Source organism: Homarus americanus, unplaced genomic scaffold (assembly GCF_018991925.1).
Source record: "Homarus americanus isolate GMGI-L3 unplaced genomic scaffold, GMGI_Hamer_2.0 scaffold51859, whole genome shotgun sequence".
NCBI classification, from domain to species: domain Eukaryota; kingdom Metazoa; phylum Arthropoda; class Malacostraca; order Decapoda; family Nephropidae; genus Homarus; species Homarus americanus.
In genome coordinates, this window is record NW_024711292.1 from 3,853,404 (window position 1) to 3,997,582 (window position 144,179).

At 41.6% G+C, this 144,179-nt stretch overlaps 9 protein-coding genes across 12 annotated transcripts; 2 read left to right on the forward strand and 7 right to left on the reverse strand.

Moving 5' to 3' along the window:
• Positions 1-7,562: 7,562 nt before the first annotated feature.
• On the forward strand, positions 7,563-47,989 carry LOC121875160. Of its 4 annotated transcripts, none has more exons than XM_042379635.1 (6): positions 7,563-7,766; positions 25,780-25,969; positions 26,451-26,583; positions 32,138-32,362; positions 36,903-37,060; positions 42,631-47,989. In XM_042379635.1, exons 1-6 carry the CDS (start codon positions 7,630-7,632, stop codon positions 42,943-42,945), a joined length of 1,158 nt encoding a protein of 385 aa, XP_042235569.1. In that variant the 5' UTR covers positions 7,563-7,629; the 3' UTR covers positions 42,946-47,989. The 4 variants fall into 4 exon arrangements, with proteins under 4 accessions (XP_042235569.1, XP_042235641.1, XP_042235716.1 ...); XM_042379707.1 differs by having other exon boundaries at positions 32,138-32,311; XM_042379782.1 differs by having other exon boundaries at positions 32,138-32,218.
• A 9,827-nt stretch (positions 47,990-57,816) lies between these two features.
• On the reverse strand, positions 57,817-59,147 carry LOC121864980. Its single transcript, XM_042364267.1, has 3 exons — positions 58,950-59,147; positions 58,520-58,683; positions 57,817-58,018 (listed from the first exon to the last, which is right to left on the reverse strand). Exons 1-3 carry the CDS (start codon positions 59,145-59,147, stop codon positions 57,817-57,819), a joined length of 564 nt encoding a protein of 187 aa, XP_042220201.1.
• A 198-nt stretch (positions 59,148-59,345) lies between these two features.
• Positions 59,346-60,809, reverse strand: LOC121865029 (basic salivary proline-rich protein 1-like). Its single transcript, XM_042364384.1, has 3 exons — positions 60,685-60,809; positions 59,847-60,011; positions 59,346-59,556 (listed from the first exon to the last, which is right to left on the reverse strand). Exons 1-3 carry the CDS (start codon positions 60,807-60,809, stop codon positions 59,346-59,348), a joined length of 501 nt encoding a protein of 166 aa, XP_042220318.1.
• A 327-nt stretch (positions 60,810-61,136) lies between these two features.
• Positions 61,137-61,520, reverse strand: LOC121865124 (basic salivary proline-rich protein 2-like). Its single transcript, XM_042364471.1, has one exon. The coding sequence runs from the start codon at positions 61,518-61,520 to the stop codon at positions 61,137-61,139; it is 384 nt and encodes a 127-aa protein (XP_042220405.1).
• On the reverse strand, positions 61,521-62,149 carry LOC121865214 (basic salivary proline-rich protein 1-like). The gene is made up of 2 exons (XM_042364589.1): positions 62,013-62,149; positions 61,521-61,722 (listed from the first exon to the last, which is right to left on the reverse strand). The coding sequence occupies exons 1-2, from the start codon at positions 62,147-62,149 to the stop codon at positions 61,521-61,523; spliced, it is 339 nt and encodes a 112-aa protein (XP_042220523.1).
• A 318-nt stretch (positions 62,150-62,467) lies between these two features.
• Positions 62,468-63,993, reverse strand: LOC121865308 (basic salivary proline-rich protein 3-like). Its single transcript, XM_042364681.1, has 4 exons — positions 63,639-63,993; positions 63,382-63,413; positions 62,851-63,014; positions 62,468-62,477 (listed from the first exon to the last, which is right to left on the reverse strand). Exons 1-4 carry the CDS (start codon positions 63,991-63,993, stop codon positions 62,468-62,470), a joined length of 561 nt encoding a protein of 186 aa, XP_042220615.1.
• Positions 63,994-65,830: 1,837 nt separating this feature from the next.
• Positions 65,831-66,801, reverse strand: LOC121865396 (basic salivary proline-rich protein 2-like). The gene is made up of 2 exons (XM_042364791.1): positions 66,323-66,801; positions 65,831-66,032 (listed from the first exon to the last, which is right to left on the reverse strand). The coding sequence occupies exons 1-2, from the start codon at positions 66,799-66,801 to the stop codon at positions 65,831-65,833; spliced, it is 681 nt and encodes a 226-aa protein (XP_042220725.1).
• Positions 66,802-68,841: 2,040 nt separating this feature from the next.
• On the reverse strand, positions 68,842-80,163 carry LOC121875398 (ribosome-recycling factor, mitochondrial-like). Its single transcript, XM_042379984.1, has 6 exons — positions 80,131-80,163; positions 77,677-77,927; positions 75,171-75,311; positions 73,580-73,790; positions 70,322-70,481; positions 68,842-69,578 (listed from the first exon to the last, which is right to left on the reverse strand). Exons 2-6 carry the CDS (start codon positions 77,912-77,914, stop codon positions 69,495-69,497), a joined length of 834 nt encoding a protein of 277 aa, XP_042235918.1. The 5' UTR covers positions 77,915-77,927; positions 80,131-80,163; the 3' UTR covers positions 68,842-69,494.
• Positions 80,164-103,072: 22,909 nt separating this feature from the next.
• On the forward strand, positions 103,073-124,300 carry LOC121875489 (dendritic arbor reduction protein 1-like). The gene is made up of 4 exons (XM_042380085.1): positions 103,073-103,558; positions 113,820-114,672; positions 116,258-116,317; positions 122,019-124,300. The coding sequence occupies exons 1-4, from the start codon at positions 103,430-103,432 to the stop codon at positions 122,207-122,209; spliced, it is 1,233 nt and encodes a 410-aa protein (XP_042236019.1). The 5' UTR covers positions 103,073-103,429; the 3' UTR covers positions 122,210-124,300.
• Positions 124,301-144,179: the final 19,879 nt, after the last annotated feature.

Genomic DNA, 144,179 nt, shown 5'->3' on the forward strand with positions numbered 1-144,179 from the left:
CTTTCAGAAGTCTGTGTCGAGTTGAAGGGTCGAGAGAGAGGGAAATGGGTCGAGAGAGGAAATGGGTCGAGAGTGGGTGGGTCGAGAGGAGGGAAATGGGTCGAGAGAGGGGAAATGGGTCGAGAGAGTGGGAAATGGGTTGAGAGAGGGGAAATGGGTTGAGAGAGGAAATGGGTTGAGAGAGTGGGAAATGAGACTCTGGTCGAACCCTCGAAACTCTCTTAGTCGAATAATATCCCAATTTCCTGACCGAACCCAATTGAGTTTCTTGTAATATTTAAGAAACTTCAACAACATTCGGATCACCTGAAGATTAGACCCTCAGCTTAATTCAACCAGAAAATAACCAACCCAACCCAGCCCAGCCCAACCTAACCTAACCTAACCTAACTCTAACTCTAACCTAACCTAACACACGTCACAGTAGCACTAACTCACCGTTACTTTTTATGTTAACAGTTCCGTAACTTGGAGAAGCAGAGGCTGGGGAAAATCACCATCTTCAAGAACACGGTTATGACATGTCCGAACACAACATTGCTGACCTGGGCTTGAGTTCACATTACCAGATAAGTAAGGTCATTAAGGTCAACATAGGTCAAGGGTGTGTGTGTGTGTGTAGTGAACAGAGGAATGTGTATTATTATTATCATTATTTAACAGAGGTGAATATTGTATTATTATTATTATTATCATTATTATTATCATTATTTAAACCATCAATCTTGAACGTTCTCCAGCTTAAATCACATCCTCAATAGTATAAGCTTCTGTTTCATCACGGTTACATTTTAAAAATAATTTATTACTTTTTACTTTTTTTTTTCTTTTTTAATTTCACAGTTAGCGAGAATTTATTTGTACGATGAGTTGTATGTAAGTGTTATGAGAGGGACGTGGGCTAGTTTTATTAATATATAAATCAGGTGCATGGTATTATGTTCTGTGTGTGTGTGTGTGTGTGTGTGTGTGTGTGTGTGTGTTTGTGTATGTGTGTTTTTATTAGCAGATTTTTCATTGTAAATGTCGTGCTCTTGACGTCTAGTGTACGAAGGGGGCTGCACGAGTAGACTCTCTCTCCTCTCTCTCTATATCTCTCCAACGTAACCCCAGAACTCCCCCTCCACTCACCCCTCACTCTCCTCACCCTCCCCACCCCCTCCTCCTCACCCTCTCCTCCCACCTCCCTCACCCTCCCTCACTCTCCCCCACCTCCCTCACCCTCCTCACCTCCTCACCTCCCTCACTCCCTCACCTCCTCACCTCCCTCACCCTCCCTCACTCCCTCACCTCCCTCACCTCCTCACCCTCCCCTCACCCCTCCCTCACCTCCCCTCACCCTCCCCCCACACCCTCCCTCACCCCTCCCCACCCTCCCTCACTCCCTCACTCTCCCCCACCCTCCCTCACCCTCCCCTCACCCTCCCCCACCCTCCTCACTCTCCCTCACCCTCCTCACCTCCCTCACCTCCCCTCACCTCCCTCACTCTCTCCCTCACTCTCACTCCTCACCTCCTCACCTCCCTCACCCTCCCCTTCACTCTCCCTCACCTCCCTCACTCTCCCTCACACTCTCCTGCAGGTCGTGAGAGATCAGTTCAGCTGAGATGGTGAGCCAGAAGGACGGGATCAAGTCCATGTTAAGCAGCGGGTCACAGAGCTTGAGTGTAATGGCCACTTGACTTTACTGAGCTCTTGAAGCTTAGGGACGACACGGCCACTCATCATTAAGCAGGTGAGACATAGCTGTTCCTATACCTGGTGTTATTGTCACACCTGCTTCTACACCTGCGTCCATAAGAGTCAAACTTTTTCCTATCCCTGCGTTATTGAGTCAAACTTGCTCCTATCCACGTCATAGTTAAATCTGTCCCACATCTGTGTCATTGGTCAAACCTGCCCCCATACATTCACTCACACCTGGACTGACGTGTACATCATTCATTGGAGTGAACACTTGCTCAGGTCCTGCTGCAGTGTCCAATTGTTACATTTAACACGTTCCTGATGACTGACACCTGCAAGGAGACGGACACATGCTCTGACACTTACTATGGCACATACGATATACACTTACTCTGGTACCTGCTGTGGAAGGCTCACCTGTGTCCCAGATATAAGACTACACTTGCTGTCTGTCTCTCCGTGTCCTGGGTGTTTGTCAGGTCATTTGTGTCCTCCTCCTCTGCAGAGACGCCTACAGGACAGTAAATATATTGCGTGTCTCGGCAGCACCCGGGGACATGTCTTGAAATGGAGACTCTGTGAAGGTGGCAGGGGAGACTTGTTTGTTTGGTCTAGCTGTTATTAGGAAGTATTTATGTTGAAGTTGTATGTTAATGGTTCTAAAGTGACAGCCAGACATTTAGCCCCACCTTGTTGTGTTAAATAGACGTTCTTCCCAAATTTAAGTAATCCTGTTTTCCCTTTTTGTAAGAATTATCGTACAATCATACAAGCAGACAGTAGTGAATACCCTATACCCACAGCTTGACTCCTGAGCTTGGGTATTAGTCAAAATAATATCCCCAACAGAGGGTTTCAAAGACTACTCAGAGACTCTTCAACCACCACCTGGATCTTACTGTGACTCAACACCACTCAGTACATCAGAGAAGCTTTTTCACCAGATGGCTCTTGAGAAATGAGAATAATTTTTCATCAGTACCTAAATTCTGCATCATAGAACCAAACCTTTGTGCCAGAAAGCATCAAAGGCCTGACCTATGTGAGAAGTGATCACTCTGGCTTCTTCACTCTGATGCCCAGGTGTTTGTTCCATTTACCTGGCTGGAGAAGATGAAGGTCAGGTATTAGGAAGTCTCCTGACTGTGAACCTGAACTGACTCGGTGTCGTGGAGTGTATTTTCTCAGAAGGTTTATTATACTGACAATGCGAGGTCTTGATTGCTTTAACAGGTGTGAACAGGTGAGAAATACGCTGTCGGTGTTTTTAAAGTCCGTATTTGTAACCTCTGTTGGCGTGTTAAGTACAACTACCTAAAATTCCTATGTGTTATATCTCACTCGTGTCCTCCACCTCCTCGCCACCCTCTGCCTAACCTCAAAGACCGATGATTTTTCTTCATAATGTCGAGACTTGAAGCTTTTAAAACATTATATTTCTTTAATGTTTGACGTAATCACTTTCATTATTTTTTCACCTAAAGTTTAACGCATCAATAAAAAAGCGAATAACGAAAGAATTACTGTCAAATATAATCCAATTTTATGGCGTAGTCTTCTTTTCTTACCAGAGAGGTTTACACCGAGGTAAATCCCGCTAATCTAAACCACTATAACGAGGATTAGGACGAGTAGATTTATTCTAAGTGTCTTCCCCTCCCCCCTGCCCCCCCCCACACACACACTGGGAATGAAAAGGAATATTGAATGTTGTAAATAATACTGCTGGTTAACTCTTCAATATTTTATCGTTGGCCGCTGCTAGATTCTCTGTCTCTCTCTTGTACACTATTTCACCCCAGATGTGTACCTATGTGTCTTCCTTTTTGTGATTTTATCTCTTCTATATGTATCTCATTGACCTCCATGTGTCTTTTATTTGTGTCTTTGTCTCTCTTATTCATCTCTGTCTCTAATCTATATCTTTGCTTTGTCTCTCATCTATGTGTCTTCAACCATGTCTTTGTCTCTCATCTATGTTTGTCTCTATGGTTTTGGGACGATCTCATGGACCTCCCCAACCCATAAAATCTTCCCAAGCCCAAAAATCTATCCCCAACCCATAAATCTGCCCCAGCCCATAAAATCTGCTCCAGCCCATAAAATCTTCCCCAACCCATAAAATCTGCCCCAGCCCATAAAATCTGGCCCCAACCCATAAAATCTGCCCCAGCCCATAAAATCTGCCCCCAACCCATAAAATCTGCCCCAGCCCATAAAATTTTTCCCCCAAACCCATAAAATCTGCCCCAGCCCATAAAATCTTCCCCAAACCCATAAAATCTATCCCCAACCCATAAAATCGCCCCCAGCCCATAAAATCTTCCCCAACCCATAAAATCTTCCCCAACCCATAAAATCTGCCCCAGCCCATAAAATCTTCCCCAACCCATAAAATCTGCCCAAACCCATATAATCTATCCCCAACCCATAAAATCTATCCCCAACCCAAAAAATCTTCCCAATCCATAAAATCTATCCCCAACACATGAAATCTATCCCCAACATAAAATCTATCCCCAACCCATGAAATCTTCCCAAATCATGAATGCCCTCCCTGGCCATGTCTGAATAAACAACTTAACAAAACAATCTCACCACCTGGACCCTAAAGTCTTCATAAGCTCCCTCACATCAACCACCATTTAATGTTGAATGAAGAAAAGATTATTAGGTATTAAATTCTTGAACTGAATTATCGCATTAAAGAAATATTTTGTCTATATAGAAGAGCTTGAGTCACCCAAAAGCCCCTTCACACCTCTCTTGTTATGATAACCGAATTGAAGAAGAAGAAAAAATTGCAGAGTGCAAAAAGTTGATCCGTAGCAGAGTGGGGTGGACTGGCAGCTTAGATAAGGCCCTCCCCTTCCTCCCCCCCACTCCCATCCCCACTCCACTCATCTCCTCTCTCCATCCCTCCACTCCATCCCACTGTCGCCACCACCTCATCCCCCTCCCCCACTCCATCTCCCACTGTCGCCACCACCTCATCCCTCCCCCTCCACCCCACTCCGCCCCACTCGCGCAAATACCGTGTTATCATCCCTCCCAGTTTTTGTGTTATTTTTTCTTCTGGTTATATTTTTTTTATTATCTTTGGTGTTATTTCTCAGTGATATCAGAAGGTTGGACCACCCACATGTTGATTAGTTTGGGAGTGGTGGTGGAGTGACGGTTGTGGTGGAGTGACAGTTGTGGTGGAGTGACGGTTGTGGGAGTGACGTTGTGGTGGAGTGACAGTTGTGGTGGGAGGACAGTTGTGGTGGAGGACAGTTGTGGTGGAGTGACGGTTGTGGTGGGAGTGACGGTTGTGGTGGAGGACAGTTGTGGTGGAGTGATTGTTGTGGTGGGGTGACAGTTGTGGTGGAGCAGTTGTAGTGGGTGACGGTTGTGGTGGAGGACAGTTGTGGTGGAGGACAGTTGTGGTGGAGTGACAGTTGTGGTGGAGTGACGGTTGTGGGAGGACGGTTGTGGTGGAGTGATGGTTGTGGTGGAGTGACGGTTGTGGTGGAGTGACGGTTGTGGTGGGAGTGACGGTTGTGGCGGAGTGAGAGTCCAGGACCTTGTGGCACTGTCATAATTACACCTATACCTGTGTGTCTGTGTGTGATAAGGACTATCAAGGCATACAACAAAAGGAGAGGAAATCACAATGGTTCCTGCATAAGGTATCACAGTGCCACGAGGCTGCAACAGTGCCATCATGCAACAGTGCCATCATGCAACAGTGCCATCATCATGCAACATTGCCATCATGCATCAGTGCCATCATGCAATAGTGCCATTATGCAACAGTGCCATCATGCAACAGTGCCATCATCATGCAACAGTGCCATCATCATGCAACAATGCCTCTATGCAACAGTGCCATCATGCAACAGTGCCATCATGCAACAGTGCCATCATGCAACAGTGTCATCATGCAACAGTGCCATCATGCAACAGTGCCATCATGCAACAGTGTCATCATGCAACAGTGCCATCATGCAACAGTGCCATCATACAATAATGCCATCATGCATCAGTGTCATCATGCAACAGTGCCATCATGCATCAGTGCCATCATGCAACAGTGCCATCATGCAACAGTGCCATCATGCAACAGTGCCATCATAACAGTGCCATGCATCAGTGCCATCATGCCATCGTCATACATGTGTTCGAAAAGGAAAACAAAGAAGATTTAAAACACACACACAGACCAGTTAACTTCCTGCCAGTTATGTATAAACTTTTACGTGAACTTAACCAACAGATTCAGACAATACTCGATTGCAATCAACAGAGAGAACAGTGCAGAGTCGTGGGCTAACTGCAGTACCATACATACATACATACATACATACATACATACATACATACATACACATACATACATATACATACGCACACACACACACCTTGTACGTGTTACCCTTCGAAGGTTCCATGGTGTTTACTGTGTTTAGGTTAAGTGATACAGTAATGTTATAAATATTTAAGGAACACAAGGAAATGTTGAAACTTACACAGGTATTTTTGTTGACATTTAATCTGATGTTTCTTGTATTATGAGGCAGCACAACAACAGCATATAACCCCAGATACACTCCACCAATACATACAGGAACATGTACTCCAAGGTTGACTCTCTGCCTTACAGGAGCTAGGTTATGTAACAAGCTCGATGTGTCATCCAGGAACTCGACACTCACACAGTCAGGTGTGTGTGTGTGTGTGTGTGTGTGTGTGTGTGTGTGTGTGTGTGTGTGTGTGTGTGTGTGTATGTGTGTGTATGTGTGTGTGTGTGTGTGTGTGTGTGTGTGTGTGTGTGTGTGTGTGTGTGTGTGTGTGTGTGTGTGTGTGTGTGTGTGTGTGTTAATATCACCACCAGCAGCCAGCGTGAACACTCTCCTCTGGCAGTGACCTCGCTATTCTCAGGCTGATACTGAAGTAGTTAATCTCTTAAGCTTCCCAATTATTGAGTTTTGTCGAGCATGAAATGAAGTCACTACGATTTTTGATCCTCCACCGATGGTGACGAGAGCCGCTGCCGCCCCCATCTCTGCCACTGATGCACGCGCCATTATATATATATATATATATATATATATATATATATATATATATATATATATATATATATATATATATATATATATATATATAATATCAAGAGAGATGTGAAACTTTGTGAGGAGGGAGGAAGAGGAGAAGGAAACACTAACAAAGTTTAGGTCAGTGTCAGGAGACTGGTGTCCTCCGTGACCAAGCTGGGCCAGACTACACGTCCTGTAGCTCTGCTCTCACTTACTTTATTTAGTTTTGGTAACTTCTTGTCGCGAAACTGACAAGTGTTTTGTGTAGTTTGTTTTATGTTGAGAAAATTGTTGTACAGTGATGATTATTTGTTTGTATGTGTGTGTGTGTGTGTGTGTGTGTGTGTGTGTGTGTGTGTGTGTGTGTGTGTGTGTGTGTGTGTGTGTGTGTGTGTGTGTGCGTGCGTGTGTGTGTGTGTGTGTGTTTTGTATGTTTGTCACTGATTTACCTACCAAGTCCGTCCAGTTGACATTATACATCTGTTCATCACTCCTCACTTGTTCATCACTCCCTCACCTGTGTTCATCACTCCCTCACCCGTGTTTATCACTCCCTCACGTGTTCATCACTCCCTCACCTGTGTTCATCACTCCTTCACCTGTGTTCATCACTCCTCACGTGTTCATCACTTCACCTGTGTTCATCACTCCTTCCACCTGTGTTCATCACTCCCTCACGTGTTCATCACTCCCTCACCTGTGTCATACTCTCACCTGTGTTCATCACTTCACGTGTTCATCACCCCTCAGATGTATTCATCACCCCCACACTTGTCCCCCCCTTGGTGTAGACGTTCATCGAGAGAGACATCCGTGTGGAGCTGACGTTCAGCGGGTGGTGACAGCGCACCACTACACCACCATGGCTGTGCTCACGGGACCCTTCCGGCCGGCCTGTTTCGACCCAGCCTCCGTCCGCTCCCTGTACGGCATCGTACCCAACCTGCACAACACCCAGTCTGAGGAGGACCTCTACAAGGCCGAGATGGCCACCCACAGGTAAGTCTTCTCCAAATTCGACTTGTCTCTCGGTCGACATTTTCTCGTAGTTACGACCTCTTCCCTTAAGCCGTCCGTAAACACGATGTGACTAATATGTGTATAAGGTGCCTCTATTTCATATAACTTACATGCTTCACCCGCTCTACTTACTGGTGTTGAAATCCTGAAATAATAGTAAATAAAAAATAATTGTTCCGTCTTAAACAAGTGCGTGAGAACTGACCTTCATAAATAATGCATCAGCCTGTGTACTGAGTCAGTCACTTGGGTTCACACCTCCACCAGCGTCGTGTTCTATAGAAGAAAGAGTAGAGTGCATTGGCCTCATATTGTAACACATCAATTTATAAGCTGACCTACTGTCCTAAAGAGTTCCTAGTGCAGTAAGGCAGGTACAGTATTTTATTTTGTTACTCACATCAGTCCTCAGCTTCACCCAGGTTACAGTAGCATTTTTTTTTTACAAATATTTTCATCCTGTCTTAACGTATCTCCCTCTACGAATAAACTGCCTGTACGTGCTCCAGCTTAAAACTGTGAGCTTTTGATCATTCCAGGTTTGCAAAAGTTGTTAATCCTTGCTAACCACCCAATTGTATAGTTCAACCAGCAGGTGAACACAAACGGGGCCAACAAACTCCATCCTAAGCCAAGGGAAGTAATCCTATACCACAATAACTCATTCCGTCATATAAAACTTCGCTGCGGCGACTGATACTGAGGGTAGGGAATTACCGGTGTGAGATGTGAAGCAGAATGAGAGGAAATTCTGTGTTGGATGATGGATGATGGCCGCCTTGGTAATGCACCTTCGGGTAAATGGACCAACACAAACCTAGCATCCTCTTGTCAGGGAGTTACTGTGTGTAGGAACTCATAATGGAACCCCTTTTAGGTGGTCTGATAGCTAGTTTGGACTGTTATAAGGTTGATTATTGAGAGTAATTGAGTATAAAACCCCCAACGACCCACAAAAACTTACTTACCAACTTTCATACAGTGTTGTTGTGCCGGGAGTAAGGGACCATCACACTAAGGTAGACTCCCAACACAGGACTATACCAACGTGTGTCTATACCACCCGAAGGCTTTCTTTATTTACTTGAGACTCTGAGGATGGTTCGCTTTCTTTCTTTTTCTTTCTTTTTTCTTCTTTATTTCTTATTTATTCTTCTTCTTCTTTGTTCGTCTTCTTCTTCCTTCTTTCGTCTTCTTTCTTCTTCTTCTCCTCCTCGCCCTTGTAACGTGAAGATAGTGAGTTGCGTCTTAAAGATTACTGGATCACCTGTCTAACCCTGACACCCTGACCCTCATACCCTGACCCTCATACCCTGACCCTTCCTCATACCCTGACTCTGCCTAACACTATACTTCCAGCACCTCTTCCTTCCTTCCTTCCTTCCTCTTACCTGTCACCCTACCACCACCATCACCACCCTCCTCCTCCGCCTGACCTCTCTTCCTTTCCTCCCTTAGGTCTCACAACCTCCTTACCATCACCATTCCTCTCTCTCTCTCTCTCTCCTCTCTCTCTCTCTCTCTCTCTCTCCCTTAACACCCCTCGACCATTCAGCTACGTCACTAACTTTGTATTTTCAATGGCGTCGTGACCAAGTTGGGATAACCTCAAAAATGTGTTGGGTTGAGGAGCCGCAAAATCTTCTCGTGGAAACTGTGCGGTGTCGAGAAGGCGGTGGTGGCGGTGGTGGTGTCGAGGCGGCTGTGGTGGCGGTGTCGAGGCGGCTGTGGTGGCGATGGCAGCGGTGGTAGCGTCAGTCTCTCCACGGGGATATTTCTCGCAGCATTGGGGATAAAAGTCGTGTATATTTTGGGTGATCAGCCGCGAAGCCTTCATGATAGCGAAGATGGAGACGTGTGGGAGGAAGCTGGCGTGGGAGCAGGCTGGCGTGTGGAGAAAGCTGGCCTGTGGGAGCAGGCTGGTGTGTGGGAGAAAGCTGGCGTGTGGGAGCAGCTGGGAGCAAGCTGACGTGTGGGAGCAAGCTGACGTGTGGGAGTGGCGTGTGGGAGCAAGCTGGCGTGGGAGCAAGCTGGCGTGTGGGGAGACTGCTGTGGGGGAGACTGCTGGCGGGGGAGTGTTGGCGTGGGGAGCAAGCTGTGGGGAGCAAGCTGTGTGGGGATGTTGGCGTGGGAGCAAGCTGGCGGGGAGCGCTGACGTGTGGGAGCAAGCTGGAGTATGTGGAGCAAGCTGGCGTGTGGAGCAAGCTGGCGTGTGGAGCAAGGCTGACGTGGGGAGCAAGCTGGCGTGTCATCCCCATTCTTGCCTCCACTGATTTGACATGTGTGTGTGTGTGTGTGTGTGTGTGTGTGTGTGTGTGTGTGTGTGTGTGTTTCTTACTTCTTTATGTTTACGTTATAATTTTGTCTCTTGTTGATAACCAAGTATTTTCTGTGTCTCACTCCTTACCTCTTAACTCTCATCCCTTGTCTCTCACCCCTTGTCTCTCATCTACCTCTCACCCCTTGTCTCTCACCCGCATCTCTCACTCCGTATCTCTCATCTGCATCTCTCTCAATCCACATCTCTCACCTGCATCTCTCACTCCGATCTCCTCATCTGCATGTCCCTCCTGCATCTCTCACCCGTATCTCTCACTCCACATCTCCTCAATCTGCATCTCTCCACTCCGTATCTCCACTTCGCATCTCCTCACTTCGTATCTCCTCACTCTGCATGTCCCACCTGTATCTCTCATTCGTACCTCCTCATCTGCATGTCTCACTCATACGTTATCCACTGTACTGTAAATGCCCCTCTTCTCAGCCTCTTCACTAATATCCATAAATAGTTGGCAAATTTACATGATATTCAAAGTGCGATTCATTAATTAAGTTCTTCATTGATGCTTCCGACTTAACGCCGCTGTTGATATAATGCTCCAATAGCATAATAATGTGAATTAATTGAAGCTCTCTTATATGCGATTTCAAAATGCATACATTATACTCTTCTGTAACTCGTAAATTTTTTAAGTCTCGTCAATATTAGATTTATGTTGATGATCGCGGCCATTTGGAGTAGTTGTCGATCATAGTGGGGGGGGGGCCCTCACTCTGGGGGCCCTCACTCTGGGGGCCCTAACTCTGGGAGCCCTCACTCTGGGGGCCCTCACTTGGGCCCTCACTCTGCAGGCCCTCACTCTAGGGCCCCATCTGTCTGTGGAATGTGCTCAAGTAGTGAATCACCTGAATATTAGACACACCAGGTTATGTTACTTTTAAGATTAATCACGCTACCCCTACCCTCCCTACCCCCTACCCTACCCTACCCCACTCCTACCCTACCCCACCCACTCCCCCACCCTACCCTACCCTCACCCTACCCCACCCTACCCCTACCCTCCCCTACCCCACTCCTACCCTACCTCAAAGTAACATTACAGTGATAAAATAACCTCTGAGGTATTTAATCGTCAACAACCTCCACATAATTCATAAAATACGACACTAACACCCGCCACAAATTCCACACATAGACCAAAACGCAGAAATGACCACAATAACTCGGTCGTCTCAGCGAATGTGATCGACGTAACAGTAGGCAGCTGTTCCAACATACCTTACATTGCTCTTGTTATTTCCTCCAGGACTAAGTGATCGCTGTCTCGTTCATTACGTTCTCGGGCTCCCAGCTGCAAATATATCTGGTTGGGACTTCCGGCGGAGGCAATACCTAAGACGGTGGGGGGGTGGGGGGATGGGGGGTGGATAGGGTGTATGGAGAGGTTTATGTGTCCCGTGTCTCGTGTCCCGTGTCGTGTGTCGTCTGCCCTGTGTCTCGTCCCGTGCCTGTGCCGGTGGTCTGTGTAGGTTCTGTGTCTCTGTGTCCCTGTGTCCGTCCCTGTGTCTCGTGTCCTGTGTCTCGTGTCCGTCGTGTCGTCTTCGTGTCTGCGTCCTGTGTCTCGTGTCCTGTGTCTCGTGCCCTGTGTCATGAAATCTTGGTATGAATTGTAGTTTTGTCTCTTTTTTGTTTTCTTGCCTCAGTTTTAATCGTGTTTTCCTCCCTCACTGTTTCTCTAATTTAACCTAACCTACCTTTTACCTTACCTTACCTAACCTTACCTTTACCTTACACCTTACCTTACTTTACTTTTACCTTACTTACCTAACCTTACCTTTACCTTACCTTACCTTACTACCTTACCTAACCTACCTTACCTACCTAACCTCCTTACCTTACCTTACTTACCCTTACCTTACACCTTACCTTACCTAACCTAACCTTACCTTTACCTTGCTTAACTTTACCTAACATAACCTAACTTAATCTAACCTAACCTAACTTTACCTTACCGTAGTTAGGTATAGTGATTTTATGATAGTGAACAATGGCTTAAATGAAAAAGAACAAATTTGACCTTCAAAAAACTAGCTTCCATTAACATAACACAAAAAATAACAGTTCTACATATTCCCCCCCTCTCCCCCACACACACAAAAAAATAGTTACATATTAATTAATGACCCACGAAATAATTAAATTTGTCTTCATTTGCTAATTAATCGACTGATGTATGTTTTAGGTGCCAGTTTTTTAATGCATTTTTTTAGTTAGTCACTTTTGGTGTATAATTTACTTTCCAATTTGAAGATTTTTTTTATTTTGAGTTTATTCATAATTAAAGTTTAGGTAATTTTAATCTTGTTTAAGGATATGTTAATTGGGGGAGGTCAAGTGTTGGTTGTGATAAGTTGTGGTTGTTGTTATGATCATAGTTCGTTACACTGGTGGTGGTTGGTTGTAGTCGATGGTGGTGGTGATGGAGGATGACAGGGTGGCAGGCCTACACGGGGAGGGGGGGGTGGGGTCAGGAGGTAAGTGGTTTCCACCAATCACAACTCAGCTTCTTACCCATATGAACCCTCTGTGAGTCTCCTCCCAGCCTGTTGTCTCTCCCTGGCCTCTCCCATTCACCCTCCGTAGCGTCTCTCTCTCTCTCTCTCTCTCTCTCTCTCTCAATGATTCAATCAGCTTCATGAATACCAGTTGTGACCGAGAGACAGACTGACTCGCTCACTGAGAGAACTTTCTGACAAGTGACGGCAAACAGACGCACCACGGGAGGAGTTGTTGCCAGACGCCACCTGACAACAACAGACCAACTACTGTAATCAAGTATTGTTACGAAGTGTTCAGCCATCATCATAGTTTATAAATTTCAGACTATTGATAAAAACTTTCTCTAATATATAATACTACTAAAAGATAAGTAGTTTTGATGGAGGAATAAACTGTGGCGCTCCGTATCCAAATTATATATATACAGAAGTTACCAAATATACCAGAGGCCCAGAAAAACTCGCACGGCAGATGAAATGTAAATATTGATGTCGTTCTCTCCATTTAATAATAAATTACCTCAATGAAAATCTCTTTACTTTCAGTTACTGTTCTTTTTCTATTTAATTCACATTTCAATTTAACTGATATTTACAAAAGCTCCACAATATTTTCCTATTCCCAGTTTTTTTTTTTTTAACCTGTTTCAATTTCTCTACAAAGTCGGTGTTCACACAAGCACAATTTACGTTTATATTTTTTATGCCGCAGAATTTTTGTGATTGCGTCCCTGCTTTGTTAACAGTGTAGACAAAATTGTTAGCTAACAAGACTTGCTAACAATGTACAATTAGTTAACAGTGGAGACAAAGTTGTTAGCTATTATGACTTCTTAACAGGGTACACTTAAGTTGTTAGCTAGCATAGTTTGTTAGCAGTGTAGGCTAAGTTGTTACCTAATCTGACATTTTAACATCGTAGACCATGTTGTTAGTTAGCATGACTCGTTACAGTGTAGATTACATTGGTCAGTGTTCCTGCAGTGGGTTGTGTATAATAGAGGCAGCATGAACTGGGAGTGAGTTGACAGATCGTATGTGTATGGTGATGGCTCTTTGTCCACACCTGTCCTCCACCACCCCACACCTGTCCCCACCACCCCACACCCACCACCTCCCCACACCCACCACCTCACACCCACCACCCCACACCCACACCCACCACCCCACACCCACACCCACCAACCCACATCCACCACCTCACACCCACCTTACCTGTTTAAAATCACAATCTAGCCACAATTAACTCACCAAACATAACCTAAACCAGACCAGATGCATCAGCGGAAGGATCAGAAGTGGTCATCAGGGCGAGGCAGAGTTCCTTCAGCTAACACTATGGTCATATAAGTGTGGGTTATGCTTTTAGCTTTGGTTTAGCTTCAGCCAAGAGAAGCTAGATAATGTTGTTTTCCTTTACGGAGAGTCACGCGCCTCCCTCATCAACTACCGTGCTTCAATGACCATGTAAAGTGGAACTGTTTAGTTAGTTAAGTGAATTAAGACAATGTAAACACCCATAGGCAGGCAACTCCTCAGGTGAGATAAGTGGAGTACCGCTGGTTAGTGTGTCATAGATGTTATGTCTGGCCTCATTCCTCACCTGACCTCACCTTGTTAAATCGTGTAAACAAAGCCTTTATTATTTGCATAAGCGTGAGAGTGGGTCCATATACCTGACGAGCTGTTAGGGAGGGTGTTAACTATATACTGAGCCTTTGGTACACAAGGTGGTAGTGTGGCCGGTAGTGTATCCAAGCTCCTTCATTTCCTCGGTATATAGAGTTAAGCATCTGTACATAATCACCCTCCTCCTCCTCCTCACCCCCCCACACACACCACCCCACACACACACACACACACCCCCCCCCACACACTACCACCCCCACACCCCCCACACCTACCACCCCCTTCCTCCGTCACCCCCCCACACCTCTACCACACCCCCTCCTCATCTTCACCCCCGCCCCCCCCTCCTCCGTCACCTCCTCCCCACACCTCTTCCCCCCTCTCTCACCCTGCTGCCAACCCACACACCTCTTCCTCCCGTTCCGTCCCATACCCCCAACACATCCTCTTTCCACTCCCGTCCCATCCTTCCTCCCCTCCCCTCCCGTCCCACACCCCTATTAACCCTTCTGGATCCCCTTTAGAGGATGTGGACCGTTAAGAAACAAGCTGGAACTTGTGATAATCTGGCCTGGCGTGAGTACCAATCGCCTCATGAATATGGAAGTTCAGGTTCGAATCCCTACAAGGAGCCATCTACATCTTGACGGCGAGGCGAGTTGCGTGTGGGTGTGTATCTCTGTCTGTCTGTGGGAGGGGGGAGGGCGAGTCTTTTTTGTGGGGGTTTGGTTTACTTGTTTAAAAATAGAAAAATAATAAGAGCATTGTTTGTTGTTTTAATTATGTATACAGTATTTAAAGGCCTGAGTTACTGTTTTACTGGAAGAATATGACCAGGTACGTTTTGAATGTGTTTACAGTTTTACTTTATCCCTCGACCATATCCTCACTCAGGCTCTCGTAGACAATTGTATGAAATATCTCTTCAGATCCTCATTGACGACGATTTCTTTGTGTCTTATACTGTCGTTCTCTTCTGGTGACTTTGATATGACTTTTTTTTCTCTAATTAAAGCTTTTGTTCGAGTACTTCTTGATGGAGCGATAGTTTTTTATTGTTTTTTACTTCTCAAAGCCCAAATGTGTGTGTGTGTGTGTGTGTGTGTGTGTGTGTGTGTGTGTGTGTGTGACCTGAAGATTCGAGTGCCAGTTGCTTATTTCACCTTAATATTAATCACTTAAACGCTATACCTGTGTGGGTAAGGTGAGGTTAGGTACAGTCTCCTTCACTAGTGCGTTTACAGGGGCTCGGAGTAACACCCAGGACCGTACACTGGAGAAATGTTCTTATTGTAGATGAACTATGTGGCTTAGTGAGTAGTGGTGTGGAGAAAGCCTCTTGTGGCCGCTGTGGTAGGGAAATCACTCGGTGTAGCTAGCTATTCCTGTCCTCCACACACACACACACACACACACACACCATCATCCCCACTAAGCCTTCAGGGTTTAGTTTGCTCACACCAGAGACTACCTCGTAAATAACCGCAATATTTCTAGTTTTCAATCATTCGTACATCAGGGAATTTTTTTTTTAAACTTGAAATAAAAAAGGAGAAGAGTGAGATTGGTGAAGCAACAGCGAGGCGAGGAAGAGAAACGCGAAGTAAAGCCGTCACCCGCTGTTACCACTGGGATTATTGGTAAAACTTCACATCGTGGTCGGTTTTCTCTCCCTCTTGGGCGTATACCTCTTTCACCTGAAGGCGGTGGATTATATGTCACATCTATATATCGATCTGGTGGCTGAGAGCTGCTATATCCAGTAGTGTTGTGGCCCAGGGTATTTTTGTTTTTGAAATTGTACATCGAGTTGTGGCCAGGACATAGGCGCCCCTCTCTACCGGCAGTATGGTGAAGAGGTGATGTTTGTGTGTGTGAGCAGGCCGTTCAAACACACACACACACACACACACACACACACACCAGAGCATTATACTAACAACATATTCAATACTAAAAAAAGTTGTATACACTTATATATAAAATAATACAAACTTCTATACGTATACATATAAAATATCAAAAACTTTTATACACTCATACAAACTAAAAAACAGAAAACAAAAAGCATTACATTGATTTATAATTTTAGAAGCTGATAAATTTCTTCTCAAAAACTCAAAAGATATAGTGTCACGATTTTTGTGTTGTGTCATGTAAAACGTCAAATTAACCCCACGAGAAATAACATTACGTCAACGTGTACAATAATAACACGTAAGATAAAATATAGTTACGTTTTTTTCTTTTTGACGTAAGAAAAACGAATTATATTGTTGGTGTAAATTTAATCACTTTCTTGGTGAGATGGAATGAAAGAGTCGCCTCCCTTGGTTAGGTTAGGTTAGGTTAGGTTAGGTTAGGTGAGATGTTGACTGTCGAGTGTTTGGTCAACCTCACTGGATGTTACGATGGAGAAGAATCTCTCTCTCAAACACACACGTAAGTTCTTCTGAAAAAGTTCTCTTGAACCCGACATGAAACAAATGATTCTAGTGTATCCTCCCTGCCCTTTACCCTGTCCCTGCCCCCTACCCCTCATTCCCCACCACCCACCCCACCACCACCCCACCACCCACCCCCACCACCCACCCCCACACCCACCCCACCCCCCTGCCACCCCCCCCACCACCCACCCCCCCCCCCACCACCCCCCCCACACCCCTGCCACTCCACCCCACCACTCCACCCCCACCACCCCACCCCTGCCACCCCACCTCCCATTACTCCACCCCTGCCACCCACCCCCACCATCAACCCTACCACTCCACCCCCACCCTCCCACCACTCCACCCCACCCCACCCCACACCCCCACCACCCACCCCACCCTCCACCACCCACCCCACCTTCCACCCCACCACTCCACCCCACCACCCACCCCACCACCACCCCACCACCCACCCCACCACCAACCCCCACCACCCACCCTGCCACCACCCCTACCACTCCACCCCACCACTCCACCCCCACCACCCACCTACCACTCCACCCCTACCATTCCACCCCCCACTCCACCCCCACCACCCACCCTACCACCCCACCACTCTACCCCCCACCACCCACCCCCCACCCACCCCCCACCCACCCCCCCCCACCTTCCACCCACCACTCACCCCACCACTCCACCCCCACCACCCACCCCCCCCCACCCCCTCCACTCCACCTCTCTCACTCCACCTCCCACACTCCACCCCCACCACTCCACCCTTACCACCCCCACCTCCAGCTGACAATTAATCTCAGCTGTTCAGAAAACATGTGTGTTTTATTCGTGGGTGGGTGGGTGGTGGGTGGCTGGGTGGCTGGTGGGTGGGGTGGCTGGGTGGTGGAGGGTGGATGGATGGGTGGGTGTGTTTATTTTGTGTGTTTGGGTGAGAGAAAAAGCAAGAAGAGCAAGGAAAGTAAATGGAGTAGAAAAGGAGAGAGAGAGAGAGAGAGAGAGAGAGAGAGAGCACCTAAAGTAACCAGTATATATGGTAGAGAGACAACACGAACTTGGAACATTAAGTAGGAGAAAACCCTAACTTAACCTAACCTGACCTGACCTGACCTGACCTAACCTAACCTAACCTAACCACAGAGAAACCGTCCACCACTTGACTACGTGTTCCTCGCCTGCCGGAAGCTCGTCCCTGTGTCACCGTAAGAGACCTGTGTTTATGTTTGCTCCCAGGCTGTTTGTCCAGTCTCAGTTTTCTGGTCTAAATGTCCAGCGTCCATTAGGGGAAGGCACTGAGGCTCACCTATTAATGACAGTAGATGAGGCGAATTAACCTTATCTTAAAAATCTTGGTTAGGTTAGGTTAGGTTAGGTTAGGTTAGGTTAGGTTAGGTTAGGTTGTAAAGCTTGAACTATTAGCACTGATCTCAACTCTGCAAACCAGATAAGACATTAAGCTTTCCTCTACATATCGTCATCTTCAGTTAAGCTTCTGTCGATAGCTACTGGACTCACATTACAATACAAATAAAAAAAATAATTGGTGAAGCAACAAAATGCAACAAAAAAAACAATTTTATCTTTTTTGCGGGTTTTTGTTGTAATAAAAATTTTAAATTAGAACAGGACTTTGTGATCACCTGTGCTAATCAACGAAAATATTATGAGTGAAATAATACATTAACTTCAGTGGCCATTAATTAACATTATTTACTCGATTTTATAATTAATTAATTCAGATCCTTAATCAGCATATTCCAAAGTACCCGTATTGAAATGTTTAATAAAATCAGATATTTCCCCGAGAGAACTTTTTTCCCTTCAATCTGGTGAGTGAAGAGTCTTAAGAGGGTAACCTGCTGAGTCATGGGTGTTTGACTCTCCTCCTCCTCCTCTTATTCTTCTTCCTCCTCGTGCTCTTCTTCCTTCTTCTTCCTCCTCTTCCTCTCCTCCTCCTCCTCCGTTATCTGGACCAGGGCAGCAAACTGAGATATCTGAGAGATGGATTATGTGATGTAAAAACTGTGAGGGTATGTTCTCTCTCTCTCTCTCACAAAAATGAGCTAACAAGGTCTCTCAAACCTCCTCTCGTGGCTTCAAGACTCACTTTATCAAATCAGAATCTCTTCTTGACCGAAATATCCCCAAGGTAATATTTCTGGCCGTGTGTCCTGATTCTCAAAAGGTTCGTATGTTAGATTCCCTTTATGTCATTATAACTAAGGATAAGAAAATTTATCCACTTTATATTTGAGTCTCAGGGTATTGTTGATTCTATTTTGTTTATGAAATTTATGTTGTTTTTTTTATGCTGGAAGGAAGGAGTTAAATCATCGGGGTAGGGGTTTGGATGGTGTGAGGTGAAATGTTTTGCCGCGTGTAACAAGGCCAATGGCAGCCAACTTCCCTCACCTAAAATACACAGTGCTGGTTCTCCCCGCGGTGTCACTTGCCTCTCCCAAATTGACATTATGATGGAGTATTATTAACAGTTTTGTTATTTATGGTTCTCACTTAAAGGCGGAGGCGGTCACTTGCATTTTTCTTAGCCGTGAAACTGACGTTGTTTAGTCGAGGTGGCGGACGAGGGGAGGTTTATGCTGTGTGTTATTTTATCCTCCGTCTAAATCTTTCGCTCGGGAAGATGATAGAGGAATAGGTAGCCGTTCGTCCTTGTACCTGTCCCTCCTTGTACCGGTCCCTCCTTGTACCGGTCCCTCCTTGTACCGGTCCCTCCTTGTACCGGTCCCTCCAGTACAACAGGGAGGTCGTTGATGCCGGGGTACACAAGAGCACAACACTGTCAGGTGAGTGCTGCGACAAATACCTGGCACTGGTTGAGGCGGTAGACACAGTTCTGCTAAGTCGGCTACAATAAAGGAGTGTTTTGGCCGTGTCTGCTGAAGTATGTGGCAAGTGACAGATGCAGCTGTTCCGGTGAGACCTTTAGTAGTATCATTTGTGTTGACATCTCCTCAGAGCATTAGCGTGGTGCGTTGGGTAACCTGCTGAGGGTGTCACGGGTGTTGCAGAGATAGTGAATTGCTGTGGTGTGTGTCTGGGTTAGGAGAGAAGCAGGTGTTATACCATAGAGATGTTAATGAAGGTAGTGTAGTGACGGTATAGGGGAGTATGATGACAGGTGTAGGTACTATGGAGTATGATGACAGGTGTAGTTACTAGGGAGGATGATGATAGCTGTAACTACTAGGGAGTATGATGACAGGTGTAGCTACTAGGGAGTATGATGACTGGTGTAGGTACTAGGGAGTATGATGACGGGGGTAGGTACTAGGGAGTATGATGAGGGGAGTAGGTACTAGGGAGTATGATGGCAGGTGTAGGTACTAGCTCTCTGAAGATAATTAAAAGTTTATTCAGGTTTCATAAATTGAGACGAGTAGAAGCGATTGAATACATTATAGGTGTGTGTGTGTGTGTGTGTGTGTGTGTGTGTGTGTGTGTGTGTGTGTGTGTGTGTGTGTGTGTGTGTGTGTGTGTGTGTGTGTGTGTGTGTGTGTGTGTGTGTGTGTGTGTGTGTGTGTGTGTGTGTGTGTGTGTGTGTGTGTGTGTGTGTGTGTGTGTGTGTGTCCACATAGCGGTTCTGATCAGACAACTTCCAACAAAACTCATCATTCTGAAAGACCAATCAAAACTTTTATTGACTCGATCATTTCGTAAGCCAAGCCAACTACCCTACTCTGTCTCCTATAATGACCTATTTCTTCCTAACTCACCCCCTCCCTCCCTTTACCTCCCAACCCCCCTCACCCTACTACCCCCCCCCCTACCCCCCTCAAACTCAACCCCCTACCCCTTTCTCAACTCCCCCACCTCTCCTCAACCCCTACCCCTTTACCTCAACTCCCTACCCTTTGCCTCTCCCCCTACCCTCAACTCCCCCTCTACCTCAACCCCTACCCTTTACCTCAACTCCCCTACCCCTTTGCCTCAAACCCCCTACCCCTTTACATCAACTCCCCCCACCTCTCTCCCACAAATATTTCCCCCATATCTGTAACAATATAGAAATTTATCTTAGTTTTTAAAGGTACATCAATTTTCATATATATTATACTCACTGGCTGTGTGTGTGTGTGTGTCGATGATGAAGGTGTATTCTGGATCAAGTTGGTGATTCGACTTCTTAAATCAAGGAAATCAGATACAAGCTTATTGATTCATCCTTTGATCAATGGCAACTTGATCAGACATAAAAATTCTTCCTCCACAGCTAACACTCGCAGCTAAGGACACAAGCTAAAAAAAATTTGTTATTGATGTAGCGTGTTTAAACCGCATCATAATTTCCCCTCTAAAAGCTAACAGAACCAGCTAACTCTAGTCTGTATGTTGGTGTTGGTCAACTCTAATGGTCAGCTAAAATTATGCAACGAGGCGCCTTGCTACAATCTCATGAACCTTCAACTATTAATTAAAGGGGATTGGGTCGACAGTTCATCAGCATCGACTCCGTCTGTCTGTGTGTGTCTGTCTGTCTGTCTGTCTCCCAATAAATATATGACGTATTGTATTTCCCGTAAGGCGATTTTGGGATTGGATAAGGGGTTTAATAATTGAGTTAAAGGGTTGTAAGGTTGGACAAGAGGTATTGTTCATACTCTAAGTGGATTAAGGGGCTGGATAAGGGAATCTCTATTTACGTTAAGGGGCTATAAAGTTGGATAATTGATCTTTACATTTACCCCCAAGACAGTTTTAACTTAGTTAAGGGGGATACAGGTTTGGATAATACGTGTTTTTACTTATCTTATACAAAAATCTCAAATATAAACCTGAAACTCTTATTGTATTAATTCCTTGTTGGATAATGAAGTGTGTGTGTGTGTGTGTGTGTGTGTGTGTGTGTGTGTGTGTGTGTGTGTGTGTGTGTTTGATTTTGTTTGTTTGTTTTTTCTTTGTTTAAGACATCATTATGGTACTGTACTGTGAATGAGGAACTGAACGCTTTAGTATGAACAAGTCGGGGAGAATGGTGGTGAATGTGTTTTGTTACGGCAGCTTTAGTGTGTGTGTGTGTGTGTCACGATTATAAACGAACTGGAGAAAAGGTAAAGAGATTCGGAAGCAGATATTGATCCCATGAGAAATATGGAATCACCTCTGTTAGTTCTGGAGGCTGACTTTACGATTCCCGATTTATTGCCATCCTCTTTTGACCTCTTAAATGCAAGTCGTAAACAGCTTTCGATGAGGGATTTAAAAGAGTTATCCCAAGTGTTTCTCCGTTTTCTGTATGTAAAGATATATAACTCAAGAATGGTCGGCAGCGTCTCTTAAGGGAATACTTGACAAAACTGATGTGTCTGTGTAGTTTGGTTGTAATATTCCTCGAGAATATATTGCATAAAACCGACTTGATCCATTGTACGATATCGTTCGTTCTTTATTTCTTCGTTTAAGTTCGAGAAATTGTCTGCAATATTGCGATTTTCATATTGTTCTAAAAAAAAAGACATATGCTCCGACTTTGATTGATAAACACACGATGGTGTTGACAGTTTTCAAATATAGTTCAGCTATTACCTACACACCTACACTCTTCCATCAATATTGAGACTTACTTTGAAAGCCGTAAGAAAAAAGTAACAGCTAAGAAATTTTAGTATATTTCATCTACAATAAAATTTGATGAGAAAATGTATTTACTGCACACATTCCTCTTAATAAGACAGCATTTTTTGTCCATTTCCATAATTCGGAGTTAAAATTGCTTATGATTTATGATTCCTTGACTGTTGGAGTTGTTTATAATATTAGCGGGTCTAGTATTATAAAACCCAACATGTAAACGTAAATCAAAACTAAACTCCAGAGAAACTGTCAACAGTATCGACCACCATCACCGAGACGGGCAGCTGTGGCAACAAAACTCTACGGTCTCTGCCCTTCGCGTTTAACTATCTTTGAAATATTTGTTCCTTGTGTAGCCGATGCATACAACACAGAACTACGGTGTGTGTGCATGTGCAATAATAATAATAATAATAATAATAATAATAATAATAATAATAATAATAATAATAATAACAATAATAATAATAATAATAATAATAGTAGAAAAAATAAATAAAAAAGGTAGCTGTGGTTGAATGTGGGTGCGCCAAGTCCGTAGACTTGCTAGTGATAGTAGTAATAGTAGTGGTTATAAGGAAGCCAGTCTTGTAAGCTGTCTTGTCAGTTGTCAGTTGGAGTTAACAAGATCCTTCTCACGATACAGCACGGTCACAGTGGACACAGATTTCACACCCATCACGTGGTATTGGTAGGTTCACCCAGCTCTGGTAGGTCCGTCCAGCTCTGGTAGGTCCACCCAGCTCTGGTAGGTCCACCCAGCTCTGGTAGGTCCACCCAGCTCTGGTAGGTCCACCCAGCTCTGGTAGGTCCACCCAGCCTGGTAGGTAGGTCCGTCCAGCCTGGTAGGTCCACCCAGCTCTGGTAGGGTCCACCAGCTCTGGTAGGTTCACCCAGCCTGGTAGGTCCACCCAGTTCTGGTAGGTCCACCCAGCTCTGATAGGTCCACCCAGCTCTGGTAGGTCCGTCCAGCTCTGGTAGGTCCACCCAGCTCTGGTAGGTCCACCCAGCTCTGGTAGGTCTACCCAGCTCTGGTAGGTCCACCCAGCTCTGGTAAGTCTGCATCGGCCGTGACCACTGTCCACTGAGCATTGACTTGTCAGGAATTTCCACTGTCCAACACTTGTTTCCAATCAGCTGGACATTATTGTATAAACTTACCAAACTTACTCGTAGTGTTCCACAGGTTTAGATTTCGAATTCCTTGAAAAAAAGAGGAAATCGAATGTGAATCGGAAGAAGCAAAATGTGGTGTGTATAGGCAGGAGAGGTCGGGGGCATAGGCTGAATGGGTCAGGACAGGATGGAGTGGGTCAGAGGGGGCGGAGTGGGTCAGTGGGAGACGGAGCAGAGTGGGTCAGAGGGGGACGAGGTGGTGGGAGGGGGTGGGGGGCTTGGGGGAGGGTGGCTGTGAAATATTACTAGACAGTGAAAAATTGGCGAGGGTTCAGAATATCAATACTGGGGAAAACTTTTATAGAAGATGGATGAAAGGACTCCGAGGTATCGAAGTGAGTTCTGAAAGGCTGGTAGTTGTATTTTACGAAAGTGATCATGGAGAAGAATGTGAGGCTACAGGTGTATGGGGAGAAGAATGTGAGACTACAAGTGTATGGGGAGAAGAATGTGAGGCTACAGGTGTATGGGGAGAAGAATGTGAGGCTACAGGTGTATGGGGAGAAGAATGTGAGGCTACAGGTGTATGGGGAGAAGAATGTGAGGCTACAGGTGTATGGGGAGAAGAATGTGAGGCAACTGGTGCATGGGGAGAAGAATGTGAGCCTACAGGTGAAGGAACTTACAATGATATATTACTACTACTACCACAACAATCACTTTAACCATCATCAACCACCACAATCACCACCACCACTAGCCACCACTAACCACCTACCACCACTAACCACCTACCACCACTAACCACCACTAACCACCTACCACCACACTAAGTACAGTCTGCAATGTTTCTCTTTAAGGTCTACCGTTCACTGACAGCATTAACCTTGCAATATTTCCCATCGATCGATTCCTCTCGTCATTTTTTGTCCTTTTTACTCTTTTTCTCTTTTATTTCTTCCTTTGTGTGTGTGTGTCTGTGTCAGCCTCACTTTATATTCTATCTCTTTGGTGTCAATTGTTGTGTGTGTGTGTCTCATGTCAGTTTGTATCTCTCACTTAAGGCAGCATCTTCGTATCTCTTATTTGTCAGCTTCACTTCATATATTTCCTTTCTTCATTTTATCTTTTTTTTTCGTTTATTCCATTCAATTGTTATTTTTTTTTATCCCAATATAATTTTCATCTCTCTCTCTCTCTCTCTCTCTCTCTCTCTCTCTCTGCACTGCTGACATATTTATCATCCCTCTATATTGGTTGTGTGGTGGTGATGTGGTAGTGATGGTTATGTATTTACTGCAATATTATTATTATGACAGGGTACTACGATTATTATTACTGTTATCATCACCATTATTATTATTATTATTATTATTATATTACAGTTGTTGTTTTTATTGACCAATCTTTACATGCCTACCACAGACAACATTGTGTTTTATCGCCATCAACATCTTGGTTATATATTATCTTCTTTCCTTATATATGGAACTTTCTGTTGAAGTAATTTACCATCGTATGAAGTTTTAATGTTTGTTAGTTCCGCCCTATGAAGCAAGTTGGCCCCTGATGTACGAGAGAGTGGGAGGTCCTCAACTGAATTATGAAGATATTTAATCTATATTTTTTAGTAATATTATATAAAAGTCTTTGTAGTTCGATTTTAGGGATCACCTGAAGATTAGACACCCCCGTTTATATTACTTTAACTTAACCTGACTAACCTAACCTAACCTAACCTAACCTAACCTAACTTAACCTAACCTAACCTGACTAACCTAACCTAACTCCCCCAGTAGCATTAGTGTGATTAATCTTTAGGTCAAATAAATCTGGTTTTCTAATCTACAGGCAATCCGAGTTTAGTGAATTCAGTGAACTAGATTATCAGTCAATGAAATATGAAAGAAATATTTTTTTTTATGTATTATTAATAATAACAGTAGGCGCCATCTCTTAAGTTAGGGGTTTCTGTTACATAGTTGTCATAAAATACTTAATTGATTCACTAGAAGTAATTTTAATGTTCAAAAATTAGTAAAAATATTGCAGTATTAAACTTAACATGTATCTGTATTTTACTTAATTGTGCTTTAACCCAACAATAAAGTTTTCCTCAAGTGTTCGGTAATAATTATGATGTACCGACACAGGAGGATTTCTCGCCCCGCTCCAATACACCAGTTGTCTTCCCCACACCCCGTGTAAAGGTGACACTCACTGTTCCCTCACCTGATGTGTGTTATATCTTGTATCTCCACCTTAACCATCATGGTGGTGCAACAGTCTCCTCATTACTGTACATGGGTTGGTCTCCCTCCTTGAGTGTCAGGTGTAGATGGTTCCTACCTGAGTGTGTTGTTCCTCCACAGGGTAGTAAATGAAACGTGGCCTCACCGGCCGCAGGTGCTCGAGGTGGAGGTGTACCACTCCCGGACGCTCCTTCACTCAGCCGTCCACCTGTACGCTGAGAGTGCCAATGGGCGACACCTGGTGGCTGTGTCACACACCATCGACAACACCACCATCCCCACACCCCAGGACCTTGCCTACACCAACGAGGTGGGTCTTGCCTATTGACCTTTGACCCAACTGCTTTCTAGGAATGTGTGTGTGCGCGCGTGTGTGTGCGCGCGTGTGCGTGTGTGTGAGACTAAAGAGTTTGCTTTTAAATAAGTAGATAATGATAATAAACACCAAGCATCAAATAATTCACCTCACCATAAATTATAATAGTTATTCTACCAAATGATAGGATGTCAGGAAGTCATTAGTCAGCCACACGGTCTGGAGAGCAGGAGAGGCTGAAGCTGTAACGGTGCTGACATTTCAAGCGACCTACCTGAGTCCAGCTAATGAGTTGAGGCAGCAGGAGACATGAGTCAGGTGTGGCTGATGAAGCACCCCTCCACCACCAGACCTCCGAGTTAACGCTTCCTCGTGTTATCATGTGTTAAGTGTAGAGAGTTTTATATTAATCCTTCTTCAGGTTCTTCATGACTGGCACCATGTTATCAGCATCTCACAGAATTTGGTTTTTCAGGGAGGCCACAACTTCAGGACGATATCGCTGAACCCGCGTCGAGGAGAGCGAGGTATGGTAATCAAGACACACGAAGGAGACTGGGCGCTGGTGACCGCCGAGTGGGCGGGGCTGTGTAATGGCGTGCCTGCGGGTGAGTCACCTGTGCTGTCTTTGTTCCTCTTCAGCAGATCTTTCCTAGCAAAAAGTAATATATTCTCAAACTTGCATAGAGCACGCAGTCTGGTTGTGTCTATAGATATTAGTAAATATTTAGTCCCTCTTGCGTACACAACAGCGAAACTCTTAACTTGACACTGTGAGAAACAAACATCTTTAATTGATTTGCCAGTTATCTACTAAATCAACGATATGATTTACAGCTCATGGTTACTTCTAGATTTGTTTATCTATAGGTTGCTAACTAGAAGCTTGCAGCTGAGAGCTAGGGTCAATTTGTATCAATGAAGCTGATTGGTTGGTTGACAGATACCCAAAGAATCGCTACAGTTCTTCAGTATTTAATCTATCTTATTTACATCATAATATTTTAAGGGAAAAAGTCTTTTTTGTTGATCTCTGAGTCAAGTCACGGGGCAAGGAAGAGTTTGCGTCCCAGAATTTGTTCATCATGTTAGTGTTTTCTTTATGTTACAGGTACAGTACTGTATTTGTATTAACAGGGCATTTCACATGCTAATTTTATCTTCCCCCAATGCAGAAATTATCAAAGATCAACACAGAATAGTTATTATCCTTTAGAATATCAGAATATACATATAACAGATTACATACCGAAGAACTGTAGTCATTATTTAGGTATCGCATCAACAAACTCACCCTATGCCTCAGTTGTAACCCTCGAGTGAACTGACTAGCATAGTTCAAGTCTTTGTATTCTTAACTAGATGCCTTACTCCAGTTGATACTAGAGCCTGATCCACAGGGCAGCAAAGGCTTGATCATAAGCTCATCCATCCATCTTCACCACATTCTTCGACCTCAATAGGAGGGAATTAGATGCAAAGGTTGTCAAATTACAACACCAATCTGCCATGTTGCACCCAACCCCCCAGCTGACCATAACAGAGATAAAATGTCTCTCTATAAGTTCTTACTTTTATTGTTGAGCAACTTGTCTACCCCGTATTGTAAAACACTTCTTTGGTAGTGACTGGCGATAACTGCAGTTCCAGGGATTATGTTTTATGATAATACTGTACAATAAGTACTGGTATTTTGTGCCGTACATTGTTTCAGTTGTGTATTTGTACTGTACCTTGTGACCCGATTATAAATAGCTGGTGAGTTGGCTATTGACTTATATTCCATAAGTGTGAGTTACCTCTGCAATATATTCTGTACCACTATAGACTTCCTCGTAGCCTAATAAGTTGCCTGTAAATGAATGTAGAGACAAGTTCCCCATTTATTGTGACTGTTTCTTTTGTGTCTAATTGATTCAATAGTCAGAGGCTTTTTTGCCCTGTTACCAGTTCTATGCTGTAGTATTTATCACAGACTGTAGATTTATAATATCCCTATCAACTCTCTCTCAGATAATACTGTATATAGACTGAGTCTTGCATAACCTTATAATACCTGTATGCAAATAAACATATTGTACATCCACATGTGTATACATTTACTTATATGCATATACAGTACACATTTACTAACATATGCACAAACAGACACACATATTCACATGCAAATGCTTACACACATACTGTACATCCACCAGTAGTCAGATAGAATTATGTCTACAGTAAGAGCTCACTTCAGGACCGGCACCAGGCAGCATTTATTAGAGATGTGACACACTACCAGACTGTGAGCTGTGTCAATACACTGTGGGCATGAAACTCTAGTCCAGCAAGAACAAGGGAGCAAGGGAGGAGGCACGTTATAAAGTTTTTACATTGTGTTGTTGTCTCAAGCTTCATTCCTAATGAGGAGGAGGTAACTGAGTACTAGTCTGGTGTACTGTATTAGTGGAATTTTATATGATCGTTTTATCAATGGCCACCCAAGATGCTTATGGCTTCTGTATCTCTTATGTTATTCATGATCGCATAAGAAGTTGTCAAGAGTTTCTTGTAAATGTTGTAAAACACAACTGATTATCAAAATGAGCTTTGTGGTACAAAACCAGTAATTAAGATAAAATTACGTAGTGAAGTATTAAAAAGGGACTACAGTACAACATAAATGTTCTGATAGCACCAGAAAGCGACTAAATTCCAAAAGCTTCCAGGTTCAGTCTGGCTCAGAACCCACACCGCCAAGGGTCTCTCACCTGCAGTGCTCACAGTGTGGTATTCACACATTTTATCGACAATCTTAATTATTTTGTCTTCAAAAGTATGATTTCACACCCCCTTTCTCCCTTTCCCATTAAGAAAGATATGGTACTTTCCTAGCTAACTTAGTACTCATTTTTATAGATAACACATGATAGACATACGTATGTGTTCATTATACTGTATATTTATTTGCAGTATTTAATTGAAACCTCTAAAATTCGAACCTCAAAAATTCGGATATCTAAAATTCGAATAGCATCTGATTAAAAATATGCCAAAATTTTAGGTTTTGAATTTGAAAATACCGCCAAAACAATTCAAGCTTTCAAATGCAATCATAATGCTGAGCACAACAAGCGCATCCGGGTTCCAAGACATGCTAGGTCAAGCATTGTATCTAGTACAGTGAAGGTGGGTGGAGACGGAGTGTTGTATAGTACAGTATTTGGAGACTGTAGTGGAGACTGGTAGGATTACATGGAGACCACTGTAGCTATAATGTTCTAAATATATTAAGATAAATGTTGTTGAATATAAATACAGTAATACTTTTAATTTATTATACCTATTGCTTATTGACAGTTTTTAGATATGTAAATAATTTCTGTAGCATGTTTTGATACAATAATTTGCTCTGGCGCTTCCACACATCTAAAATTCGTATACTTCATGGGCCCATGCAATTCGAATTTTCGAGGTTGCACTGTACTTCCCCTTATATTCAAATATAGAAATTCATATACACACTCATTCTCAAAGAGGAAATATTTATACATTATACTGTATATATTTTACAAATTTTACCCATTACTCAATGGCCACAAACTAGAGGTGGCCATGCCGAAGGAAGGAAGCCAGTGGCAGACTGCCATCTAGAAATAATCGCCTCACTAGTCAAGAATCGAACCTGAGACCCCTGCAAGTGAACAGGGGTCGCTACCACAGCACCACAAGGCGACAAAAGTTATTCTTGGCTTTGTTATACCTGTATTTCACAAGGCAGCCTCCTCCAGGGATAACCTGTGCTATGTGGTCATACAATAGTTGCATTTTACAGATGCCAGCGAGGAAGCGCAGGGCTAAAGACATTATAACAAACAAGCAACTCTACCTGTCTTATTCTCAGTACACATAGCAATATATAGTTTCTGGTAACTAATATTTACTGATATTAATTGGAGTGTGCTTTTATTGTATAGTACAATTTTGCATAGCAGAAAGCTATACATTTTCTGTCAGTTGTATTTAATTGTATCAGGTATACCAGTGTATATGATTCATTTACATTATTACTCAAAAAAAAAAGATCTTACAAGTATCTTATACTGTACAGGCAGTTTAGATAATGTTCTTGTTTTTTCATATTATTGTAATCCTGTTCACTGGTTAGCTATACAAGCTTGACAAGGTTTAAAACAGATTATAGCTTCGTTTGAAACTGGGATACTATTTGGCCTATTGCCATGATTTTTTAAGGCTGGCTACCTCAACTTGCCAGCAACATTGGACAAACTGGTGCCCGGTCTTCCCTACTTATCAGATTTAATTAATATTTCCGTTGTTTTCCCTTACAGGTTTGTTTACACTTCATAATTGTTTACATCTTGAAGTATAAAACTCCCAAAGAAATATTTTCAGCAAATGATATAGGCAATATTATTTTATTTTACAAATACGATTAAATAGTTTGTTACAACATTGCATTAGCAGAGGGTGAGGACAGGAGTATTTGCTGAGGTTTATAGCAATTATTGTTTTTGTTTTTTTTACATGGTGTCACCTGGTCCAAATGTGTGATGGAACTTAACTAGGCTTGTGTGTCAGTGTCACCTGGGCCATGTTCATTACCTTAACATGGTCACAGTTCTTATGTCCTGAAGTTTGTGTCTGTTACAGCTAGTTAGTGTTCCCTTCTGTGTAGCTAGTTAGTGCTCCCTTCTGTGTTCTAGATAGTCAGTGCTCCCTTGCCTGTTTGATGTGGTCTGAGGGAGTGTAAGAGAAAGGTAAAGTTGGACATTAAGGCTGGCTTCTCATCTTTGTGTCCTGCTTCTTGTAGGACTTGCCATCTAGGAGTGAGTGACCCATGAGTGCAGCAGTCCAATTCACTGTTTCCTGATATACAATATATACATTTTTTTATTGTAATTAATATGAAATATGGATGTTTACAAGCCATGAACAATATCAGAGGGAATAATGGGATATTCGTTATACCGTACCTGTGGTTACCATTATCACTTAACACCAATGTATTAACCCCACTCACGACAAGGTGTTATTATAAATGAACCATAACTACAGTACTGTACATAATACTACTGATACCTCCGCTATGTTACCAACAGTGTGCCGTTCTTCCAACAGCACCTCTGTACTACTGATAATACATACCACTCTACCACAAACAGTACCATTCTTTCACTGACAGTACCATTGCACTATTAACAAGGTCTGTACCAGTAGTTACAACACCCGTGCTGGTTAATACACCATACCAGTGCACCAATGTAGTAATGTACATTACTACTGTCCCACCGTACAACTTGATAAAACATGATAACACACCACATCTCTACTCCTCTGTACATTACCCTATACCATTGTACAACTACAAGGTATACCCTTTCTGGAGCCAGTACAGTAAATGCCCAGTACTTGCCAACAGTGTGTAACAGAGATGTGACCGATCAGCCAAGCGGCTAACGGTTCAGTGGCGAAGAGGATAAAAGTGAAAGTAATAGAGCCCTGTACCAAGGCATCACTGACAGAACCACTGTACCTATGCACTACTGTATAATTATACCACTACACCAGTGTACATAATATATACACCACAGTAATATTCACAACTACTTTAGCACCCTATTGCACCACTGCCAAATTACACCACTGCATCATTAAGAGAATTAACACACCAATATGCCTTCACAGGAATGTATCACTGCTCCACTCTACCTTTACATCATTGCACCAGCAATAGCTCTACTGTATCACTGACTTACTTAAAGTATCGCCACCATTTTCACACTGCACCACTGTCAGCACCATTGTATTACTAGCAGTACCATGTACCACTAAACATTCCCCTACACCATTGTACCACAAAAAGCACCAGTATACATGTACAATTTTTCTGCTGTACCACTAATATATCAACTGCACCATTAACAGCTCCAATACACCAATGTACCACATACACCTCCACTCTTATCATTGTACAGTACTGTACTGTTGTACCACTAACAGAAGCTCTAGTGTATTATTGTACCACTAACAGCTCCAGTGTATCACTGCACAACTATACCACTAAAAGCTCCAGTGTATCACTGCACCACTCTACCACTAACAGCACCACTGAATCACTGCACCACTGTACCACTAACTGCAGCACTAACCTTTCAGTGTCGTCGTCTGGGTCGAGGAGCCAACTAAACTTAGACTCTTCGCGACTGAATGGCGGTACATCAACTCGAAACATGAACGGTTCGCAGGCTACTCTAGTGACAACCGACACCTCTGCAGGCGTAGTAGGAGTAGCGGGAGGAGGCGGAGCAGGAGGTGGAGGAGGAGGAGGAGGTAGCCTCGCCGACAAGTCTAGTAGTGCCGTAGAGTCTGCATCCCGGCCTGGTGCGTCAGAGCAAGTGTACCGTCAAACCTTGTTAAGTCGTCAGAGGCACTCCTGTTTTGCCTTGACTCACCACCACACTTGCAGGGGACTCGGCTAGTTCCTGGGCACAAACCCGGAACTGGATCCCATACCCAGTCAAATCAAGCCCTAACCTGACTCAACCTTAACTCAATCTAACTTAACCTATTAACCACTTACCAGACCCTAACATGACTTGATGTAACCTAACACATTTTAATACAGACTAACATATCTTATCAAACCCTAACCTAACCTAAGTCTAGCCTACCCTTGTCTGATCTAAGCTAACCTAATTATACCTTACCTGATCTTACCTTCTCTTAATTTTACAGCTTAGTTTATCCTAACTAACCACCAACCAGTCCATAACCTAACCTAACCAGTCCCTAACTCTACCCTAGTCTAACTTAACCTAACTTAATCAAACCTAACCAGACCTATACCTAGTCTAGTCTAACCTAACCTATCATAACCTTACCAACTCCACTATTCTAGTGTGAATATTTGGGTCCTGTTCCGGGGAGGGTCTGGGAACTAGCTTGATCCCACATGCAGGGCTGAGCTAAAAGATACCCTCAGCTCTGGGTGTTTCTAAAGGACTTTCAGTATATTATCCTCGGCCCAATATACAGATAGTAGACAAAAACAATGTCTATCAAAATTTCAGGCTACCTCAGTCGCCACAGGGGTACATAAAATGGTAGAGCCAGTAAATAAACAAACCAGCTTTTACACGCCAGTTCGAAGGCTTACTATGGAGAGAGAGAGATAATAATTACTACAGTACAGTATTGTAAATTCTTGATAAAGTTAATTCTTGTATCGGTTATAATTAATTCACAAAGGATTTGGATAAATAAGAAATTTATATATTTATAAAAGTCTGTATATAATTCTTGATTATATAGAGTACAGTACTCTGAAAAAATCACTTAATTCTTAATGATATGAGACTTCACGAGATTAATTATTGTAACAAAGTAACATTATTGCATGTCACTTATGATATCGTTCATATTAACATAATTGATAAAATCTCGTATAAATAAATTACATATTTATAGTTAAATATACAATTTGATTCAGGAATTAACTTATTTATACTTTTTTAATTTGCCAGAATATTTTAACAACTGTGGCAAATATTTTTTCTGTACGTATTGTGGGCAACAGTAACATCAAGATTTTTATTAATCAAAGTTACTTCGTTTTCTTGCAACTAATTACAGTAGTTGAGGGTATAGTACTCAGATCACTGGCAATGATACAAAACTATTTTTTAAAGTATCATTCACTTTAAATTATGATCCCATTTTGAGTAGAGTTACGTTGAAATTTTGATAAATGTCAAAATTTTCTCACTTTTTCAATATTTCATGATCTTCCACAAGATAATTTTTGTATCAACTTGAGTTCATTTGGATAGATTTTTTAGACCATATTTTTATTTTATTAGAGTTTGATGAGCTGTAAATTAGTAGTTTTATACTATATGATGAATAATTGATTTTAAGACTAGATTTCTATCATTAAACAAACTGCGAGCTTAACTAATTACTGATATTTTTAATCAGAAAAGGTGAAACTTTGCTTGTACAGTACAGTAAGTAAAGCTAAAACAGCAAGTGTCCTCCATAACTGAAGGACTTGGGTTGCATTAATGTCATCAGAGATACTGTCCAGTAAAACGCCGTGTACAACAAGTTCACTACCGAAGCATTGGAAAATTAATTAGATTCAACAGGGTCTACCAAATTGGATATAAGTGAGTGGTGAGGGGGAGTGTTGCGTGTGGGGGACCGCACGGAGCCGCGCCCTGCCAGCCTCTGCCCAGAGTTAGCAAGGTTTGACACCAGCCCAGCCATGTCCACCTCAGGGGGTCCCAGCTCTCTTGTTAACACATCACACTCTTACATATACAGCTTCTTTCTTGTTGCCCAAATGTTAGTTGAATGAAGTTACTATGATTCAGTGCAGTAGAATAAAATACTTTTTACTACAGTACAATAGTTTTAATAGGAAAGGTTATTAAGTTATTTAGCTTTCAATAATCAGATTATTTTTCCCATCGGGTAATGACAGCTAACCCACGCATATGTGGAAAATGACTGTAAAACATTGTTGACAAGATAGATGAAACCTGCCAATGAAGTTTCATTTGGTAGTAGAGTAGTTCTTGTTATGACAAAAAAAATGCTCATACTGTATTAGTCAAATTATTGGTCTTAGATTTTGGAGACTATGCCAATATAATCTGATCTTTTATTGAAGAACTTAGATTGAATTAAGATAGATAAAGCCATGTTAGGTGAAGCATTCAAGGTAAGTACCACTGTGATTCATATTAAAGTACAGTACGCATACATTTGTTAGTGATCCTATAAAAGCTAGATAATATTATAATGTACATTATCCGGTAATTTCATTTATTTAGTACAACTCTCTAACACACAAAATATTATACTGTATATATTGTTAATTGGTTTTGAAGAGCAACCTGTTTACACATCCTCACCATCAAGTACACAAACACAATCAACACTTCTTTCACACTGGGATCATCTACAGGTCATGACCTCATATCAGATACTTTACATTACTAAGTATGAGTAGATTCATGTGGATAATATGTAGCAGGATAAAACTAAGTAACAGCAACGTTAATGTCTAGTTTCCTACCCCAGCCCTTAACCTCTTAAACTGGACGGTAACGGGTAATGTTTCTTAGTTGGCTCCCTGTCTCTGTAACATCTTAGAGCAGTCTCAGTAATATGCTAGCATGAATGTTTACTGTGCTTGAACTGTGGATAGATAGGTCAATATGTAAAACATGTAGTCAGACAAAATGTCTACCTGGAGAAATAATATTTACATTTGTGAGCATGTCATCAAACGTTGGTGTTGGTACACGTCAGTACAGTAATGGTTTATGTGTACTGAGTGCTGATCATTGACATGTGATCTATATTTGTTAGCAAATGTCCTACTATGTTGACACATGTCCAATGATACATTGACAACTGTCATCAAATGTAATACATTTCGACATATGTTAAAAGAGCGTGGGCTGTTGTTTATGTTTGTTAATGTATGTTAACGTGTTGACAAATGTTTACAGCAGCCGATGGATACTCAGTGTATTGTGACAAACCGATATGTATTTTCAGCTGTTGACAGATGTTAACAGATATCCACAGATGTTACATAGGATGTTTAGAAGAGCTTGGCTTTCTTACCTGATTAGAGTAGAGAGTAGCAAGAGAAACCTGGTAATTGGCCTTGTGGTCTGTGTCTCACGCTGTGCAGTGGCCGGTTGTTCACTATAACTTTAAGACGTACTTCATGATCAGGGCAGCTAGTAAACTGGTTCATCTCATTCCCAGTTTTATTGTCCAGAAAAACATGAGTACAATATTTCTTCAATTACTCTTAAGCAAATTAAATTCAGAGCAAGATAAAAATAACTGGAAATATCATAAGAGTTATGTTATCCCAATTTGATCCTTAGTATTAGATAAGCTACTAATCATTTTATATAGTACAGTATAATATATGTATAGGTATCAAAATTAGCTGAGATAATAAAGAGTTAATATAAGTGTTTAATTCCATAGAGTATACTTACTTATAAGACATTATTTTTATTTGCTTTCCAAGCTATTTTACCTAATTTTCTGCAACCTTAATTTGAAATTCTTCCTTACTAAGTCATCATTATTGGACTTTTTTATCTTAAAAGTCTTCAATACGTAAGAGTTTTTGCCTTATTTAACTTGTCCGATATATTCAGGAGCCAGTGCATGCCCAGTATCAGCCAATACAGGTAGTGCATATCAGAGACATGACCGACCGCCCAAGCGGCTAACAAGCCGATCAGTGGCGAAACGGATAAAAGTAAAAATTAAAAGTTCTCGTTATTATTTAACTACTGTTCAGTTTTTCCTTTTAATTTCAAATATTTAATTTCAGCACTACCATAAGACAAATATTATTTAATTATAATTCACTATTAACATAAACATAATATAGTAAACCTAATTATACTCATCACCATACTAAAAGTTGTGTAATGCTTTAAGCAAGTCATTCTGAACCCAAGCTAATATTGCACGGCTCAGTCTTCATTTCCTGATCCACTGATCTCACATCTGCTGACCTCTCTATAATTACCCACTCTATCTCTTGGGGTCAAATTCTTTATTGAAAACAACCAGCCAATCACAGCCCAGTTTACAATCTATTGACCATAAAAAGAAAAACAGTAGAATTGGACCCTCAGGAGAGAATTAATGATGAAGGAAATTATAAACTTCAAAACAACCCAGTAACACCTGGGATTTAAAAGTCAATTGTTAATATAAAATGTGGCAAAAGAGAAGCGAAATTTAACTCGAGCCCCCTTATGCTAATCTCTTCATAACATAACTACTCATTTAAAGTAAAGTTAAGGTAACACTTGCTTTTAAAATAATGAATGGAATAATGTAAGCAATATGCTAATAGAAGTGCTGTATGCAGAGGGCCGCGGACGTCCAGGGTCACCAGGACACTTACTGCTGCACATACACCAGCTACGACAGTTCCAGTATCGCTCCGTCATCCTCCCCTATGAGCGACGCGAATACACTTTCTGCCTCGGAGGCGTCACCATTGACATGGAGCGTGGAGTGATGGAGGTAAGGCCCAGGTCGCTTTTCATAGTGTTATATGTACAGGTACTGCAGTCTTCTTTTATCACAAATTCACTTGTCACAGTTTAAATTTATTGCAATTTCATTAGTTATTGCAACATTTCTCATTTTTCCCAATGCCATCGTGAGAAAAAAAATTGAACTGTACCAGCAATTTACTACCCTCGGAGGAGTGATTAACAACAACATTCTTGAATTTTGTATTTTTTTGCATTGGTTTGTATTTGATGACAATACATATTTAAATTTTTTCCCATTAATTTTTAGAACTCTCTACTGTACAGACGTGCATTGTCACTGTACAGTAATCCCTTGGTTATCACGCCTAATTGGGACCGCGCCGAGTGAGTGATAACAAAAAACGCGATAACAAAAGTACAGAACCTATGGGATTTATTCTAATTGGTTCGAGGCACCCAAGACCCAACCCCAATTTTCCCATTTTACGACCATTCAGACCAGGGGTGTCAAACTCATGGCCCGCTGGACAAATGTGGCTCTTGGGATGGTCAGGTGTGGCCCACGGCATGACGGTAAAATTCATTATCCCGTGAAATTATGAAAGAAATAGATATAAACATGTTTATTTAGTAAAATGAATTTTACATACTTATGATCAGACAAACCCACATGAGGTATTCCTGGTAAGCCAGGTCAGGCAATGTGTGAAGCTGTAAACTTCAATCCTGCAAATATGTGATATAACGCTTGTATTGGCCCTGAAGAGGGTAACTAAAATAAGAGTTGGCCCTTGAAAGGTATTGAGTTTGACACCACTGCTGTAAGACTTACATTTTTGGTGGTTTTTCGTCAAAAATTCGATTTTGCTGAAAATCACAGTATGGGTACTCCTGAGCTTGTTGATTATTCATATGTGGTCCACGATTCAATTGCAAAGTAATTAGTGGCCTAAATGACCCTTGAAAAATTTCACTTACATTTTTCAATGCTAATTACTCATCAACTATGGGTTTCCAAGGTGTGATTTAGGGTTTGTGTGTTATTCTGAAAGTACTTAAGTAGCTAAACCCCTTAAATTTCTATTCTGAGAAAAAAGTAAAATATGGTCCAAAATTTTGTAAGGTATTAGACTTACATTCTAGGTGATTTTTGGCCAAAAATTCGATTTTGCTGAAAATCACAGTATGGGTTCTCCTGAGCTTGCTGATTATTCGTATGTGGTCCACGATTCGATTACAGACTAATTAGTGGCCAAAATGACCCTTGAAAATTTTTACTTACATTTTTCAATGCTAATAACTCATCAACTATGGGTTTCCAAGGTGTGATTTAGGGTTTGTGTGTTATTCTGAAAGTACTTAATTAGCAAAACCCCTTAAATTTCAATTCTGAGAAAAAAGTAAAATATGGTCATAAATTTTGTAAGGTATTAGACTTACATTTTTGGTGATTTTTGGCCAAAAATTCAATTTTGCTCAAAACCGCAGTATGGGTACTCCTGAGCTTGCTGATTATTCAAATGTGGTTCACGATTCGATTGCAAAGTAATTAGTGGCCTAAATGACCCTTGAAAAATTTTACTTACATTTTTCAATGCTAATTACTCATCAACTATGGGTTTCCAAGGTGTGATTTAGGGTTTGTGTGTTATTCTGAAAGTACTTAATTAGCTAAACCCCTTAAATTTCTATTCTGAGAAAAAAGTAAAATATGGTCAAAAGTTTTGTAAGGTATTAGACTTACATTTCTGGTGATTTTTGGCCAGAAATTCGATTTTGCAGAAAACCACAGTATGGGTACTCCTGAGCTTGCTGATTATTCATATGTGGTCCACGATTCGTTTACAGAGTAATTAGTGGCCAAAATGACCCTTGAAAGATTTTACTGACATATGCCAATGCTAATTACTCATCAACTATGGGTTTCCAAGGTGTGATTTAGGGTTTGTGTGTTATTCTGAATGTACTTAATTAGCTAAACCCCTTATATTTCAATTCTGAGAAAAAGTAAAATATGGTCAAAAATTTTGTTAGGTATTAGACTTGCATTCTTAGTGATTTTTGGCCAAAAATTCGATTTTGTTGAAAATCACAGTATGGGTACTCCTGAGCTTGCTGATTATTCATATGTGGTCCACGATTCGTTTACAGAGTAATTAGTGGCCAAAATGACCCTTGAAAGATTTTACTGACATATGCCAATGCTAATTACTCATCAACTATGGGTTTCCAAGGTGTGATTTAGGGTTTGTGTGTTATTCTGAATGTACTTAATTAGCTAAACCCGTTATATTTCAATTCTGAGAAAAAGTGAAATATGGTCAAAAATTTTGTAAGGTATTAGACTTACATTTTTGGTGATTTTTGGCCAAAAATTCGATTTTGCTGAAAATCACAGTATGGGTACTCCTGAGCTTGTTGATTATTCTTATGTGGTCCACGATTCGATTACAGAGTAATTAGTGTCCAAAATGACCCTTGAAAGATTTTACTGACAATGCTAATTACTCATCAGCTATGGGTTTCCAAGGTGTGATTTAGGGTTTGTGTGTTATTCTGAAAGTACAGTACTTAATTAGGAACCCTTTAAATTTCAATTCTGAGTAAAATGTATGTTTTGGTCAAAAAAATTTTAAGTTGTAAGACAGGGTTGTCAAACTCATGGCCCGCGGGCCAAATGTAGCCCTTGGGATGGTCAGGAATGGCCTGCGGCATGACAGTAAAATTTATCAACCCGTGAAATTATGAAAGAAATAGATATAATCATGTTTATTTAGTAAAATGAATTTTACATACTTAAGATCAGACAAACCCAAATGAGGTATTCCTGGTAAGCCAGGTCAGGCAATGTGTGAAGCTGTAAACTTCAATCCTGCAAATATGTGATATAGGCTTGTGTTGGCCCTGAAGAGGGTAACTAAAATAAGAATTGGCCCTCGAAAGGTATTGCGTTTAACACCACTGATTTAGAACTACTAAATATATAGATAACGTTATGGTAAGTATCAGAAAAACACATAGGCATGGCTAGGTTTATTACAAATTGATGAAAGGGGTACGCTCAATACTGTAGTCCACAAAACATGTAGCTATGCTTTCTTTATTTGAGTCCTCCGTCTGAGGACTTCGTTTTCTCATTGCTTCAGGACGCCTGAGTCCTCCGTTTTCTGTCAATCTTAGAGTGCATCCGAACTTCGTTATTCCTTAGTATTGACAGAATTTGAAATTGCAACTGGGGTTGTAATTGTTGAGGCAACTTAGATGTGTCTGATTACAGCAAATGTGTTATTGTCAATTTGTAGGTGAAAGATTTTATCCTCAATAGATGTAGGTGAAGCAAATGGGTAAAAACACCTGGAGGCAACTGCGTGATAACGAAATTCTCGGCTTAAAAAATGCGCGATAACAGCAGGTGTGCAGATTTTGATGGAGGCGTCATAACGAAAATCGTGATGACAAAGTGCGCTATATCCAAGGGATGACTGTACTGTACTGTACATCCCTATACTATGTGGTGCACTTTTCAATAAATCGTTCATTGTGACAACTTTTGTATTTCATTTATGCATTCTTACATTTAGTACTTGTTTATTGTTTTATATCTTAAATGTGGTAAAAATGGTGTTCAAGTATTTGGTGGTGGTGGTGACAAGCTGCTGTGGGGTGGAGGCGAGTGGTGTCGGTGATCAGGAGACGAATGGTCACAAAAAGGAGAACATGTAGTGGCCCATCATTTGTATTTTATATTTCATCTCACACATATTACTGTGTGTATCTCATATTTTTTGTCGATTTTCAAGTGTCTTTGAGTACAGTATCCCCAAAATTCCTGGCCAGAAATTCATTCTCCTTTAATACAGCACAGTACTATACATTGTTCATGAGAAAATTAGTTACATATATCACAACTTCGTATATCACAAGGGTTTTCTTGAAAGGAACAAATTCCCAGCCATTCGTTTCTCTCGTGTAAAGACAGGAGATAATACACAATCATCAACTAAGCCACACAAATTTTTGTATCAAATTTCAGCTCTGTGTCTTCAAAACGGAGGAAATGCATTCTTCTCACCCATTGTAGAGGGACAGGAGACAGTGCCTGACCCTCCATTAAGCCACTTACACCACCCTACCAAATTTTAACTCTATTTTCAAAACTGTGGGCTGATCCGTAGGTCTTGGTATGCCCTTCGTGGAGGGACAGGAGATAGTGCACAACCAACCCCTAGACCACTTGCACCTCCCACCCAAATTTCAGTTCTCTATCTTCAAAACTGTTGAAATGCGTAAGAAACACAAAGACAAAATGTATTTTACACACGAAGAGTTATGAAAGTGTCGAAAAATGTGGGAGACAAAATACTCGAGTTCTGGGATACAATGAACATGGTTGTATGCAATACACAGTTTAAGAAGAGGATGAGATGATGTTTGAGTCAGGTGGAAAAAAGGTTTTATTTTATTTATTTCCCATTAGGAAATCAGAGAGGAAGCTTGTAAGGGATGTAAAGGGTAAGTTTGTGCTTTACAGCAGAGAAAGGAAAAGGGCGTGTGTTCCAAGAATGCGAGTGTGGAAGTTGTAGAAAGATAAAGTAAGAGAAGCATTTTATTCTGAGTTTAGAAGACTGGAAACACCCAATGACAGTGAGACGGGTAGTGTAGCGAGAAGCTGGGTCAAAGTAAAGGATATTCTGCTGGGTGTGGCTGACTAGATTTGTAGCTTGATGAAAGGCACAGCCAGGCATGATAAAGTACTGTATAAAGTGTGATAAAGGAGAAGACAATATTGTGTAAGGCCTAAAAGAGGGGTGGTAATAAGGTGGGGAGTACTGGTGGCCAAACTTAAGGCCACAAGAGAGGTTTACAAGGCTAAGAAACACGAACAGGACATATTCACAGATGTGCTGAATAATTCAGACATGAGGAGAAGTTTTCAGAATAGACAGGTAAAATAATCGGTAGAAATAAAGTTATTGTTGGTGAGCAATGCCATGAGAAATGACCGTGGTAATGTGGTAATCAAGGATGCTTGAAGAAAGGAGAAAATGCTACAATTGATTACTGAATGAAGAGTTATGAATGGAACAAGAGCAGCCTTGAGGTAGTAGAACCAGTACAGGGACCATGCCCAAGGATTGAAAGAGAATTGATGGAGAAAGCAAATGACAAAATGAAGAATAAGAAAGTGGCTAGAAGCTCTGGGTTAGTTAGCAGGTGGCGATGTAGGCGTGTCAGTGGTGCCCGGATTGAATGATGCAATAATGATGAAATGCGCTTAGAATTGTCCCAGAAATAAATAAATAAACTGTATAGAACTGTAAAAGTTGTATACATTATGATATATTCACTATATCTGTCAAAAATAGCTTGCTCAGACATTTCAAAGAAGTCTTATGTCAGGCTACCTTGAGATGACTATGATAAAATCATCTCTTATATATTATGCATCATCTTTTCTTTCTTTTTTTTCTGAAAATTACACTTAGTATTAAGTTATGAAATATGTTATGTAACTCCTGATGTGAAAAACAGCTCAGCTGAATCCTGGTTCATTCACCATGAAGAAATACCTAATAATGTATGTCGGATCTGCAGGTGGGGATGGGCAACCCATCGCTGGTGGAGAACATCTCTCTGGCCCTGAGTGCTGCTGTTCTCCACGTTCTCTGTCAACCTCGCCCTGACCGTCCTGTCATCGGCCAGACCAACCGTATACCTGTGGAGAAGCTCAGCCTCCTTCACGCTCTGGGCTACTACGCCGACTCAGCGCCACACAACTCTTTCCTCAGGTCCTGCACAGGAGACGGGTGTGGTGGGTGTGGTTCATGTGGGGGCTGTGGTGGGTGTGGGGGCTGTGGGGGGTGTGGTGGATGTGGAGGATGCGGGGGTTGTGGTGGCTGTGGAGGTTAAAGAAATCGAAACTTAGGGATATAATGGAATATTACATATTTTCTTTCATGAATTTCTTCTCTTTCTCCCCGCATTTGAGGGTATCTTGTGCGGAAGAGACAGCTGCCAAACACTTTTCAGGGGAGGATACCCAGAGAGTGGTATTGCTACTGAGGGCCCTGGCCTCTTATCACCCCTGTACTCCACACTACTACTTTTTTTCTTACACTCTGTATCACTTGGGGTTTTTAATCCTAATAATTGTTATTTAGACTCCTAACACACTACACAAACCACACTCTCAGAAAACAGCAATGTCGACTTCTAAAAATCACAACTCTCTCAAAGTGAAGTGTAACTGAATGCATGTCAGCACTGATATCTGCAATACTAGAACCTTTAACATAACTATAACAGTAAGATGAGTGGTGAGGCACCAGCACCGTCAACAGTAACACCACTATTCCTAGGTTACTATGTGCAAGTACTGTGTACTGCAGCATAGAAGATACAGTATACCTGTACATAAATTAGAATGAACTTGCCACAGGGTCACGCTACATACTAAAACTCTCTTCATTAGGCAAGAGAATTTTTCTATTGTAAACATTCTCCTGTCCAGAAAAGAAGAAAATATTTTGAATGCTAGACATGTTTGTACTGCTACCACACTAGCTGCTCATTTTAGGTGATGTTAGAAGAACACACTTGTACTATCTTCTGTACATAATTATTAAGTAGTAATTTATACACACAATTAAGGAATGGCGCAATTCAAGTATATGAAAATATTAGGACACACATCCTCCATATTTTCATTTTCTTATGCACTAAGGTAAATGTGGGTATTTTAGGTGATTAAAGGGAATGCATTTTTAAGGTAAACTTAGCTTTTGTTACTTTCACTATTTCTGTTGATAATGTACTGTGAGTTCATATTGACTTACTATGGAGCCATATTCTCATTTATGTTTCATCTTTAGATCTGTACAGTAGTTATATTTAATCTGTATCATTGGTGACAATTAATGCACTTGCTTGTAGGTTAAGCTGCAGCTCATGTCACATTTATGTCAAGCTTGAGGTGTTGTCCATTCTTTTGTTTTAAGTAGACGAGTCAGAATAATTTGTAATCCAGACGTTACTATAAACAGCTCGGTGTTGCAGCCTCTTGTTTCAAGTACAGTACGTAGATCCCAGCCATGGTAACTATCCACGTGACAAGCTCAGCTTGAATAAGGCTGCTCGGGACGCTTTTTGATTTTAATATTGTAGGAAATATTTCATGAGACAGAAGGATACAATAATATTCCAGTTTTATAGGGTGAGTCAGTCTGTTCTACTTGTGTCTGTATGATCGACATGTTAACGTCTCTCCAGTTTCTCATTACAAGAACATTTGATTCTATACTTGTTCCTGGTGATGATGAATACCTGCCCTCTCACTCCTGTAGTCTTTTATTTCGCCGTAACTGCCATAAATACTCAAAGATTCCAACCAACGAAAAGGAATATTTTTCTGAACTTATTTATTTATGAACGGAAAAAAGAACAGTTGACAACTTTTGTTTTTAATATAAAGGTTGTAAGTTTAACAGGATTAAAAAAAAGTACTGTGCTGTACAGTTTAGGTAATTGCTAACAATTTTGCCTTAAGAACTTCAATATCCAGCAGAAGCTCCTTGACCATAAGAGTTACAATAAATATAGAACAATGATCTTGCCATAATCATACAAGATTTTCCTACAAATATTAAAACAATCATAAACACAACTGTCAGCAGGAGAGATTGTGCTGTGTACTGTACATAAAACTAAGGTCAACTAAATCAAAATAAGATAATTCAAAATAAATTTATAAACATTTACCTGTACAGGTGTATTAGGTGAAGGTCTTGTCACTCATGATTTGCATTTTGTAACTATGAATATTAGGGATTTAATTTTTACCCAAGTTAATGTTGCCATTATTCTTTTGTTTTTAGTATAATGCATATTTACATAAAAATTCTACTGTAACTTATTATTTTTGTATTTTTTACAAATACTCGTTATTCTAAGAGCCATAATCAATGGTATGGCTATTGAACAAATTTTTTAGATGAAACTGAGCTTTGCATTTACGATATAAATACTTTTTAGAAATTATCATCAGTACAGCTTGCATCACCTTTTATTGGTGTAAAAACCATTTGTTATAATCATTTCGCGAGCAGAGTAAACGATAAGAAGTCAACTTGAGTTTACTGGTGGGTAGTGTTACTGTTACTGCCAGGTAGCTTTCTTGCACCACAGTAGCTATATTTCTTCACCACCTGCTTCTAAAGTTACATTTCCATATTTTTATTTTCCTTTTTTCTCACAGATGGTTCCCAAAATTGTCATCAACTTTTTATTTTTCATACCTATGGTACGATGTGTAGCGGATAATATTCCTCGCCGAAGACAACAAAAATGTTGACGTAGGACCAATGTTTCAAAGGCTTGAGTGTTCATTCTACATGTGGAAAACTAACAAATCTGTCATAGGGTGGGGCGCTAGACTACTTAGCGTGAGTGTGCTACGAAACACAGTAGAGGTACTTATAGTCTATATTTGAAGTTGGGTATAATAGTGAGTGGTGGTTATGATGCTTTACTTGTGCTGTCATACTGTATTGGTAGTTAACATTCAAAATGTAGTTTTTAATAGTATTTGTTCAATGTCAGTTGTATGTTCACTAAGAGCAGTAATTAATAAACCCATTTGGAGAAAAAATAGACAGACTAGTTATTCATTTTAATTACAACAGGTAGCATGTGTCATAAGTGCAGGGTTCATATTCCAGAATTATGGTATTAATATCAAAGTGCTGTTGGTCTACAGGTGTGTATGTGACAGAATAAGTAAGGAACCAATGCCTTTATTTAAGTCCTGATCTCTTACATACCTAAAGGCTGGCTTGGTTTTCTTCCTTCAGGAAGAAATATTTTATTTTCTTCCTGAAAATGTTATATATAAGTCATGAGTATCACTTGAGTATCAGTGAGACACATAAGTTGGCTGTAGGATGGTTGTGGACAGCTGGGAGTAACATCCCTTCCTCTTACTAGTGGTGTGGCTTAATAGACCTGAACAGACCATGGTTGTTAGCAGGCGTCATCAGCATGTTGGTGGCGACCTTAAAGATAGTCTCCCTTATCATGCTGGCAGTATTTTTAGAAGGTAGAGAAGAGAGATCAGGTTCGTTATCACCCAAGGCGATACACGTCTGGATGTCCACAGCTGTAAACACACATTCCTACATACAATGCATATTATATATGCAGTCTTAAGCCACTTTAGTGCCAGTGGTATACTTTGATACTGTACTTGGAATTACTTTTTAAAACTGAGTAGAAATTATGTACTTATCTTCCAAGATATCAATTATATACTGTAAATAACTCATCATGTGTAGGACACTCCTCAAGTGATTTTCATGTATGTACGTGTGTATGTGGGTGTATGTATCTATTTGTGTGCAACCAGTAACTGCTATTTTGAATAACCCTCGAATGCCTCCTTAATAACATGCAAAATGCATGAGGATAACATATATAATAATAAATATTTAGTTTAGAAACTTCAGCTTAATCTGGTAAGAATTTAAGAGCCTGTAAGATATGAGTGGTGATTGAGAGGACTAATATCAGTATAGGACAGATCTACTTTACTTTATATTTAGAGTGAACAGGAAGTAAAATCCAGGTGGTATACTAGCCAAAATAACTGGTAGAGTGAAAGATAAAACAAATTTAGAAAATGACACCTTCCCAGGTATATTGCAGCTACCATGTTATAATGACAGTTGCCCCCAGAGATGATAAATAACAAATATATAAATTAAGAGTACAAAATAAGCAGTTACATAATGTATGGATGTATTTGGAAGAGACATTTTCTACAGGAGTCTTGTTCCTCCTCACTATACAGTAATCTTTCCCCAACAAAGTATATGACCAACATAAGCAGCAGTATAGATTTTTGACAACAATATTATCAGTCATTAACATACTTTTATCCATGTACAGATTGTATGCGTTACCCAGTATCTGAGGAACTCTTAGGAGTGAAGAATTTCTAAAGAATATTTTTTTTGTATACTGGTACATAGGCATGCTAGTAATGTGTAAATGGACAGCATGGTGTAGTTAGCACTAATTTTATAGCATTAGTGACCATTTGTTTAGTTTTGTTATATAAGTATGATGAAAACCTGAATGAAGTGAACACTTGGTCATGACAACTATGGAGAGTTTAGGTATAAGTTGTAAAACACTTGTATACTCCCTGCTGCTCAGTGAAGATTTGAGCGTGCTCACCACTTAACTGCAGTGCATTTCTTCAACCTACTTAGAGAATAGTGCAGTTCAGTGATGCAACAATTTTAATTAGGGAATATTTTGTATTATTTATTTGATAACTTAATAAAAAATTGAAATGAATCATCTTTACTGAGTCAGGTAAGATGTTGAAATACAGTCTTTAATGCATAAGATATATATTTATATCCAGGTGCAAAAAATATGGTTTTATGATTACCTCTGAAAATATTTCTTTCACCTCATTTCTTATTCTCTGATAACGTAGTAATGAAGAATTGTCTTAAATCTGCTCAAACTTCCAAAGGAGGAGAAACATATTGTCATTATACAACTGTTAGTGCAGTTCTCATCAGAAGATTTTTAAAATAAAATATAACCCTGACACGCTGCATGACTCGGGTACATAATATATCCTGGGTGTTATGCTGCCGATGATCTCTCTTTAACATTAAGGAACGTTTGTACATGTTTTAAGGTCATTCTCAGGTCCCCCTCTTTCGGAGTCTTGTGTCGGGGGACTGAGATATTAAGCACCTTCCTCCCCCTTTCTCCTGTGGAGCGTCGGGGGAGTAGGGACAAAGACCAAATAACCCCTCCTCCTGTGTAATCATCAGGGGGTTGAGTGATAGCTGTAGGTCTTCCTGTGTACCTGCGGGAGCTCTGTGAATATCTGCTGTGTCCCCTGCCTAGCGTCGCGTGTACAGGGGATTGGATGAAAGCTGCATCTCCCCCCTCCCTCCCTGTGTTACCGCCGGAGTTGTGTTCATTATGTTCCAGACCGCTCGTCAACCACCAAAGATTCTGAGCCTCTTCACCGCATGATGCCCCTCTGCCTGCTGGCCCCTCCATCACCTCCCACGTGTGTCTTCCTGTCTTACTCTCGCTAAATGATAAGCTCTTGCTTTTTGATCCAAGTCATGCACAAACTCACACTGTATGTTCATCTAAGTTGTTTTATTAACCATAATCTCTAGTTTCATTACAAATAACAGAGAATAATTATTCTATTCATTTTGGTGTAAGACCTCTGCACAGGTACATTACAGTACTAATTTAAAATAACTAATGGTACTAATTAATTAAAAAAAATTTCTTTCCAGGCATTTATTTTATTGATTTTAGAATTATTTTCTGTGTACTGTATTATCTTCTCTGAACACTGTACAATATTAAAAGAAATAATATCAATGTTAGGGATAATTCAAATATTTTCCTTTTCTTTAATTTATTTGAATGTTTATTTACTTCAGTATAATTTTGTTGATTTTGGGGTCTTTCCGGTATGTCATCTCAGCACATCATCTTTCATCTTCCTCTCCCACCAGTTTGCCCTGTTCCTTGTGTCTTCCCACTTGTCTCCTGCCCGACCCTTGCCCTCTCATCTACCTCCCACGTGTGTCTGTTTCATTCCCCTTAACATCCTTATCTCATTTCTTGTCTAGCATTCCTACCTTTTGCACTTTTCTTTAATAATTTTCTTCCTCTTCCCATCTTTCTGAATCCCTCTCTTCTTATCAGTCCTTTGTTGACCATGTCCTCCCCTCCCCCATCCCTCCCTCCCTTTATTCCTCATACTGTACTCTGTCCTTCCTCTTCCTCCTCCTCCTGCTCTTCACTTCTTCATCCCTCTCATGTTTCCTTTATCTTGTCAATTGTATTACCCTTCCTGTGCCTCCTTACCTCTAATAGTTCATACTCTCCACCACCAGCCCCCTCCTCCCCCACCACTACCCTCCTGCCCTGCTCCTCCTCCCCCACCACTACCCTCCTGCCCTGCTCCTCCTCCCCCACCACTACCCTCCTGCCCTGCTCCTCCTCCCACCACTACCCTCCTGCCCTGCTCCTCCTCCCCACCACTACCCTCCTGCCCTGCTCCTCTTCCCCCACCACTACCCCTGCCCTGCTCCTCCTCCCCCACCACTATCCTCCTGCCCTGCTCCTCCTCCCCCACCACTACCCTCCTGCCCTGCTCCTCTTCCCCCACCACTACCCTCCTGCCCTGCTCCTCCTCCCCCACCACTACCCTCCTGCCCTACCACTTTATGTTGCGTATAGTTGTCTCCCAACTGGCGGAGACGAGTAGGGAGCGAACATTGGGTTTCTTGTCGCGTCATACCTTGCTAAGAGAATCACATCTCTTCCATGCTGCTTCGATGATAGAGTAGAGCATCTGCTGCCGTTTGTTTCTGTCAACCTCATGCTACTAGAGCGTATTAATGGATCTAGTCGAGTCGCAAAATGATCATTGTTAAAATAAATACCAGAAAGAGGACTGTCAATACATTATCTTTCAACCTACACGAACCAACCAAACATAAGCAAACCCAAACAAAACTATCTTAGAATTGTTAGATTGGGTTTGTTACAAAGTTTTGTTAGGTTCAAGTCATCTGCTTTCAAAAAATTAAGTAATGGTTTACCTGTCATGTTCATGGTATTTTTTCTACATTGGCTGTCTTGCAGTCGAGCCCTCAAATTTTCTTAGAAGAACGACCAGTATTCGCCTTAACGCGTTCGTGAAGGTTCCTTTTCTGGAAGTCGACATGGATTATTGATAACACTGACCCCATTTATATTCAGCAAGTGTATTTTTAAATATATATTTTTTTATCTCGAGGATTTTCTTTAAAATTTTGTAAGGAAAACATTATAAAAAACATTTATTTTGAGGTTCCTTGACGCTCAGAAACACAACCTACACGACTTGGGCGCTGATCTGTGTCATGGCGATGACGCTGTAGTTCTGTGTTGCTCATCCCTGGCCACTCACCTCCTTCACACCAATATTTGTTGTATTCACGTCATCCTGTCATTACCAACTCCATTTTGTATTCTTTAAGAACATTCATGGTCAACATTCCATAACTGTCGTATACAGAAGACATAAGATAACATTTGGCTCTGCTCTTGCTGATGTAAAAACAAAAAAAGATATTCATCGTGGTAAATAACCCAGTAAAATATGATATTTGGGGCGGGTTTTGAAGTTAGTTTGGTGTATATTCCTCGTAACTGAATATGTAAAAATTCATCTGTTTGACTTATGGTGGAACATATGTATATCACTCAAAACAACATCAAAATTATACTAAGTACCTTTCCTAGACATGTTCACTTCAGTTTGAAGATAAAATTTACCAAGAAAATCTCTCGGGAAAGATTTCCTACATTAATTTTGTCTCTAAACATGTGTGAAGTGGATCTATATAGTTAAAATATGCTCTCTGTATAATTTTGATGCTCTATTTGGACATTAGTTATGTGTTTCATCTTTAGTGAGCCAGGTTAGTACATTCTAACATCAATTACGAGCAATATTCATCATGCGAATTATTAAAAATCCAGACTCTAATATTGGTTTACCAGGTCGCCAAGATATTTGAGGAGCAATAATGACCATTTTGTGTGTGTGTGTGTGTGTGTTCTATTCATGTAAAGCCTTCATAATTCTGTACAAGTGATAAGATAATGTGACATCACATTGTGCCATCATCACGCCTCCTTCACTTCTGTTTCCCACAACATGGATAAGGTCACACTACATCACTCATGTATCATAAGTGCGTATGTTGCCAGGGATAAAATTAGAGTGCATCCCGAACATGTAAGTGACCAGAGATGAGCACTAGATGCCGCAAGAGTCATTGGTGATAACGTATTCCATACAAGAGTAGTCGTCTGCAGAACAGCGGGCATGTTATGCCCAGCTGATCCCAATATAGTGATATAGTTGTAGTCTTTCTGTATTGCCAGTGCACAATAGGAATCTAAACCCTGTTATATGTGTATGTAATCAAGATTATTTTGTAGTAAGGAGAAGGTAATTATGTAGTTACTGTATAAAAAAGTGTGGTTCCTGCTTTTAATAATAATGTATACAGCCAGTGTTGCATAAAGTTCAAAAGTCACACTTGGCTATGTTCTGGTAGTCTTGTGATCTCTAAGACAGTATCAGAGGTAATGAGACAGGACAGAAGTACAAGGTATCTGCCCTTGATAACACTGGCACCCGGGTATACGCTTGTTGACTCGGAGCATAGCGAAGGTGTACTTGTGTGTGACTACCACAGAGAGGGAAATAGCTCAAAATGTCCTGTAAACACTTCAGTATGACTGCTTTTGCCTCAGCGTTCATTAATATATATATATATATATATATATATATATATATATATATATATATATATATATATATATATATATATATATATATATATATATATATATATATATATATATATATATATATATATATATATATATATATATATATATATATATATATATATATATATATATATATATATATATATATATATATATATATATATATATAATGTACTGTATTGCAACAAAGTTCTTGTCATGATCACTGTGGCAAAGACTAAACTTATCATAAATTTACATCGACTTGGGGTAATCTTTGGCAAGTTATAACTTGAAGAATATACTTCTGTTGAGCCCAGCCAATGTTTAGACTAATGATATGTACCATGGCTTTATCTCCACGAAACACAAAGCCTCCAACTATGTCCTCCGGCTTCTTGCTCTTTACCACAGTGCACGGAAATAATGCAGATAGTTGTGGAAGTTGATGGTTAGACACTATGTTGGGGGCACAAGATCAGTAGAAACACTATGTGGTGTCTGTTGTAAACCAAATTTCTGACTAGAGCAGGTAAATAATATAACGGGTTGATATCTTGTCCTTTCAGTGAAGCTGAAGTTTTCACTGACTGTGTGAATCTATATATTCTTCCTAGTATATTTCTTGTTTACAAAGATGAACACTTTCTTGCAAGACGCTGACTACATGCACAGATGCTGCATGTGTAAGCGTTCCGGGTCCCTTTATCCTCAGGTTAGCCAAAACGGCCATTTCAATATGGTCTTATCAGAGCCGCTACTCCATGTAAAATGTAAATTATAAATAGTTGAATAGAGGAAACCTATTCAGAAAACGTATGACAGTAAGTATAAATTACTCAACTGTACACGTCAACCATTGTTGTCAGACCAAGAGACTGATGCCGAAACTTTTGGCCTAAATCTAACCGCATTTTGACGTCATCACCAGGTCACTTTATGCCTACACCTGCATCTCAAATTTTAAAATGTATTATAGCAATCTTCAACTTTTTGTTGAAAAATTTCATTGATCATTACACATTTAGAGATTACTATCGATAAAAATTGTGCGTACAGGTAAAATAATACTGTAATATACCCTAAAAATTCATCTTATATATGACCTACCAAGTAGTTATCCAAGCACGTTAATCAAGCTATATTTTGATAAAGCTGCATCCGAACATAAATTTAATTCTATAACATTACAGTACAGGTTTTTGATAATGAAAATTGAATTCAGAACAAATTAAAGTAACTGCTCCAGTAGTGTGGAGGTTAGTGGCCCAGCAGCAAACTAATGGACATCTAGCATACCAAGGGGCTGTGAGATGGCGGTGTTATGTGCTGGATGATAGTGATAAAGATTTCGGATCCGGCATCATTATTTGTTATGTGTAATCAAGCCAAGTTAACGTGAATTAAAAGGTGGTTACCACAGACCCTCATTGTTAATACTGCCTAATAGGTTATATAGGACATTTCAATCTAGTGCTCTAATTCATCATCAATATTATGAGAAATATTATTTAGTAATAAATTTTCCTATTGTGCCAGTCAAAAACGTTTTGGGTTTGACTTGCATTTTCACAGCTCTCAGAACAATGTCAATATCAGTGGTTTATGAAAGCTTATCTGGACAAGATAAACCCTTCAAGTGACGTTTATAGGTAGGGCGGCTCTGTGGCTAACCAGTAACTTGAGGCATATTTCCTTGAATTATGAATGTGTACATCAACTGAGAATGTTTATATATGTATATAAAGAGGAACATTCTTCAACTCACCATAACTGATTGAGAAATGTTTGATATAATAATAATAATAATAATGTACGATAACTTCAAAGGAACATTCTCTAAATGAACACCTGATGAGAAAATGTACTTTCATTTAAAGTATGGAGGATGATCAATTTGTAGTCTTGTAGTAGAGAACTATAGTTACTTTCAGAGTGGGTAGTGTTAAGATAAGTGTTGGTAATGTTCTAGGTAGCAAGGGTGTCTATCTAATCTCTGAAATTGTAAGTAAATTCACTATAGAGTATATTTTAGTTCACAAGTGTTGTAATATCCACTTTAGGTACATTGTATGTACAATTTATTAATATTTAAACTTCACCTCCGTCACTCTCTGAAATCTAGAAAAATTATTTCTGAACGAGAATTGTAGAAACTTTAGTTGTTTCCTGGATGATCTTACAACAAGTTGCAGTGTCTGTAAAGATAGTTTAGAATATTTCTTCTAGGTTTCAAACTTGGACAAGGTTGGAGTTGAGATGAATATGACTGACTGTCAACAAACACCGATAGATGATCTTAAAAGATTGTAGTGTAAAATGGTAAATGAAGTTGCCATAAATTTTTGCACATACTATTCTTAAGTGTAAATATGTTTGAATAATTGTGTAGAAAATTTTTAAGGTTTGATTAGATTTTTTCTTTAACTTTGTAAACAGAGCTGGGAGTAGTGTGTGTGTATGTTAGTCCGGTGAAGCAGCTTAATCTAAACTCAAGATATGTAACACATAAGAATGAAAAAATAGAAGCTAATAATGATGATGACTTAACTTCTTAAGTACGATGACAGCACCTTGAGTACGATGACTTACTTCTCGAGTAAAATGAAATAACCCTTGAGAATAAGGTCTAGTGATCATACTCGTAAGTGTTGAAGCATCATCTTCTATTTAGTTTTATCAGATTCATATTCATATTTATAATCGACAATGAAGACACATTTATGCTTAAAGTTGAACTTGTATGGAATCTGGCTTTAGAAGTACAGTACTGTATATGTACATACAGTACAGTATCTTTAATGCCTCCCTCATATAAGTATTGTACAGTACTCTGGATTCATCCCCCTTCAGTACAGTACTCTGGGTTCATCCCCCTTCAGTACAGTAATCTGGGTTCATCCCCCTTCAGTACAGTACTCTGGGTTCATCTCCCTTCAGTACAGTACTCTGGGTTCATCCCCCTTCAGTACAGTACTCTGGGTTCATCCCCCTTCAGTACAGTACTCTGGGTTCATCCCCCTTCAGTACAGTACTCTGGATTCATCCCACTTCAGTACAGTACTCTGGGTTCATCTTCCTTCAGTACAGTACTCTGGGTTCATCCCCCTTCAGTACAGTACTCTGGGTTCATCTCCCTTCAGTACAGTACTCTGGGTTCACCCCCCTTCAGTACAGTACTCTGGGTTCATCTCCCTTCAGTACAGTACTCTGGGTTCATCCCCCTTCAGTACAGTACTCTGGGTTCATCCCACTTCAGTACAGTACTCTGGGTTCATCCCACTTCAGTACAGTACTCTGGGTTCATCCCACTTCAGTACAGTACTTTATTTCATTTAGCCATCTTACTATTGTACTCTTGTTTTGCACCAGTTCAGGCTTCTCATCAGTAAAAATAAACATTGAAGCTTCCAACAGAATGATTGGTTAGAATAACAAGGCATAAGCATCGTGTACCACCTGTTCGAAGATTCTTTGGTGATTAACTAATAATAGCTGATATAAATAAATGAAATAGGTGCCTGAATTTTGCATATTGAACAATTAACAAAAAATTGCTGTCAGCACCCATCACCTTTTTTAATATTGTATTGCCAAGAGATTCACAAATTTGTAAATTTGATAAATAATGTTATTCCAGGAATTAAATTTATTTACCTCATGAAATCTTTGAATCCGGCTGCTTGACGTAAATGCATTAGCTTACTGCACCAGCTTATGTTTAGGTTCCAAAATTTAATTTATAATTACAGGCGAACTCTATGTCCTTTAACATCATCTTGGTGCTCAGCGGGATGTGAACCACACACGTCTGTCTGATGCCCACATCTACCCCCAAATCATTAAGACAGTACAGTACAGTATTCGCAAAAGGAATTTTTTATCAAGATATTCGCTCATCACGGGATTAGTGATGCCATGAGGGTTAGCAGATTAGCTGACATGACTGATCGAAAAATCCCAAGTTGTCTTAGATAAAGGTAAATAATGAAGATGAGTGATGTTTTTGATCTGGAGTTCCTCTCATGAGCACACCATATGTGGAAGCCAAGATATGTAAAGACAGATGTTTCTTACCATGCAGAAAATGAGAGAAATCTGTCACAAATTTTAGAAAACGTGTATGTTGGCTAAGTGTTTTGTATGGGACAGTGATCGCTGTATGTGTATGAAATAATAAAGTGTTGTGTTGTAATACATAATGAGTATTCTTTTCCGAAGTCTGTTGTACATTTAATTATACTTTTAGATAGTGCAGGTTGGACCTCGCTAATCCAGGAAGCTAAGGACCAGACCAGTTACAGAGTAGCGAAAATTCTGAATCATCAAAGACAAGGTTAAAAAATGGAAAATAATGCATAAAATGTACTACTGTATTACTGTCTAATTTCTTCAGTATAGACATCTTTTCTAAAATAGTTAATGTCACATGATTATATTTCACCTCATTATAATGACTTCCATTGCTTGCTGGTCTCTTAGGAGGCATATTTAGGGGCAAATTATTAGTACAGTACAGTACGGTATATCAAGGTAAAATAGTGACAACAGCCACAAGAAGTGAGCTATGACACCGTCCCGAACCATTGAAGCTGCCAGACTATCGGGTCCCGGATTAGTGGGGTCCAACCTGAATGTATATTTCTGAATTACTTCCAAATACCTTATTTCGGTGTAAATATTCATAAGGCCATTTTGGCCAAAAAATAGATTTTATTCAAAATCCCGGTATAGGTACTCCTGGGCATGCTAATTCTGAATCTATGGTCGACAATTCGATTGCTGTTTAATATGATAATAATAATAATAATTTGCATTTTGGCAACTTTACTGAGGATAGCTGACAAAGCCATCAGATGCTTATATCCAGCAAGGCCCTTTAGCCAGGAGCATCTGAGCTGTTAACAGTCTAGTATAGCGTGTGTATGTGGCGCAGTTAGTCAAATTTCTCTTTCTTATGTGTCAATTTTCTCTTTCTTTAGGACCACATATACACACGTATAAAAAGGAGATCTCGCACTCAGGGTGGAGGTGAGAAAGCAAACTCAGAATAGCGTTAACTCCATGTATATTGTATATACAATGTTGTGCTGGGGAGTTGCTGTGTGGTGAGGAGCTTCAGGTGCGGAGGTGTTGTCAGCTTGAGATCGTTGAGTTGAATGACCCTCCCGATCGATCGATCAATGGGTGAAGTAAAGTATGAAGAGATCTTGATGCTGGTGCGTAGATTGGTGGTGCGGGAACTGGACTTGAAGAATAATGGTGGAATTTGGAGGGACTTAGGGTTGGTGGATAGTGCAAGAAGAAAAGCGAGGAAATTGGAAAATAGTAGAAGAATGAAGGGGGGTATTTATACAATCCTGCCTACTCAAGGTTAGAGGTGTGATATGAAAGTCGAGGACGGCAGCTGGCCAATCAACGAGCGACTCGAGGACGGATGGCTGTGGTAAGAGAGACGCTGCTGATTGACTGAAGCGAGGACAGCGACGCAGTTGTAGGGAGAGTAAGCCACGACACTAGCATTAACCACTTGCCTACAGGTCCCCTCTAAGCTTAATAAAATCGTCCGGCATTAACCAAAATAAAATATCAAAAGTGGCGTTCTCTTAGTGAAGGGGTTAATATCAATTGCTGATTTTGTAACAGTGGAAAAATAATTTGAAAGAAGGTTAAAAATTACTTTTGGAAAAGTTGATCTTTCTCGATTTACCCTGCGTGGGGGATACAGCCAGCAGCACCCTAGCCTGGGGCAAAAGGGTTAAGAGTTCTATAAAAAATACTGACGTTTATATTTTGAAACATCATGTTGTCAATTTACTGTTAATGTAGTGATTGTGGAAGTATCTTGCGTGGGGGAGTCTTCAACTAAAATAATTAAGGCATTATTGGCAAAAAACACAGTGACAAAATTTACACAACTTAAGATAATTAATAATATTATAGAGTAATTTTATCATTTTTAGAGCGTTTAAAAATAAATATAAGGTAAAAACTATTCCCTTGTGAAAACCGTAACAGGGAGCGTTGATCATACTCTCCCCAAGGTAAACAACAGCTGCAAGTTGAGAAGAAAATTGTTATGTTATATTGTATTATCAGGATTAAGTTGTTTTACAGTGTAGATGTGTGCAGGGATTATAGAGAGAGTTGGGACACCGACGCCCCTGTGAGTGCCTGTAGAGGCACCTCCTCATCTGGGAGGACCCCTGGGGGCACCGACGCCTCTGGGAGGGCCCCTTGGGGGTCCGCAACCCCTGGGAGGGCCCCTTGGAGCGCCGCCACCCATGAGAGGGCCCCTGAGAGCGCCGCTGCCCCTGGGACAACCCCTGGGGGGGGGCCACCGCTCCTGGAATGGCCCCTGGGGGTAGCGCCGCCTTTGAGAGGGCCCTCTAGGGACACCTACACCTCTGTGAATACCTGTAAGGGCACCTCCTCATCTGGGAGGACCCCTGGGGGCGCCAACGCTTTTGAAGGGCTCCTGGGGGATCCACAACCCCTGGGAGGGCCCCTTGGAGTGCCGCCGCCCATGAGAAGGTGCTTGGGCACGTCGTAGCTCCTGGAAAATACTCTGGGGACAGTTATTTTAGCACTAGTTAGAACTCTGAGAGATATGAAGTTAAATAAATACACTTCCCATCGCATTTTCAGTATCATCATATCCTGAACAATGAAAATGAGAATAAATATCAAACAGGAACTCATAAGTTGGGGTGTTGTGCCGACTTATTGCTCTGTTCTCCTATTGGCTGTAATTTGGTGGGTTTACATTTTAGTCCACCAATCACAGCTAAGTAAGGGATTGCTGGACATATGCAATATGTATGACACCACTGTAAAGCCTCTGGGGGTGTTGCCGCCGTCCCTGGAAGGGCCTCTTGGGGTGCTGACGCACCGGGGAGGGCCCTCAGGGGCGCCGCCGCCCTTTTGAGGGCCCATAGGGTCGCCATCGCTGCTAGCAGGGCCCACGGGGTGAGTGCCACCTCCCCTCGGAGGGTCCCTATTGGAGCCATAGCCCGTGAGAGAGCCCCTGGGGGCGCCACCGCCTCTGGAATGGTCCCTGGGGCTGTCACCGCCTTTGGGAGGGCCTTTTAGGGACACCTACGCCCATGTAAGTGCCTGTTGGGACGCTTCCTCATTTGGGAATGCCCCTAGGGGCGCCGACGCATTTGAAGGGTCCCTGGGGGATCCACAACCCCTTGGAGGGCTACTTGAAGCGCTGCCGCCCATGGAAGATCCCTGGAGACGTTCTTGCCCCTGGAAGGTCCTCTGGGGACATTTGTTTTTGCACTAGTTAGAACTCTGAGAGATATGACGTTAAATAAATACACCTCCCATCACATTTCTAGTATCATTCCATCCTGAAATTGAAAATGAGAATAAATATCAAACAGGAACTCATAAGTTGGAGTGTTGTGCTGACTGATTGCTCTGTTCTCCTATTGGCTGTAATTTGGTGTGTTTACATTTAGCCCACCAATCACGGTTAAGTAAGGGATTGCTGGACATATGCATTATGTATGACGCCTCAATACATCGCTTGGGGGCTCCGCAATCCTAGTGAGGGCTCCTAGGATCGCCATCACCACTGGCAGGTCCCCTGGGGGTGCCACTTCCCCTGGGAGAGTCCCTAGGGGCGCCACCACCCCTAAAAGGTCCCCAGGGGGTGCTGCCGCACTTGGGAGGGTCCTTGGGGGCACCACCGTCCTTGTGAGGGCCCCTGGGGGTGTCATCGCTATTAGCAGCGCCCCTGGGGTTGCCACCGTTCCTGGGAGGGTCCCTATTGGCGCCACAGCCCGCGGAAGAGCCCCTGGGGGCGCCACCGCCCCTGGAATGGCCCCTGTGGGCGCCACCGACCCTGCAATGGTCCTTGGGGGCGCCACCGACCCTGGAATGGCCCCTGGGGGTAGTGCCGTCTTTGGGAGGGCCCTCTAGGGACATCTACGCCCATGTGAGTGCCTGTAAGGGCACCCCCTCATCTGGGAGGACCCCTGGGGGCGCCAACGCTTTTGAAGGGCCCCTGGGGGATCCACAACTCCTGGGAGGGCCCTTGAAGCACCCCCGCTCTTGAGAAGGTGCTTGGGGACGTTAGAGCTCCTGGAAAGTCCTCTGGGGGCAGTTGTTTTAGCACTAGTTGGAACTCTGAGAGATATGACGTTAAATAAATACACCTCCCATCGCATTTTCAGTATCATCATATCCTGAAATTGAAAATGAGAATAAATATCAAACAGGAACTCATAAGTTGGGGTGTTGTGCTGACTTATTGCTCTGTTCTCCTATTGGCTGTAATTTGGTGGGTTTACATTCTAGCCCACCAATCACAGCTAAGTAAGGGATTGCTGGACATATGCAATATGTATGACACCACTGTAAAGCCTCTGGGGGTATTGCCGCCGTCCCTGGAAGGGCCTCTTGGGGTGCTGACGCACCGGGGAGGGCCCTCAGGGGCGCCGCCGCCCTTTTGAGGGCCCATAGGGTCGCCATCGCTGCTAGCAGGGCCCACGGGGTGAGTGCCACCTCCCCTGGGAGGGTCCCTATTGGAGCCATAGCCCGTGAGAGAGCCCCTGGGGGCGCCACCGCCTCTGGAATGGTCCCTGGGGGAGTCACCGCCTTTGGGAGGGCCTTCTAGGGACACCTACGCCCCTATAAGTGCCTATAGGGGCGCCAACGCTTTTAAAGGGCCCCTGGGGGCGCCGACGCTTTTGAAGGGCCCCTGGCGGATCCACAACCCCTTGGAGGGTCCCTTGAAGCACTGCCGCCCATGGAAGGTCCCTGGGGACGTCCTCGCCCCTGGAAGGTCCTCGGGGGACATTTGTTTTTGCACTAGTTAGAACTCTGAGAGATATGACGTTAAATAAATACACCGCCCATCACATTTCTAGTATCATTCCATCCTGAAATTGAAAATGAGAATAAATATCAAACAGGAACTCATAAGTTGGGGTGTTGTGCTGACTGATTGCTCTGTTCTCCTATTGGCTGTAATTTGGTGTGTTTACATTTAGCCCACCAATCACGGTTAAGTAAGGGATTGCTGGACATATGCATTATGTATGACGCCTCAATACATCCCTTGGGGGCTCCGCCATCCTAGTGAGGGCCCCTAGGATCGCCATCACCACTGGCAGGGCCCCTGGGGGTGCCACCTCCCCTGGGAGGGTCCCTATTGGCGCCATAGCCCATGGGAGAGCCCCTGGGGCCGCCACCGCCCCTGGAATGGCCCCTGGGGTGTCGCCGCCTTTGGGAGGGCCTTTTAGGGACACCTACGCCCCTATAAGTGCCTGTAGGGACGCTTCCTCATTTGGGAATGCCCCTAGGGGCGCCGACGCATTTGAAGGGCCCCTGGGGGATCCACAACCCTTTGGAGGGCTACTTGAAGCGCTGCCGCCCATGGAAGATCCCTGGAGACGTCCTCGCCCCTGGAAGGTCCTCGGGGGGCATTTGTTTTTGCACTAGTTAGAACTCTGAGAGATATGACGTTAAATAAATACACCGCCCATCACATTTCTAGTATCATTCCATCCTGAAATTGAAAATGAGAATAAATATCAAACAGGAACTCATAAGTTGGGGTGTTGTGCTGACTGATTGCTCTGTTCTCCTATTGGCTGTAATTTGGTGTGTTTACATTTAGCCCACCAATCACGGTTAAGTAAGGGATTGCTGGACATATGCATTATGTATGACGCCTCAATACATCCCTTGGGGGGTCCGCCATCCTAGTGAGGGCCCCTAGGATCGCCATCACCACTGGCAGGGCCCCTGGGGGTGCCACTTCCCCTGGGAGAGTCCCTAGGGGCGCCACCGCCCCTAAAAGGTCCCCAGGGGGTGCTGCCGCACTTGGGAGGGTCCTTGGGGGCACCACCGTCCTTGTGAGGGCCCCTGGGGGTGTCATCGCTATTAGCAGCGCCCCTGGGGTTGCCACCGTTCCTGGGAGGGTCCCTATTGGCGCCACAGTCCGCGGAAGAGCCCCTGGGGGCGCCACCGTCCCTGGAATGGCCCCTGTGGGCGCCACCGACCCTGCAATGGTCCTTGGGGGCGCCACCGACCCTGGAATGGCCCCTGGGGGTAGTGCCGTCTTTGGGAGGGCCCTCTGGGGACATCTACGCCCATGTGAGTGCCTGTAAGGGCACCCCCTCATCTGGGAGGACCCCTGGGGGCGCCAAAGCTTTTGAAGGGCCCCTGGGGGATCCACAACTCCTGGGAGGGCCCCTTGAAGCGCCCCCGCTCTTGAGAAGGTGCTTGGGGACGTTAGAGCTCCTGGAAAGTCCTCTGGGGGCAGTTGTTTTAGCACTAGTTGGAACTCTGAGAGATATGACGTTAAATAAATACACCTCCCATCGCATTTTCAGTATCATCATATCCTGAAATTGAAAATGAGAATAAATATCAAACAGGAACTCATAAGTTGGGGTGTTGTGCTGACTTATTGCTCTGTTCTCCTATTGGCTGTAATTTGGTGGGTTTACATTCTAGCCCACCAATCACAGCTAAGTAAGGGATTGCTGGACATATGCAATATGTATGACACCACTGTAAAGCCTCTGGGGGTGTTGCCGCCGTCCCTGGAAGGGCCTCTTGGGGTGCTGACGCACCGGGGAGGGCCCTCAGGGGCGCCGCCGCCCTTTTGAGGGCCCATAGGGTCGCCATCGCTGCTAGCAGGGCCCACAGGGTGAGTGCCACCTCCCCTGGGAGGGTCCCTATTGGAGCCATAGCCCGTGAGAGAGCCCATGGGGGCGCCACCGCCTCTGGAATGGTCCCTGGGGGTGTCACCGTCTTTGGGAGGGCCTTCTAGGGACACCTACGCCCCTATAAGTGCCTATAGGGGCGCCGACGCTTTTGAAGGGCCCCTGGGGGCGCCGACGCTTTTGAAGGGCCCCTGGCGGATCCACAACCCCTTGGAGGGCCCCTTGAAGCACTGCCGCCCATGGAAGGTCCCTGGGGACGTCCTCGCCCCTGGAAGGTCCTCTGGGGACATTTGTTTTTGCACTAGTTAGAACTCTGAGAGATATGACGTTAAATAAATACACCCCCCATCACATTTCTAGTATCATTCCATCCTGAAATTGAAAATGAGAATAAATATCAAACAGGAACTCATAAGTTGGGGTGTTGTGCTGACTGATTGCTCTGTTCTCCTATTGGCTGTAATTTGGTGTGTTTACATTTAGCCCACCAATCACGGTTAAGTAAGGGATTGCTGGACATATGCATTATGTATGACGCCTCAATACATCCCTTGGGGGCTCTGCCATCCTAGTGAGGGCCCCTAGGATCGCCATCACCACTGGCAGGGCCCCTGGGAGTGCCACCTCCCCTGGGAGGGTCCCTATTGGCGCCATAGCCCATGGGAGAGCCCCTGGGGGCGCCACCGCCCCTGGAATGGCCCCTGGGGTGTCGCCGCCTTTGGGAGGGCCTTTTAGGGACACCTACGCCCCTGTAAGTGCCTGTAGGGACGCTTCCTCATTTGGGAATGCCCCTAGGGGCGCCGACGCATTTGAAGGGCCCCTGGGGGATCCACAACCCCTTGGAGGGCTACTTGAAGCGCTGCCGCCCATGGAAGATCCCTGGAGACGTCCTCGCCCCTGGAAGGTCCTCTGGGGACATTTGTTTTTGCACTAGTTAGAACTCTGAGAGATATGACGTTTTAAATAAATACACCGCCCATCACATTTCTAGTATCATTCCATCCTGAAATTGAAAATGAGAATAAATATCAAACAGGAACTCATAAGTTGGGGTGTTGTGCTGACTTATTGCTCTGTTCTCCTATTGGCTGTAATTTGGTGGGTTTACATTCTAGCCCACCAATCACAGCTAAGTAAGGGATTGCTATACATATGCAATATGTATGACACCACTGTAAAGCCTCTTGGGGTGTTGCCGCCGCCCCTGGAAGGGCCTCTTGGGGCATTTGTTTTTGCACTAGTTAGAACTCTGAGAGATATGACGTTAAATAAATACACCGCCCATCACATTTCTAGTATCATTCCATCCTGAAATTGAAAATGAGAATAAATATCAAACAGGAACTCATAAGTTGGGGTGTTGTGCTGACTGATTGCTCTGTTCTCCTATTGGCTGTAATTTGTTGTGTTTACATTTAGCCCACCAATCACAGTTAAGTAAGGGATTGCTGGACATATGCATTATGTATGACGCCTCAATACATCCCTTGGGGGCTCCGCCGTCCTAGTGAGGGCCCCTAGGATCGCCATCACCACTGGCAGGGCCCCTGGGGGTGCCACTTCCCCTGGGAGAGTCCCTAGGGGCGCCACCGCCCCTAAAAGGTCCCCAGGGGGTGCTGCCGCACTTGGGAGGGTCCTTGGGGGCACCGCCGTCCTTGTGAGGGCCCCAAGGGGTGTCATCGCTATTAGCAGCGCCCCTGGGGTTGCCACCTTTCCTGGGAGGGTCCCTATTGGCGCCACAGCCCGCGGAAGAGCCCCTGGGGGCGCCACCGCCCCTGGAATGGCCCCTGTGGGAGCCACCGACCCTGCAATGGTCCTTGGGGGCGCCACCGACCCTGGAATGGCCCCTGGGGGTAGTGCCGTCTTTGGGAGGGCCCTCTAGGGACATCTACGCCCATGTGAGTGCCTGTAAGGGCACCTCCTCATCTGGGAGGACCCCTGGGAGCGCCAAAGCTTTAAGGGCCCCTGGGGGATCCACAACTCCTGGGAGGGCCCCTTGAAGCGCCCCCGCTCTTGAGAAGGTGCTTGGGGACGTTAGAGCTCCTGGAAAGTCCTCTGGGGGCAGTTGTTTTAGCACTAGTTGGAACTCTGAGAGATATGACGTTAAATAAATACACCTCCCATCGCATTTTCAGTATCATCATATCCTGAAATTGAAAATGAGAATAAATATCAAACAGGAACTCATAAGTTGGGGTGTTGTGCTGACTTATTGCTCTGTTCTCCTATTGGCTGTAATTTGGTGGGTTTACATTCTAGCCTACCAATCACAGCTAAGTAAGGGATTGCTATACATATGCAATATGTATGACACCACTGTAAAGCCTCATGGGGTGTTGCCGCCGCCGCTGGAAGGGCCTCTTGGGGTGCTGACGCACCTGGAAGGGCCCTCAGGGGCGCCGTCGCCCTTTTGAGGGCCCCTTGGGGCGCCATCGCTGCTAGCAGGGCCCACGGGGTGCCACCTCCCCTGGGAGGGTCCCTATTGGCGCCATAGCCCATGGGAGAGCCCCTGGGGGCGCCACCGCCCCTGGAATGGCCCCTGGGGGTGTCGCCGCCTTTGGGAGGGCCTTTTAGGGACACCTACGCCCCTGTAAGTGCCTATAGGGACGCTTCCTCATTTGGGAAGGCCCCTGGGGGCGCCGACGCATTTGAAGGGCCCCTGGGGGATCCACAACCCCTTGGAGGGCTACTTGAAGCGCTGCCGCCCATGGAAGATCCCTGGAGACGTCCTCGCCCCTGGAAGGTCCTCTGGGGACATTTGTTTTTGCACTAGTTAGAACTCTGAGAGATATGACGTTAAATAAATACACTTCCCATCGCATTTCTAGTATCATTCCATCCTGAAATTGAAAATGAGAATAAATATCAAACAGGAACTCATAAGTTGGGGTGTTGTGCTGACTTATTGCTCTGTTCTCCTATTGGCTGTAATTTGGTGGGTTTACATTCTAGCCCACCAATCACAGCTAAGTAAGGGATTGCTATACATATGCAATATGTATGACACCACTGTAAAGCCTCTTGGGGTGTTGCCGCCGCCCCTGGAAGGGCCTCTTGGGGCATTTGTTTTTGCACTAGTTAGAACTCTGAGAGATATGACGTTAAATAAATACACTTCCCATCGCATTTCTAGTATCATTCCATCCTGAAATTGAAAATGAGAATAAATATCAAACAGGAACTCATAAGTTGGGGTGTTGTGCTGACTGATTGCTCTGTTCTCCTATTGGCTGGAATTTGTTGTGTTTACATTTAGCCAACCAATCACGGTTAAGTAAGGGATTGCTGGACATATGCATTATGTATGACGCCTCAATACATCCCTTGGGGGCTCCGCCGTCCTAGTGAGGGCCCCTAGGATCGCCATCACCACTGGCAGGGCCCCTGGGGGTGCCACTTCCCCTGGGAGAGTCCCTAGGGGCGCCACCGCCCCTAAAAGGTCCCCAGGGGGTGCTGCCACACTTGGGAGGGTCCTTGGGGGCACCGCCGTCCTTGTGAGGGCCCCAAGGGGTGTCATCGCTATTAGCAGCGCCCCTGGGGTTGCCACCTTTCCTGGGAGGGTCCCTATTGGCGCCACAGCCCGCGGAAGAGCCCCTGGGGGCGCCACCGCCCCTGGAATGGCCCCTGTGGGAGCCACCGACCCTGCAATGGTCCTTGGGGGCGCCACCGACCCTGGAATGGCCCCTGGGGGTAGTGTTGTCTTTGGGAGGGCCCTCTAGGGACATCTACGCCCATGTGAGTGCCTGTAAGGGCACCTCCTCATCTGGGAGGACCCCTGGGGGCGCCAAAGCTTTTGAAGGGCCCCTGGGGGATCCACAACTCCTGGGAGGGCCCCTTGAAGCGCCCCCGCTCTTGAGAAGGTGCTTGGGGACGTTAGAGGTCCTGGAAAGTCCTCTGGCGGCAGTTGTTTTAGCACTAGTTGGAACTCTGAGAGATATGACGTTAAATAAATACACCTCCCATCGCATTTTCAGTATCATCATATCCTGAAATTGAAAATGAGAATAAATATCAAACAGGAACTCATAAGTTGGGGTGTTGTGCTGACTTATTGCTCTGTTCTCCTATTGGCTGTAATTTGGTGGGTTTACATTCTAGCCCACCAATCACAGCTAAGTAAGGGATTGCTGGACATATGCAATATGTATGACACCACTGTAAAGCCTCTGGGGGTGTTGCCGCCGTCCCTGGAAGGGCCTCTTGGGGTGCTGACGCACCGGGGAGGGCCCTCAGGGGCGCCGCCGCCCTTTTGAGGGCCCATAGGGTCGCCATCGCTGCTAGCAGGGCCCACAGGGTGAGTGCCACCTCCCCTGGGAGGGTCCCTATTGGAGCCATAGCCCGTGAGAGAGCCCATGGGGGCGCCACCGCCTCTGGAATGGTCCCTGGGGGTGCTGCCGCACTTGGGAGGGTCCTTGGGGGCACCACCGTCCTTGTGAGGGCCCCTGGGGGTGTCATCTCTGCTGGCACGGCTTCTGGGGGTATCACCACCCTGGGCGGGTCCCTGGGGCGCCTCCGCACCGCGAGAGGGTCCCTGAGGCGCCACCACCCCTGGAAAAGCCCCTGGAGGTGCCGCTGCCCCTGGGATGGCCTCTGGAGGCGCCCCCGCCTTTGGGGGGGGGCCCTGTAGTTGCACTGCCGTTTCTGTGATGGCCCCTAGTGGCGCCTCCGTGTCTGGGAGGACCCCTTTGGGCGCCATCGCCGTCTGGGACCCCTGGCAGCGCCGTCGCCCCTGTAAAGTCCCCTAGAGGGGCCTCTCTATCTGAGAGCGCCCCTGGGGGCGCCGCTTCCCTGGAACCGCCATCGCCCCTGAGAGCGTCATCACCCCTGGAATCGCCACCGCCTCTTGGGGAGCCTCCTAGAGGCACCGCCGCCCTTATGTCACCTAGTTGGGCCTCTGCACCTGGGAGGGCCCCTGGGGGCATCGCCGCCTTTGGGAGTGTCTCTGAGCGCCCTGCCACATCTGGAAAAGCTCCTGGTGGCACCACATCCCCTAAAAAGGTCCCAGGGATTGCCGACACCCCTGAGCCCCTGGGGTTACAGACGCCCTTGGAAGGATCCCCTAAGGACGCTTCTGCCCGTCAGGGCCCTTAGGGGCACTTCCGCATCTGGGAGGGCCCCTTGGGGCGCCGACGCCCTTGGGAGTGCCCCTGGGGGAGCCACCACCCCTGGGAGCACCACCGCTTTTGGGAGAACCCCTTGCAATGCAGCCGTCCCTGGGACCCCCCCCACAGCCCTTGAATGGGCCTCTAGAGGGACCCTGGGTGCTTCACCGCCCCTAGAAGGGCTCCGGGTTTCGACACCGCTCCTGGGAGGGCTTTTGAGGGTGTCGCTGCCTTTGGGAGGATCCCTGGGGGGAGCCGCTGCCCCTTGGAGAACCCTTGGCAGCACCGCCTTCCTTGGGAGGGCCCCTGGGGGCATCACCGCCCCTGGGAGGGCTTTTGAGGGTGTCGCCACCCCTGGAAGGGCCGTTGTCCCTGGCAGGGCCCCTGGGGGCGCTACCACCCTTGAGAGGGCTCTTGAGGGTGCCACCGCCCCTGGGAAGGCCCCTGAGGGTGCCACCCCTGGGAGGGCCCCTGTGGGTGCCACCACCCCTGGCAGGGCCTTTGGGATCACCACCACCCATAAGGAGGGCCTCTGGGGGCATCGCAGCCCCTGGCAGGGCCTGGGGACTCCGCCGCCCCTGGTAGGGCGTGTAATTAAGTCTGACGAGGACTTCACAAAATTATAGGAAGATCTAAACCAATTTTTCGAATGGTCTGACAAATGGCAGATGAAATTCAATGTGGACAAGTGTAAAGTACTCAGTATAGGAGATATAAACAGGGAAACCAGATACCAGATGAACACCGATGTTATACAGTAGAGAAATCTGACTGCAAGAAAGATTTAGGAGTAGTGTAATTATAAGTAGGAATCTTAAACCAAGTAAACAATGTGTATTTGCTCGAAACAAGGCTAACAAAGTACTTGGGTTCATACAAAGGGGTGTTAGTTACAAGACTAACGAGGTCATCCTAAAATTATGTCTTGCGCTTGTGAGACCTCACTAGGATTATGCAGTTCACTTCTGGTCACCGTACTACAGGATGGATATAGAATCCCAAGAAAGAATTCAGAGAATAACAAGACTAATCCTTGGCATTAGGAACCTCAAGTACAGAGACAGGATAAAGAATCTTAATTTGCACTCCCTCGAGAGACGTAGAGTGAGGGGCGATATGATCGAAGTGTACAAATGGAAGTCAGGGCTAAACAAAGGTGACAGTAATGAATACTATTGTAGTGTATTTATTATTTTAATAAATACTATTGTAGTGTATTTATCATCACTTAATAACTAATATTGTAGTGTACAGTATTGTGTAGCAGCATATACCCTTGTTTATTCATTATTCACTTGTCTTAGTGTACAAGTAGCCAAATTGAGCCATAATATAACACTCAAAAAGGTAATAAATAACGTTGCTAGGAAGGTATCTTCTTATAAAATACTATACAGTGTGTTATAGCGACATGTGTTGTAAGCTGGTCTCCTGAAAGCTCTCACATGAATGCATCTTGAGTAAATAACCTTCTGATACAGCTTATCTTTTTATTTTCAAGCCATATTACAAATTACATACAGTACTATATTGCATATTTTCTCTATTACTGAATATGTTATATTAATCATGATGAACCATAAACAATAAGAGGCCAATCATATGAGACTATAATACTGAATCAATAAATAAATAAACCTGACGAATGCAGCAACATCTGATCAGCCCCAGCCTGCTTACATACTCGAGTGCCTTAGTTCTCAGTAGGCCTAAAACAAATCTCATTGGACCACTGTACAGTATTCAGTATGTGTTGCTCATTTCGTAAGGTTGTTTTTATTAATCTTCTCCATTTCTTTAAGTCTTTGGGCCGATGATAGTCATGACCCCTGTACACTGTCCAACTTCCCTCCACCTACCCCAAAGAAAATGTGGTTTAGGGTACTCACAAGGTCTTTTCTTTAATTAATTTGTTTTTTTACTTTCTTGCAAATACAACAATGTTTTGTAATGATGGGAAGATTCTACTTTTGTGAGCTGCTGCAAACAGTCAACTTATAGAGGTGCTATTTCATTTCAGGACAAAAAGTTTCTAAAAAGATCAAATTACTATAGCTAAAATATCACATGTACCACTGCACTGTACTGTATAAATGAAGGCTGGGCTGGAACTGGGCACCCACACTATGTAAAAGTTGCTTAGCATTTTAAACTAAATATTTGTTTAAAATATCTAAACTTACAACAGGCGAGTATAAACTTGATGAGGCATCTCTGTATAATATACAGTGTATATGTTCTTTAATAAACTAATATTAACAGTTAAAAAGAGTCGAGGATGTACAGTCTAGTTTGTTTTAAGTAATTCTTTCTGCTTCACTGACATCATTTTCTCAGCTTCCTGCATGTGGCTCTCTGCTATCTCTCGTACCTGTTGACAAGAAGATACAAAGATAAGATTAACAGAGACATTTCACATACGTCTCTAGTTAATGACTGACAAATGGATGAATGGAACACAAGGAAACATCATCAGTGAGCTTTAAGCGTAACAACTGGCAGCTTGCTCTTTCATTGGCTGTGACTTCACAAACCACTTACCACAGAACCATGAAGCCATATAATAATAAATTAAAGTATCCTGTACAAGGTCTGTGACGGTAGGCAGACATTTCATCACCTGACAATTTGTAACATGATATTTTGGAGGTGATAAAGCCATGGTTAGGTGAGTGTAGGTTTATACTGAACTGCTGAATAAATGTCCTTGACAAAATGTCCGAGAACCGTCTGTGACATGCATATTAGAAGTCCTTGCCTCATTCCACTAACCTAACCTTATACACATGAGTTACTAAGATGTCAGATAATTACATATGTCCATGTTAAGGTCAATACAGCAGAAGCATTGTTTATACTGAGGCTATATTTATAAGAGATGCAAAATATTCAAAACCACTTCTGATTCTACAGTACCTAAATGGTTATATACAGTATATGATCTATCACTAGAAATTCTCAAAAAACATATCATGCCTTCTTATAGACACCCAGTAGGCCCTGTACGAAGTGTCTCAGGTGACCATTTTCTATTTAGATGTTGACATAATTACAGTGAATATTATACTATATACACAATCAAAAAAACTAGCATGCATGAAACAGAGACGAGACCTTCTGTTGTACATCGTGAATCAGATCTTCGGACACCTGGCCTTCCTTTCTCTTAGCTTTACGGATGTACTGGTTCTGGGTCTCTCTCAGCTGATCTTTGCATCGATTATACAAAGTTTTTGCATTTTTTGCTAAATTTTCTCTATGCTCCTTTGTAACTCTGGAAAAAAAAGAGTTGGTTTTCATCTCTCTGCTGTCAAGATTACTTAAGATGAAATTCTTTTCTTAGGTTTACACAGAACAGTCACTACTAAGTGGCAACATATTCTGGATCATCAGAAGAATCTCCATCCCAGCTTATTTCAATAAAGATTAACCACCCTAACACTATTTTGGGGGGATGAAGTTAGATTTGGTTAAATTTAAGGTAAAATAAATTGGGGTGAAGATTCTTCAGGTGATCCCATATTTCTTATCAAAACAAAGAACTACAAGTGGGTACGTCACTTGTCCAAGCTGAAAACTGTGCTAAACTCTCTACAGTATAGTATCTCACTAAGTCATCCCTGAGCCAACCTTGGCCACCTCACAAAACTCACTCCTTGTGTTCCACTGGAGACCAACTGTTAGAAATCTTGACCAGGAAAGACCCTCCACTTTTCCCTCTTCAATAAAAACCAGCTTTAGGTAATGTGACAATAACCCACTTAACATTGTAGCTTGATGTGTTCCCCAAAAGTACAGTGTTATGTGAAACTACATTAAAAAATATCCCATAGCTTCCTATGTGACAGAATTGAGCCAAGATCCAGACAAAAAATGAAAAGGTCACATATTATGACTTAGTGACAAAATGTGGTTGTGGGAGTTGTGGGGATAATAAGGGGGCTATGGGTCAGCTATGGAGCCTCAAGTTTTTTCAAGCTGCTGCATAATAGTGAATCATGCACTATGTTATATTTTCCCTTGAATCATGCTCTCACTGACCATCACCACGACCTCATCTGCAAATTTGGTGGGAAGCTTCTGCACCATCCTCGACACCGGCTCCTACTACCACCTGAGATCCCTCGTCCAAGAATTGCTGTTGGACACCACAACCGCATGCAGCTCATACGAGCACGAACTGATCGCTATAAGAACAGCCCAGTCCCAACCATTGTAAAAAATTATCAATAACTTGTAATCAACCAGTGTATTCACTCCCAGTCAATTTTACTTTTTGCACTGTCACTATGTTGAAATGCCCTGTAGTTTGAGCTTCTCCCCCCACCTAGTTATTATATATCATATTTGTATCACTTATGTTACTTGTATATTATTTGTATATAAAGAGACCCATTCCCCAATTACGTAACTGTATATTTTCAGCCTTCCAGCTACCATGCTCTTTCAATAAACCATTAATAATAATAATTATTATTATTATTATTATTATTGTTATTATTATTATTATGTTCCCTTGAATCATGCACTATGTTATATGTTCCCTTATTTATCAAATATGGTCACAAAAAAAGTATGATAAATATAGCTACATTAAAATAAAACAATTCCATTATCTTAAATACTGTATAGTAATAATCCTGAAAGCATCATGAAGATTATTGGTCATGAACTCTAAGGTAAAACAATTCAAAACACCCAACAGAACTAACAGATGGAACAATTAAAAAAAAAACAGAACCAACAGGAGGAACATATCAAAACACCCAACAGAGTTAACCAGCAGATGGTGTGGTGAGCTATCTTTGGTAGAGCCCAGCTGCTAAGAGGAGGTGGCCAGAATGTATTTGTTGTCCACTTGTTGATCTTAAGTGTGGAGTAAATACGACCAGGTCATAAGCATTGTTAAGAGTCCACAACGATAAGTAGAGTTCCTTACTGGGTGTGTTATTAATCCAAGTATCCATGTATGTAATCTCCTCAGTTGCATGGGCGTATGGAGTGAACAAGTGTATGAGGGTCGCCACTTTACTTGTCAGAGAATGTACAAAGTAGCCCAAGGAGGCTATTTGTCCGGATGCTATTGAAGTATGAATGTGGTGCTATTACTAAGAGTCCTCTTAGTAAGTAAGTAAGCTAAATTCTCAAGTAACCTGTAAGGGTGGTGCTCGAGTATGATACATGTAAGACTATAATGTGTGTCATTATAAAGTAAGCCAAGTAATAGTGGATGTTGAAAGGTGTAACTAATTGAGAAGAACAAATTGAGTGAAACCATGGAAATGATCCTTGTAGTTTTGTATAATTGAAAGTAGTCATAAACCTAACTTCATTTTAATAAACCATTTTCATTATATGTTGGAGGTATCATTATTCGAGCAATATTTTACCTTGTTTCTCCCCACATCTTGGTACCATTAATTACAGTCAACCCCCGTGTCCTAACCCTCGAGCCATGCAACCACAGACAAGAGGTTAGGGGGTAGCTATGAGAAGTGAAGTAACTTAGAAATATTTAATATAAGAAATTAATAAAATAAGAAATAGAAAGAAAGAAAGTTTGAGAGAACCAATTACAAAATAAAAAAATTTAGAGAGAAAAGTAGTGGGATAGAGAATAAATAAAATTTAATTAAACTAGAAAAGAATCTCCTATAGTGGAACAATTTAAAACACTCAACAGAACTAACAGGTGGAACAATTCAAAACACCCAACAAAACTATCAGGTGGAACAATTTAAAACACTCAACAGAACTAACAGGTGGAACAATTTAAAACACTCAACAGAACTAACAGGTGGAACAATTTAAAACCCCCAACAAAACTAACAGGTGGAACAATTTAAAAACCCCAACAGAACTAAAAGGCTTTACACTTCTATAAGGTATACACAACAATGTCAAAAAATATAAGGTAACCAATAGCACATGGTGTGTGTATGGTAGACAGGATATTGGCCACTTCATTACAGTATTAGGGAGTCTATTGCTCTGGTCATACCCTAACTTACTGCTTCTTATAACACACTAGAAAATTAAAAGTTAAGTGTAGTATATATTTTGTGACTGGTCAAATAGGTTCCAGTCCTAAAATGCCTTAACCTAACCGGAGAGATATTCATTCGGCCAAAAATAACTTGGGGTAACCTGGAAGAATATAATTGAAATCCTCGTGAGGTTTATTGACCACAGGCCTATTGTAAGGTAATGTACTATTTTTTATGATATTATTATTGTAATGATATTCCTGAAGAAGTTAACTTAATCTACACCTAGAGCTAACATAGATGATCCATGGGTAGTTGTGTCTATTGATGATGGACACACACATATTCCTCTGTTAAGTGTTCCTTAGGTAACGCAAGAACTTACTTAGGAAGAGGAACGTATAGTGTCGTTCCCTCCTGCTGTGGGTTAAGATTCATTCCTGCCTCCTGGATGGCTTTGATGATCCCAGTTAAAGCTTGGGGGAAGGCCGATGCATTGATGACCAACATGTGTGAAGACTTGCGGGACACCTGTGCAACTTCATTCAGAGGATACTCGTCCCCCTCCAGTTGTACGGAAAGATTTTCAATACTGCCTAGTGTAAAAAATGAAGAAGAAATATAAATAATTAACTTCATTAACTAATTTTCAATAGAATAAATAAAAATAATTATCATCATTCACTAACTTTCAACGGAAGAAGAAATAAAAGTCATTTCCTTTATCCACCAAATTTCAATACTTGTACATTTTTTCCTGTTCAAACGAGGGGAAAATGCACAGTAACCTACCTCTAAAGTTAAAATCCGCTCATACATCTTCATACTTTCCTCTATACTAAAGCCTTTCTCATTCACACATTCCCTCATCTATCTTCATACCTTATTCTTGAAGATCTTATTTCTCATGTGAACTTTTTAGCAAGCTTTCATAAACAAATCTCCGAAGGGATAAAACACCGAGTTGGGGAATAATATAACAATCTATGGAAAAAAAACAGAAGACTAATCATGAATACCCAATTTTATGGAGAAATGAGAAACACAGTGGTTCTCATATTACTATTTTCTTGTACTATGGGAAATTGTTGTCCTGAGAGATAGAAGTGTGGATGTCCCTTATCTGAGAGACAAACTGGCTCACTCCTAGTACAGTATTCTCCTGAAGACTCAACCAATGGACATCTTGCCTTGGAGAGAAATGAACTCTAAATGCTCACTAAAAACCAAACCTTACCTACATTATGACCCCTTTTTATGTTCCTATCCATACTGCTCTTATAGATGGGTTCAAACTAATCCATTCATCTAAATACATCACACAGAAAATTACTTTGTCTTACAGTAAATGGTGTATAAAAAAAATGAAAACCTGGTGAAGATTCTTGGAGCCACATACAACCCAAAAGGAAGTAGCTTGAACTAGTAATGGATTTCATTAAAACCAAAAGGTAAAAACTTTTTAAATTGTCTATGAATAGGAACATGTTGGACGGCAGCCTTGAGGTCAAAATAGGTTGAGCAAAAATTCCTCTTTAAGCTTTGTCTCACCTGCTTAAAAGAGGCTGTCCTAAACTAACTTCTAGGCCTACAGGGAAGGTACACACTATATGCAAGTGTTTACAGTAACAAGAAAGCACTTAGTTGTCGAATATGCCAGACCAGGTGAACAGAACAGAACCACCCTGGATCTGAAGCACATGATCCTGATGATGTCATTTTATACCTATACCTATGTCAACAAGTGAGAACAAGTGAGAGGATTCGAGTATACAGTACCGTTAGTGTTTATGCTCGGCAGTAAAGACTCTTCATCCGTTTTCAGTAAGAAGGTGAACGATTATCTAATATTTTACTTGAACTGATTATATTACATTCTAAACACACAAGTTGGGGCCCCGGAGCCTAGTGATTTAACTAGCTACACAGAGTTGTTCCTGACAGATGGTTATAATAACTACACTCTCCTAACACACCTGCAGAAGTTCTAAGAGAGAGGTTCTTGATATAATCTTGTTTGAGGTTTTCCACCGTTTCTGAAAACTGGTTTCGCATATGTGTGACGTTCAACACTTCGGACATCTCCTCATCGGACAAGTGGACTTTTGTTTTCTTATCTGCAAGACAATAAACAAAATGAACACAACCTGAGACTGGTTCACTAATTTGTTTGACTAAAAAAAAAAAAAAGAGGAAACACATACAGTGTACAACCTAACCAAACATAACCTGACCTGACCTGACCAAACCTAACCTCATTCCCCCAAATAGTGTTAGGGTGGTTAATCTTTAGGTGAAATAAGCTGGGATGGCAATTCTTCAGGTGTTTCAACAAAAATTTATACATCTTGTAAAGATAAGAAGATAAATACAATAATATTAAAGTACAGTATAGATAGTCCTCGCTTATTACAAATTTTCATACAGTATGAAAAATTTTAATTTGTAATAAGCGGGGTCTACCTGAACTATACTTTAATATTATTATATTTATCTTTTCATCTTTCCAAAATTGTTACTTATGTTACTTAAGTAACATTGGCAAAATGTTACTCGAGTAGAAGTAAGAGTATCCAAAGTTCAATGTACTCAAGTAGAATTAAAAAAGTATCTCATTCATAAAGTACTCAAGTACTGAGAGCAAAAGTAACAACAAAATTATTAATTGTCTCAAATATTAAAATAAATCCACAGTAAGTTATAAAAACCAGTTAACTAAAGATAAAAATAAAAGACACAGCATTACACATGTTTATTTGCAAATCTTTCTATTGAGATTAATCAATAACTGATTCTAAATTATGACTGTCCCATCAGGATCTTTTAGGCCTAAATATAAGCCCAGCATGACCTACCAAAAGAGAATACCTTCAGCCGCTCTTCTCCCTACAATCCATAGCAGGGATAGTGAACTGGCTGAAAATATATCCATCCAACACTATGATCACTTTCTTCCTTATCCGCACAAGTATCGTCAATGTGGACTTATGGTCCGCAAACATAATGTTGTCTCTGCTTGCATTAGATTAGCATACAGACCTATCTGGCAGGTATCTGAGGTGGGGGATGACCCTCACTTCTTTTCCTGTAAACTCTGTAACAAACTGTCCCAACACCAACAGTCTTCAACACTATTGCCTTGACTGTCCCACTGTCAGGGACCTCCTACCACAGGACGAGTCACTAAACGCTATATGTCACCATGTACTTATTCGTAATAATTTAGATTTAATTCTTGTATGCTATCCACGCTTTGGTGGGTGCTGACTCCTATTGTCCTTAAATCATAACAATATTATCTTCATAGCATGTCATAGCGTGTCCTGCGACAAGTATCAATGTATTAGTGTCTGACAACATGGTCTTGTGACTAGGCTTGTCGCTCCGAGGTGTAATAAATTAATTAAACAGTAAATAATAAGCCCAGCAAGACTAAACAGACGCTCACAAGCAGCAGATGCAGGTCGTGGGATGTTAAGCTTGAGATATAAGTCACATAACGTCAGGAAAGACCTCAGTAGCTCCATTCCATCCTCAGGGCATGCCAAGTAGCTATCAAGCTCCTTCACTTGGGGAGCTTGTGGAAGAATGTTGCCTCCATAGTGGCTGAGTCTGACTAAGACTCACTGTGAACTGTCCCTCTAATTGGGATGTGGCTGTGTGATGTCACTTTTCAATTGTAACAGACAAGTGGCTGAAGGTTTTGCACCATGTAACATCTGGAAGGTGCTGGGGAGGGGGGGGGTGGTACTTAGTTATTTTAGCAGAATTTTAAACACACTCAGTCTTACACATATGTATAGATATATACAGATATCTAAGATAGAATTATGCAAATCATTTTAGAATCACAGCCTCTTTGTAATTCATTTTAGGTACAGGTATATGAAAAGAGCAACTGACATCTAACAGGAAGACCAAGCCCCAGAAGGAAAGGTGGGAGTGAAGAGAAGGTATTCGATGGGGGAGGAGGGGGTGGGGGGGGTTAGGGAGAAGGCTAGGTGAGGTGGGTGATGAAGGTGCTCATGGACAAAAGAACACAAGATGATCAAAGGGAAAGTTGGCTGTCACGGCCACTGCCACCTGACCTCACGTGACCTCTAGGTATGTGACCGAGTGGTGTCTACCCACACCCACACCATACCCTTCACGGCTCCACCCACACAACTCTTTTACTATGGTTAATAATTAATTAATTAATTAAAAATATATTAGTTTGCATGCAACGAGTAATGATAGTTTGTCAATTGTATTGGGGTAAAGGTATTAGAAAACCATACTGTACTTAAGTAAAAGTACTAAAAAATTGGAATACTTTTTAAAAAGTAAATACTGTACCCAAAATGTTACTTGAGTACAGTACTCAAGAAAATATATATGACCATGAAGCAGATGACAGATATTGTCAAGTGTTTAGGGAACTTTATTTGCATCTATACATACAAGTACAGTACTGTATATACTGTAGCTACCAGCACTTACCTTTGCTTTTCTTATCTTTGCTCTTGGCATAATTTCTCTTCTGACACAGAGTGACAGAAGGAGCTGCAAGAAAAGTTGGGTACAAAGATCTAGGAGGTGAAGGCACGTTGAGGTACTTCATAGCAGCAGAACCCGAGAGGTTTCGGTACGAGACCGATGACAACATCTTCCAAACAGACCAAGTGGTGGGCAGCATGAGTCTCACTCTGCCCGCTGCCGCTGATCCTGACAGAGCCATTGTGAGTCCAAGGCTGCAGGGAATAACAATTAATGATGAAAGTTGAAGCAGAATGACAGAGCTAATACATGACTGTGAGGGTGAGTTTGGAGAAATGTTTGTTGTATGTAAATGTTGTTAATGTGTACTAATATCACTTACTGGTTGGTACAAGGCCACATCCTAGTCAAACCTTAAACCAACCAGTGTGCTATCTCTAATATTGAATTAGTGTACAGATATATCTGCTATAATTTTTAATGTAAGAAGTTAGAAGTAATTATAAAAGGAGTAATGGAATAAAAGTTAATAATACATTAATACAGTGTACTCAGTAAGGCGATACAGTGAAACCTCCATATAACGGACCCCTGATATAACAGACTTACATCTTTACATAGTTCGTTAGATGGAGGTTTCGTATTTAACAGACCCTTGATATAAGAGGACATTCATCTCTACAAGGTTCATTAGATGGTTTGAAATAAAATAAATCAATAAAGAAGAGACTGAGTGAAAAGCTGTGTATGGTCAATATATATTACAGTATTTTACTGGTCAGAAGTACAGACACTCTCAGTAAACACCAGAGGGTAGCTAATAGCTTTTTAATAAATTATTCTTTCTTATGCTAGGTATAATAATAATAATAATAATAATAATAATAATAATAATAATAATAATAATATCTCAAAACAGAACAATGACACTTATTAATAACAGTCAGCTGGCAATACACATGAACCAGCTAGGTCTTTTTTTTTTACGGAAATTAGCCCACCCGGGCACAGGTCGAATGACCCACAACAGGGCCTAGGGGGCGAAAAAATAAGAATGAAAAGAAAAAAAAAAGAAAAAAGAAAAAGGTTATATTAACCTACACCACGAAGATGCTGGAAAACCAGCTTTTTAAAGTGAGACAGATTGTATGAGTATGGAAACACAGAAGAAGGCAGAGCATTCCACAGTTTGGCTGTGTGAGGAAAGGAGGTACTATAACGGGTTATTATAGTGTGACCGACATCCACAATGAAACGGTGGGCGCCGCGGGCAAGACGTGCATTACGAGCCCACGGCCTTGCCGGAGGTACTTAGGATGCCAAATCCTACCTAACCTAGGATAAAATCTTACTATAATTTCTTTTAGGTTACTGTAAAGTTCATGTGGGCAAATGACAAAAACAATTTGTTCATTTATAGGCCAGTGCGCACAAAATAATAACAATAATAAAGGACCATAAATAAATCCAAACATTATTAAAAAAAAAAGATCAATAGAGAGAAATGATATATGTATGTTATGTTGTCAAAGTAAGATAAACAATTGAGACCCTGCAACTGTGAGTAAATGAGGCAGAAAGTCAGATCAGCAACCTGGGACTTGGTCACAATTTTTGTGATGCCATATAGCAGCAGGGTCTACCATTAGACAACACATTATGCTTCCAATATCTTCCCAGGCGGTAGTACCTCCCTGTTTGATAGTTGCCAACTACCTACTACTACAGGATTACCAGATATTTTTTTGTTATGTGGCTGGATAGCCCAGGTGGCTTTCCTTAATTATTACCCAAAAATTCTCCGAGTAACCTAACAGATGGTTCTCTTTTATTTTTTGTATATCTAGACAACGAATACATTGAAGAAGTAATATGGAATATTAAACCTATTATTATTAAAAAGGCAGTGGATTTCTTTCTGTGACCGGTCCATTACCAGCAAACAACACAAGAACTATATTGGACCATGACTATGGCGGCATTTGTCATTTATTTTGCCATGAGTCGATCCTTGTGTGGCTGTCAACATACCTAACCAAGGACACTTCAGATTATAAAAGAGGCGACATTTACTAGAACCTAATACTGTAGAACCTGACCAACCAACCAAACTTACCTACCTTACCTAACTTCCCTCGCCGGGGGTCAGACACCTCGTCATATTAAACAGAAAGTCCTTAGCCAATCAAAGCACACTCACGGTAAAATAGCGTTAGTAGGAACTTAGCCAGTCACGGCAAAATATCCACTACGAATTAAAATTGACTACACTGAGTCACTGAATATTGAGTTGAGATGCACAAGAGTTTGTTTTTCTGTGTACTCATTGTCTAGTCTCCCTCTTCACCTAAATTCATTCTGGACTTTGACAATACCATAAAAACAACCTTGCTATTCCTCTAAACGTTCTACTGTTAGTATTTTCCGGTTCACTGATAATATCCTTAGTTAAACCACCTCTTTAAATCAGTGCCTTCATCCACCGGCAGATTCCTACCCAAGAGACAGATATAATTTTTGGTATTATTAATTTTTCTGTAAATTCAGTAGCATCCTATTATAATTGATAAGACAAAAACATTAAAAACAACGAACATGAAAGTGAAATAGAAGACTGAGAAGACTTACTATAGAGAGCACTCCTCCCTCAGGTGGGCGGCGCGGCTCTACCTTCCACTCCACGATTTGGCTTAAAATTTTGGGAATATTAGACAAAATTGATTTAATATAGAACAAAGTTTAGTTAATTTGAATGTTAATATCAATCTACTTAAGTTTTATTAAATTTTCAGGTAAATCTAGTTATATGAAAAGACTTTAAACCTTCCTTCCCATTTCTCTTCGCAATGAACTTAAAAAAAAAGAACTCTAATTTCATTATGCAGATGCATTATTTTACTCATAATTTTAATATAAATTAACTTATATGAATAATAAAGAGTAAATATTATTGCAAAAACTACCTCGTAACGATCTTCAAAAGTGAGGTACTTGCCAACAGTGAGTAACAGAGACGTGACTGATCGCCCAAGCAGCTAACGAGCCCATCAGTGGTGAAGAGGATAAAAGTAAAAGTAAGTTTGTGTTTACCCAGAGATGTCTTGGTTTCCTGTAAGTGGTCTCTGTATAATCACAATACTTCCTCTTATTCCCTTTGTAATATACCTTTACATTTGTATGCCATGTTCAGATGTCATTCTGCTATGAAGTGCTAATCAATATCATTATTTCTTATTACTTATATTTATTATTATTACTGCCATCCTTATTAGTTGTATTAACACTATTCTATTGAAGAGGAACGTACTGATTGGTTTTCGCGTCAGTGTACTACGTCATATCTTGCGCTGTGGTAAGTTTATCTATCCGGTAGGAGGAAGCCGAGCCCTGACAGTACAGTTCTGGCACCGGGATGTGGAGGGTTGTCTCTGTGTTTGCTGGGCTGGTATGGGCCTTGTCCCTAGTTGCTGCTGGACATGTCACACAAGTTCACTCTCTCGATGACGATAGTTTGTCTTGTCCACTGTTGGAACCAGATCACATCCCTAACCTTCCTCTATACGTAGGCCTTCAGCCACTCCAAAAAGGATGGAGATTTGAGTTCAACAACGAAGCTGACAAAATAAAAACTTTCAAATTCTTCCTTGGGGAATCTGAAGGAAAGATTTCTGGAAATATGACGACTGGAAAATATGGTGAAGCAGTAGGAAAGTTCTCGTGGCCCGGGGATTCCTTTCCACAGGGCGAGTGGAGGTACTTCTTGATAGATCGAGAAGACAAGAATTATGTACGGGTGTACTACACACAGTTGTTTAATGGGGGAAAGCTGCCCCATCATCAGGTGTGGAAACAAGGCCTTACTGGTAAACAAAGTTTTGTTAATCTTAAAGAAACAAATTTACATTTCAACTGTATGAGAGGTTGTCGTATCGAGGTGAAAAGGGGCTCTTTCGAAATTCTTAGTGACATAGAGTATTACTTACTGGCTGTTGAACCACCCTGCGAGATCTGTTCAAAAGATCATCCAGACAATTGTTCCAGCTTGCTAGATGTGACATGGAAAAAGTTTCCCGGTCAGGAATATAAATTCCCCAACAATTCCTCAGTGTTGACACTCAACAGCACCATACTGGTGAGTGAAGAATGTGACCCGCAACCACCAGTCATTACTCAGGTGTCCACAATGATGACCAGTACAGGTGAGGCAGAAGCCGTCGCCGCCACCACCACTACCACCAACCATCAAGTAACCGCTGGGACAACCAACCTTCTGCCTGACAGCACCTCTGTGTATCTACAGGACAACAACAACACCCGTACATCTCCAGGAAACACTGAGAGAACTTTTCTATCTCCTGAAACCACTTCTCTCGCATCAACCATCCACGAAGACAATTTAGTGACCACTTATGAGATTCCCTTTACTAGTGACCTCGATGTTGAAACTTCTACTGATGTCTCTGATATTGAGGACTTCGTTCTTGTATACAGCACCGTGGAGGAAGTTGGCACTGAGGTCTCTACTGACGAGAACTCCTCTACTGAAGAACGAGTTACACGACTTCCTTTCCCTCGCTCCACAACACGAAGCAACTCCAAGAATCTACAACAAGGAGAAGAGAAGAACAGGGTCTCATGGAAAAGCATTGTGTTTCCCATCGTTATCATCATGGCTATGGTAGCCATCATCACATATATCTCCATCTTCAAAAGACTTCGCCAGAGAAACAACTACACATGCATTGTACCGAGTAGCGGGGAGTCGGTGGAATTGGGGAAGACTTAGAATTGAGACTTAACTTAAACTTTGACTATATGAAGCCACAGATAAGAGCTGTTGAGAGGTTAGTTCGGGTGTTATTAACAACTAACACCTAAGAGAAAATTTTAAAGTCAAAGAACAAAATCTTTTACTAAACACACCTTTTATTTGGCGTTTTAAGTCTATGTGGAATATTCTCCTGGCATATCCAGGTTAGTTAACTCAGCAGCTTTTATGATAAAGTTTTTGTACTAAGAACTTTTCTGTCGTCACTGAATTAAAAATTAAGTTGATAATAATAACATATAGTTTTCTCTAACCCATTGTTTACAAGTTCATTATGTCTTGATCACCTTTATTGTTGATGCACTTTATAGAAGATAATTGTCAAGGTTAGGATATCTTCAGTGTACTGTATGTTAGTAATGATTTATTAGTATTACAGAGGTGAGGCCTGACCTAACCTAACTTAACTTAACCTAAGCATCAATAGGACAAATACTACTGTGTTTAGCCATGATTTAATCTTATGTCCATAACTTAAGTAATTTCTTCTGTAATACTCTAAAAATATTTGTAATTTTCTTGTGTTTGCTGCTGAAAATACGTTACTTCACTTTTATTTCCTTATAGTTTACCATTTTATTAACATCAGCAAGTGTTTTATTACAATATTATACTTACATGCAATATCTTTATTATATTATGGTATAATTTCCCTCAGAACTAGTATTTTTAGTTATAATTAGTATACAATTGTTATTTTATTACATATACGAGGTAGAAAATAATACAAGACTACATCACTATAATACAAACACTTATTTCACTCATGTAACTTTCCGAATATAACAATAAATTATATAATATATGAACCAATCTATTCAATTATATCCAAGACTTGATGATAGTCATGTAAGTTATAAAAAATGAGTTGGATTCATGAGACGATACAAATTTATTATCGAGACTAATAAATTCTTAAATAAACACAGTTAAAGTTTGATGTTTATATTACCAACACTACTATTACCAAGAGAGAGAGAGAGAGAGGGAGAGAAAGAGAGAAGGGAAGAGGAGAGGAGAGAGAGAGAGAGAGATAGAGAGAGATATCACACAGCAGTACCGTGGAAGTACGTGGATGACTGCACTGTGGGGGTTTCAGTGGACAACACCGCACCAGACTACTCATCGCTCCAAAGCACCCTGGACTGGCTACAGGCATGGACTACGGAGAACAAGGTCACCATCAACCACACCAAAACCGTAGTCATGCACATCAATACCGCCACCACTCCAGTGCAAGCCCCAGCAGTCACAGTGGGTGCCCATCCTCTCCAGCTGGTGCAGTCTGCCAAACTCCTGGGTGTAACTATAGACAACAAACTTGACTGGAAGGCCCATGTAAATAACACAGCCAAGGCAGCCTCGTACCGTCTCTACATGCTACGAAGACTTAGGTCACTTGGGACATCCACGCCAGAGCTGAGGACCATCAACGCCTTTATTCTCCCCAAACTAACGTATGCGTCACCAGCCTGGTCGTCTTCTCTCAACTCCACCCAACAACGTCAGCTAGAGAAGGTACAGAAAAGGGCCTGCAGAATCATGCTCGGCGCAGAATAATCCGGCTACACCAACGCTCTCTCCACCCTGGAAATGCCATCCCTCAGTGACCTCCACCACCAAGCATTGGAAAGGTTTGGCCGTGGACTACTGCACCACCCTCGCCATCGCCACCTCCTGCCACCTGCAGCCCCCCACCCAACTCGCGCAGTCCGCCACTACAACAAAATTCAGCCCATAAGAGCCCGCACCGATAGATATAAGAACAGCACCATCCCATCTATTGTTAAAATAATAAACAACTCCTGATTTATGTATTGCACAGCCCTATAAATGTATTCAATGCATATTATATCATTATGACTAAATTAAATGTAAGTCTGTATATTTTCAGCCACCGGCTGCAACTCTATTAATAAACCGTTTATTATTATTATTATTATTATTATTAAAAGAAAATAACATCAAGATCTTCCTGTTGACGATTCGAATCACCCGCGTCGCTTCCTCCCAGATATTAAGATTCATTATCTTTGTTTTCTTCCTCATCACCACAGGAAGTGAGATATATTTACATCATTGTCATTCTTGTGGTAGTCGAGTCGCGGTGTAATTGTGACGCCATCCATCATCACTATTTTGTAGAACCTTAAAAACTTCGATAATGTCATCTGTTTTTTGTGTGTCCTTTTTGTAGTCTAAAGTTTTTATTTTTTTCTGTTAATTCAACCAAATTATTTACGGTCAGCCGAACGCTCAGACAACACTCAGGCAACATTCAGGCAACACTCAAGCAACACTCAGACAACACTCAGCTTTCCTTGAGTCATGATTGTAGTTCTAAATAATTCTTGTTTCTTAATTGTGGTTATTGTTGATAATATAGAATATATTTACTGGAAATCCACCAACTTCTTTGAGATAATGGTTTCTGAAGAACAGGTTGAGAGAGAGAGGAAGAGGAAGGGGCGGGTGGGTAGATATTAGTACATATTGAAAATAAGAATCTGCATCCTGTGTCGGTAAGGAAAACATTATTTTTACTCTCTCTTTCTCTCAATTAAATCAACAAAATGACAAACACAAAAGGACGTATCTTATAGAAACATTCAGAATTTTGACTGATGGAAAACGTAAAGAAGGGCCGTTTTCTTTCATGTTGTCAAGCACCACCACCAGGGTACACAGCAACTCCAAGCTCAAGATATCATAGCAGAAAATACTTGTTAATATAGATGGTAGTAGACCTATGGAAAAGATACCAACCCATGCTGTGGAATCAAGAACACTAGAATGATCCCTACATAGATCATTGGCCACCTCTTTCCCTCGATATAGCCATCTCTAGTTATGAATGGCCATTAGAAAAAAAAATTATAAAAGAAATACCTTAAGTCTGGCCAGTGTTTGTCCAGTCGTCTTATCAGCTACTGTATGAGCATAAGTAATAGGGTAATTTCTTTGTTTTATTATCATATATGTTATCTATGTATTCATTATTCTCTCTTAGCACCAGAAACAGACTAAGCAACAGGAAGTACCATAGATCACGCTACTACGCCGTGTTGGTAGAATAATTTTATGATAATTAATAGCCGTTGTGTCATTTTGGTGAATAAGACACAATGAAAAGCCCCCAGAGACCCTAGTTGTTGAGAGAGGTAAATACGTCATAGAAAACGGCGGCTTATATGAAGATTAGACACCACAGTTTTTTTTTTCTTGAAGATTAGACACACCAGCTTATTGAAGATTAGATATCCAGCTTATTTCACTTGAGGATTAGACTCCCCAGCTTATTTCACCTGAATAAATAAGTATCCCCTAAAACAAACACAGTATTAAGTATGGTAATGAAGAGAAACATATCTACACGTTGAAACAGTTTATTACATTACAACACACTGTTATTATTACACTACAACACACTGTTATTATTACATTACAACACACTGTTATTATTACACTACAACACACTGTTATTATTACATTACAACACACTGTTATTATTACACTACAACACACTGTTATTATTACATTACAACACACTGTTATTATTACACTACAACATACTGTTATTATTACATTACAACACACTGTTATTATTACACTACAACACACTGTTATTATTACACTACAACATACTGTTATTATTACACTACAACTTGTTACTTTTACTTTTAGTAACTCTTGATAGTTCGTCACATCTACGCCACCACCTTCTTCTGGAGCTATATACTGGATATAACTCAAAGATGTTGACGATAAAACAGCGGCAATATGATGAGTCGAGCGTTCCCTTTCACCTCAATGATTTTAATACGACAGTGGACGCTACGCCAGGCTAATGTTCGCCTGCCTTCTGTTGCTTCTGGAGTAAGAGAAAAAGAAAGCAGTAACGCCAGTCAGTGTATAGGATAAGAGGCTCGTTTTATACGGCTCTTATAAAGTGGCCAGGAGATGTGACCTCAGCTTCAGCCACACCACCAACGTCACCGTAACACAACCAATAACGAGTCGTTCAAGGCTTGACACTAACGAGGTGCTGGAAACCTCACTGGTGGTAGAGGTTGCTGTTGTTGTTGTTGTAGTGATGGTGGTGGTGGTGGTGGTAGTGGTAGTAGTAGTGGTAGGGTCGCAATAATTCCATTCGACCATGGTGCTTGAAGTCACTCTGAAGGAACTAAAGTTTCGGTTATCTTGCAGCACTGTCACCTGAGTCACCTCATCTTGGAGGGACAGAACAAAGCGTTTAGCGTCACCATCAGCGATACACTCTAAGATAAGCTTCCTCCAGGAGCTATCAGGAGAGAGAGCTTCAGAAGTCACCTGCTGGACACGTACATGTCCTTTATCTTCCCCCAACAAGAGCGTACCTTCGACGACGACTGATTCAACTAAAGTCTTCACGTACAGGATAAGTGGATTAAAGGCGAGTGTTTGATCCAACTTCTCCCGTTGTGTGTGACAGGGTGGAGGGGACGACTGTATCACACTCACTCCACAGGTCACCCACAGCACCACCAGCAGCGGCCCTCTAGTCATGTTCTGTGTCCGCCGCTACTTACACCCACAATCAGTAATGGAGTTTTTATCCTATTTCTTCCACTAGTGTTGTCGTGAGCACCGTTTCTCTGTATGAATTATTATTATCACTTCGGGAAAACTAATAATCTGCCTTAAATTATCAGAATATTAAAGTAATACTTTATAACTTTCCAAGATAAACCTTCTTTTATGAGGAAGTTATAATATAATTTATTAATATACTTCAATACTTTAGGTTGTACACGTGTTTAGTCCACACGACACCTCAATGCGTGACAAAAGTATTATCAGTACTTTTACTTTTGTCCTCTTCGCTTTCACTGCAGGAGATGAGTAATATAAATACTTTCTTGTTGTATGATCGTTGAGTTTAAGGTAAGGAATGTCACCGCAGCTCACAATATCATGTTGATGTGATGCGTACGGCGCAGGGCGAGCACACAGATAACTGAACCTGCGCATACAGCCACAATACTAGACCTACACTGCTCAGGTCCCTCTTGACAGAACCTTAGATAGAATGTACTTTTTTTTTTTTACTTTTATCCTCTTCGCCGCTGATCGGCTTGTTAGCCGCTTGGGCGATCGGTCACGACTCTTTTCCTTTATATTCTTCACCAAAAGGTCGGCTCGCTAGCCGCCCGGGCGATCGGTCACGTCTCTGTCACGCACCGTTGGCAAATACTGGGCATGCACCGGCTCCTGAATGTACCTGAACCCGCTCCAGTGTTAGTCAAGTCTTCTCTTGAAAGAGCTCACACTCAGTGCCGTCACAACACTTTCTGGTAGATTGTTCCAAGAGTTTACAACCCTCACTCCGAAAAAGTTTGCCCTCACGGTTTTCCGGACTTGCGGCTTCTTCAATCTTGAGCTGTGACCCCTTGTGGGGCGAGCGTCCGCCAGCTCAAAGTAAGGACACTCAACTGAGTAGTGCCCCCTGAGATGTGGGCCAACCAGACGCCATACTCAGCGGGTGGGAAGTCATCTTGGCCGTCTCCCACACAGTTTATAAACACATATCCAATTGTCAACTTGTGTTACAATTTTACTGAATAAACATCATCATATCACCTTCTTCCTCTACAGTACAAACGCAAACTTCTTCATCAGCAGAGTAACAACACGGCGCCGGGCTGCCTCTTGGATGACGTGGACTCCATCTGTTGGAGGAATCAGTAATGTGAGATGATGAAGACGTATCTAACTACAGTCTCAATGCATTTTGGGCGCCATTAGCTGTGTCGGACGCCATCTTCTTTCTATAGGTTGAGTTGATCAATTCATATACGGACTTCACATCACTAATTACCGGACACACTATGATATTAAACTATTTAGTAGTAGTACACACACACACACTGACTAGAAAACAGATACCTCAATTTTGTTATTGTCATTCTCTCTCTCTCTCTCTCTCTCTCTCTCTCTCCTTCTCTGTCTCTCATATAATAAGGTTGTTATTGTTATGGCGTCTTTAGGTGTTCGAACAACCAGGATGTTTATTCAAGACACTAAAAATATTTCTACACTAGAGATAATCTTTAAATCCTCAGATAATATTCACGGAGTAAGTAAACACACACTCTCCTTCCCCTCCCTCCCTTGCTTCCTCATCCTCATCCTCTCTTCTTTTATCTTCCTCGTTCTCTCTTTCTTCCTCCTTCCCTTCTTTTCCTCCTTCATTCCCTTCTTTCTTTCTTCCTCACTCCTCTTCCCATTCTTCTTCTCTCTCATTTTCTCTCATCCTCCCCCTTCTCTCTTCTTTCTTCCTCCTCCTCCTACTTCTACCCCCTCCCTTCTTCCTATATCTTCCTCCCTCCCTCCTCTCTCTTCCTCTACCACCTTTCGTCATTAAGTTCATAAGACTTACACCCACAGAAGAGAATAACGATTGCTAATATAAAACTGACTCACCTAACCTAACCTTACCTAGAGCACATACTATAGGTAATTCTCAGGTCACTCATAACCCAAATATTACTTCCCAGCTTAACCTAACCTAACCTAACCTAACCTATAACCTATAACCTTACCTAACCTAACCTAACCTAACCTATAACCTAACCTAACCAGGAACAATATAATCACCACCATGACCATATATAGTGTACGAGCGCTTTGAGCCTAGTGGTGAGGTCACGAGGTTCCTGTTACGTCAAAACTCACAGTTGATATAATTAATCCTTATTTAATTATTTATTGGTCGTATTATTAAAGGAGAGGAACACATATTACAAACACACACACACACACACACACACACACACACACACACACACTGAAAATGTAAGTTATCATACGTATGACGTTTTCCTGAAGCTATTTGGTTAAGAGACTAGCGATTGGTTGTCACAATGCAAGAGTAGTGATTGGCTCTCACAACGGAAGTCTTCTAATTGGCTCTTACCATGGAAGACTTTTGATTGGCTCTCACAATACAAGACTCATATATGGCGCTTAAATCCAACATTTATGATTGCTTAGCGGTGGTTAAGATCTCACCTTCCTCATACGACTAATAACTAGAGATATATCTTTTATAAATTCTAACTATGACTAATGTACTTGAATTAAGTCTTTGTTTTAAGGAATTAGTTAAATTTACGGCGCAGTAATACATTATGTTGATTATAACATCGATGGCCATAAGAGGAGACTTGAAGATAGTGCTGTGTAGTATTTTGTCTCAGTAAGCATCACCACCAAGACGCCTGCAGTACCACGCGTGACAGACACAGATCATCCTCACTAAGATGTTGGGATCGTGGACGGCTAAGGTGTTGATGATGGGCGTGGTGGGCGTGACGGTATGTGTGGAGGCCTCAGACATAGATTCAGAGAACGAATGTCCCTGGAACGAGAAGCTGAACGGCAAAACTTTCACCGAAAACCCACTAGATTTGCTCATTCAATCTCCAGATGGTAAACCGAACGTGAATGTTACTGCCGTCTTACACCTGGATAATGGTAGAAAAAAGTTCATTGCACTGCCAATTAGGAACTCTAAACCGCAGACATTCTCCTTGTGGTATGCTAATGACTCCACTTTGCCCGGTTCCACTTCATTGTCCAATTCGTTCTCCGTGTTCTCCGCGAAGCTGGAAGGACACTCAACTTACGTCCAAGACATCACGGGATACTATACCTTCAAAAATTTCTTCATCCAGACAAGCGGCACGGAAGTACAGTGGCGTAGAAAGTCATTCCCGTCCTGTAGCGGTAGCGCGACCGTAGTGACAAATTCAGCAAGTGTCGTGACGGAGCCAGCGACTGAAGAACTTGCCGAGGGAAATAACAACAATCTAACATGGGTGCAGGTGCTGGTGTTGGTGGAATGTGTCACTATTGGTGTACTTCTGGTTGTGGCGGTGACCATCAAGGTACGGAAAGGTGATGGATGTTGTTGCTCAAGTGGTGATGGTGAAGAGAGGGATGATGATGGTGAGGAGAGGGATGATGATGGTGAGGAGAGGGATGGTTGTGGTGAGGAGATGGATGGTTATGGTGAAGAGATTGACGGTTATGGTGAGGAGAGGGATGGTGATAGTGTGGTGTAAAATGATAATGAACATGAGCACACTACAGTCTCTGAAGCACCCTTAAGATTAACCACCCTATCCTCATCTAACATAACCTAACCTAACCTAACCCCAAGAATAGCATTATGATGAAATAAATCGAGATGTCTATAATCTTCAAGTGATCCCATTTTCTCCCCTAAGATATCCTGACACACAGTTGCTATGTAAGATATGATTCGAAACCAATAATTGACCATGTAAATAATATGACTTTGAAATGGTATTGAGGCTGTGTTGTGATATATACAGTACAGTTACTCATAAAATAGTATCTTGATCTCGTTTTCTATCTCTAAGACACTTGATATATATGTGATTCGTGATGGATAATGTAAGTCATCAAAGTAAACATGTTAGTAAACAACGTATTAGATTTTTTTCATTGATTACATAACATTTATTTTAAGTTAAAATCCGACAAACTTGATATTTCATATTTACTCTTGTCAATAATATGAACTAACTCTACTGTAAGCTTGCCAGAAATGCTGCGTACTTTACTATTACGGTACTGGAATTAGTTTTATATGTTATTACAACTATTATTATTGCAATTAGCTTAGATACCTACACTGAATATGTCCAATGTATAATACCTGCATTGTTTATATACATGTTGAATCAAAGTAAACTTGCATCACGATTTTACTGAATATCCATCTATCTAATTCCTGTACAATAATTAATTAAAACTTTCCACTAAATAAATAATTTGTGGAATGAGACTGTGTTTGTGTTTGATCTTAGTCTTCCTATCAAGTTGTATTAGCGTTTTATTAATGTTATATTCACCTGTAATTAGGTAAACGAATTTATCAATGTATTATAAAGATGGAAATGTAACAGACAAAAAATTTATACGCTAAATAAATTAAATATGTAAATGGATAAAATTATGTGAAGAGAGAGAGAGAGAGAGAGGGAGAGAGAGAGAGAGAGAGGGGAAATACTTAACTCCTGACACCTTTCCGTTTATGGTTATTTTACTATCTTTAGTCTTTACGTATCATACAAAGAATATTATCCAAAACACACACACACAAACAGACACACACACACACACACACACACACACACACACACACACACACAAACATCGCTCATCCACAAATACATAAAGGGAGTCAAACAGCTGTAATCAAGTGATGTGTGTGTGTGTGTGTGTGTGTGTGTGTGTGTGTGTGTGTGTGTGTGTGTGTGTATATGTGTGTGTGTGTGTGTGTGTGTGTGTGTGTGTGTGTGTGTGTGTGTGTGTGTGTGTGTGTGTGTGTGCTCAGAGGTTAGCTGTACGGTAAAACTTTTGTGGAAGATATTAACTAAGAGAGAAGGTTGTTTTTGGTTGAGAGAGGTTGTTTTCGTTGTATTAGAGAGAGTGTGTTTGTGTGAAAGAAACAGAGTGAGAAAGAGAGTTACACCATTATCATTTATATGGCAGTAGAGTAGAGACAAAGGTTAATGTTAGTTGACACAGGACATAAACAATTATCCCACGGTGTTTTAACGTATAGGCAGTAGTTCTTCTTGGTACTGTATTGTTCACCCACATAACGCTCTTCCTGACAGATAAACACTCATTCATTCATTCATTCAATCACCCACACAAACACATACACTTACCCATCCCCTCCCACACACACAGTGTGTGGGAGGGGATGTGAGTGTGTGACACACACTCACACACTCACTCACTCACAAGATTAAAGAAGAAGAAATGAAACATACGTTAAAATAAATAAAAATGTCATATTGCAATCATCAGTAATGTTAAATAAATGTAAAATTATAAAGACGTATTTTTCTTATCTTAACTGACTCGAGAATTTACAGCACCAACGTAGAGAGAGAGAGCTGTTGAAGAGTAGTAAAACACTTTATTATCGTCAACAACATTTTCGTCAAAGTTCACTGAATCTTGGCGGTAAATTTTTAATATCAAGAAATATACTCATACATTCTTTCGTTATGGTAATACTGAATGGTGTAGTGTATATATAAACTAAACAGCGGTGTAGGGTTGTTGCTGGGGAGGTGATGTACAGTAGCTATCTGCCAGTGGCGTCATCCTTCTTGGAAAACGGGAATGTTAGTTTAAACGGAAACTCACCGTTCATTTGTATTTACTTCTCGAATTCTCTTTTATTAATTCAAAATACAATATTGTTTTTTCTCCTCGTCCACAAGATTTTTTTTGGGGGGTTAAGGTTAGATAGGTTTTGTTAGGTTAGGTTAGATTAGGTTAAGTAAGGTAAGGTTAGCTTAGAGTTTTGTAACATTATGTCAGGTTGGGTTAAGTTACGTTAGGTTAACGTTAGAATAGTTAATATCAAGACAAAACAAACTAGGGTGGTTAATCTTCACGTAATCTATAAAACACTATCAAACCTACTTAAGTCTACCATTATAACACAACAAAAACAACACGACAACACAACAAAAACAACAACACTACAAAACAACAATCAAAACTAAATAACAATTCTTACACAAAATTTAATCCCCCGTCAAACACTCTCCTTACCCTCGGCCAAGGAAGACGTCATAGCATATTAATGAAGGCACGAGCGGATAGATTACTGTGTGTATGTGTGTGTGTGTGTGTGTGTGCGTGTACGTGTATATTAGCGTGGGAACATCCTGTCAATGGTCTAGTCTTCTCGTAATTATTGAGTCATTCTAAAAGGTGTTTAAGTTCACTACCTACACACGCCCACACAGATGTAATTAATTTTGTGTATAATATTATTAGTGAATTAATTAAAGGTACAACATTATTTACAGTTTCAATGAATGATTAATTAAGCAACTTTTTTTTTAACTATTTATTTTATTTATTACTCGTACGCAAGATGATGTAAACAAACAAATATGGTGGTAGTAATAGTGATGATGATGGTGGTAATGGTGGTAGTAATAGTGATGATGATGGTGGTAATGGTGGTAGTAATAGTGATGACGATGGTGGTAATGGTGGTAGTAATAGTGATGATGATGGTGGTAATGGTGGTAGTAATAGTGATGACGATGGTAGTAATGGTGGTAGTAATAGTGATGACGATGGTGGTAATGGTGGTAGTAATAGTGATGACGATGGTGGTAATGGTGGTAGTAATAGTGATGATGATGGTGGTGGAGTATAAGTATTACAACACCGGACACGAGTCATTTCACCATATCTACTAAACGTTCACCAGAACCTCCCAACACCAGAGATAAGTGTGGACCATTGATCAATACCCCAGTCTCTCTGATACGTGACTGGACGTACCAAGAAGGACGTGGTTCATGTGTACAACAGCAAACATGCATTGTGTACACCAGAGCACGTGCATCATGTGTACATCAGAGGATAACACGTGCTTACAAATACTTACCCACACACACACACACACACACACACACAACACGTACCCACACACACAAGTACCCTCATACAACACATACCCACACACAACACGTACCCACACACAACACATACCCACACACACACACAAGTACCCTCACACAACACATACCCACACACAACACGTACACACACACACAACACGTACACACACACACACACGTACACACACACGCACAACATGTACCCACACACACACACACACATGTACCCACAAACAAAACGACTAACAAGTGAAAGATAATTATAATAAAAATAAATAAAAAAACATTTGGCACAAGCGAGGAACAATTATAATTTGTGATATAAACAATAAATATTTTGTTTTTATTATTTATTATAATATTAACCGCTTGTGGCCGTCGGGTTGCTTTTGTTTTTCTTCGACTTCTTCTTGGTCACGTGTTCTTGTTTATCAATGTGACGTCACTGAGGTTGAGGATTTAATTTATCACGAATAATTATTATACATCATCTCAATATAGTGAGCTATTATTATTAGCTCACCTGAAGAACGTATACCCCAGCTTACTTCACCTAAAGATTGACTACCTTAACTCAAACCTAACCTAACCAAACTTAACCTAACCTAACTCAAACCTAACCTAACCAAACTTAACCTAACCAAACTTAACCTAACCTCCCCAAATAGTATTAGGATGGTGGTTAATCTTGAGGAGGTGAAATAAACTGGGGTCCAGGTTCTTCGTGTTATCCTTATTTTACGTGTCTTTCTCTGCATTAACAACTAAGTTATTTAAGCACTGTAAATAATTAAGTTTGGATATTAGACAAGAACTGTTAAAACATGAGTGATATGTGGTTTAACGTGTTATTGTTTTAATGTATATCAACAATTACGTTCTTTAAGCGTTTAACTCTTTAGTCGCTCTCTAAATTAAATAAATAAATATATACCAATTCAAGAACATTAATGAAATACAATGTTCACTATCTCCATTAACATTCATACTGTATATCAAGAGATTATTAACATTATCATATTACAGTACAGGGTATACAAATTTTGGCTCCCGAGTTAGTGAGTCAATTGTCATCTAGAATATTCCTTCCACGAGGAAAATTATTAAAAAAGTGAACGTCAGTTAAATTATTCTCAAAACGGATATCATGACGCGCTATCTAAGTAGCTTGTCGTCATCATATAAGACAGTCCCTGCCCTCATTAAACGTCACACTATGTCACCACCACGTCATCTGGGGAGGCCCCTATCAGGTGAGCAATAGGTGGTATGAAGTAAGCGTTCACCTTGAAATACTGTCCCCTGGCACGTACCCATTAAAAAAAAAACTTATCAATAATATTCTCTAACAGTAAATATATATCTGTACCTTTGCTGTTACTTCCAATACTAATAAAAGCTCTCTGTACACACCATTATATGTTGTGTCAGGAAGTAATGGGTAGATATAAAGTGGAACGAAGAATCCACCACGGAGCGCACACACACACACAACACACTCTCACACAACACAAACAGAACACATTCACATCAACGCACACACAAACACAACACACTCTCACACAACACAAACACAACACACTCACATCAACACACTCACATAACACAAACACAACACACTCATATATCAACACACACACACACACACAACACAATCTGTCTCCTAACAAAACGTGCCACTCAGCTTGCCTGGACGTGTCTGAGGGCCTAATAAAAGTGTAACACTTACGTTGTTGTGGGGCAACAGCTGGTGGCCCGTGGCTCCTCCTGTGTTTACATTCTGTTGTTTATCTTTTGTTTTGGTTCCCTGTACATGTGAAGTTTACTCAATGGGAATATTATTCATTGGATATAGTTAGTTTTATCATGTGAATTTTTTTCAGGGATTTATTTCGTTTTGTTCTTGGGATATTTTCAAAGTCAATCCAACCATCATTCACCCAACAACAGCGGTAGTAGCCTAGTACTGTAGGTCACAGTGTTATATGCTAATGAAGTGAACACTCCCAGTTATATATCCTCTTGTCAAACAAAACAAGTCTGGCCTTGAAGTCATAGCTATGAAATTATTATTAATTTAAAAATTATTCTATTTGTCTCTATCGGTATTTATATATGAGAGTTAACATAAACATGTTTTTTTAATATCCTAACAATTTTGTATCGTGTACTGGTGGAAGCTGTAAAGATTCACTTCCTGTTGCCTCATCTATGCATTTACGGTAATTCTATTGGTTAATGATAATAGTAATTAATAGTGTAACTAGTAGTAATGTAGGAGTAAACGTTACGGCAACATTAGTAGTAGTAATAGTAGTAGTAGTAGCAGCTATATTTTCGACAAGTGTCGGTAGAGTTAGTCTCCTACGCATAATCTACAGTCCTACGCGGGCTATAAGCATCCTGTTGTAGTAGACCTTAGTCAGGACTTATAAGAATTCCTCCTGACGCCACCATCTGACCTGTGGGAACGAGACCTCTTAATAGTAGTCCACCACGCTCCAGAGTTCATCATCATTATTTCCGTTTGTCAAATTCTTTATAGATCCTTTTCAATATCTTAGCTTCACCTTACTGAGATATTCCATTATAACGCGTAGAAATCCACACGGTTAAATTGCCTGTATATAAATTATTTCAGCATTGTGTTTATATTGAGGTTATTGAGATATAATTAACAGGTATGAAAGGTATATTAATTATTTTTACTATGGCGGTAAATAAGGTGTTTAAATGGGCTATACGTAAATGTTAAGGTATAAAAAGATCTTACTCCTCACCTGAAGAATATCCCAAAACAAGCGGGGAGTTGAATTTCCCCCCCCCCCCCATATTTTACTGGTAATAAATACACTACATCCAGGTTCACTCACGGACACCATTTGAATGCACTTCAACTATTGACAAAAGCTTCCCGGTGACTGATCAAACACTGTACGACTGAATGCTTCTCATCGACCTTTCCATACTAACCTAACCTAACCTTACCTCTCAAACCTACCATTAACCTAACCTAAACAAATCTATTAGAGTCGTTTAAGTAGAATGACAAAAATCGAAGAAAAAACAGATGGTCGTCCAAATTGGTTTGACCCCACTAAAATTATCTCTCTCTCTCTCTCTCTCTCTCTCTCTCTCTCTCTCTCTCTCTCCCTCTCTCTCTCGTACATCATTAAATTAGTACATGATGTCACCCTCCCTCCTACCCAGCTACAGTAAACACACATTGTCATGGAAATTCCAAAATCTGAGCCGACTTCTCCCAACATCCTGTGGTGAATTTAGCAGAGGTGACAAGGCGACTTCAACAACCTAAATGGTCAAGAAGATTTAAGGTCAAATTTGGTTAGGTTAGGTCATGACAGGGCATATTAAGACTACGTAGACCATCTGCCTTACTAATCATGAGGGAGGTCTGGTTAGGTTAGGTTAGGTTAGGTCATGACAGGGCATATTAAGACTACGTAGACCATCTGCCTTACTAATCATGAGGGAGGTCTGGTCAAATATACAAATGTTAACATATAGCTCCATCTTCACCACCACCAAAATAACTTTTAGTCTCACTGGCCTTTCAAAACCTCCTTAATTCCAAGAACGTCCGCTCGTGGGCTCTGCTGCACCTAAACTGCCAACGTGTCGGAAGGAAATTGACGCCATAGTGAAACCACAACCGCATCGTCCCTGCCCTCTAATTGGTCGACAGAATGGTCCGATAGCTTCTAGGGTGGTTTCTGGTTGGCTGGTGAGAAAGAAGAAGAATAAGAGAAACAGTGAACCGTTGTTTAGATTCTTCGGCTTCTGTGGTAGCAACTAATTGGTTTATGGCTGTTGTTTTCAATGTGAAGGTCATGAGGTCACAAAGATCACTATATCATGTAAAGAGGTCACAAATGTTACCAAGTCGTCTACGAAAGGTCACAAAGGTCACTTGGAGAAGATTTAAAGCTTGCATAACTTTTTAATACTTTTATACATTTATTTGGGAGTTGTGGCGTGTTGTGGGAGAGTGATGGTTGTTGATGATATAGGGCCTGTGTGACATTTTAAGCCCGTCTGTCGTGTTACCATCTACCCCGTGATTTGTACGATGCTCCTAGAGGCCTTGCCCACTGCCCATCGTTGTCCACTCCCTGCCCCATTTATTATCCTTTGCCCACTACCTATCCCTCACTCATCACCACTCACTATCCTACCCATCATCCTTCACTATCTTACCCACCATACCTCACTATCCTGCCCACCATACCTTACCATCCTATCCAACATTGCCTTACATTCGATGCCCTTGTACGTGTGTGTATTACCCCCCCACACACACACACCATGAAAGTGTCTTTGTTTTAATTCGCCACTGAAGTGACTGTGTGGTGGTGGCCCTGGAACAAACCTAACCTAACCTAACCTAACCTAACCTAACCTCCCCCACTGTTGTGTCGTAGGTACTGTAGAAATATTTGTTTGTGTGTTTATATTCGAGGATATGAACTAAAGGACATTATTAAGATGCTTTTTCAGAGCCTTATTGAAGTTATTGGATGGTAGGTTTAAAAGATTCAGGAGTTCGATGCTTTTCAGAGCCTTATTGAAGTTATTGGATGGTAGGTTTAAAAGATTCAGGAGTTTCATGATTTCAGAGCCTTATTGATTGGTAGGTGTAACAGATTTAAGAGTTCCATAATAGAAGCCGCGTCTCTAATTGGTGTGTGTGAGAGAGAGACAGGAAGGAAATATATTGTTAACAAATCATGCTCTTCTAACTGGATTTCCAAATACAATAACATACAAGCATACGTCAATTGTGCTGTTCAAAAGTATACCTCGAGGGTTTTCCTATTTCCAATGAATCATTTCCTTACATTACTGAAAATATAGTTGTGGTAAAAAAAAAAAAAGGAGCAGGAAACAATATTTTCCTTTTCTTGTATAATGGCAGTTTGTCATATAGGGAAAATAATTGTTGCCTCGTGTTATTTTGTCGACGTGATGAGTAGGTTGAATGGTATTGGAGGTGACTAATGGATATATACTACCTTTTTAATGAGTTTCCTTAGCGTGTGTGTGTGTGTGTGTGTGTTATCTCACTATCAGGGAAACAGAGACAGAGAGATAAGGAAGTGTGTGACTCATGTTCTCTCATCTCTTTAATAACACCTATCATCGCTCTTTCTGTCTCTGTCTGTCGTCACTAACTACTTCAGAACATAAGAACATAAGTCCCATTTACACCCAACCCCTATTGCTCATATATCCATCCAACCTATGCTTGAAGCTATCCAGCGTATTCGAGTTAATGATGATGCTTGGTAACTTGTTCCACTCGTCCACTACTCTATTTCCAAACCAGTGTTTTCCTATTTCGCGCCTAAATCTAAATTTGTCTAATTTAAAACCATTGTTAAGAGCTCGCTCCTGGTTGGATAGTTTGAGTACCTTTGTAATGTCCCCTTTGTTCAGCCCTGACTTCCATTTATACACCTCTGTCATATCTACCTCACTCTACGTCTCTCGAGGGAGTGCAAATTAAGATTCTTTAACCTGTCTCTATACTCAAGGTTCCTAATGCCCAGGATTAGTCTTGTCATTCTCCTCTGAATTCTTTTCAAGGATTCTATATCCATTCTGTAATACGGTGACCAGAATTGAACTGCATACTCAGCTCTTCCTTACATTCCTTTAATACCCTGGCAAATATCTCATCGGGACCTGATGACTTATTAGGCTTTACTTTGTCTATTTGTTCACTAACATCGTTACTAGTCACTACTATCTCGCTTAATATATTTTCTTCATTAACTCTGTATAGAGTCGGTGCCTCGGGTATCATGCTTAAATTTTCGGTGGTGAAAACTGTTGAAAAATATTTATTCAGATTATTGCTCATTTCTCCTTCGTTATCAGTTAGCTCGCCGGTATCTGACTGTATTAGTCCAATCTTTTCTCGTGTTTCAGTTTGATACATTTGATAGAATCCCTTGGGGTTTGACTTCTCCTCCCTTGCTACCTCTTCTCTCTTTGTATTTAATTTTTCACTATACTGCAATTTTTCCCATTAACTTATGTTTAGCGGACGTCTCTAACTTACTTACACAAAGGAATTACGGCTCTACACACACACACACACACACACACACACACGCTGAAACATGGCAGGGTGTGAACCAAGAGTTTTATTGGAATCTTTGTGAATTAATTATCCAACCTGACAGACTGATAAACCGACAGACCGACAACAAACAAGGGAGACAGAATGTGACTGAGCCATATTCACTTTACCTGTGTTATGTTGTTATTTTTTCTATATTTACCTGTAATTATTCCTACCTGTAATTATCCCTACCTGTATTTAATTTTGTACCTGTAACTGTACCTTTACCGGTCTTTGAATACTGTCTGTACCTGTATCAAAATTTCAAGTCATATCTCCACTTACAATGTTGTTTGTAAATTAATAACATAGAACACAATAAAGAAGAAGAAGAATGGACGAAGCTGAGTTACCAGGATGCCCAAACAGAACATATAACTTCTCACTACATTTCTGTGTGTGTGTGTGTGTGTGTGTGTGTGTGTGTGTCCAAGCAGAGCCAGAGACAGGAAGTGCGGCGTCACTCGTAGGACACCGCCTTGTGATAGAAACTGTCCCTGTGAGAGCCAAGTCACAAGGTATGCAAAGAGCCACTCGCATAACACACACACACTCACACTACCTCTTTCCAAAGGTTCATCACCGGAAGCACTCGTGACAATCATAATCAGGCACCCCTTGGGAGCCCTGCGGAAGCCTCGTGCTGGCCGGATGTCCTCTCACACCTTCGTCCTTCTTCAACGTCTTCTGCCGCTACTTCTGTACACCTCAACACTCTTGTGCAATGTTGTCGTCATGCCCCACTGGTGCTGGGTGTGTGTCAGTCACGTATTCTATTTCGGCGACTACTTGAAGACCTCGACAACAAGTGGAGGAACTTTTCTACACCAAGTTTTAAGCCTTAAGCAGTACATGGAAGTGACTCTCAAGCCCTGACGAGTCCATAAAGTGACTCTCAAGCCTTGAATATTCCTCGAAAGTGACTCTCCAACCCTGACGAGTCCATAAAGTGACTCTCAAGCCCTGACTAGTACTTAAAGTTACTCTCAAGCCCTGACTATTACTCGAGAGTGAGTCTCAGGCCCTGACTTTTCCTCGAAAATGACTTTTAAGCTTTGACTTGCCCCTGATAGCGACTTTCAGCCTTAACTAACTCCCGACAGCAGTTTTAGAACCTTAACTAATATCCCTAATATCCCCAATCTCTCTCTCTCTCTCTCTGACTCACTGGAGCTCGTTAAGGCACTCCGGGTTAAAATAGCTTCATGGGAATTTTGGGAATTAACTGAGTTTCTAACGGCACTCCTAATGTACGTATGTGTATGTGTGTGTGTGTGTGTGTGTGTGTGTGTGTGTGTTAATCATTTGTTTATTACTCATCATCGTAAATAATACTGTTTCCTATAATATCGTCTAACACAAATGGAATCACCAGTCTGACACACACACACACACACACACACACACACACACACGTACAGATAACAAGATAGCAATCGTCTTGGTGATAAGATAACGAACACTGTCCCGATAAAGAGAATGAGAGATATAACACCTCTAGAATATAACAATAAGTGGTCCTATAACTGTCAGCGTCCCAATAAACCGAAAGTTGTTTAAGAATTCTAATGCTATCTGGGGCTTAGGTTAGGTTAGGTTAGGTTATATTAATCATAAAGTACATTCTTCAGGTGATCTCATTAGTGTCTCTTATAAGTGAGAAGGTGTATCTTATTAACCTCTACTGTACCAATTAAGCAGAGGGGCCAGTTATCTTAAACGACCTGCCATTCTCTCGAAAATCTTCCTCCTCCCTCCATCTCTCCCGGCTTCCCTCAACCCCCCCCCCCTGCTTCCCTCCCTTCCACACCTTGTCGATAAAACCAGGTGTGCCGTTAAGGACGAAGGTGATAGTTAATGTACCGATTATAATGTTCCACCAAGCTTAAGCGATACCGTGCTGATAATATTCCTCTAAACTTAAGTGATACTGTGCCGATAATTGTGCTCCACCAAGCTTAAGCGATACCGTGCCGATAATATTATTCCATCAAGCTTAAGTGATACCGTACCGACAATCTTACTTGGGTCAGTTGTCTATCAGTCAGCTGTCATCACCGCTGTTACTATCAGACAGCCGTTATATCTCAAGTGTTTCCTGTGTGACCTGATCAACACTTAACCACTACACACTACTTAAAACACTTGTCCAGGTTAGGTTAAGTTAGGTCAGGTTAGGTTAGGTTAGGTTAGGTTAGGTTGTGGCTTCCGTGTATATTGTAATTGAGTTTAGTACCACACACACACAGACACACACACACACACACACACAGACACACACACACTTAAGTCACACATCACTCCCCCTCTCATCCCTGTGACTGCCATCAACGCATCCTCCATCAACACACTCCACTTCCTCCATCAATACACTCCACATCCTCCACCCCAACACACTCCACATCCTCCACCCCAACACACTCCACATCCTCCACCCCAACACACTCCACATCCTCCACCCCAACACACTCCACATCCTGCATCTACACATGTTACACCTTAACCATAACAGAGTACACTACACGACCATGAGTGCGTGGTATACTTCTCTGTAACGGGGGCGCTGAAGTGTCCATCTTTGGGGGGATGGGAGACTGACTAAAAGAGACGAACTTGCACCGGAAACAAAATTCAATCTGAGGTACACCATTTGTAGTGTAGTCTCCGGCAAGTTGTTTATTGACTTTTGTTCCGGCTTCTGTAATCATCCAATCCGTTTCATTATCCTCGGTGTTGTCGTCTCTTCCTCGGTATAGCCGATACAGTGACTGGTGAAATATAGGATCATTAGACCAATGGAGTAAAAATGTAAACAGAGCAGTGGTGGGGGTAGCATGTGGCGATCACGTACAGTCAGGAGGGACTAGAAAACGTGTGTGAGTGTCCAGGCGGCTCACAGTCAGCCGGCGTCTACGGTCGGAGGCAGACGTTCTCCGTTCTCCTGCCCTCTCAGCGTCCTCTCCGCGCCCCACACCCCCCCTCGCACACTTTCATGACCCCCCTCACGTGTCTGTGTAGGAACACTTGGCTGAGAGCTGTGTTTATCCGCTACTACGACCTGTCGCCCCACGCGGACATCTGGGTCACGTGACACTGAAACTCGAGGACGTCCCCGTCTTGTTGTGGTATTGTTGACAGTGTTGACGCAGAGCATCACACAGCCAGGAAAAGAGCGCCCAATCATCTAGGTAGAGCCCGGAGCTCACACCACCAAGGTATAGAGCCCCCGGAGCTCACACCATTGAGGTACAGAGCCCTGGAGCTCAGATGGATGCGGTGTGTGAGCGCGTGCGTCGCGTCGCCGTCATTAGTGATGACGACCACATCGTGCCTGACTGCGACGACCACATGAGCGACTCTCACGACCCCACCGCCCTTCCCTGGGCCTCCGTCTCCGTGAGTATCCTACTGCCTTTGTGGCCACCCTGTACCACTGTCTGGTCACTGGTGTTTTTACCTTACCTGAAGCCTTCCTTGTGTCTCCTAAGCCTCTCATCCTTCACTCTCGCCCTTGTGTCTTAAGACTCTCATCCTACCATCCTTCTCTCTCCTCCTTGTGTCTCCTAAGCCTCTCATCCTTCACTCGCCCTTGTGTCTCCTAAGCCTCTCATCCTTCCTCGCCCTTGTGTCTCCTAAGCCTCTCATCCTCCACTCTCGCCCTTGTGTCTCCTAAGCCTCTCATCCTCCACTCTCGCCCTTGTGTCTCCTAAGCCTCTCATCCTTCTCTCTCCTCCTTGTGTCTCCTAAGCCTCTCATCCTACCATCCGTTTTGTCTTGTCCTTGGAAGCACCGACATGACATAAGAATTATCCTTGTCACATCCTCCCTTATCCTATCTTCCGCTATTTCATCCTTCTTAACCCGTGTTGCAACCTCATAACACTCCCTTCCCTCTTCCTTCATCCTACGACTGTACTTTGTGTCACCCAATCCCTTCATCCTACTGACGTGTGTGTGTGTGTGTGTGTAAGGATTGTTTTTGTTTACATCCTTGTTTCATTCTGTCATGTACCTGTGTCATCCTTTCATCCTCCTCGGCTTCAGGTCTTTTCATCCTTGTAAAAGTATCCACAGCTTCGCCCACCATCCTGATAATGACAGACACGAACACAATTCCAGCGAACCTAACCTACCCTAACCTACCCTAACCTAACCCACCATCTCTCTAGCACCCGCGTCTCTCATTCTGGTGTTGTAATAATATTGAGAGTCAGACCCACGACCACACACAGGTTACCTTAGAGATAGAGAGAGAGAATGACACAACGTACCTTAGAGAGAGAGAGAGAATGACACAACGTACCTTAGAGAGAGAGAGAGAATGCACAACGTACCTTAGAGAGAGAGAGATAATGACACAACGTACCTTAGAGAGAGAGAATGACACAACGTACCTTAGAGAGAGAGAATGACACAACGTACCTTAGAGAGAGAGAATGACACAACGTACCTTAGAGAGAGAGAGAAAATGACACAACGTACCTTAGAGAGAGAGAGAGAATGACACAACGTACCTTAGAGAGAGAGAGATAACACACAACGTACCTTAGAGAGAGAGAGAATGACACAGAGAGAGAGAGATTACAGCTTACCTTAGTGTGTTATCTTTATGTTGTTTCCAGGGAATTACTTAATACTTCTCTCTCTCTCTCTCTCTCTCTCTCTCTAAGGTACATTGTGTGTCATCTCTCTCTCTCACTAATGTACGCTGTTATCTCTCTCTCTCATTTTATCACTTTCTTTCATTATACAACCCCTTCGTCAGTCTGTTGTCAATATTCTGGTAACATTGGTCTGTTGCCTCGTCTTACCCATCGTTTATATTATCCCTATTGTGTATATTTTGTCAATTCCGTAATCGAAACACTAATTGACTATAAAGTAGAATAAATCAAAGAACTAGGTGATAAAAAATGGATATTATACAATTATAAAACAATAATTAAAAAATACATACTTATAACCGATTCATACAGGCCAGAGTCTATGGGAATTCAGCTACAGCCGCTTAATTCGTTTATCCATCCGACCGCTACCACGCTTCAGGAGTGGAAGGTCTCCACTGCGGAGGGAGATCAGCTGCTAGATATTTGGTGCTCCATATATGTGAGAAGTATTGTATGGAAGCTTCTGCCGGTGCTGGTCCATACTGAATGGGGAAACTCGAAGAACGCTCTTTGCAAATCTTACATTCTCAGGCGGTAGATAGTGGAAGGTGCCGTTGTTGACTGCTGCCATGTTTCTGGTATCAACCTTAAGTACCAAATGGCTAAGAGTATTGATGAACAGTTTGGCCGTGACTTTTTCCACAGCATTATTCATGAAGTCTTCAGTAGTGTCTCCTTCAGTAGATATGCGGCCTCAACAATCTCTGTTATGACATCTCCAGAATTTTTTTTCCCTCTTTACGTTTCTTGTTGACGTAATAACGATGTCCTTGTAAAAGTAGTGCTTGACTTTTCTGTGAAGTTGTGGGTATGGATACTGTTGTCTCACTCAGCCCAGGACACTATAGACAGGCCACAGCTCTCTGGCTACTGACTGACAACTAACCGATTTACTCTGAACATTTTTAGGTAATAGCTTTAGCGAGTTGGGTCAGGTCAGGTATTGAGGTCAAAGGATCATCTGATAATCTTCAGCTAATAACTCAAGAGGGTTGGATCTGACCTGGATATTGATATGAACTTCAGCTTAACGACCATCAGCAACTTAACACAACTGTACCGTAATTTTCACATTAAAATAATTATGTCTTGATTACCCTCATAGGTACGTCAGGTAAGGTTCCATCGGCTCACCTGAAGCATCGCCACCCCAGCTTATCTCACCTAACACTATTTAGAGGAATGAGGTTAGGTTAGGTCAGTTTAAGATAGGTTAGGTTAGGTCAGTTATGGATAGGTCAGTTTAGATAATTATTTTCCCTACATTAGTAACGCGCCTTAGTCACTTAAATAACACAAAGACGAATATTCACTATTTTCCTACGTTATGTTTTGTTTTCATTTCCTTAACTAAACATAAACAGAAACACATTCCAGAAGGAGAGTTTTTTCCTGATTGTTTTAGCGTCACACATCCTTCCCTTACTACGTATATATTTTCCCTATTACAAAATAAAGTTGCGGTAGAATTTTCTTCACTCGATGTAGCTGCACTTAAGGTACTGTTCACTGTGCACTTAAGGTAGATTAATTAAGGACTTAAGGTAGGTTATATTATGGACTTAAGGTAGATTAATTAAGGACTTAAGGTAGATTATAATTAAGGACTTAAGGTTGATTAATTATGGACTTAAGGTAGATTAATTAAGGACTTAAGGTAGATTAATTAAGGACTTAAGGTAGATTAATTAAGGACTTAAGGTTGATTAATTGTGGACTTAAGGTAGATTATACTATGAACTTAAGGCCATCTTTGTTTAAGTACAATAGTAGCATAAACGAACACTGTAATGCATCTTAAGTGAAAAAACACTTAAGAGGAAACTTTAACCTAAGAACTTATGAGAATACGATTTTTGACACTCGAATTATTATAGCAGAGACGGGAAGGGAGAAAGAGAGAGAGGGCAGTAAAAACTAGTAGGTGTAGCGCTTGAGGGTAAACCGACAACTCAATTATCTAAAACTAGCGCTCAGGAAGGAAATACAGGTCGAGAGAGAAAAAGAAGGGTGGATAAGATAAACAGATAAGAAAAGACATTCAGAAAACACATCACAGATTGTTGGTTCAAATGAACATTAGACACCCTAGTTAATTCACGTGATGATTCAACCAAAAAACCGAATCCAGGTAAAAAAGTCACAGGTAAAAAAGTCACAGAAAAAAAGTCACAGGAAAAAAAGAAAAGTTAACTATCGAATTCTCACATTTTTTAAGGTTAATATGTCAATCAGTTTCAGTAACCTAACCTAACCTTTATTACCGGCCACCAAAAACCCACCCTACCCTAACCTAACCCCTACAGGTAGTCATAGGGTGTTTAATTAGTATGTGAAATAATCAAGGGTGTCTTATATTCACGTAATACAGTTCATTAATATATCCTCCCCTGTATATAGTTATATAGGCTCGTAATGAGAGTAGTTATGTGTCGAGTCTTCTGTGTATTGGTTTAATTGATTGCCCAAAGGAAAGATATAGAGATTTTCATGACCATTACTTCTTAAAAATAACCAAAAAAACGTTTAAATAATAATTTCTTTAAAATATATTAGTATGGGGTCTATAACAACGTATATTTGAGCTGGCTTTTGTATGCCACGGTATATTTTTTCAGTTTCTGGCAATAATACGTTTCCATTAATAATAATAAAAACATTATAGTACTGGTAGTGTATATAGTCACCTTTAGATTAAAACTTATGAATTAACCACTTCGTATTTTTATAGGTCAGTATACCTTAAAACTTGCATTCGTTATCTTTGATCTGGCAAACGAAGTGAAAATCTCGTCTTGAAAGTTTTTAATCTTGTCTCGAGGTTTTCGTTTTATCAGTCAGGGATAACACTGATAAAATCAATAAAAGATAACAGATAACACAACGGTAAAGACTTTTTTTTTCATCTCGGTGATATAATAATCTTGAGGCTGACGTATTTTCCCTTTTTTTGGAAATATTGTTTGTTATACGTGACCTTTGTGTTAATTCTATATAAGAGTTAATTACTACCACTTAATTTATGCGATCTTTGTGAATCATTTATAGCGACACGAATTAATTGTCGTTGTTGGTATTCCCAGACGTGTGTAGGAGGATTTCTTTAGGAAGTGTTTTACTAATGTATTTAAGTTAGACTCTTCAACCCAAGCTTATTTCACCTGAAGATTAACAACCTTAACACTATTTTGGAGGGTGGTTAGGTTACGTTAACGCTTGGGTAGGGTGGTTAATCTTAAGGTGAAATAAACCAGAGTGGAGATTCTTCAGGTGATCCACTGTTTGGTTTTAAGACAATCAGTGTTCCATTGTTGTGTCAAGGTGCAGGATAAACAATTAACTGATTTGATAGTCTTCTGAAAAATAAAATATACGTTACAGTAATTTTGAAATGCATTGTAGCTGTGAGATTACAGTATATGTAACAGTATTTACACTACACCATTACATATTAGCCTACGTATCATTTTTAAATCGTCATAAGTTAAAAATAAATAAATCCAGATTGTCACGAATTTTCCCATAATTATAACGATCCATGGAAGGAAACGTCAAAATTATCGGAAAAGGTCACAATTAACAGGTTGCATGACACGTCACCTAACACCGGAAGCTAGAGATCCGTCTCTCTATCCGATGAGTTGAGACGTTCAAACAATATCCTTTTGCAGCTCGTGACCGTGTGTAACATGGTATATTATTATATTCTAACATTTTCTTCTTTGTTTATTGAAAATCATGACTCACATATTTTCCAAAGATTACTAAATATTATGATTATTAAATTATTTCTTTACAGTCTCAACAAGATAAGATATTTTATAACAAGTAAATATCAGAAGAGAAACACAAGACCACCAAAACAAAACAAAAAACGTGCGTAGACCTCTATTGAACTTTTTTCCCAGATATCTCAGGGAATATTAGTGTCTTGCGTTAGCTTACTCACATATTTGGCGCCATTAAAGAGTAAATGAAAGATCGTATGTGTGTTTATGATTCTGTTAATTCGGATGTGGCTCCAACATTACTCACAAGTGACGTAAATAAAGGGAGGAGCGTTAAGGCCAGCAGACTCCCCCAAGACCGGAAATGATACGTGCGGAATTGCTAAAGAGGTTTGTTATTGTTGTCACTTGTTGGGGATTACTTCAACACACACACACACACACAGACACACACACACACAACAATGTCTTCATCCTTATTTACATCTCTGTCTCTCTATTCCTCCCACTTTTATTCTCTTCTCTACACTGTCTCACCATTCTCTCTCTCTCTCTCTCTCACTCACCCGGAAACTGCGTGACCTGAGGCTGGCACCTCCTGTTAACACAGTCGAGCCCTGACCCCTATTGACCTGGCTCTTGACCTCGGTCAAGTCTCACCTTCACCTCCTGCGTGGCCATCCTCACTACATCAAATCACCAGGGGAGGGAGGGGGAAGGTGATGTGGTAGAGGGGGAGGGGGGGGGAAGGTGATGTGTAGAGAAGAGAGGGGAGGAGGGGGGAAGGTGATGGTAGAGAAGAGAGAGAGGGGGAGGGAGGGGGAAGGTGATGTGGTAGAGAAGAGGAGGGGAGGAGGGAGGGGAAGGTGATGTGGTAGAGGGGAGGGAGGGTGAAGGTGATGGGTAGAGAAGAGGAGAGAGAGGGGAGGGTGGGGGAAGGTGATGTGGTAGAGAAGAGAGAGAGGGGAGATAAAGAGGAAATAAAGAAGTGGGGGGAGAAGAGGATGAAAGAAGGAATAACGAAGATAATAGAATAAGATAAAGAGTGGAATACCTTGAGAGAGAGAGAGAGCGAGGGAGGGACTGGAAAATGATAAATATAGAAACAGATGGAAGTAGAGGATAAACGAAGGAAGAGAGAGGCGAAAGATAGATAAATAAGAATAGATAAAGATAAAACAGATTTAGAGAATTAGAGAAAAGCAATTGGACAGATAGACATTCCCAACAGACAGACAGACAGACAGACAGACATGTGCCACACTAGAATAAGCGTGTCTTGTGGAAGTGAGCTGGTGTGGTGGTGGAGGGAGGGAGGGTAGATGTCACACAGTGGTGTCAGGTAGTCAGGCGGTGCTCATATGGCTTGTACGATCGCGTGACATCTCTCTCTCTCTCTCTCTCTCTCTCTCTTTCTCTCTCTCTTTCTCATTATCTCTCGACCTTCTTCTTTGTGTATATTACTTTCTCTCTCCCTGTCTCTTTGTTTCTCTCACAGTATTAGTTATTATACTTCTCACTTTGTTAATGTTTATCTTTCTCTTTCTCTCTTCTCCCTTTTAACTTTCTCTGCCGTTGTTTCTGTTAATTTCTCTCTCTCTCTCTCTCTCTCTCTCAACAGGCATTATCCTTCCTACCTATTTAATGACAGACAGACAGACAGACAGATAGACAGACAGACAGAGACAAACACTATAACCACCCTCAATTTAAACCAAATAATTAACTTATTTCAACCTCTAACCTGTCCAGCTTCTGTATCTAATAGAATTTAGCTATTGTTAAGTCAAAGGGCTATTGTTACGCTCCATCTACTCAACTTCTGTCGTTTACTAACAGCAGGAGCTTTTGTAGGAGCTGTAGGAGTAGTGGCTGTGTCGTCTGCTGTGAAGGGGAGTGAAGGAAAAGGACTTATGGCTCTATAGTCAGGTGTTATAGGGGTTATTATTATCTTGTTACCGGCTGCACTGAGAATTAGCTTTGACATGCAAGAGATTTTAGCTTTAATGATTATATACAAGAGGAGTGAATATTCTTCTTGTTTGGAAAGTACCGTAACTAGGTTGTAAAGACTGCAGGGGATTATCAACTTTGTAAGTACCGACTGTAGGGGTTAATTTCGCGGTACTGTGATCGTTTTACAGCTTGGCTATAAAAATAAATTCAAAGTATATTCGTTTCTTTGTTAGAGGGCAATAAGGTTCAAAATTCATCTTGATAGGTTGCCGCGGCTGTATTGAGGACATAGCACACACCATTTTTAACTCTATGGTCGTGTGGTTTAAGGGTGTAATTTTACGTTATAGAAGATACACAGACCTAAGTGGTGTGCGCGGGCGACTCTCAACTCTTTGTGTAGATGATTAAAGGTTGGTTCGGTATTACCTGGGTTTAAACATTCAAGAAGAGTTGTCAGTATGTCATCAGTGAGAGAGAGAGAGAATGTGAGGCGAAGAGGGAAGAATCTTGGTTAGGTTAAGGGGAGAGGGGGGAAAGAGTGAGTTTGTTGTTGTGGTGGTGAATTTATTTGTCAAGGCTAATTAAACGCTTTCACTAAGTTTCTAAGAGTTATTATTGTTATTATTTTTAGTATTATTATTATCGGTGTTATTATTTTTGCTGATATTATTATTATTGTTGATGTTATTATTGCTCTTGATGTTGTTATTGTTATTATTGTTAGTACATCTGCCCGGGTTAATAAAACGGCTTCAGTGAGTTTCTACATACAGTTTAGAAACACATAAAGGAGAGAGAGAGAGAGACGTTTGCTGCTGTTGTTTTAAAGGATATTTAGTTACTTCACCAACCACCAGTGTCTTGAGAAATGCTCCTCTTAAGTATTACCTGTGCGTTATTACCTGTGTGTTATTACCTGTGCGTTATTACCTGTGTGTTATTACCTGTGCGTTATTACCTGTGTGTTATTACCTGTGCGTTATTACCTGTGTGTTATTACCTGTGTGTTATTACCTGTGTGTTATTACCTGTGTGTTATTACCTGTGTGTTATTACCTGTGCGTTATTACCTGTGTGTTATTACCTGTGCGTTATTACCTGTGCGTTATTGCCTGTGTGTTATTACCTGTGTGTTATTACCGGTGGTATTACCTGTTTGTTATTTATCGAACGTCTCTTAACACAACATTAGTTTTTATTACTAATATTAACAGTTGTGAAGTAGGTAAGAAGCAAAGACCAGGATCACCTGAAGCAATGTCGCCCCCGTCCGCCCACAGTCAATATTTACCTGATCTAATTTAACCTCATCTAATCTAACCTGACATGACCTAATCTAACCTAACCGAATTTAACCTAATCTAACCTAACCTAACTTGATCTAATTTGACCAAACCTAATCTAACCTGACCTAACCCAACCTAACCAAATCTAACCTAACCTAACTTGATCTAATTTGACCAAACCTAACCTGACCTGACCTAACCCAACCTAACCAAATCTAACCTAACCTAACTAGATACAAATATTCCCCCTAAAGCACATCGACTTACACAATGGTAAACATACTACTTGGCAATTGCGGTTTTGGGCTGTGTTTTTTTTTTTTTGCTCTCAATGAATGAATCACCACAACGCCTCTACCGTTTCCTGTTGTGTGGGAATCCCGGACTACTCACTCATTCATCATGATTTTGTATTTTTATTTATAGTGAGCGTTTTACTTCCTGCAGACAGATATACTTTTGTTCTGAGTGACCGCAACTGACGCGGGCTACCGGGAAATATTTTATGAATGAACTTGGGAGTGGTTTGGTGGAGGAGTGGCCGATGACCTGGTTTAACACGTGTAGGTTAAGCTGTAATTATAATCCTTTACTACAGTCGTTCATTTTTGTGGAGGATGGTCCTATTCCTATACGCCTTGGCTTACCCACTCGAGTATTCTGTCCAATATTATCGATTTCGCGCGTCATTTGTGTTTTAAAGTAACGCGTTTTTTGGAATTTTGTATCAGAATTATAATTATTTTTTTAACAATATATGTATACGTAACATAATCTGAATTTACAACAAGAAGTTATGAAACTTAGAAGGATAATATTAACTACCTTAACCTAACTTTACCTAACGTAACCTAACCCCACCAAACTCTAGTTAGCGTTAGAATATTTAATCATCGGGTAAAATAAGTCAGGGTGGCTAATCTAGGGGTTAACCATCCAGGTGTAGGGAGAATGTGTGGTGGGAGGGCCCAGTAAAACACTCAAGGGAGCGGCGAGGCAGGTGTTGTCCCCAGGGGTGTTGACGAATGGTCGGGGGGACACCTGTGTGTGTGTGTGTGTGTGTGTGTGATACGCTTTAAGAAACATACGCTTACACAGTGGACATATATGTTGAAACAAGCAAGTAAACTTATACATATATCACACACACACACACACACACACACACACACACACACACACACACACACACACACACACACACACACACACACACACACACACACACACACACACACACACACACACACACACACACACACACACAGAGCTTTGCAACACTCAGCCTTGGAGGACATTCCTCAGTGACCTCATTCAAAACCATGGCGTCATACGCCTTGACCTTAGCTGACCTGACCACAGCAGATCAGAGCCTGAGGGTAAACACGTGCAGCAGGTCGTTAAGAATATACCTCTTATAACCCTTTGGTCATTAAGGTGACCCAGGTGTGGAGGGGAGGCTGAAGTAGCAGTGACCCGTGAGTTGGTTATCCGGGGTCAAAATGGTTCAAGGGTTTGACCTCAGATGATGCAGGTAATGAGGATTGACCTTGTCTAGCCGAGGGATTACTGGCGGCAGTCAGATAGGCGCCGCCGGACCCTCCACAGTACGAAGGACTTTATCTCTATCTCACTTAACTTACGACACAAATGCATTCTCGGAGATACGTAAGTTAACGATTTCATACGCTAACCTAACCTAGCCTACAAAGCTTCGACGTCGTGAGTGAAAATGTTAATTTGTCATTACAACGTGTGAGAGCTTCTGATGACGTTAGGCGAGTGAAGGTTGTTGTTGTTCCTGGTGTGGGTCTTACCTGTCCTCCACACACAACCATTCTCTTGTTTCCTTAATCTTCATTTATCTTATTCTTCATCGCGAATCAAGGAAATACTTGGAAAATATAACTATACGTTAAATCTTGGTGAAGATAGATAGTTATGCAAATATAAAGATAGGTAAACAGATAGCCATTATGTATGACCTCGAATAACCCTAAACAATTCTCTCTCTCAGGCGGAGCTGGATAAGTACCTGCCCAGTCTACCAGAACAGTCGGTTCAGCCTCGACGCGACTCAGCCTCCCAGATCGACGAGTTTTTCGAGGGCGAGGTGGATCCCAATACGGTCGGCTGGGTGGGCGGCCGACGAGGGGCGACCACCACCACCTATGTCTCACCCGTCAGCCGAGACCCCCACGACGAAGACGTATTTATCAAGCCCGAGCCCATCCCTGTGGACTCCAAGTTGACTATGTGGGAGGACGTCACCTCCTCCATCAGGCACCTAGACCCTGAGGCACAGGACTCCTCCCTGGGGGGTCACCTGGGGGGCATGAGTGCCAGGGGCTACCACCACATATCTCAGCCCCACACCAACACCCACGTCAAGCTGGAGGAGCCCACGCTGACACAGTGCCACCTGTCAGGGGAGCTCCCTAAGTTATTGTCCACTCCGTCGCCTCCCCCGCCCCTGATCATGCCACCTCGGCTGCCGTCCCTTTCCTCTACGCCCACATCCGCCCACCCGGCCTTTAGATTCCCCTCCACCCTAGGCCAGCCTACCAGGCTCTGTATGCCGCCCACGCCGCCCGCGTCTGACCATGGGTCACCAGCGGACCTGCACTTCCGTCGCACTCCACCCCCACCCTACGTGGTCCCTCCTTCACCCACGTCCAGCGCGGGCGTGGGTGGCATCGCCGTGTGCACCACAAGTATGGGTGGCGGGAGAAGTATGGGCGGCCAACCCCTCATGTTGTCCTCACCGTCGCTGCCCTCCACACTCCTCAACGACTCCGGTATGGTCAAGTACTCCCGCAGGAACAACCCGGAGCTGGAGAAGCGACGCATCCATCACTGTGACTTCCCAGGTACGTTGTGTCCTTGCCTTTGTTTACATGCTGCTCTGGCTCCCCCCATTATTATATGACAGATTATTTTATATATAAGTGCTTTCTTCTGTAGTAAATGTTGTACTGGACTGTGCACCATTGTAGGGCAGGTGTCATTGCCTCTGTAAACCAGTATGATACAGGCATAGTATCTCCCCTGTCACACACATAAACAGTAGCCTAGCTGTATCGTTCAAGGTGCTTCTTGTAAGATAAGATCTGTGTAGAGTGCTTCATAACATTGCCAGTTGAAGCACTTTTTAATTTATGGTCTAGGCAAGTATCGTTAGGTTAGGTTAGGATAAATTTGGTTAAGCTACGGTTGGTTATGCTTTGTATGGTTAGGTTAGGGTCGTTCGGTGTTCATTGACGTAAGTTTGTCAGAAAAAAAACATGAATTACTAGGAAACATTGCACCTCTATTCTTTCCCAGGGAATTACCACTGCGACTGTCATTCATTTTGTACTTCTACGATTGTATCATAGGTACTTTCCACAACCATTATAGCATAGGTACTTTTCACCACCATTATGACAGGTACTTTCCGCCCTCATTATAACAGGTACTTTCCACTACCAATATAATATAGGTACTTTCCACAGCCATCATGATATGGTTACTTGTCACTACTCATTATTAAGAACATAAGAATGGAGGAAACTGCAGCGGGCCTATTGGCCCATACCGGGCAGTCCCGTTTACACCCAACCCCTATTGCTCATATAAGCATCCAACCTATGTTTGAAGCTATTCAGCGTATTCGAGTTAATGATAATATTTGGTAATTTGTTCCATTCATCCACTACTCTGTTTCCAAACCAGTGTTTACCTATTTCACGCCTAATTCTAAATTTGTCTAATTTAGATACAGGTACTTTCCACAACCATTATAACAGGTACTTTCCACTACTATTAAAGTATAGGTACTTTCCACAACCATTACATAAGAAAATAAGGAGTCTGGAGTCTGCAATAGGCCGGTTGGCCTGTGCATGGCAGCTCCTGTCGAGAGTTACTACCACTCTCTATCATCCATGAATCTATCCAGCCTCCCTTTGAAACTTTCCAGAGTTCCAGCACTTACTACAAAGTTGCTAAGCTTGTTCCACTCGTCCACCACCCTATTTGTGAACCAGTTTCTTCCTATCTCCCTCCTAAACCTAAACTACCATTATAATATAGATACTTTCCACTCCCATTATAATATACTGTAGATACTTTCCACAACCATTATGATGTAGGTACTTTTCACTACTCATTATTATATGTACTTTCCACAACCATTATAACATAGGTACTTTCCAAAACCATTAAAACAGGTACTTCCCACGACCATTATAACAGGTACTTTCCACGACCATTAGACACGGGTACTTTTCACAACCATAATAATTGGTACTTCCCACAACCAGTATAACATGTACTTTCCAAAACCATTAAAACAGGTACTTCTCACGACCATTATAACAGGTACTTTCCACAACCATTAAAACAGAGGAACTTTCCACAGCCATAATAACATAGGTACTTTCCACAGCCATAATAACAACTTTCTCTTTTCAGGTTGTACGAAAGTGTACACCAAATCCTCACACCTGAAAGCCCATCAGAGAATACACACAGGTGAGTACTACTGAGAGAGAGAGAGTGTGTAATAGTACGCCTGTGTGTGTAGAGAGAGACGTGTATCTTGCTCTTGTGAGACCACACCTGGATTACGCAGTTCAGTTCTGGTCACCGTATTACAGAATGGATATAGAATCCTTGGAAAGAATTCAGAGGAGAATGACAAGACTAATCCCGGGCATTAGGAACCTTGAGTATAGAGACAGGTTAAAGCATCTTAATTTGCACTCCTCGAGAGACGTAGAGCGAGGGGCGACCTGATAGAGGTGTATAAGTGGAAGTCAGGGCTAAACAAAGGGGACATTACAAAGGTACTCAAACTATCCAACCAGGAGCGAACTCGTAACAATGGTTTTAAATTAGACAAATTTAGATTTAGGCGGGAAATAGGTAAACACTGGTTTGGAAACAGAGTAGTGGATGAATGGAACAAGTTACCAAATATCATCATTAACTCGAATACGCTGGATAGATTCAAACATAGGTTGGATGCTTATATGAGCAATAGGGGTTGGGTGTAAACGGGACTGCCCAGTATGGGCCAATAGGCCAGCTGCAGTTTCCTCCGTTCTTATGTTCTTATATTCTTATGTGTGTGAAAAGTATGGCTGTGGAAAAAGAGAGAGAGAAAGAGGACCAATCGTGGTGACGTAATACGCATCCTGTGAGAACGTTTGTATGTCCCACACTTCACAATATTTCCTAACACTATGAACGTGTAAGAGGAATAGTGTGTTGTTGGTGGAGGGTGTCGTGTACCACAAGATATTTCATCACTTCCAGAACGCGTTAGGAGAGGGACAAGCTAACCCCCAATGATTGTTCTTCTATTTGTTTTGTTTATTTCACGTACAGTAGATAAATGGATAATTATCCAGTAAAATCTTCATATAAGTTCGTATCCCCTGACTGTGAAGCGGAATAACACACTCACTTGAATTCGAATCTCAGGGTAATATCGACGCCATTTTGGGTGTATGTCTCTAAGTCTTTAACTTAAATTGGTGAGCTAACATAAGAATGGAAGAAACTGCAGCGGGCCTATTGGCCCATACTGGGCAGTTCCATTTACACCCAACCCCTATCGCTCATATATCCATCCAACCTATGTTTGAAGCTATCCAGCGTATTCGAGTTAATGATGATGTTTGGTAACTTGTTCCACTCATCCACTACTCTATTTCAAACCAGTGTTTGCCTATCTCGCGCCTAAATCTAAATTTGTCTAATTTAAAACCATTGCTACGAGTTCACTCCTGATTGGATAGTTTGAGTACCTTTGTTATATCACCTTTGTTTAGCCCTGACTTCCATTACATAAGAAGTTGTTTTAGAGTGAAAAAATTGACTTACGAATTTTTATGAATAATTTCAAAAAGTTTGTAACTGATCATAGAGGAAGAACTTGACTGACGAACGTTTGAGACAAGAGGGTGGATGGACGGCAGCCGGTGTGGTGTTTAACAGGAAGTTTGTTCAGGTACTTCACTGTCTGACCACTCGCCTCCTGTCTACCAGTGTCGGACAGAAGACCCAATGGACAAAACCCTCAAGACAAAATTCCCTGGGCAGAAATCCCTGGGTAGAACTCCTGGACAGAATTCCCTTGGACAGAACCTACAGGACAAAATCTCACTGGAAATAAATCGTTTATCCATCTTCTATTCTTTGTGGTTATCAGTGTGTGTGTGTGTGTTCTTCCTTCCCTCTCTCTTCCTCTCTGTCTCTTCTTCCTCTTTCTGTGTACTCAATTATCTCTCTCTTTCTCAGTCTCTCCTTTTCTATTATTTCTCAATCTCTCGTCACTGTTACCGCGTGAGAGAGAGAGAGAGAGAGAGAGAGAGAGAGAGAGAGAGAGAGAGAATGACGGCAACGTAGTCTGGGGATGGTATTCACAGGTGGGTGAACGTTGGTAACACTGTCTTGTCTAGCCTTGACGCCTGGTGACCCGTCCATCAGTGCCGCCATAGTTCACCGCACAGTGACATTCTTCACCATTTGTTGGCGAGCCTTTAAGCGTGTACTTTTAGGCGATTTTGTTGTTGTTGCAAATGATGTTACAGGTGGTGATACTAATGATCTTATTTTAGGGTAAGTTTTGGTCTATGATGTCCTTGTACTTTAGGGTTTTTTATGTAGTTTTCAGTAAGACTGTTGCACCACCTCAAGGAAATTGTAAAGAAGTGCATCTGTTGGTTATGTCATTGAGTTGATAAATTAGGTGAATGTGTCGTAATATATCAAGAACTTAAGTTAAAATTGTAAGATTCATGTAGGTAAGATTATATTTGTCACGGCAATATAAAATTTATTAATAAAATCATCGTTACTTACGAAAAGTAGTTAAGAATCCTTTTAACGATGGCTTTCATTTATAAACTCGAAAACAGTTTTGTAACAATGGACAGTGTTAGATACGAGAGAAGTAAGAGAAGAGTTGAGATGGGCGGTGAGGTGAAGGATTCGGACGAGGGGAAGCTGTGGCCAATGAGCGACGGCGCGAGCCTTCATTCACAAGTCGTGGTGTTGCCTGGGTACGATGACTGAGGCATTCTTACGATAACCACCTGTTATCCCTTCACCCGACACGCGTTCTGAATCCGGGTTTATTTGATTGTGAACTATACATTCCAGGAGAAATTTATGGTAAATAATTATGTAGAGCGTTAAAATTGATCTTGGTAAATTAAAACGTAATTATTTGGCCATCTGGTGGGACTAATTTGAACCGCCTGGGGTGGGATGTTCCACGGTACCATTAATTATTCATAGAGCCATAATCACGTTGTAGCTCATTTGTCTGGTCACGGTCATAGACACACGTAGCGACGGATGCCAAGGGCACTACTTTACCACTCAGTACACGGCGTCTGCGGCCACCGGAAGTTGTGTCAATTGGCGGTGTCTGGTAGGTGGCCGCAGGGAGATCAGGAGACAGGTTCCCGCCAAGTGGCCGCAGCTTCTTGCACACGTTTGCCGGGATTCGTGTTAGTGACCGATTGGGTCTTGGCGATTAGCCAGTTTGTTGGCCGATAAGATCTCAAGGACTTTTTGATTAGAGAGTAGATTCACGTTGGTCATCTTTATTTTTTTTTATTCCTTTCACTTAGAAAAGTCTGAAATAATAATTACTAGAATGCAAGTAACAGATCTAAAATAAAGTTTGATAACCAAATAACTTACTAACGGAGAGAATATTATTAATAGACCTAATAGACCAATAGAAATAAATTAGTTAACACAGTGAGAGACTCAACATTGAGAATAATAACCCTAAAAGGACGTTATGTAACCTACCCAAACCTGTCCATATGATGATGGTGATGGCGTCGCTAAACCACCAGCTTGCAGGAAGGAATTCCCGAGCTGGGGAGTGAGTGTGAGGCTGGGGCACGCAGGGGTCACCAGGGGAGGTCAACCGGCAGTGTGCGGGAGGCGGGGGAGGCAGGAGGAGAGGGGGGGATGAGAAGGATTTTTGGTGAGTAGGCGACGGGATGTTGTACTGTTGCTACGCTGGTCGCTCGGAAAAAAGTACTGCTCTGGGGAAGATACTATTTATTCTCTCAACATTCACGCATTGTCTTTAATTTGTTGTGGCAACGACTTTTGTGGTCCATTGATAAAAATAGGTAAAATAGATGGACGGTTCTTGACGGGGATACTTAGCACTTCACTCGCGCTTGTCTGGGTCTGGCCATTTTGTCTGACCTTTTTATCTAGTAATTTTCTGAATGGCCGACATCCACCTTACTGTTATCAACTCTGAATGACATTCTTACTGTCTGGTCAACTTTACGACCGAGACCGACTGGCTTTCTTGACTGACTGAATAATTTCTCGAACAAGTTTGTATTTTTTATTTGCTTTCCCCGTGTCTCTTGGGGCACTGCCGGGCTTTTGGTTTTCTTCTTGGCTGCTTTGTATGTATGTATGTATGTATGCATGTATGTATGTACTTTATGTATGTATGCATGCATGTATGTATGTATGTATGTACTGTATGTATGTATGTATGTATGTATGTATGTATGTATGTATGTATGTACTGTATGTATGTATGTATGTATGTATGTATGCACGTCTGTATGTTGTGGTTCCTAGGATAAAATGTTAAATAATCGCCTTTTGCAACAACTTATTATGTACAATGATACACTGGACCAGACATTATTATTATCATTAGTATTATTTTAATAGTAGTAGTGGTGGTGGTGATAGACAGCGTGACCTGGTAGAAAGGACAGCTTAACCTTGTTGAGGACGGCATGACCGGGTAGAGAGGATATGACCTGGTAGAGTAGAGGACAGGGTGACCTGGCAGAGAACAGTGTGACCTGGTGGAGAGGACAGCTTGACCTGGTAGAGGAGAGGACAGTGTGACCTGGTGAACACTGGCAGGACAACAACACTGGGCAAGGCTCATCTGACAACAAGTTTATGGAGGTCGCTGGAGGCCGTGGTCATTATGGAGGTCGCTGGAGGCCGTGGTCATTATTCTTCTTCATCCTCATCTCCTTCCCTACCTTCCTCTTCTTTATATCCTCCGCCTCCTCCTCCTCCTCCTCCTCCTGCACGTCCTCCTAGTCCAGCAGAGGACATTGTAACCTGCGCCAGGAGGGGGTGAGGGAGGGAGGCTTGAGGCTGATACAATCCCAGCAGCCTCCCGAACCTGTTACTGCCATTGTCCCGCCGAGAGAGAGAGAAAAAATATTAGGGGGTTAAGATTGAAGTGAGTTCTTGAGCCAGGAATGTTGATTTCCGATGATCTAGAATGAGGAATAGTTAGTGGGAATGTGTAAGGATGTTGAGGTGGTCTTGGTGGAGGGGAGGCTGAATGTGTAGGTGGAAGGATTTTTAGTGGTGTTTTTGAAGTGAGCTCCGGGGGGTGGTTAAAAGGGTTTGTTGGGAGGGACAGGGAGGGAGAGAGTGAAGGAGGTGGGGGTGGTTTTGAGGATGATGCTCTCTTAACCGGCCGGGCCTTGAGTGCATAGCATCATGGCCGGTGCTCGTTTTTATGAGGTGTCCGTATTAGGCGATGGTGATGGCCATATAAGGAGTGATGGGCGGAGTCAGCTCGTTGTCCATTGAGGATTCTGGGTGTGGGGGAGACAACGCCCTCGTTCACACCTTCCCTCAGGTTCATTCATAAAAATTTCTGCACATTTGTTTACATCCAGGACTCATCTGAACCCGTCGTGGTCTTGGCTTCGGCTGTTGTTTGTAGACCCTGACCTTGTGTCACCCCACCAGCGGTCACTGTATACCTAGGAATGTGTTCTTATATGCTGAACATAATATACTCTATTTCTATTACATTGATTCAAGTTACTGCAAAATATTGTCCATTTTATGACGTTTTTAGAACTACTTGGATATGTACAATATTTTCCTTCAATCATTTGCTTGTAGGCCTTCAGCTGCTCTAATCTAACCTAACCTAACCCACATTGGCTTGGATCACCAGAGTGTTGCACGACTGGTGACGGCTGGGTGGTTGCTGACGGTAGGGTGGTTGGTGACGGTTGGGTGGTTGGTGACGGTTGGGTGGTTGGTGACGGTTGGTGACGGTTGGGTGGTTGGTGACGGCTGGACGTTAACGTATTTCTTGTATCTTAATAATAATCTTCATTTATCTTGACTTATATTAGGTGGTACATTTCTCAACTGTGCCTCACGCAGGTGTTTTTTCTTCCCACAGGTGAAAAGCCGTACAGGTGTCACTGGCCAGAGTGTCAGTGGAGGTTCGCCAGATCAGACGAGTTAACGCGGCACTACAGGAAGCACACGGGAGCTAAACCCTTCAAGTGTAAGGTGTGTGAGAGATCCTTCGCCCGCTCTGACCACCTCGCCCTCCACATGAAACGACACATGCCCAAGTCCCAGAAATGAATCAACGACAACAGAAATTTGGCGACGATTTTCTTAACATCAGAACGTATCTGACGATGTGCTTTGTGCAAGAAGAACGACCAGTGACTTCATGGTATCCAGGAAACTCTCCCCCAAGTCTTGAGTATTGCTTCTTTCAGCGACAAAAAAAAATGTGACGGAAGGGAGGGGCTGCGTTGTGCTCGACCATCACCCTTCAGTGGTATCTATACAGTGAAAGCGGGCAACAGCTACTGGTTAGGTAGGACCTTGAAGATGAATAAGATGTGATGGGTCGACTCTTGTTGTGAGGAGCGTCACTTCCAAGGGCATAATCCTTAGGAAACATAAAACATTCAAATGCCGTCCTTTTGGATTCGAAGAAAGCATTTTATAGCATTTTATACTTATACATACATACATATATATATAAATATATATCTATATTTTGTAACGGCTTTTTCGTAGTATTTAAAGAAACGTGAGTTGATAAGTCTTCTATCGCCTGTGAACTGTGACGTATATTATACAGTGCTGTTGACCATTGACCTTCAACACACACACCACACACACTTCGAATGAACCATAATACATATGCTTCGTGAGTTCGAATCTCTCATTTTGCTCACAGGATACGAACACATAACAGACTATCGCGAAGGAACCTTATTAAAGTGACTTCATTAGTTCGAATCTGTTCGTGAACCAACAGGCAGACTCATCAAGGCAGACTATCGTAATCGAATCCACTCTCTTGTAAAATGATTCGTGGGTTCGGATCTCCCTCTTTTGCTCACAGGACACAAGGCAGATTATCCTGAATGAACCCACTGAGACATGATTCGTGGGTTCGAATCCACTAGAACGAGCTTAAGATTTATTATTGTTACGGTATCAGTGTTGATGTTTACGCAAGACGCTACACAACACGACCATCCGTATCTAAGTTAGTCCACCAATGCCGAGAAGGACTTTAACTTTTAATGAGTATATATGTATCCACTCATACATGTACAGTGTGTCCCAAAAGTTCGTATTTACATATCGACGAAAAGTGGAATTCCTTTTTTATTTTGTAGGAGTCGGTTCTGATCAGCACAGGGATTGATAAATATTCAAAGAGGATTAGACGGAAGAATTATAATTGACATCTGTGCATGTAAGTCTATAAGATGGAATATTTTGAACGTTTTGATGAAGTAGAAAGTAAACAGTGAATTCTGTCTTATGTATATGAACTTTTGGGACACCCTTTATATCCACCATATTGATAAAACACTCATTCATTGTTTCATCTCTAAGTACGTGAATCTGATAAAATGTTCATCCGTTTTTTTTCCATCACTGAGTGTTCATGTTCACGTTCATTTTCCACAGTGACGTTCATTAATTTTATTTTAATACTCTCCCTCCCTCCCTCCCCACACTCAAGGCCAGGCATGTTCTGTCGATTTTTTCCAAACTTGACCTTTGAGATATTTTTACTCAGCGCTTTTTGGTTCCGTGTAAGTTTTTTTTAAATAGGTATAATTGAATCTTTGAGACGTCTTTTTTACCGAAGTAACACATAAATTTTCCATATTAATTAAATCGATGAAGCGCGTGAATCACTCTGCTTGTCGAATCTTTGAAACACGTGACGCACTCTGCTTGTCGAATCTTTGAAACACGTGACGCACCCTGCTTGTCGAATCTTTGAAATACGTGACGCACTCTGCTTGTCGAATCTTTGAAATACGTGACGCACTCTGCTTATCGAATCTTTGAAACACGTGACGCACTCTGCGTGTCGAATCTTTGAAATACGTGACGCACTCTGCTTGTCGAATCTTTGAAATACGTGACGCACTCTGCTTGTCGAATCTTTGAAACACGTGACGAACGCTGCTTGTCGAATCTTTGAAACACGTGACGCACTCTGCGTGTCGAATCTTTGAAACACGTGACGCACCCTGCTTGTCGAATCTTTGAAATACGTGACGCACTCTGCTTGTCGAATCTTTGAAATACGTGACGCACTCTGCTTGTCGAATCTTTGAAACACGTGACGCACTCTGCTTGTCGAATCTTTGAAACACGTGACGCACTCTGCTTGTCGAATCTTTGAAACACGTGACGGGTCGAATCTTGAAGCTGAATAACTGTGCTTATCGAATCTTTGAAACACGTGACGAACTCTGCTTGTCGAATCTTTGAAGCGGGTGAATCTTGTGAATCTTTGAACTGTGCTTGTCGAATCTTTGAAACACGTGACTGCTTGTCGAATCTTTGAAACACGTGACGCACTCTGCTTGTCGAATCTTTGAAACACGTGACGCACTCTGCTTGTCGAATCTTTGAAACACGTTACGCACTCTGCTTGTCGAATTTTTTAAACACGTTACGCACTCTGCTTGTTGAATCTTTGATACACGTGACGCACTCTGCTTGTCGAATCTTTGAAACACGTGACACATTATGCTTGTCGAATCTTTGAAACACCCGACTCACTCTGCTTGTCGAGTACTTTTATATGATGAATGAAACGTTGAAGTCTATTCAGGATTTTGTAATACCATGAACATATTTTTTTTTAAGCTTCCGAATGTAAAATCCGCTCCAATAGAGAGAGGTTCCGCATTTCAAAAGCTCGACATCATTGCTTCGAATCCTTTCATACCACTCACTCGTTCAGCAATTAATTTCGTTCTTTATTTAGTGTTTTTTTATTTTATCCCATACAATCCCTAACGCTATTATAATATTATTATTCTTATTCTTATTTCACTTTACGTAGTCATTATTGTTTTTATGTTAAGGTAAATAGCTAAAGAGACAAGTGATTCAACCAGCTACTTCTTGATAACAAAAACTGTATAACGAACTGAATACAGTACATTGTTAATAAGATCTAATGAATCAACTTATTTTTACTCTCTCTCTCTCTCTCTCTCTCTCTCTCTCTCTCTCTCTCTCTCTCTCTCGTAATGTGATAAGGTGCCTACCCTGTATTGGCACCCCGAGTTCTGTAGGTTGTGACTTAAAAGTGCCATCATTCTTAGCTAGTAGTTTCTTGGGTGCCACTACCACCTCCAAGAACCCGTGTGCCATAGTTGTGACACACACCATGTCATACTTGTGCCATATTTGTTGCCATGTTGACACACACGCTGGCATATATATATAATATAATGACGTGTGTATATAATGGTATAAAATGATCTGTACAGGATGACATTATACACGCAAACAATATACACACATACATACATACATCATACACATATTGACCTGGAAGTTGTTTTCATATTTGTGCCATAAGATGATTGTCAGACACATTGTTATACATATTACCATATACATTGTTATACAGATTGCTGACATTTATTTTCTTTGGCCATACGTGTCTTAAGTGATGGCGTGAAAGTGCCTTATCAAACTTGTTAATGTGTATTGTAAGATATGTATATTCTTGACTGTTTTATACAACGATCCAACAATTACTGTGCCAAACTGTATAGTGATAGTGAATATGTGTGTGTGTGTGACTGATATTTCGTGACTGTGTTTAGTGTGAGGTTTTTTCTCCAGTTGTTAGAATAATAATGAGATGCCATTCTGTTTGTCTGTGTGTGTCTGTCTGTGGATTTGAGAAAGTTAGTGTTATTATTGACAGAAGGAAGTGCTGTCTGTGTGTAATGTAATGGTGATCTTGGATATAGTTTTCACTGTTATTGTTTTATTAATACGGAGACGATCTCTTATTTTTTTAGACTCCATTTTTTTAGAATTATTATTATTTCTTTTTTACCTTTCGATTTTATTTGATCTTGACCTCTGAATTTTATGGAACTCCTATTTTTTTTACTTATTTTGGTTGTTCCCAATTTTTGTTTTACCCAATTTATGGACCTTCCAATTTGTTTTGCTTAATTTTATGGTCCTCCCAATTTTTGTTACCTAATTTTATTGAATTGACCTTTTTTTTACCTAATATTTGGACCACCTTTGTTTAATCTAATTTTTGGTGTCTCCAAAAATTTATCTTGCGTTAAATTTGTAATTTTTTTTACAATTACATTTTTTCTCCATATTGTTAAATTCTAGAATTTATCGATTATGTTAATCTTAAACTAGGATGATTTCTTATGTTAACTGTGCATGTTAATTTAATTCTTTACCCATATGAAATGTTAAAGATTTCAGATCCTGTCAGCTGTGTGTGTTAATTCAGTTTTTGACCACATTGTTAAATTCTAAACCCAGCCAACTGTGTTAAAACTGTTTTATGTTAAGTTAAACATCCTGTCTTTCGTATTTAAACTGTGTTAATTCAGGTCTTTACTAAGTGACCTGTTAAATTCTGGACTCCCTTGTCTATTGATAATGTTGACTTTTAACCTTATGTATGTGTTAAAAGTATATTAGCTCTATACTTGAACATATAACTTGTATTTTTTTTTCATTTTGGCCACCACCAGCCACGTTTCTGCCTTCGTGTGTATAAACAATTCACTTCGTTGTTAAATTTTCGGAACCTAATGTTAAATAAGTTACTGTGTTAAATTATTTAGTTTCTGTGTTATATTCCTGAGTCTGTGAACCGTCTTTCGGCTGGTGGTGACCCTGGGTGAGGCTGAAGCAATGTTAGAATGTGTTAAAATGATAAAAACAAAATTAATGTAATATCCAGTCGAAATTTAACGTATGTTTACAAGAACTCAGACAAGTATAATCAATCAGTACGAGAATCAGAATTACCAAAAGAACCAAAATTAGAATCTGAATCAGCGTTATGAGATAAAATTAGAATCTGAATCAGAGTTATCAGACATTGTGTTATATTTAGAGAATTAGAATGGGAATCATAATCAGTAAAATTAGAATTAGAGAGAATCAGAATTTCACAGCACATACAACGTTCCTTCAGCCACTCCCGCCCCTGATAGCGCCCATACAGAGCTCCCGAGCTTTAAAATCTATGGGTGTGGGCGTTGGTGTCCCCCTGAAACGACCCACGCTGCTCCCCGCCCGTCCAAGGTTGTGTTCACTCACCCCTGCCCCCCAAAAAGGGATGTTCAATGGAGGAGTCGCGAGGGTTATATTAAAAAAAGAAATGACTTTAGTATCATTTTAGTGGTCTCTGTTTATTTTTCGCGGCATCACCTCGAAATATTATCAACTTCTCGCTGACCATTTATGTCATGTCTTCACCTCGGAGTGCAGTACCTCACGCCTCCTCCACTTGTGTTGTGACTGGGTCCTCCTCGGGATGTCCCAGAAGAAGAAGTGTACAAAGGTCACGGCTCGCGTCGTCCAACTTGGTAATCAGCTTTACTTGAAGGTGGTGTCTGGATGAGGGTCGCTGTCCCTGGCTGGCCCGGGGACAGCCCTCACCTCGCCGACAGCAGCCCTTACACCCTCCCTCCCCCCCTCCATTATCGTCACTATGCTCCACCACGACGGAAGGAGAGAAGAGATCTTCCTTCGTCGTCAGGGAAGGGAAAAGGTCGTTCTTCCTCTACCTTTTGCTGACGGGGGAATGAAAGTTCTTCCTTCTCATCCTCCTCCGTCGCCGGCGGCAGCAGTAGCAGCTACGTGGCCTCCGTGTCTCTGGCCGCGTGTACCGCCCGTCTCCCACTCGCCCCACGCACACTAACTCCCAGTCACACCACTCATAATAACTCCCACTCACCCAGGTCACTCATGCTCCACACCAGCACACCACACTAGCTACCACCTCGTCTTGTACTGACACCTCACACTGGCACTCATCACACACACACACACACACAGATACACACACACACACACACAGATACACACACACACACACAGATACACACACACACAGATACACACACACACAGATACACACACACACAGATACACACACACACACAAACACACAGATACACACACACACACAGATACACACACACACACACACACACACAGATACACACACACACACACAAAAAAACATACACTAACACAGACACAGACGCACACACTAACACAGCACTTGGCATGTCTACTCTCAATCTCTCTTTCTGTCTTTTAGGTAGAATGGTTTCGGAATATTCTCAACAGTGATGTATAATGAACGTCCCTCTCTTCCTGTCTCTCCTCACGCCTCTTCAAGCTCGTGTCCTTTGGCCTTTACCCTCCCTCTCTCCCACCTCATACCCTCTCTCTCTCTGCCTCTCCTCTCTCATTCTTTCTCTCCCCTCAAACCCACTCCCACTCTCTCTTCCCTCACACCCACTCTCACTCTCTCTCCCCTCACACACTCTCTCTCCCCTCACTCTCTCTCTCCCCTCTCACTCTCTCTCTCTCTCTCTCTCTCTCTCTCTCTCTCTCTCTCTCTCTCCCTTCACACCCACTCTCCCTCACTAGATTAGAGACATTTCCCCTCAGTCACCTCACCCAGATTCGCAGAAAAGCTTCTCTGGCTTTGTCACAATTATTTTTAAACATTAATCTGCTCCTTCCTGTAGGGAAAGCCCATCTGAGTAGTCCCCCCCCCCTCCTCTCTCTCTCTACCTCTCTCCCTCCGTGCCTTATCCGGTGCCTTACCCTCCTGCAGTAGATGTTATCTTTTAGGAAAATTTCTAATTGTTATATTCTAGATTACTTTCTGTTTATTGTCTGCTAGATTAGTTATGATAACTGGTGTTGGGTAGTGTAAGATTAACACTTAGTGCTCTCTTACTTCCTCCTCCTCCTCCTCCGGGCATCAGGTGGGGGCGGCTCCTACACCGGTCTGACACGAGGCGACAATTTGTTGTTCCCTTTTTGTTTTTGTTTACATTGTACGTGGCCAGGCAAGCACCGACGTGTCGTAACAGTCCGCGTCGAGCGCCTCCCTTGCTGCCGCGTCGTCCTCCTGCTAACTCCCACGTCGCCCACGTCTGTTTGAGGCGTGAGCGGCGTAGTGGGTGGGCGTGCGTAGGCAGCAGTGGAGGCGGCGACGTTCGAGGCTAGCGGCACGCGGTTGTGTTGCAAAGTGCGCCGCGCATTATCGTCCTGGGGCGCTTAAATACGGCGTCCCAGGGGCGCTACAGCCTCCGTGACCTTCCCAGCGAAGGCCCACGCGAGGCGGCGCCGGAGTGTTGCTCATGTGGTCCTCACTCACTCAGGAGTGCCCCTCACAGTGAGTGACGGAGTGGCCCCCCCGGAGGTGGCTTGCTGTACATAGCTCGCGACAAGTTGTAAGGTTAATACCGGTTTCTATAGATAAATTTATTTTCTAAAAAAAACCCTGTGTTTTCTATTACCCACCACCTCACCCTGTCCAGAAATAAACAACAAATTAACAGTGACAGTGAGTCAGAAGGTGGGACTATGTCCTTCATGGTCGTGTAGTGAATAAACATGTGTCGCCCAGAACAAGACATCCTTACTGAAGATCACTTTCACATAGACACAATGACCTGACGCTGAGAAGAATTACAGATGAAAAAATGGAGTGTCAATCTCAAGCAAAACATAAGTTTACGAATATTATGATTGGAACCCAGCAAGAGTGAGAGAGAGAGAGAGAGAGAGAGACAGACAGACAGACAGACAGACAGACAGACAGAGAGAGAGAGAGAGAGAGAGAGAGAGAGAGAGAGAGAGAGAGACAGACAGACAGAGAGAGAGACAGACAGACAGACAGACAGAGAGGGAGAACAATTAAACACGGTGTCTGTTGTGTGTTTTGCAGCCAGATTGACCTTGTAATGTAGACACGAAGAGCGATAGTTGAAGATCTACCTGGACGGAGGCCCTCGAAGGTGTTGACCACGAAATATAGCGTCACATCTGTCCTGAGAGAGTCTATTATTACTCCCATTCCTGGACCACTGAGAGAGAGAGGTACAGGACCAGGGTGTACCGTGGGTCGCGGCAGGTACAGGACCAGGGTGTACCGTGGGTCGCGGCAGGTACAGGACCAGGGTGTACCGTGGGTCGCGGCAGGTACAGGACCAGGGTGTACCGTGGGTCGCGGCAGGGTACAGGACCAGGGTGTACCGTGGGTCGCGGCAGGTACAGGACCAGGGTGTACCGTGGGTCGCGGCAGGTACAGGACCAGGGTGTACCGTGGGTCGCGGCAGGTACAGGTTTATCGTCAAGGAGAACAAGGTGCCTCTGGCGGCGAGCTGTCTATTGCTGTTGAATCCTTAAGTGACGTCACGGGCATGCAAGGACAGGCAGACAGACAAACAGACAGACAGTTTCTTCATCTTGCAAGGAAAGACTGGTACAGAGTTTGTTCATTCTGCACGGGGAATTATTATTATTATTATTATTATTATTATTATTGTTATTATTATTATTATTATTATTATTATTATTATTGTTATTATTATTATTATTATTATTATTATTATTATTATTATTATTATTATTATTATTAATAGTAATAGTAGTAGTAGTAGTAAAAACTCTTTACTATGCAGCCAATTTTAATGCTGCAAACACTACTACTATTACTACCACCATCGGCTCCGACTACTACTACAACCATTTTAAGTAACCACAGCTACCACCCTTCACTACCTCTCCTGAGACCATTTATATTGAGGTAGGAGGCACTGTGATGGCCCTGAAGGTTCTGTATTTGGCACCTATAGCCGCTAGAGTGAAGGGTGCCATGCTTGAGGTTGGTCACTAGGCAAGAGAATGAATAATATAAAACAACAACAAATAGACGACTTACAACACAAAAGCTAAAGATGGGAATAACCAACATGAAAGAAGAGGAAACGAGGAGACAATAAAATAATAAAATACGAAGGAAGAAAAGAGGAAACAAACTAAACCAGAGAGATGGGGAAATACAAGACAGATTAATATACAACTTAGAAAATCAAGGTTAATGAATAAGGAGAAAAATAACACCGCTTTGGAGGAAAAAAACTAACTCTAGGATTAAAATGACAGAGAGACACAAGGAAAAATTATAAGTCTTGCGTAATAGGGAAAAGGAAATTAGGAAAGAGAAGGCAACAGATGAAACAAACCGGAAATAAGATGAAAATAATAATAAGGAAGGAGAAGAGAAGAGAAAAAGGAAAAAAAGAAAAGAAGCAAAACTGGAGAATAAGGAAAAACGAGAGAGAGAGAGAGAGAGAGAGAGAACAATTCAGGAAGCAAGCCAAGGCCAAGAGAATCACTCGCTACATGGCATCCCTTCAATCGTGTTGTTGTTGTTGTGGAACTAGTGTGTGTGTGTGTGTGAGGCTGGACAACAAAAGATCACGACGAGGCTTTTAAACACATGTACACGCGTATGAGGGCAATGGCGTGTGCTGATTGGACCTGACTGGACATCTCCACTTCTGTAGCGAAACCTATTATGTAGTTTTTATGTGATTTTGGTATTAATTGAAACATATCTGCTATATTCATTATTTGTTTTCGGTATTCAGAAAATCATTTATTTGCCGTAGAATCTCTGTATTTTTTTAAGTCATATTCATTAGATTTCTTTTACGTTGTCTCGTTTTTTAGTGTTAACAGGACGCATTATATATAGAGTTATTAATGTCTCAGTGCATTTTTAAAGTCATATATGCCAGATTCTTAACTTTTGTTATTGTTTTCGGTGTTAAGAAAACGCATTTATATTCAGTCGACTCTGTTCATGTTCCGCGCCACAGTGACCTCATTCGTCCGTTAGTGCTAATTTTTTCCCCCTGGTATTATTAAAAGGAAGGTACAGTTCAGTTTTATTGCAATTTCAAGGTCATTTTAACTAATTTCTTACCTTGTCTTAACCTAACCTTAACTAATACCTAACCTAATCTATCCTAACCTACCCTAACCTAACCTACCCTAACCTACCCTAACCTAACCTAACCAGTTTCTATTTCATGTTAGCTGCATCATGATCAAGGTTGGTCCAGTACACTCCGCTAAGACGGCACCTCTTATGAGAGCCGCGTTGATGAGTCCAGGAAGCGACGTTAGATCCACGCGCATGAGGGTATGACAATAGAATCCACGCGTTTGAGGGCATGACAACAGTACACGTATGAGGACATGACAAATGAATCCACGCGTTTGAGGGCATGACTCAACAAAATCCATACATGTATGAGGGCATGATGATAGAATCCACGCGTTTGAGGGCATGACTTGACAATATCCACATGTACAAGGGCAAGACGCACTGTGAGTGGTCTGTAATCACTATGACGTCACACAATCGTCACTTCATACACCAGATTCATGACCTTAACGCAACCTAACCTAACCTAACCTAACCTATCTCTGACCCGGGTAACGTTAGGATATTACAGGTGAAATAAGCTCAGGGAGGAGGAAGGTTAATTTTCAGGTGTTCTCTGGCCTCAGTTGCTACTGCCCTTATGGCCTTGAACTATAACACGACCGTGAAACTGTTGAAATATTCTTGGAATCTTTTGCCGGGAGAGAGATAGGTTTCGTTTGGTAAGGTAAGGTTAGGTTGGCATTACACGACACTTAATCAACAGATGAAATAAACAAGTATTCGTAATCTTCATAAAATACAATGGGCTTTTACTCGTTTAAAGATCTTAGGTGTTTACAAATAAAAATACAGTAAAACAACAACAAAAAAACACAACAAGAAAAGACAGAAGCTTCTCCCAAGGTTAAGAACATGTGAGCTGAGAGTGAAGAAGATGTTAACTACAAATTATACATCACTAAACTTCACTAACATCAAAATATAAACATCTAGATATTTCTTTTATAATATCTACTAGTTATCATCTCATATATGAAGTAATTGGGTTTATATTGATAGGGTTTTAATTTGACGAGGCGCCAACACACAGCAAGGAAAGGAAAACAAAAGAGCGATGGGTGTTTGTTTACATTCTCTCCTGCGCGAACGACAACCGAGGTTGTGCATTTCTTTGTTGACAAATTAGATTCCATGATTCTCCTCCTCCTTCTCCTGCTCCTTCTCCTCCTTCTTTTCCTGCTCCTCCTCCTTCTTTTCCTGCTCCTCCTCCTTCTTTTCCTGCTCCTTCTCCTTTTCCTGCTCCTCCTCTTTCTTTTCCTGCTCCTCCTCCTTCTTTTCCTGCTCCTTCTCCTTTTCCTGCTCCTCCTCTTTCTTTTCCTGCTCCTCCTCCTCTTCCTGTTTCTATTTCCATTCTATGATCTTCCCTCATCCTCTTCTGTCCTTCATCCATCCTACGAATCCTTACCTTCTCCTATGCCTTCCACCTCTTACTTTGGCCTCTACACACACACACACACACACACTTATGCAAGCATAGGACGTGCTTAGCTTATTTAAATTGGTATAAGAATATACTTAGGAACATTTAGGAAGATACACGAATGTATTTATGGAGAGAGAGAGAGAGAGAGAGAGAGAGAGAGAGAGAGAGAGAGAGAGAGAGAGAGAGAGAGTATTTACATAATATTACAGAAAAAACATCAATTACAAGAACAAGATCCGTAAAAGGTCTAAACTCGTCTGTGGACTTGAATAATATATATTTTTTTATCTTATGCTCGACAACGATCATTATATATTGAATTTATTGAGTGACTTTTTCTTCTAAGTGATTATAACTTATTGTTGGCATCGAAATTTTACGAGAATATTTGATAAAATCTTTTTTTTTTGTAGCATTAATGAAATATTTCTCACAGGTTGGTGATTAGATGGATCACCTGAAGAATCTCCACCCCAGCATATTTCACCTAATCGTTAAACACCCTAACGCTAACCTAACCGAACTTAACCTTAGCTAACCTAACCTAACCTTATCCTCCCCAAATTGTATTAGGATGGTTAATCTTTAGGTGAAATAAGGTTAATCAGTCATCTAATCTCAAATTTACTTTTCAAGAGATCATTATCCCAAGTGTATCTCAACCCAGCTACCTGAAGAAGCTAAAATAAACGAAGGATTGTGTGTCAAGACGGCTATAGCTTATAAAACTAACCAACGAGATGGAACATATTACGTAGCTTTTAACTTTGCGAGGGAACTAGACTGGAATAGATATCCATTTAACTTAGCGTTGAAAATGCATTTATTTCTATATATTTACTGGTGAGGCAGTTAAGATGCACTACACGCCATTGGATAAGGTGAGAGAATGCATCGCAGGAATGTGTGAGGAAGGCAGTGTGGCTGACGTGTTGTTATTGAGGTCATACTGGGTGGTAAACTGGTCCCATGCTGCCATCCACGTACAGTCCCCTTCACTAGTGCATTTACAGGGACTCGTCAGGTTTTATACAATGTGGCAGCGCTGTGTTTGTTTACATTCGACAGAAGGAAATTCGTAGTAGTAAATACACTATGGAATCAAATTAAAACAATATTTAAAAAAAAAATCTCAATGTAATGATTTGTGGAATGTTTATATGACGAGCCCCTGTAAACGCACTAGTGAAGGGGACTGTACATATAGTTAGCATGTATAATGTCTCTTTGGTTCTTGAGAATATTATTTACATCAACCTGGGGTGACATCTATGTATACTGATAGCTATATAGAGTCATGTTGAAAACCAGGTATTTGAGATTATTAATTGATCTTTTTTTTTCATTTTTTATTGCTATTTTCCAAACTATGTGGTCCTGTTTCTGGTGGTTCTTTTCCCCCTTCATTTCCTTTACATTTAGATCATCTATTATAATAAGACATTCAATAAACTTTTCGGCCTCTTTTGCCTTCTTTAAATCTTCATAAAACTTTACTCTCACACATTAGTTGGTGCATAAATGTGTATTATTATCAAGTCCACTGGCTAAGAGAACTCTGTCTGAGACTACCCAATATCCCCTCATACATCTTCTGGTCTATAAGAATACCAACATCTCCCTTCATGCTTCCTACCACCTGTATGCTATTCAAACCTATATCCATCTTATTTCACGCAATCCTAGAATATCTTACTGTAAACTTTTCATCTCCCGAGAAAAAAAAGTTATAACCCCCCCCCCACCCACCCCACCACATAATTTGTCCTCGCATTCCAAGTTCCTATTTCGGTTTTGTGTTTGTTTATTTTTTTTTTGTAGTTGTGTTTAATGTTTAAGGTTTTGTTGTGTTCGGACAGTACTTGTCAACTCTGGGTGGTTGTTCAAGGGCAAGAGATGATGTGAATGAGAATGGCTGCCCCAAACTTTTCCTCATCTGAAGACTATTTGTTAACCCTTTTAGGACGATTATTTCACACTTTTTTTTTTAAGACGATGATATAACCCTTTGATTATCATAGTTTAGCCCTTTGATGACGATGATTTAACCCTTTGATTATCATAGTTTAACCCTTTGATGACGATGATATAACCCTTTGATTATCATAGTTTAACCCTTTGATGACGATGATATAACCCTTTGATTATCATAGTTTAGCCCTTTGATGACGATGATTTAACCCTTTGATTATCATAGTTTAACCCTTTGATGACGATGATTTAACCCTTTGATTATCATAGTTTAACCCTTTGATGACGATGATTTAACCCTTTGATTATCATAGTTTAACCCTTTGATGACGATGAAATAACCCTTTGATTATCATAGTTTAGCCCTTTGATGACGATGATTTAACCCTTTGATTATCATAGTTTAGCCCTTTGATGACGATGATTTAACCCTTTGATTATCATAGTTTAACCCTTTGATGACGATGATTTAACCCTTTGATTATCATAGTTTAACCCTTTGATGACGATGATATAACCCTTTGATTATCATAGTTTAACCCTTTGATGACGATGATTTAACCCTTTTTGATACCCATGTTTTAAACCTTTTAAGGATTTTAATAATTTGATTATCAGAGTTTAATCTTTATGAGGATAGTTATTTAACCCTTTTAAGGACGATGATTTAACCCTTTTGAGGAAGATGGTTTAACCCTTTTGAGGAAGATGGTTTAACCCTTTTAAGGACGATGGTGTAACCCTTTCCAGGAAGATGGTTTAACCCTTTTGAGGAAGATGGTTTAACAATTTTGAGGAAGATGGTTTAACCCTTTTAAGGACGATGATTTAACCCTTTTGAGGAAGATGGTTTAACCCTTATGAGGAAGATGGTTTAACCCTTTTAAGGACGATGGTGTAACCCTTTTGAGGAAGATGGTTTAACCCTTTTGAGGAAGATGGTTTAACACTTTTGAGGAAGATGGTTTAACACTTTTGAGGAAGATGGTTTAACCCACTCATCCTCCAAGGATTAAATACCCACTAAATATCACAACTCTCTCCTACCGCCTGTATTCCACTGTTTACTTCTCTTGTTAAATATTCTAGTGTAAATTTGTTCTCAGTTTGTGTTTTCAGTGAAGGTAAGATTGATAGCTGTGTGTACCTTCACAATTCTCCCTAAGTAAATATTTGTCACATAATATTTTTTGTTGATTTTTTTCTTCCTTTAATCGTTACGTTGACTGGTCTTTCTGAGGTTGTGTAAGAGAAGGCTAGTAAATAAAACTATAGAAAAGACCTGAAGATTAGCTCCTCCAGTTTATTTCACCTGGAGATTAATTTCCTGAACGCTAAACTAATCTGAGCTGAACGTCTCCTAACTTTTTCTAGTGCTAACCTAACCTAACCTAAGGGACTTTGTAAACACACGTAAACACACACACACACACACACACACACACACACACACACACACACACACACACACACACACATTATAAAAGACTGTGTGAGTAGCGTGTGTAGAATACCAGATAATCTTTTAATCAGTAATAATCTCTCGGGAACTATTCTTAGAACTAGGAAAATATGTCCAGTTTCAGTAACACAATAGACCAGAGGTAAAGATTTTCCTTGAACTTTAATTATTGTTATGTATTGTTATTTATGTGTACCGTATTTATCTTCAGTTGTTGATAGTATTAATGACTTACAGCTCTTCAACAACTAAGTTTCTTTAAGCGTTGTTATAATTACGAGGTTGATGATTATACAGAGACATCTAGTGCTGGGTTACATCAACACTGAATCTCATAAATGTGTTTATGATCTGGCAAAGTTTTCCTTCTTGCTACAAATTTATTGACTTGTAAATAGTTCTCAGGTATACACAACACAGTACAGGTCATTACAGGTCAACGCAGTACAGGTCATTACAGGTCAACGCAGTACAGGTCATTACAGGTCAATACAGTACAGATAGTAACTGACCTTTAGTTACTTGTATTATATATTTTGTTAATTTTCTCTAAAAGCTTGAAGAAGAAAATGTATTCAGAGATCCTTCATAAAGAGTGCTAGGTTGCGGTGGCTGAGGTGAAACAACACTCACCACATGACCTAAGGGTTCCTGGATTGATTCTAGGGCACTCTCAGTCCACCCAGCTATAAATAGGTACAGACGGGGTTCAAAAGCTCGTTCCCTACTAAAATGAAGCAGTATTGACCCCCTAAAAAAGATAAAAAGTCAGGTTTAGTCAATAAGTTCGGTGACTCATTCCTGCGACTCAGTTTCACCACCACGGGCAAAGGGAACGCTTGTGGGCGACTGTACCTAACGTTACAGTTGAGGAAATGAAACTGACCGAGTGCAGTGTCCAGTATCCACACTGTTATACTTATGAGATCTTCTAGCTATCAATTATGTTAATGTTATTTGACTTGATTTTTCAGTGAGGAAGATATCTTTTACAACACACACACACACACACACACACACACACACACACACACACACACAGGTAGGACAGAGAAACTATGCATAAAAGATACGACACAATCAAACCCAAGCTTTGAGAGGTACCTTTGGGGGGCTGTAGGGGAAGTGAGGGGTATAGTACAGCATTGGAGGGGTAACTGGGGAAACACAGGAGCATGTGCGAGGGAGCAAGGCTGGTGTTGGTGGTGGAGAGAGGAGGAGCCCAGTGGGTGGGGGAGGGGAGGAGAGGGGGTGAGGAGTTTCAGTGGTGGTAAGAGGGAGGGAGAGATGGAGAGAGGAGGAGGGAGGAGTTTCAGTGGGTGGTAGGGAGGGAGGGAGAGGAGGGACAGGTACACACAGGTGGCAGCTACTGGTGCTGTGGCCTCGGGCTGACCAGGTGGCTGATCACTCACCTGTTAGACCAGGTATACAACACACCACATACCTCCAGCATACCACATATCTCATGCCTTCAACACATTACATATCTCCAGCATACCACATACCACATACCATCATACCTCCAGCTTACGACATATCACCTAACTCTTGCATACCTTATACCACATACTTCCACTTCCCTTGTTCACACACACACACACACACACACTCACAGACTAGGGTGGACATTATGGCGTTCGTCAAGGTCTGTATCCTTCACAGTTCTCTCTCTCTCTCTCTACCATCTGGCGTTGTTGAAGGCCTCTCTCTGGCACCGGTTCACTATCAAGGTCAAGCGTTACTATATAAAAAAAAAGGTCTGAGAGGAATCGAGCCACGCGTCTGCTCACGTGGTCTAATTGTACGCCATAAAAACGTTTGTCGAGATGTGTGATAATACACTTTTAGTCATAGAATATAATGCTGGTTTGGTTAGGTTAGGTTAGGTTATACAATGCTGGTTTAGGTGACATTAGGTTAGGTTAAGATTATAATGCGTGGTTAGGTTAGATCAGGTTTGTTTTGATATTGTATGGTGAGGTATGGTTAATGTGGGTTACGTTAGGTTACGTAAGGGTAGCTTAGGTTAGGCAAGGTTAATGGTTAGTTTATACTTGAAGACTACATTTATTACCATAATACCAAGAACAATTCACTGGCCTCGGTTAGCCGTCGCACTTATACAAACATTTCTTATTCGCCAAACACTTCCATCAGTCAGATCAAGGCAGGAAGATACCGAGTTAAACAAACGCTGAAATATACGAAAATATTCAAGTATCGTATCTATTGTAAATAAAATTAAATATAATTAGTCTTAATGATTTCAAAATACGTCTTATGTGAAGAGTTTAATAAATATACTATTTAAATACAGAGGGCGAGATTAGAATAGATATTATATGATTTAGATAGGAAAATAGTAAGTTATTAATCTGGAAATCTGGCAGTATAGGAATGATAATTGCGAGAAAGTCTCGGTTGGTAGCGGCTAATAAATCACCTGACGTAATAATAATAATAATAATAATAATAATAATAATAATAATAATAATAATAATAATAATACTTGCCTCTCTTATAAATATTAGATATTTATTTTGTGGTACAATATTATCTATGTTGAAGTTAAAATCTCATTTGACTAAGAGAGTTTTTAAATAAATAATACACTATTTTTTTTATTAAACTGACTTTTAATTATAATTTAAGAAACATTTACTTGTATTAGTAATGAATAATGAGTTTATGAATGGCACTCAGTAATGTCGTCTCAAAGTCTAAAATATAATCTCCTGTTTTTAGAAGTTGTTGCATTGTGTAAAAAATAAAATACGTAGTGAACAGTGGCAGGAATTCAGGGAAGTATCTAAACCGTTAAAACAACAATATATTCTTAAACTAAATTGTTGTATAAGTAATTAAAAGTGGTGGGGAAGCTTCTGAACAACGTGAATAAACTAAACCAGTTGACACGAGACTCTCGGCCTCGTATTAGAACCTACGTCACTCCGAAAGTAAACAATGATTTATTGGTGCACGAATATTTGGCCAAAACAGTGTATTGTGGTGCAAATCTTGATATTTTTGTTATAATCAGGCGACTATAACTGAATGTAGAGCTTGGAGAGCAGAAGTGAATCAGTGGGTTGTCATCCGGCCAACATTACCGGGATCTGAAACGTTCTTCTGCCCAGTACCTGCTATAAATCTACCAGTTACCGGCGACTCAAGGATTTCCTATGCTGAAACACACACTGCTGTAAGTATTCTTCTCAACAATAAAGATTGGTGGATCTCTGGGGAAATTTTTAAAATTTTAACACTTCTTTGGAGAATTTTGAAGCCATATGCAGTTATATTGAGGAAATTAGAACACTGAGAAATTTTTAATTAACTGTATATTTATTGATAGTGTACAAATTCCCAACACACACACACACACACAAAAGTGAGACATGACTGGAGTCATTCATGTGGTTTCAAGTCGACCAGACCTGATATAGCGACTACCGCACATGTGGAGGCCCCCAGATTGTGGAGGCCCCCAGATTGTGGAGGCCCCTGGGCAGCTGCCCACTTTGCCCACTCCTGAATCCGGCCCTGACAGTATTACATAGCTTTATATTTCAAACAGCTCAACTTTTGGCTGCATCCTTGGGTAAAATGTTTACGAGTGCGCCTGACGTCTTTTTCTTTTTATGAGAAAGGTGGCAGGGAGTCTTCTGGGACTCGTTAAAATAATAGATTCTAAGATGAGGTACAGATTACGTTGTAAATGAACCATTATGGAGATTTAAACCACACCACACCACCTCCCTCCCAATTGCAAACAATATTGGTTACATAAAGTGGGCAGGGTTATGAAGTAAAGGGAAATTGTGGGGTAAAAACGCGCAAAATCTGACGAAATGAAATCTAGCAAAACCTCCTAAACTTACTTTAATTAACAGAGGCTACAGGATAAAGTGATGCTTCTTGTAGGAGGAAGTGGTGGAATATAGTCTCGTGATCGTTGTATCCAGCTTGGAACATGTACAAAGCGATATATTGTCGGTAATGTTCCTTCTCATTGTCGTCAAGTTGCACCAAACGCTTGATATCCTTCCACACTCGTTCTATATTTTGCATATAAACGCCAGTAGCACTTCACAGAGGCTGGCATTGAGACTTAAAAATATAAATGCTAGCGGGTTCATTTTCAAATGGACACGAATGATTTGCCAAGCCGAGAAAGAACACCCGTTCACAGAGTAGCCATTTTGCGACAGTCACGTGACACCGAGACTCACGGTGAATGGCGGGAACATACATAAGAACATAAGAACATAAGAATGGAGGAAACTGCAGCGGGCCTATTGGCCCATACTGGGCAGTCCCATTTACACCCAACCCCTATTGCTCATATAAACATCCAACCTATGTTTGAAGCTAGCCAGCGTATTAGAGTTAATGATGATGTTTGTTAACTTGTTCCACTCGTCCACTACTCTGTTTCCAAACCAGTGTTTACCTATTTCGCGTCTAAATCTAAATTTGTCTTATTTAAAACCATTGTTACGAGTTCGCTCCTGGTATGATAGTTTTAGTACCTTTGTAATGTCCCCTTTGTTTAGCCCTGACTTCCATTTATACACCTCTATCATGTCGCCCCTCGCTCTACAGTACGTCACTCGAGGGAGTGCAAATTAAGATGCTTTAACCTTTCTCTGTACTCAAGGTTCCTAATGCCCGGGATTAGACTTGTCATTCTCCTCTAAATTCTTTCCGAGGATTCTATATCCATTCTGTAATACGGTGACCAGAACTGAACTGCGTAATTCAGGTGAGGTCTCACAAGCGCAAGATATAATCTTAAGATGACCTCGCTAGTCTTGTAACTAACACTCCTTTGTATGAACCCAAGTACTTTATTAGCCTTCTTACGAGCAAAAACACATTGTTTACTTGGCTGAAGATTCCTACTTATCATTACTCCTAAATCTCTCTCGCAGTCGGATTTCACAATGGCATCGGTGTTCATCTGGTAACTGGTTTCCCTGTTTACATCTCCTATACTGAGTACTTTACATTTGTCCACATTGAATTTCATCTGCCATTTTTCAGACCATTCGAAAATTTTTTTTAGATCTTCCTGTAGTTTTGCGGAGTCCTCGTCAGATTTAATTACACGTCCTATTTTAGTGTCATCAGCAAATTTACTTATGTTGCTGTCTATGCCGATATCTATGTCGTTTATGTATATAATAAATAAAAATGGTCCAAGTACTGAGCCTTGGGGAACTCCACTAGTGACGTTGCTCCAATGGGATTTAGTGCCGTTTATGCTCACTCGCTGTTTCCTGTCCTGTAACCACGCCCTAATCCATTTTAGAATATTACCTTTAATGCTATGTGCTTCTACCTTTCTTATTAGTCTTTCGTGGGGGACTCTGTCGAAGGCTTTGCTAAAGTCGAGACATACCACATCATAATTGTGCCCTATCATCCACAGATTCGAAAACTGATGAAAAGAATGTTAATAGATTAGTTAGACATGAACGCCTGCTTGTGAAGCCATGCTGGGAATCATTGATCAATTTGTGCTTCTCCAGGTGATTTCGAATAGAGTTTGAAATGATTGCTTCCAGTAATTTGCCTACAATTGATGTTAGACTGATTGGACGGTAGTTAGAGGATAGTGATCTATCCCCCTTCTTCAAAATCGGTATTACATTCGCTATCCTCCAGGATTCTGGTATTACACCTGTTTTTAAGGACATGTTAAAGAACCTTGCTAAGGGCATACTAAGCTCTTCCTTACATTCCTTTAATACTCTGGCAAATATCTCATCGGGACCAGGTGACTTATTAGGCTTTAGTTTGTCTATTTGCTTACTAACATCGTTACTAGTCACTACTATCTCGCTTAATTTGTTTTATTCACTATCTCTGAATAGAGCCGGTGCCTCGGGTATCATGTTTAAATTTTCGGGGGTGAAAACTGTTGAAAAATATTTGTTCAGATTATTGCTCATTTCTCAGTCGTTATCAGTTAGCTCGCCGGTATCTGACTGTATTGGCCCAATCTTTTCTCGTGTTTTAGTTTGATCCAATTGATAGAATCCCTTGGGGTTTGTCTTCTCCTCCTTTGCTATCCTCAGCTCATTATTCCTCTTTGCTTTCCTTATCTCGGTCTTAACCCTACCGGCCAATACCTTATAATAATCCTTGGGGTAAATTTGGCCCTGTTTATCCTCCTACCTATAACTTTCCTTTGACCAATAATGTTCTTTAAGTAATTATTTATCCACTAAGGGTCATTGTTGTTTGATCTGAGACATGTAAATAGTGTCTCCAGCGAAAATTTAAGTTTCTGTCTGAAATCGGTAAGTCAAAAATACTCGAAAAAAATACAATTGCACCGGAAAAGCAATACAGTATAATAATTTATTTTATTTTATTTTATTTTCTCTTTCCCTGTTATATAAATACGAAGTTCCATGTGTGTGTGTGTGTGGGGTGGGGGTGGGGGGGGGGGGTGTAATATTCACTAGAGAATGACCGATATTAATATGCATGATTTTTTCTTTATTCCGTCATCTGGAGAAACACATTATAGTTTAGTCGAGTCTCAGTAGTTTTAATTCTATTTTCGTCTCTATGTTTTTTATTACTTTTTTTGCGTCTCGCTTAAGTGATCAACCAGTCAGACTACGTTCTCAGTCCTCACATCAACAACACTAGACAGACGGGAGATACTGTTGACGCACTTTGAATTCACTGTTACTTGACAAGGGTGGATTCCCTTAACTTCGTAAGTTTAAATTAACCTAATCTTGTCTAACCTAACCCAACCAAATCTCGTCTAACTAACGTAACCAAATATTGTCTAACCTTACTTAACCAAATTTTGACTAACCTAACCTAACCCAATCATCAGGTGAAATAAATTAACGTGTCTAATCATCAGATGAACCCAAATATAACTTAACCTCTAAAATGGTACTCTGAATGACAATGAGACTTACCCAACATTACTTAACGTTCTTTAAACATGAGTTAGGGGACATGTATAATTATCACAGAGACTGGTGTGTGAGTGGTGGCCCAGGTGTAAGATTATTATCTCCAGCTTTGGTATTCGACGATGAGTGAAGCCAACGTTAGAGCGGCTTGGCCAAGGTTAACCACCACCACCAGTCGAACACAATGTACTGACTGTTGCCACTTGCCAGGAGCCGCAATTAAAAAATGGCTTTCCTATTTATACGATTTATTTTATATCTTTACTAATTATAAGGAATCTAACTCGAATATATAGTTGTTTTTAATTTGTTTTGATGTTAAAAATTTAGTTTAAAGTTGTCTTACCGTTTATTTTAAATTTTGTTTCAATAATTTCAGCATCGTCAGTAACTTTGAATACGAGTTAAGCAAAATTATCTTTCCT

Coding starts and splice junctions, on each gene's coding strand:
- LOC121875489 (XM_042380085.1), top strand. CDS start 103,430: ATGGATGCGGTGTGTGAGCGCGTGCGTCGCGTCGCCGTCATTAGTGAT. Junction 103,559..113,819: donor TTCCCTGGGCCTCCGTCTCC/GTGAGTATCCTA, acceptor TCTCTCTCTCAG/GCGGAGCTGGATAAGTACCT. Junction 114,673..116,257: donor CCATCACTGTGACTTCCCAG/GTACGTTGTGTC, acceptor TTCTCTTTTCAG/GTTGTACGAAAGTGTACACC.
- LOC121875160 (XM_042379635.1), top strand. CDS start 7,630: ATGGCTGTGCTCACGGGACCCTTCCGGCCGGCCTGTTTCGACCCAGCC. Junction 25,970..26,450: donor ACCTTGCCTACACCAACGAG/GTGGGTCTTGCC, acceptor TTGGTTTTTCAG/GGAGGCCACAACTTCAGGAC. Junction 37,061..42,630: donor TGGAGCGTGGAGTGATGGAG/GTAAGGCCCAGG, acceptor TCGGATCTGCAG/GTGGGGATGGGCAACCCATC.
- LOC121865029 (XM_042364384.1), bottom strand. CDS start 60,809: ATGGGCGGCAGCGCTTCAAGTAGCCCTCCAAAGGGTTGTGGATCCCCC. Junction 60,012..60,684: donor CTACAGGCACTTATAGGGGC/GTAGGTGTCCCT, acceptor TGACTCCCCCAG/GGACCATTCCAGAGGCGGTG. Junction 59,557..59,846: donor GCCCCTGAGGGCCCTCCCCG/GTGCGTCAGCAC, acceptor CATATCTCTCAG/AGTTCCAACTAGTGCTAAAA.
- LOC121865124 (XM_042364471.1), bottom strand. CDS start 61,520: ATGTCCCCAGAGGGCCCTCCCAAAGACGGCACTACCCCCAGGGGCCAT.
- LOC121865308 (XM_042364681.1), bottom strand. CDS start 63,993: ATGTCCCTAGAGGGCCCTCCCAAAGACGGCACTACCCCCAGGGGCCAT. Junction 63,414..63,638: donor CCCCAGGGGCCCTGCCAGTG/GTGATGGCGATC, acceptor TTTCAATTTCAG/GATGGAATGATACTAGAAAT. Junction 63,015..63,381: donor CTAGAAATGTGATGGGCGGT/GTATTTATTTAA, acceptor AAATGTCCCCAG/AGGACCTTCCAGGGGCGAGG.
- LOC121865214 (XM_042364589.1), bottom strand. CDS start 62,149: ATGGGCTCTCTCACGGGCTATGGCTCCAATAGGGACCCTCCCAGGGGA. Junction 61,723..62,012: donor GCCCCTGAGGGCCCTCCCCG/GTGCGTCAGCAC, acceptor CATATCTCTCAG/AGTTCCAACTAGTGCTAAAA.
- LOC121865396 (XM_042364791.1), bottom strand. CDS start 66,801: ATGGCGCCCAAAGGGGTCCTCCCAGACACGGAGGCGCCACTAGGGGCC. Junction 66,033..66,322: donor GCCCCTGAGGGCCCTCCCCG/GTGCGTCAGCAC, acceptor CATATCTCTCAG/AGTTCCAACTAGTGCTAAAA.
- LOC121864980 (XM_042364267.1), bottom strand. CDS start 59,147: ATGACACCCCCAGGGGCCCTCACAAGGACGGTGGTGCCCCCAAGGACC. Junction 58,684..58,949: donor TTGCGGAGCCCCCAAGCGAT/GTATTGAGGCGT, acceptor AAATGTCCCCAG/AGGACCTTCCAGGGGCAAGA. Junction 58,019..58,519: donor CAACAGGCACTTACATGGGC/GTAGGTGTCCCT, acceptor CATATCTCTCAG/AGTTCTAACTAGTGCTAAAA.
- LOC121875398 (XM_042379984.1), bottom strand. CDS start 77,914: ATGGCTCTGTCAGGATCAGCGGCAGCGGGCAGAGTGAGACTCATGCTG. Junction 75,312..77,676: donor CAAAGATAAGAAAAGCAAAG/GTAAGTGCTGGT, acceptor ATTGTCTTGCAG/ATAAGAAAACAAAAGTCCAC. Junction 70,482..73,579: donor CTATACGTTCCTCTTCCTAA/GTAAGTTCTTGC, acceptor TTTTTTTTCCAG/AGTTACAAAGGAGCATAGAG.